Source organism: Xyrauchen texanus, chromosome 41 (genome assembly GCF_025860055.1).
Source record: "Xyrauchen texanus isolate HMW12.3.18 chromosome 41, RBS_HiC_50CHRs, whole genome shotgun sequence".
NCBI lineage: Eukaryota > Metazoa > Chordata > Actinopteri > Cypriniformes > Catostomidae > Xyrauchen > Xyrauchen texanus.
The window spans coordinates 29,271,195-29,415,373 of NC_068316.1; the positions used below are offsets into that span (position 1 = coordinate 29,271,195).

At 39.1% G+C, this 144,179-nt stretch overlaps 1 protein-coding gene and 1 long non-coding RNA gene across 2 annotated transcripts; one reads left to right on the plus strand and one right to left on the minus strand.

The window, feature by feature from the left end:
- Window positions 1-45,496: 45,496 nt before the first annotated feature.
- Window positions 45,497-107,802, plus strand: LOC127634499 (divergent protein kinase domain 2A-like). Its single transcript, XM_052114089.1, has 4 exons — window positions 45,497-45,889; window positions 57,785-58,660; window positions 87,266-87,569; window positions 103,571-107,802. The coding sequence occupies exons 2-4, from the start codon at window positions 58,007-58,009 to the stop codon at window positions 103,900-103,902; spliced, it is 1,290 nt and encodes a 429-aa protein (XP_051970049.1). The 5' UTR covers window positions 45,497-45,889; window positions 57,785-58,006; the 3' UTR covers window positions 103,903-107,802.
- A 15,266-nt stretch (window positions 107,803-123,068) lies between these two features.
- LOC127634500 (uncharacterized) lies at window positions 123,069-126,710 on the minus strand. The gene is made up of 3 exons (XR_007969350.1): window positions 126,590-126,710; window positions 125,318-125,492; window positions 123,069-123,204 (listed from the first exon to the last, which is right to left on the minus strand). It is a non-coding gene; the product is annotated as an uncharacterized LOC127634500 (long non-coding RNA).
- Between the last annotated feature and the right edge of the window lie 17,469 nt (window positions 126,711-144,179).

Here is a 144,179-nt window from a genome sequence, read left to right on the forward strand (position 1 = left end):
AAGCTGGGATAGAAGAAATTATTTTAACACTGAAAAAGTTATATACTGTTTTACCCTCCTATGGTATTTGGTCATTTTTAACTTAAATAAACTTTCCTCATTACATTTTTTTCCCTTTATCTGAGCAGCAAGACTTTGTTACTTTTCCTCCATTTGCCATCTGAACATATAAAAAAGACATCTTAGACAAGTCTAAGTGGTCATAATAGTGGTGGTGTAGTGGGCTAAAGCACAAAACTGGTAATCAGAAGGTCGCTGGTTCGATCCCCTCAGCCACCGCCATTGTGTCCTTGAGCAAGGCACTTAACTCCAGGTTGCTCCGGGGGGATTGTCTGTAATAAGTGCACTGTAAGTCGCTTTGGATAAAAGCGTCTGCCAAATGCATAAATGTAAATGTAAAGGGACGACTTTGGTGATCATGTTCAAAATTGACCGATCATTGATAATGAATGGGAAAGACCGAAAAACAAAGTTTTTATTTATTTTTTTATTTTTATCTGTCAAATACAATCAATAAATCACAGTGCAGAAAAAAATAGACAGAAATTACAGGGTGAGACTCTAATACATCCTTAGTGCAAATACACACACTCACACACATTTACAAAATACATTTTATTATAGAAAGTTTGAAATTCGTAACAAAAAACTTTCTCTTTCACTCATACACATACTCTAAACATGCAAAAATTAACAACCAGACTAATTCAATATGAATGCAACCGTAAGCAAGCATGGCACTACTTATATACACAAACTAGTTTAGTTTACACAGTAACAAATACTGAAAACTGCGACTTAAGCTTTATGGAATTTTTGAAATCAATCCCATTTTATATTTGCAAATGTGTTACTTCATATTATTGAGTCATAGTCTGATTTGGGATAAAAACCAATGACACTGATGTAAATAGGCTTGGGCTGATAATTGGAGGGTTGAAGGTTCAAGCAGGGGCGGGTTTACGATTTCTGAGGCCCCAAGCAATCGAACATGCCATGGCACCCTTTAGAAAATGTTTACATAAACATAAAATGTATTTTAAATCATCATTTTAAATTCATCCTATCAGCCATTGTAGCCAAGTACTTTCAAAATGTTTAATTAAATAAAAATGTAGTTAAAGATAATGTGAACGGCCCCTAACTCATCCGTTCGCGTGTATCTGTCAGTGAGAGCACATGCGCGAAACAAGATGATGGCCTATAGATTTTTTCATAAATTACAAACCAAAACCCTACTTAAAAAAACTCACCAGTCCCGACCCCAGCGGCTTCTAATGTGAACCGCTCTAAGAGCGTTGACAACAGCGTATTCACGTGTGTACCCAGAAAGAGCTTTCCTACCAGTATGGGGCCCCCCCCTTTTGCATGGTGGTTAAAACAGCTACTGGGTTCTAGTCTGGCAAAGGTGGATCCATGCGCTATCACCCCTGTGCCCATGAATGTCCTGTAGAATGTCTGTCTTATGTGCTTTCTAGCTTTAGCAAGTATCAGAGGGGCTGGACGCACAGTGTGGAGGCTTGAGGACAGTGTGGCCAGGGCTCATATCTTAATACTGTCTAATTATTAACAGATAAAACTGAAACAGAGGAGATAACACAAATGGTCAAATGCTCATCAGGCATCGTCCAACGTTGTTTACCCTGTTGAAAAAACAAACAAAAAACAGCTTAAACTAGCACAAGCTGGTTGACTGATCTGAGGTGCTCTTCAAGCCTGGTCAGTTGACTGATTTTAATTCGTTTTCGAACACACTCTACAAAACTGTCATTTTCTCATGTGGCACTAGAAAGACATACTGAAAGATGATTTTATTCTGGTGAATGTATATCTAAAAAAATAAAGAGTCTCTGCACAGCAATAGATGCATCTTGCATTTTAGGTTATGTTTTGTTAACCTGTTTGTTTCTTTGTTTTCCACATCAGAAATACAAATTAGGGTGTATTTTCATTGTTTTGGTTAAAATACAAAACTGTCACCCTAATTGAATTTTTTTAATCCACTCAAACATTCTTGTATTTGAGCCAGAAATGTTTTATATTTTTCATCTTGGAATTACACTGAATTTTAAGTTTTTAAGTTTCAGATGCCATTGTAGACATTTACTATTCACAGTCATTCATGATTAATTTAATAAATGAGTGAAAGTGTCCAATAACAGGACGGTTACTGAGATTTAGCAAGTAGAATTCAGCTGCTCATGTGATTCTAATAGGGCACCCCCCCATGAGGGGACCCTTTCTATGTAGAATAAAACAGCTTTTATAAGGTAACTGATATGACTGGATTCCTCATATCATGTGATTGGCCATGACTTTATTCACATGTTTCAAAATTACTATTACTTTAATTTGGAGTAAAACTTGTTTTAATTAGGAAAAAATGACTGAGTGCACCATTAACTTGACACAGAATTCTAAAAGAATGGCGTTTATGATACTGAAAACCAGTGAGACAAACCAAAGTGTCCACCTGACACATATGTACATAGACCAACACTTTAAAATAGTGCAGATGAGACCCAAGGATGTGTTCTGTGAGAAGGGCCCTTAATTCTACCTGGGACGGATTGACAAACTCAGTAGCAGAATGGATTGCTTTGGATTTATCAGTGATAGGCTTATGATGAATGATAATAAATCAATATATTAACTTCTAATGACATTTTTGCATTGTCTAATCCAGGGGTGACCAACCCTGCTCCTGGGAGCTACCTTCCTGCAGAGTTTAGCTCCAACACACCTGCCTGTCATTTTCAAGTAATCATAAAGACCTTGATAAGCTGGTTTAGGTGTGTTTGATTAGGGTTGGATCTAAACCATGCCGGAAGGTAGCTCCCAGGAGCAGGGTTGGTCACCCCTGGTCTAATCAATGCTTTCCCCGTCTGACAAAATAATGCAATCCCAATTGCACCCCCTTAGTGTGCCTCCATGCCCCCCATAATATGGTGCACCTATGCATTGTATACATTGCATAAATTATTTTTGTGACTCTGGTCGGGTCTCCTCGTGATTTATTCTAATGAAGTCAAATAAAACAAGTCTTTAAACTGTGTGAATTTTCACCCTTATGTAACTTTTCACTCCCATCCAGCAAACAACACAGAATAAGGCAGAAGAGAGACAAGACATTTAAGCAACAAAATGATTTAACAATAAAATTAGAAGACAACAAACAACTGTTTACATACCTGATGGATATATAATAAAGCCTTTTCTTTAAAACTGTGTGAGTTTGCACTTGGTATATTCCTGTCAAATAAAAATGACGTGGAGCGTGGATATTTTTCAAGTTCATTGAAGAGACAGAAAACTAAATGCAACTGTAAACAAGTGAAATAAAAAAAAGTAATCTAATATATGGGGAAACATATGAATTAAAGGAAAAATAAATATGATTTTGAAGCAAAGATGAAATTAGAAATGATATCTGGTCAGTTTAAAAATGCTTCGCCATTGAAACACATAATGTACAGAAAATGCATTTCCTTCAGAGTGCTGAAAAGCCACCCTTTCCAGAATCTATTCAGGCTTTATGGTTATGCTTATATCAAGAGTTTACATTTTTTAATAATCTCTGAGAACTAAAATATTAAACAGCTGTGTCATGTTATCCTTTATGGAGGGTTTGGTCATTCAAAAAGTGACGTGGATTTGGCACGTCAGCAGTCTACGTCAATCGTGCCACTCTGTATTGTGTAACACTGATCGTACCCACTTACTCAGTTATTTTTCCTTTACCTCATTGAGCACTCCCTTTGGTTTTGAGTGTGTCACGAATTTGGAGGAAGGACCAAAGATGCAGCATACCAATAAAAAGGTGTTTTATTAAACAAAACAAAACCAACAAAATACAAACAATATGCTAACAAAAGGAAAAAACCAAAACGACAGGAAGAGAAATCAAACTGATGGGGGAAACTAGACAAGAACCAACATGACTGGACTGGAAACTGAACACAACAAACTTATCTGACAAGGAAGACATGACAAATGAGAGAATATAAAGGGAAGGGAGGAATGATTGAAATGGGTTCTGCCCATAAACACAAGCAGCACTAATCAAATTGGGAGCAGTACCTGGCACATGAGGGAGATTAGAAAACACATGCACATGGGAAAACCTGAAAGTTGGGTGGAGGAAACTGTCACGACCCCGCCAAAACAAGAATAACACAAGATCAAAATGACAGGATCATGACAGTGAGTTGAAATTAAATGTTATCTGCACCCCACCCCCCTTCTTTTTTTGGCTGTCATCTCCACTGACAGTCATATAAAGCGCTCCCATCGCACAAGGGAAACAAACATCACTGCTTTCAAACCAGCACATTCCCACATACTCATTTGGCATGGCATAAATGTCACTGTAAAGAAAAGAGATTTACAGTAAATTAGCCCAAGAAAGTTTCCATTGACTGTCCATTAACTAGGTTGGCATTTAGAATGTATCCACCTTATTTTCAAGTGCAGAAGTAAACAATATGACGTACTTTCGTTGAATGTGCGAGACTTCCGTTTTATTAGCCGGTAGATAAGGAACAATGTCGTGGGAGCACGTACAAAACGCCATTACAAACCGTGAAGGTAAATACACACAGGAAAATGCTAACAGCTACTTTTTAACTACTGCTAACTTTATTATTTTATTGCTTTGCATACAGTTTGGCTAACTGATATCTATTTTACATTTAGTGTGACTGCCCACTTAAATGTATGTCTTTTTGTATGATTTTTAGTAAGTTTGTCAAGTAGGTGTATTTTCCAGATGAAATTGCATCCAGTTGACTAAAATAACTAAACATTCTAAGATGACCTGGATAACTAACAATCTTCCCTGACTTTAAGTAGAATGTTGCATCAGTCTGACATTTATGTACATTGTTTTGTCCATTTGTAAATTAATTTGAATATCCAGGTAAGTACAATGTTTACATTTACATTTATTCATTTGACAGACGCTTTTATCCAAAGCGACTTACAAAAGAGGAAAACATAAGCGAATCATCTTAAGGAGACAGTGGTACGAAAAGTGCCATACTATAAAGTTTCACTATCATCAGAATAGTATACAAAACATATTTAAGTGCAACAAGAATTGTAAATAATATATTTTTTTTGTGACCGGTTAAGTGCTTTGGGAAAAGATGTGTTTTTAGCCGTTTTTTGAAGATAGAGAGTGAGTTAGCTTCCCGGATTGAGTTGGGAAGGTCATTCCACCAACGTGGTATGATGAAACTGAAAGTTATGACAAATGACTGAACGAGCAGTTGTGTGGCATGTACAGAGAGGAAGGGTCTTATCTTCCTGATATTGTAGAGTGTAATTCTACATGATCTTGCAGTCTTTGAGATGTGGTCTGTGAAATTTAGCTCATCATCAATGGTTACCCCTAGACTTCTGACCGTTTTGGAAGGCGAAACTGTAGTTTGACCCAGCTGCACGGTGATGTTGTGTTCAACAGCAGGGTTGGCTGGAAAGACAAGGAGTTCGGTCTTGGCTGGGTTGAGTTGCAGGTGGTGTTCCTTCATCCAGGCTGAGATGTCTTCCAGACAGGCAGCGATTCGAGCGGTCACTGTGGTGTCGTTGGGCAGGAAAGACAAGTAAAGTTGCGTGTCATCAGCGTAGCAGTGGTAAGAGAAACCATGTGACTGGATGAAGGGTCCCAGTGATGTTGTGTATATGGAGAAGAGAAGTAGCCCCAGCACTGATCCCTGAGGTACCCTACTAAGTAACTGATATGGCTTGGATACCTCCCCTCTCCAGGCTACCTCAAAGGACCTTTCTGAGAGATAGGAGTTGAACCAGCCAAGAATAGTTCCAGTGATGCCAAGTTTAGAGAGGGTGGAGAGTAGGATCTGATGGTTGACTGTGTCAAAGGCAGCAGAAAGGTCCAGCAGAATCAGAACGGATGATCTGGATTCAGCTTTCGCCTGTCTCAGCGACTCCATGACAGACAGCAGGGCAGTCTCAGTGGAGTGTCCACTTTTGAAGCCTGACTGATTGTCATCCAGCAGCTTGTTCTGTGAGAGATAGACAGAGATCTGATTGAAAACTGCCCTTTCAAGTGTTTTTGCCATGAATAGGATGAGAGATATTGGTCTGTAATGTTCTATCTGTGTGGGGTTAAGTGCAGGTCTTTTCAGCAGTGGGGTTACTCGAGCCTGCTTAAATGTAGTGGGAAAAGTGCCTGCAAGAAGGGATGTGTTAATTATGTGTGTAAGTGCAGGTAGGATGGACGGAGAGATGGCCTGGAGAAGGTGTGATGGAATGGGGTCAAGGGAACAGGTTGTGGGGTGGTTGGAGAGGAGGAGTTTAGAGACCTCAGTGTCAGTTAAAGGAGAGAACGTAGAGGAAGAAGAGTTGCATACAGGAGGTGGGTGTTTGACAGGGTGTGGTGCAGTGAATGTAACGCTGATGGCTGTAACCTTATTAGTAAAAAATGTGGCGAATATATCTGCTGTCAGTGATGTGTCAGGTGGTGGAGGGGGAGGGCAGAGAAGTGTGTTGAATGTTCTAAACACGCTACGAGTGTCTGTGGTGCTGTTGATCTTGGTCTGGTAATATTACCTTTTTGCAGCTTTAACATTATCTGAAAAAGTTGCAAGCCAAAGCTGATGTTTACCTAGATTGGCTGGATCTTTAGATTTCCGCCATCTCCTCTCAGCTGCCCTGAGATCAGTCCGATGTTCACGAAGGACGTCAGACAACCAGGGGCTGGGTGGTGTTGTACGTGCTGGTCTAGAGGAGCGAGGACAGATGTTGTCTAGACAGGTTGTTAAAGAAGAGCTAAGTGTGTCTGTGGCAGTTTTTACATCAAGCATGGAAAATAAATGTATTGTGGGAAGAGAGGCAGAGACATCAGTGGAAAGGCGAGAGGGTGAGAGGGAACGGAGGTTACGGCGAAAGGAAACCAAAGGTGGAGTCGGTTTTACAATGGATGGGAGAATCATGTTGAATTGAACAAAGTAGTGATCAGAGACATGTAAAGGTGTAACAAGAATATTAGAGGTGGTACAGTTACATGTAAAAATGAGGTCCAGCTGGTTGCCTGATCTGTGAGTTGCTGTGGTGTGTAGTCTTTCCAAGTCAAATGAGGCCAGAAGAGTATTCAGTTCAATGGCCTGGGTCTTGTCTTGGTGTATGTTGAAATCTCCATGAACCACAAGTGGCCTGCCATCCTCTGGCAAGGAGGACAACAGGACATCCAACTCCTCAAGAAAGCTTGTCAGCTGACCTGGAGGGCGATAGATGATGCATTGTAGTAATGCATGGAATTCAAAAGATGTATTGTTACATAGTGAAGGCTGTGGTGAAAAAGTCCAGTTATTATGAATGAGCAAACCTGTTCCCCCACCCCTACCAGTATGTCGAGGGGTGTGGGAGAAGGCGAAGTTGTTGGAGAGAGCAGCAGGTGTTGCTGTATCCTCAGGACATATCCATGTCTCTGTCAGTGCCAGGATGCTGAGGGTGGACTGTGTGGAGAAAGCTGGAATGAAGGCAGCTTTGTTCACAGCAGACTGGCAGTTCCAGAGTCCCACTGAGAACGATAGTGGAGGAGGTGTTGAAGTGCAAAGCGGCCATAGGTTGTGTGGGTTGCGTTTTGTCTTGCATCTGTAGCTTGTGAACGGTCTACAACAGTAAACAGGGATGTGCTTGAAGGCATGTGTTATTAGTGTATGTTAGTATGTATGTATAAGTATAACAAAAGAGATAAAATAAAAAATACTTAAGTGCTTTGGTGAGTGGAGCCTTGTCAGTGTCCTTGCTCGGTGGACTCGCACAGGTAGACTCGCTGGTCTTTACCCAAGTAGGTCTTCACAAGAGGAGGGCTTTACACGAGGGCCACCACATCCGCTGCCGCTTCTGCATCAGCATTAAGTCCAATAAATACACACTTAAACGAGCTGTTCAGTGGAAAAAGCGGCCACTCCTTAATGCTACTTAGCACAACAAAGCTAGTCACGTGGTCACCCGAAACCAAAACTGAGTGTTGCGCGGGAACAAACGCAAATTCTGTACAGCGCAAATAAATTATGCTGCACTTTAGCAATAAATAATACTCTAAAACAAGTGAAGCACTGTTTGCAGACACTAAAACGACGATAGTTTTACACACACTGGATAACCAACACGAAATCTAACAGCGAATACTACGAGACAGGTCAAAACAAATCTAGCAGTGAATACTACGGAACAAGTCTAAACAAATCTAGCAGCGAATACTATGGGACAAGTCAACACAAATATAGCGCACACACACCAAATACACGTTTAAGCGACCTGCGTTCAAGACAGTAAACAAACAGCACCTGATCTAGCAATGAATACCACTCTAACGACGTTAAAAACAATTAAATAAACTCACTTACATACAACTGCAGACTCCTGTAGATAGATCGCTTCTCCAATGTTTAATCACGAAAATACAGGTAAACCTAATATGCCTTTACATAATATTGTATTCTCTTAATGTGCACATCTAATTGCATCTGACATATTAAAGTGATATTTCACCTAAAATGAAAATTCACTCACCTGCATGTGTTCCAAACCCATGTGACTTCCTTTCTTCTGTGGAACACAAAAGAAGACGTTAGGCAGACTGTTAGCCTCAGTCACCTTTCACTTTCACTGTATGCAGAAAAGATGCAATAAATGTGAATGTTACTAAGGCTAACACATTCTGCCTAACGTCGCCATTTGTGTTCCACAGGAGAATGTCACAAGAGGGTATTTTATGTCATTTTTGGTGAATAAACTCTTATACTTAGTTTAGGTTAAACAGTTTTTGAATAACAGTGATCCATTAAAATTGTGCCTCTGACTGTTGTCTGTTTTTCAGCATGAAGGTGAGTTCTAAATAATTGATCAGTAATTGGAAATTAAACCCTGTCCGTTAATGATCTGTTAAGTAAGATAATGTAAACTATATTAAAGCTGTTATTTACAAGCATAACTATTATATTTACATTTTGTGGCAGGATAAGAATGCAGTGTCAAAGGGACTGACTGGGAAGTCGTGCACAGATGAGCAGCGGCACTGAAACTCAGGGACGCAGCGGAATTATCTTCACGTTCATATCTTGCGAACCCCATTTCTACAATACCGACTCTTGAGGTTTTTGTCCATTTTGTGTGCTATGTCAATAGAGACAGTCAGGGAGACAATTTTGAACACCCTGAGCTATCTAATTACTATTTCCACATGTATGCGAACATTGGCAATACTCCTTGTGCCTGTAACATTGTTAGGGTTAACACAGTTTGCTACTGTTATCAACAACCATAGCTTAACGTTAGTGTAATAGAAATTTCAGTACTATATACTAAGTAATGTGTAATCACAAACATACATTAAATCTTCAGTGAATATATTAATATATATTGTGTGTTTTCTGTGTGCATGACTGAACTCACACACCCTGCACCTGTGAAGCCTGAGTGCAGGGTTGGATCAATATGGCATCCAAAGATCAAAACATAAAGGGGAAAACCCACAGATGCTGACAAAGTTGACCTTTCTGGTAAGAACATTCCGATGTGATTCGCAATAGCTGATAATTTTTACAATTGTTTTTATTCAATTGTAGAAATTCAACTATGGAGAAATTTCTTAATTGGAGAAATTTGAATCTTTAATTTAGGGAAAGACCAACGCTGGAATAAAAGGGATTCTAAATGATTATTTTAACCAACGGGTTACTAGGGCAGATTTGTAACTCTCTGAAATACCAAGTTCTCTTTGGTCCCAATTAGTAAATATGATGTGGGATTAATGAAAGTTTCTGAACCAGTTGTGATCACACCAAAATCCACTTTTTGGCTGTGCAGAGCACAATATCCAATCAAAACCCAAGCCATGGAAGGCAATCGACTAGTATTACTATCAGGCATAATTGTGCCATGCCAAACGTCACCAGTACATACAATTTTTCCAGTTAAGAAAATAAGTGATGTTGGCCAGCCGGTAGAATGGAAATCTGTAAAAGATTTACAAGCTGTGAATGCAGTCGTTTATGCGCGTGCCCCAAAAATGCCCAACACACACACCATTCTGTCCTAGGTTACATAAAATAGCAAGTAGTTCTCTGTTATCGACATGTATAATGCATTCTTTAACATGCCGGTCGATAAAGACTCACAATATTGGTTTACATTTTCCACTGAGGGGAAAACATATACCTGGACAAGATTGCCACAGGGTTTTTGCGAAAGCCCTGCAATTTATAATGCAGCCCTAAAAGATAAATTCGAAGGCCTTGAGCCTCTCTAAAGATAGTGTACTGCTCCAGTTCGTTGATGATTTACAAGATCTGCTCTCCCACAGAGGAAGCTGACACTTTGACCCTTTTGAAACACTTGGCTGAGAATGGCCACAAAGTAAGTAAAACAAATTGCATTGGGTAATCCTCAAGTTACATTGCTGGGCCATGTGAGTCCCTAAAGCCCAAAATAATTTTGGCCTTACAAAACATTCCACGGCCTATCACCAAAAATAGGCTGTTAGGTATGATGTCATATTTTAGGCAGAGGATACTAATTATGCATAAATTGAGGCTCCACTGTCTGCAATGATACATGGTAAAGGCCTGACAACACATGACAAAGTTATTTGGACTGAATTAGAATATGAATCTTTCTCTTCTCTGAAGGTGGCTTTACAATCTGCACACAAATTGGGACTGCCTGACATGACTATGTATTTTTTTACATGACTTAAGTTCTGTCACAAGATCATGTGGGAAAATTAAGTCCAGTAGCTTATTTCCCATCTAAATTATATACAGTGGAAGCTAGGCTGCCCAAATGCCTTAGAGCAGTTGTTGCTGCAGAAAAAGCAGTGCTCACTTCCAGAGATTTGGTGGGTTATCAACATTTGACCCTATTGGTCCCACATGCTTATCAATCATACTCTTAGAACACAAAACAGCTCACCTAACTGCAGCACGAGGGTTAAGATATATTGCTGTATTATTAGAAATGTCAAACATTACTGTTAAAATATATACAATCCTTAACCCTTCTACTCATTTACCCACAGCAGATGATGGAGAACCACATGACTGTGTAGCATCAATAACAGCAATTTGCTCCCCCAGGCCTGACCTCAATTATACACCACTCTTCAATGCAGAGTATGAACTGTTTGTTGATGGTTCTGCCTAAAGGCACCCTATCATGGGGAAAACTTGTGGTGGGCTCACTGTAGTAACTGCATTTGATCCTATCATTGTACACTCTTTACCCGGACATTCAACCGCACAAGCAGCGGAATTGATAGCTTTAACTACATAGTATGCAAACATGTGGCTGGTAAGTACATTAACATTTACACAGACAGTAGATATGCATTCGGTGTGGTACATGATTTTGGGGCCATTTGGAAACAAAGAGACTTCCTTACATCTACAGACCCATCTCAAATGGACCACTGATGGCGTTCTGTTAACGTCTTCTGTTGCTGTGTGTAAATGTGAGGCACACACTAACTCTCTTGATCCGATTTCTGTAGGAAATGCACAAGCAGATGTGTGTGTATGTGTGTGTATATATATATATATATATATATATATATATATATATATATATACTGTATATAGATAGATAGATAGATAGATAGATAGATAGATAGATAGATAGATAGATAGATAGATAGATAAATATACTCACATAACACTTTATTAGGTACACGTTTAATGTGATTATCTAATCAGCCAATCGTGTGGCAGCAGTAAAATGCATAAAATCATGCAGATATTGGTCAGGAGATTCAGTTAATGTTTACATCAACCATCAGAATGGGGAAAATGGGATTTCAGTGATTTCAACAGCGGCATGATTGTTGGTGCCAGACAGACTGGTTTGAGTATTTCTGTAACTGCTGATCTTCTGGGATTTTCATGCACAGCAGTCTCTAGAATTTACTCAGAATGGTGCCAAAAACAAAAACCATCCAGTGAGTGGCAGTTCTGTGGATGGAAATGCCTTGTTGATAAGAGAGATCAACGGAGAATGGCCAGACTTGTTCAAGCGTTGACCGTTTAGATGTGTTTCCGGCATTGTACATTACAGTGCAGGGTGATATTGGAAACGGGATGTGTGCGTGTACTTTACACCGTGCTTTGGACTATGTATGTGCATCATGTGTATGTGTCTTCAGCGTATTTCAGCGTGGTTTGCTTGTGAACAGTCATAAAACGATTCAAGCAAAGAAACTGTTATTGAAAGATGGGACAGTTAAAAACACTTAGACCCGATGCAAATGTAAAAGTAAAAAGTTCCATTCATGAATATTTCAAAAGTCAGACTGTTTGATAGATTATGGTCTTGATACCCTGTTTACACGGGTGTGTCTGTTGACTGTCAAGGCAACAGCTTAAGGCTGTATACACTGGGCACATCTTTCTAAATCGTTTATTTGTGTTGTTTGCATTAGTAGCACCAGTGCGAGTGTTATACCAGTGCAATGTTCAGTAAATTCACTTATTCACTGATTAACTCTTATTCGTTTATTTTATCAGACTTCTCAGTATGTTTTCTGTCTATCTCTTACAGGCATAGTGTATATGTAAGGGCTACAGAAATATCAGAGTAATTAGGTTTCGCAGCAGGCCCAGTAGTGCTGACCCTGATAACTTCTGTCTGTTCAGGGTTACAGCACAAATGAAAGCCTGGCTGCAGACACTCTGGACTCTGGATTCAACATTGACAATGCAGTGAAACACAAATAAATGAGTATTTTTACCCCAGAGACTGGTTACTTAAAATAACTGGTTTAATCATCTTAAGCATGGAGTAATATCATCTCCATTTGAGTGTGATGACTGAGGATGCGTTCACTGGTGACAAAATGTGTACAGCAAGATAAATCGCAGTCATGAGTTTGCAAATGGGTGTACTCCACTGCTTACAACAATATTATATTTCAAATACAAATAGGAGATCAATCTAACATTCTGCAATAGTGAAACCATAGAACCTTAGAAATACAATTGGACTTAAAAGAATAGTTCACCCAAAAATAAAAATACTTTAATTCTTCACTTACCCCGATGCCATCCCAGAAGTGTATGACTGTCTTTCTTCAGCATAAAGACAGAAGAGCTTTCTTCAGCTCTGTCCATTCGATTTTAGTCAGTCAATTAATGTATTCTGAAGCAAATCGATATGTTTGTGTAAAAAGTAAATCGATAATTAAAAGGTTAGTAACTTTTAAAAAGCTTTTAAAAATATAAAAAGTCATATGCTTTATTTTTTCTAAATGGTGATTAATGCATTTACCAATAAAACAGCATAAACCAGCATAAATACTGGTTGGAAGGGCAGAACCTTTGTAATGTGTTATGTGGAGTCATTACACTAACACACAGTTCACAACACACACACAACAGCGCGTCCATGTCAGTCATAAGGTGATGGAGAAAGGTGCATTTATCAAGGTGATAGAAATCAAGTATTTTTCAGCCTATGGAAGTCACATTTTAATTACCACAGAAGCACAACAAGTAAAGTATTACCAAAACACAGAACAAGACATTCTTGTTTATAAGTGCTTTTCATGTGGAGTTCAATGTGACTTGACATTGACGTTGACACCCTGACGTGAATCATGAATGCTGCTTCACAATTGCTGTAGCAAAGCAAAAAGCCACTGTCTGCAGGCTGATAAATATTGTGGAGGATTAGAGTTTAAGAATGTAATGCACATTGCAAAGAAAATGCAACCTATGGAAAGACTAGTTATTTCAATTAGTCAAACTCACTTAGACTTTGGAAAACGTTTAATGTTATACATTTCATCACTTTTAATATTTGCGATAAATCGATATTAGCTACCAAAATGTATATGGATTCATAGCAATTAAAAATTTTAATCAACTGACAGCACTAGTAACCAGTAATTAGTACACATCAAATGATTATGAAGAACAGACTTTATTATTTTTTCAAATGTAAACATATTAGTCATATTTAAACAGCAAGTTGATATGTAAAATATTGTATATTGCTAAATAATCTACTTTACATTTGGCAATACTGTGACGAGATTAGACCGGAAATGTGAAATGTTTACAATAATGTACTATTAGGCTTGTGTACACACCGGTCGTACATCAGACTATGTATATGTCCGTAAAAGTCCGATTTGGCAATATTTGAGCTGCCTTCCATCCTGTAGGCCTATAGATTTTTGTTGATACTTCAAAGTCTCAGAAATCAAAAGCAATTATTGAAGTTGTTCTTGATATCACTTCATGAGTGTTTCTCCATTCACTGCCATTGCTTCCCCCCGCGGATGTTCTCAAATATGGCCACTGCGAGGAAAAATTGACATGGCTGAAACAGGACAATATATTTTGCCATTGTAATTTAGTCTATAGAACTTTATTTGGCAAGTACAATTAACCCCATTTTCCCATAGGTATCGAACCCAAGGCATTTTTAGCACCATGCTAACAAAAGCTGTTCTATTCTGGTAAACTGGTTTCTTCTCTAGAAGTCTTGAAAAACTACAAATATCAGATTTTTTTCATGATCACTGCATTCTGCAAGTATATACAGTATATATATATATAATTGACTAAAAGGCTCTGCCTGCCAGGAATTTGGGTGAAACTAGAAGGTTTCTATTACTATAAACTTTTTTAAATAGAAATTTTGACACACATCTACTCTAATCCACTAAGTTCATACCTTCCAAGACAAAGAATGCCAACCCCCCTGACCCAACAATAAGAAATAAACCTTTGATAACACTAAGGAAACCTATAAAATGCTACTATAGAGCCATGGCCCAGTAAACAGGTACATTTCACAGGTATTTATACCTTCCATGATTCTGCAAGGAAGATGACAGTGCTTCAAGCTCTAGTTGTGGACAACTACAAAAAAAAACTCCTGAAAGCTTCCCTACTTTCTTTAGTGGCAGGATATGATGGCGGTGTTACCAGGACAACACCATCCAGAGGCCACCAGGAACTTATCAGTTTCCACAGTAACAGCATAAAGAGATGAGAGGAGAACATTATTTCAGAAATATTACATCTGAGTGTCTCCTATACAACCATCATTATTTTTTATAACCTAACTTATGCAGTTTCTGCATTCCAGACACAATATCATATTTGATGAATCGTGTCCTTGCCACAAATATCCAAATAATCAGAGCGAAGAATGTTTTATATGCAGCAGCCCATGGAACTCCAATTAACTTTCATCCTTGATGGGGATTTCTGATATCTGATATAGAGAATAACATCAATACTAACAAGACTATGATAAACACTCCTCTTGATAACCAAAAATTAAGTAATATGATATAACAGAATATCAGGTACAGACAGATAATTGTGCATTCAGACCAGAGGCATCGAGAGCATCAAGTTGACCGGAAGTCGTTCATATTCTATTGCAGCCAGTGTCTCTCGGTTGCGAGAAGTGGTGCAGCATGACTTGGGCAGTGTGTGCACAGAGGAAAGTTCAAGTGCGGGCAACATTATGTAATGAGCTTTGACGCGGTTTGGCGGCAACCTAAATGGAGTATAGAAGTGCTCCGCTCTAGCGAAGTCTAGAGAACACAACAGTGGTTCCCACCAAACATTAGTTCCGAAGACAAAATGGAGGAGAAACTGATTATTGGCGTGGCGGGTTTTCCCGTAATATATGATCAGTCCCTGTTTGCTTACAATTTATTTATTTTTTTTAAATATGCGAGGAAAAAGGTGTTGATGAAGTGGATATTATAGTTTATATAATAATATATTAAAAGATTTCATGAGGATATACTTGTGATATGTCGGCAAAAAGATACCGGTCGACATGTCTGGATGTTTTGCGGCCCCTTTAAATATAGTTCACAAAACCAAGCATTCTGAATGAACATTGCTGCCTATTTCAACCACGTCAGAGCGTCCACGAATCTTCCATAGCGTTGTTGGCAGGGCAGCCAGAGCAAATTTTGATGCTCTCTCCGACTCTGGTCTGAACGCACGGTAAGGCTTGCAATGCAAAAAAATTATAAATTATATATATGATCTATATAATTTATGTTAATGTAATCTTGTGTTGAAAGAGTAAACATATTTGGCCTGCTCTTCGTATACTGGAGGGCTCGGTAAATGAAAATGAGCACGAGAGTTGGTGCGTTCGAAAGAGAGGGCTTACACTGCGATTCGAACAGGAGACTGCTCTATAGAGAGAGAGCGCTCACTGCATTTGAACGGGTAAGCCCAGCAAGCAGTAGAATGGGGAAATTGGCTCACGCTGTGTTTGAAAGGGAGGGTTCACACTGCGATTCGAATGGGAGACTGCTCTATGGAGAGAGAGAGAGTGCTCACAGCATTCGAATGGGTTAGCCCAGCAAGCAATCGAACGGGTGCCATTCTTTATCAGAAACAAAAGCCGAAAGGTAGCCTCGGAGGGGAGAGCTCGTGATACAAGGACGTGGATGAGTTTTCTTGGCGTTTGATAGAGGACTATACCGCGATCAAAATGGGAGGACTTCTAATTTAAATATATATACACATACGCATGCACACATATAAACACACACACCTACATGTGCACACTCGTCCATGTACACACATGCACGTACACCAGTGGGTGGAAATGTGAGTGAAGTGATAGGTGGTACTGATAAGAAATTTACCTGATTACTGATTGATGCGCTTTCCTGATGTTGAAATGACTGGATCTGATGTAGCTGTGATATGCTTCAGAGGATCAACTACCAAGAAATTGAATTTGTTGTTCTGATAAAACTTTTTGAAACCAGAATCTTGAAACTGCGTGGCTATTATCATCAGTAAATAGCGGATCTAGAGGGGACTTGATGTGGGAATGTTTGTAAGCGAGAAATTAAGCGTTTGGGAGATTGGTAAGGTTGGATGGGGGAGGGCAAATTGAAAATGTAAATCAAATGCCCATTTTTAAATTGATCCGTTTTGCTTTGTTTAATGAAGAGTCTGATTGTTCATTATCTATAATTTTCAGGTCTGAGAAGGTGGGATGGATTTTGGGATTGAAATAAGTGTTTCGCAGAAAGCCGAAAAAACCTAGAATGAACATAGTGTCAAGCATGCGGGCTGTGTTTAATGAATGGTATCCAAGGCGGAAGGTTGTTAGGCATTTTGTTAAAATGTTGATGGTTAGAGGCTGTAAAGGGGTTTATATGGGCAAGGAGGAGGCGAGAACCGGCTTGACAACATAAATTATATTTTAATGTAAAACTGAAACCAAGAGGGCAACAAGATCTGTGTTTTTTAGTGTGAACCTTGATTAAGGTAGGATTTGTCAATCATATTTCTAAGGTGGGTCAGTTGACAATTAATCAAATACAGAAAATAGCCTTTTTGCAATGTTTGCAATGTCTAGTTGCCTAGCTTTGTAGGGGTATAGATTAATGCTATAGACAAATATTTACCAAGACATCTAACAAACAACATTCAATACAGTATTTTCCATTTTAAATCCAGTTAACCATGATAAAGATTATTAAATCTATCTTTCCCTTTGTTTCTTTCAATTCCTCTTCTGTCAGCATTATTTGCAATTTGTTGGATTTAAAATATCTCTGGTAACAATGATAAAATGTTCTTGTGAAGAACATATGCATATCTCTTGTGTCGCTGTGTCGGAAACCATCTTGAAAATATTTTTATTCATTTTAAAAAAAAAATGATTATGAAAAAATGTGTTCCAAATTATGTACATTTCATTGAAATGCTTGCCAAGACCACTGTACAGGCCATCACAATTTAACTGCTTAAGTACAGTATGTAGCACCTCCCACCACACAATTTATTAAACAAACACAAAAATTATTCTTCATATATATATATATATATATATATATATATATATATATATATATATATATATATATATATATATATATATCCTTCAGGAATCCCTACTCCACCCCAACTCCTCCATTAACATTTATTACATATCCTTACATAGTCAAGTCTCGTGCTCGGTACACTCCATTGCGGCCAGCAAGCCAAACCAGTTTAACCATTTACCACTATCTCAAGATTATATGAATATGCAAACTTGTGAAAAGCAGTTATTAGGGATGCACCAATATGCAGTTTCTGGGCCGATACGATAGTCGGTAATTTACATCTCAATGTGGCCGATACGGATAACGATATATAAAAATAAAAAACATTTTAATTCTGTGGCAGGGTGAGAAAGAGACAGATACAGTGAAGGTTGGGGGAGTGTCCATGGAATGGCCCAGGCATGAGTGTGGTCTGACAGTCGCACACACTCCCCTCCTGTGTCCGGGGTGCGTGGGGCAGCAAAATCAATGGCACCATGTCTTCCCAGGGCCACGGTAGGTGAGAGGGGAAAACGGCCCAGCCTCTAGCCCATCGACCGCAGTGTGTGCTGTCTTCCCCGGTGACACATCAAACTCGTATCGGGAGTCCAAAGAGCGGTTCCAGTGACGCATTTAATTTGAACTCTCCCCGCAATGGCCTGCAAAGATGCCATTGTGTGCACACATGGAGAATAGAAGCTGGCTCCCTGAGAAGAGGTGCGCTCTGCATTTTTAGGGGTCACACGCATTCCCCTCCAGAGTCTACGCCATGAGGACAGCAGCTCTGTTGGCCCCTGTCTTCCCTGGAGCTATGGCAAGTGTGAGGAGAAGGAGGCACAGCATTCATGGCCGTTGGCTGCTCTGCATGCTCTATCCCCTGGCACCGTATCTAATTTTCACTGGGTCTGCACCCTGGATCCCTGGCGCAAATTAAATTAGACAGGCTCTGCTCCTTGATATGCGATGACGCCAGTATGTGCACACAAGGTGATAGAAGCTGGCTTCCCAAGAAGAGGTTTGTTTTGCATTTTTATGGCAGCGTTGATGAGGCTCCATCTAATTCAGTTGAGCCTCATCAAATGCTGGCCCAACGAGACTTATTAATTATGTCCCTCTTCTCATCTCCTGCCCAACTCCTGTTGTGAGCCAGGCTGAAGGATTGCCTTCAGAGGGGGGGTGGCGGCGATGAGAGGGATGGGCGGGCTGTTCTGCCTGGAACTGCTGGCTAATTTTTTAAAAGCTTTTCATTTAAAAACTTAAAAGCTTGAAATTTGAACTTGCTGCTATTTAAGGTTTGGCGGATGTAACATGAACCAGAAATGTACCAATATTACAGATGAATTATGATTTTAATGACAAATGAATGACAATACACTTGCATACATTGTATGGTGCCTATTTATATGAGAGTTTATGGTAATCCTGATGACTCGCTCACAGAGAAAGATTACTGAACTTCAAGCAGCTTTAATAATGTATTAAACCAAAATGAGGCGATAAACAGCATGTAACGCACATTTATAAATAAACACACAATACTAACCCTAATCTCTGTATACATGGTGAAATGTATTCTTACAGCCAGACTAAGTGCAGTAGTGGTTTGTGTGTGTTATGTTTGTGTGGCATTGTGTTTGTGCACGTCCCATTCACTGAAGCATATTTCGGCACTCATCTGTGAATAGTTCCAACGTAAAACGAATGAAAGAACGCATCAATCAAAATGGGAATAGATAACATCATACAGATCTATTAATCATCAGTCACTATTTTTAGAAAAGTCTCAACTCAACAAGGAAATTCAAGAAGCTCATTCGTTTCACTCACAAACTCTTTTAGCCATCTCGAGTATCGATTGTTAGAATTATTTCAAGACTGCAAAAAATGATTTTCTAGACAAGTATTTTTGTCTTGTTTTCCTGTCAAATTATCTAAACTTTCTTAAAACATGATTTATTTACTTGTCAAGCAAAATGGGATAAGATAGCAAAATAAACTTAATTTAAAGAGAAAACACGTTTATTTTGCTTACCCCATTGGCAGATTTATTTTCTTGTTTTAAGTCTAAAGTTCACTCAATTTAGTCAGATTTATCTTAAAACAAGACTTATCCCATTTTGCTTGACAAGTAAATAAATCATGTTTTAAGGAAGTTTAGATAATTTGACAGGAAAACAAGACAAAAATACTTGTCTAGAAAATCATTTTTTGCAGTGAATGTACCGTGTCAGGTTGTGTTTGGACATGTTTTAATCACAATGCTGTTCTGTTAGTAGCAATGTGCTATTTCCAACATTCTGTTTATGTTTCATAAAGTAATACGTGAAACTATTTACATACATGTTTTGTTACGTTTTTGTTTATTGACGCATGAAAAAAGAGAATATGGGAAATGGCATGTCGTCAGATGACTAAAACCAGCCCCAAAACAACAAGGTGCAGAGATATTAAAATAATCCTTACCGAGCAACATGAGCTTGTCTTTCACTGACACAGACACACTGTCGCTTGAGGCTGCCCAGTCCCTGCCAGAAGAAAAGATGCTGCAGGCAGTCAGAGTTTCTTAGCTGCAAACAAATAAACTGTAACAAATTATCGGCACAAATATCATCTATAATTCCATTATTGCCGTGATAATGTTTCGATTTTCCAGATTATCGCCAAAATTATTACGGCCGCCAATATGCATCCCTAGCATTGTTCTTACTTTCTTCTGTGCTTGTATTTGTGCAACATACTGTAATAACAGGAAATCGTTATGTTGCTTCCAAACATCATCAGACATTTTTGCTTCAATTAAAATGTGTTTACCTTTCCCTGTGGCGCTACAGATACAGTATCATGAAAATAAAATGTTTACCCCACTGATGGTTAGGATTGGGGATTGAGTTAGGGGGTAGAGATACGCAACAACAACAACAACAAAAAAAAACCTCACTTTTAGCGCCACTCTGTGGACATTTCACCCAAAAACAGGAACTTGCATGTGCCCATATGTTTAACAACACTTCCAGCTTCAGCTGCTGGGGCAGTGATTTATATTTCAGAAAGCACGGACTGATTATAACTGAAATATATTTATAAACAAAAATGTACCCCCAGGTCTTCCCCACTAAATCACCAAAGAGGTCAGGGTTTAGCTGCTGGTAGATGCTATAACTACACGATTCTCACTGCACAAAGTATCTTTCTCTATTGACAACCATTTTGAAGTAGCTGTGAAAACTTTTGCAAGCAGCACACTTCAAAATATATTTCACAACTTTGAAAATGTTGTCAATGCTGCCTTTCTGGTCAAGGATACAGGGTGGGTAATGGAAACATTTTTGAGGAATTTCATTCCATTGTTTTAGAATCTGGAATGTCTTTTAGAATGTAAAACATGCTAATTATAGCATGACTAACTTCCCAGAAATTGATTTGTATACTATTTTCTGACGGAGAAAGAGGTCTAGTGGAAGACTGGATCTAACAATAGTAAAATTAAGCCAAAATGGCCAAAATTAATTATTAAAGTGCACGATTATTCCAATTGTAGGCATTTCTCTCGATACTGCTTTCTCATTTGTTAGACACAAATTAAGAAGACTTAAAAAAAGTGTGTGCTTTTATTTAAAAGATGAATACATCTTTAGCTAGAGCAGATATTCGATAGAAACAGATTAACAGCTCCATCTAGTGGCAGATTTAAATGAAAACACCTGTTCTATTCCTATACCTTTATAGTGGGAATGTCATAAAACATTGATACATTGATTATTGTTTGGCACGTCATTTTCTCAAAATGTTTTAGATGCATCAATCTATTAACATTTTCCAACATTTAAGTTAAGTTATGTGCTTTCCCATTCACAGTGAGTTGGCCTTCCATATAATGTAACGAATTGCTTTGGGAGACCACAAGGGGGTGATGTCAAATTTACTGTACATATTCTATACACATATATGTGTTCTAGAATAATCAGAAATGAGAATATTCCCTGGAAAATAATGACCGGAATGCCACTCGAAATCAGACATCTGACTTGTAAACTTTGGGTAGATACGTCATTTCCAATATGGCAGCTACCAACATGCATAACATGGAGTTATATATATATATATATATATATATATATATATATATATATATATATATATATATATATATATATATTGTCCTATTGTGTATTTTATAAATACTTGATTTTCTATTCACTTTTTATTTTTATTATAATTTTTTTTATTATTATCTCTGTCTTGCTGCTGTATGTTTTGTGCACTGGAGCTTCTGTCACCAAGACAAATTCCTTATATGCGTAATCATACTTGGCAAAATCTCATTCTGATTCTGAAATTGGAGAGTTTGGGGGGGAGACAGTATAAGAAGCTAAGTTTGGAGTCATTATTTAATTTATGTTTTATCTTATTTTACGTGGTATTGTGTTTTATTTGAGCTGTATTGGCCTATTTTCTTAGCGTTTGATCATGTTATGTACACAAAACAACTCTCGTGGATATATAAGCCTTTGTGTATGCAGTAAATAATGTTATTTTCATTCAATGTGCCTAAATTTATTATTTGTTGGAATTATTAGGCAATTCATTTAAAATAAAGTAAAATCTGACAACTCGATATCTCATTCAAACACACGCAGGCTGTCATGGCTCCATCCAGTGGTGTTTCAATATATGACACTAAACTGTATATGGAACCTAATAAGTGACATTTGGACATTATGTGTACTTAAATTATTCTAAAATCAAGTAAATCATTCTAATTAAAAAAGTTTTATCTGAGTATTGTAGTTTTTTTTTTCTTTTTCTTTTTTGCTTACTATTCTGAAGTTCTTGCAACAGCTTTCATGGAAGCCTTTTTTGCCATAGCAGGTGATTTTTATTTATAATGTATTTATTTATTTTTTAAATATAATGAAAAATGGTTCTGTGGTTCAGTCCCATTCACCTTCCTCCCAGCATGCACTGAGGGTATGAATAATATGATTGAATAGACCTTTTTCACAGACTGTGATGACACGTTTCCGCCTTATTAAGCATCATAAATCTCGCAATTTGTTTTTATATTATACATTTTTTAAATATTGAGTGTAAACATTATGCTTATTTTTATATTACCCTGGAATTCGTTTTAAAAAGTAATTACTACAGCTGCGAGGGGGTTTCTATTATAGCTGCAGCCGTAAATTTGACACTTTATTGTCTTAATCCACCTCTCTCTATTTTTACTTTGCTTTTGGAGCAAATGGGTAAGTGAAAATAATATTTGCTCTGATCTCCCATTCTTTTTTCTTTTTTTATTAATTTAGCAAGATTTAAATTCTAACAACAATACAACATTACAGAGCATACAAGTGGGGAATAGAGAGAGAGAGAGAGAGAGAGAGGGGGGGGGGGGGGGGTACATTTAAGGAATCTTGCTTTGTGAATGTGGTATTTATCCATACAAACAAAGTTTGAGACATCATCTAACTCCTTATTGACAGATTTGTCACAATGGAAAAGAACCCTTTTAATAGAAATGTTAATAATCTGGTAAAACACAAAAAATAAAGATTTTGATAATTGTAGCCAAAAATGTTTAGTGTAATAACGGAAATAAAATAGGTGCGAGATAGATTCTTCCTCCTCTTGACAAAAGGAACACAGTGGGGAAATGTTTCAGATGAATGTATTTAAATATGTATTACAAAGGTAGTAATGATAAATAATATTAATTAATATTAGAAAATAAAAATGTGTTGGGCACTCTCCATACCTTCTGAAATTAGCATTCGGGTAGAGAGCTAGCCATTTGCCATATGTTTTAATAATTGAACTATTATTAGTAATAATTGAAGTACATTTAATATCAGAAATAATTACTCCTTTTATTGATGGTTGAGGGATATACCAAATTATGTTGCAATATAGTTTGCAAGATTTCACCAAAAGCAGCAAATTAGAAGGGATAACATTTTTTGGTTTAAAAAAAGTCCTGTTTTAAAGCATATATAAGATCTTCATACGAATAGAATTCCCCACTGTTGTTTAATAAGTCTGAGATAAAAACAATACCCTGATAAAACCTATCAGGGAAAAAAACTGATTTACGGGCTAATAATATAGAGTGCTTATTCCAAATAATAAGAGGAGAAAATGTATGTTTAAAGATCAGTTTTTATGACTCAAGTGCTTGCTTATGGAAGTTAAAAATCTTCATAGGAATTCTTGTGCACTTAAAATCACAAGAAAGCAAAAAAATTTAATAAAGAAAAAAGGACAAAAATAAAATTAGGAATCCAAAACCAAACGGAGTTCCTGCTTAAAATTGTTTTTAGCCAATTTATTTTTAAAACTCAATGTATGAAAGTCTAAGACATTCAGTACACCCTCTGAGTTTGGTTTTCTACAGCTCCGTTCCATCTTAGTCTTCCATATGAACTTAAAATTGAGAGTCAATCGATTTACAGGTGGTTAGAATCAACATACAGAGATATAAGCGTGAAATTCCTTCAGCTTTAGACATATATTGTAAGACCTCTCTGTAACCATAAGCTAATCTTTTTGGCAGAATCTAATTTAAAGAGATTCTATCCTGGGTTGATTTACAGATATAAATACCAAGATATTTAATGAATTCCTTTACTGTAATTCCATAGAGGACACATCCGAATTATGTATGAACATTATCTCGCTTTTTTTTGTGTTATCTACTTGCACAGAGGCTTTGGAAACATTATTTAGGCCCTGGATTATTAAACTCACTTGATATTGATCTCTTAAAAAAAATACATATATTATCAGCTAATAGACTTATGATTAAAATGTCCTCTCCAATTTGTATTCCTTTAACACACCCACAATTCAACACATATAAATTTAATAACTCTGCAGCTAGTAAAAACAAAAAAGGAGATATGGGACATCCCTGTCTAATGCCTCTGTTCATAATAAACATCGGATAAGTAGGCTACCACTGGCAAGAGATACACAGCTATTTGGATCATTGTATAATGTTTTAACAGGGCCAATAAAATTACTACCAAAACCAAATTTATCCCAGCTCTGAAAATAATGTTATGTTGAACAGTGTCGAAAGCTTTATAGAAATCCAAAAAAAAGAATAAGGGCATCATCATTGATCAATTCAGAATAATCACAAAAAATCTAAAATAAGGCAAATATTATTAGAAATATGACACAATTTCATTAACCTGACTGCGTTTCCAAAATTACATCTTCCAAGACTTAGTGCAAATTTGAAATATCAGGGTGTGATTTAACTTCACTGGTTAGATTGATAGAAAGGCTTTGCAATGGCAAAATAGGGGCAAGAATTTCCTGTTCAATACAGAACCAGGGAGCAGCTCTGTAAAGGAGTTCATTGGAAAGGAGGAGGCGAGAACCGGCTTGACAATATAAAGTTTAATAATAGTTTAATGAAGAAATAAACCAAAAGACACAAACACACACATAGGATGGACAGCTGCCCGTAAATGTTCTCTCTCGGTTGCGCTACTGTCTGCAGTCGGCCTTTATCCCTCTCGGAGGCTTAATTAGGCTGATAAGGGGCCGGGTGTGTAAAATCATGACCAGGCCCCACCCGCCGCCCTGTCACAGGCTCTTTCAGGTGGAAGCGACCAATGAGCCAAATGCCTGAGATCGAATGCATAATAATAAAACAAAATCTTGGATAGGCCTAGCCCATCTTTGTCAATCAGTCTGCATAATTTGTTGAAATGTAATCTTGGATGTTAACCATTCCAAATAAAGGACTTTAAACCTTCCCAATTATCAATAAATGTAATGAAGCCCTTTTTTATCAAAGGGTCAAATTTAACTCTAACTAAATCAGATAAATTTGCTTGGAAAAAAATACCCAAATGCTTAATGCCCTGTTTGGCCACTGGAAGGTGCCCGGCTGGAAGGCCATTACTAGACAGTATACTGTCAGAGCATCTTCAGATTTAGACCAATTGACTTTGTATCCTGAGAACTTGGAAAAGGAATTAATAATTCTTTGCAGGCAAAGCATAGATATAGTATGGTCAGAGACAAATAATAAAATATTATCTGCATAAAGCAGCACCAACCAGCATCAATCCCTCTAAACTCAAAAGGTCCAAGTACGCCTACGAGAGTCCCCGTAACAACTTTGCCATCAGATTGCTCAAGGTGCTTGCTGTACAAATTTTGTGAGGCAAAATTAAATAACATAAAATACTTTGTAAAACAAACCCCTTCCAATAGCAGAATAAACACAAAGAATGTGTAGATTCATTCACAGAATTGTCTCGAAGTTGTGTTCCTCCCCAAAACGAATTACAGTCAATTTAAAGGCATTCAGTTTCCTCAGACAGATAAACATGTGTTCAGTGAGCCGGCTATTTATGAGAGCAGCAGGTGACATAATCATTCCAATGACCCGCAACAATATTCCACAAAACAAACTCCAGCCAACAGGATGCATAAGCACAAAGAACAAACACATTAATCCACAACTGTCCCAAAGCAGTGTTATTCCACAAAACAAACTCCAGCTGCTAGGCGAAACCAGCACAAAAAGAAACAAAACCGGTGTCCCGGTTCCTCGGATGGTCAAAAGTGTATTGAGTGAGTCAAATTAACTTAACAAAAATACACAACTTACTCAGTCCGTCAACTTTATAAACATCCTTTGTGTTGGCATGTACATATTTTGCAGCCATCTTTAGGATCCATTCTCAATCTGGCCAGGAACTTCAGTGTAAAAGCGTTCTTCCATCAATGCAAATGTTTCTTGAAGGAGAGTTATTCCACAAAACAAACTCCAGCCGATAGGCGGAACCAACACTAGCTTCTTCAGACAGCCAAGAGTAAGTTCAGCGAGTTAATCCACATTAGAGCTGCATGAGAAACAACAAATGGCTTACTAACCCATTGTTTCTATGAAGGACAGTGCTTGCTTGGGACACGTAAATACTTTGCAGCCATCCTTAGTATTTATTCTCAGTTTGGCCGGAAATATCAGTGCAAAAGTGATCCATTGGGTCCATGGATTACATCCATTGATGTAAGAGTTTTTTACAGCCGTGGCCAAAAGTATTGGCAGTGACATAAATGTTGTGTTTCGCAAAGTTTTCTGCTTCAGTTGTTGTGGTGTTGATTCACACTGTTTCTAGATTTTTGTGCAAAAAAATTGCAAAAAGCTTCATTGGACAAAAAATTAACTTGATCACAAAAACCCAAATTTCACAGTTTTTTGGCCCAGGCACAAAATAACCAGCTAACATAATTTCACCAATCATATCATCAGCACCTGGGAAAGTGTGAACAAGTACTAGTTAGGTGTAATCACTCTATCATTCTGATTATAAGAGCAGACAGATTGCTATAAAAGGAGGGAAGAAGTGCTTCCAGTCATTGTGTTCTTGTTAGCAAAGTTTAACTCTAAAGAAAGACGTGCAGCCATCATCGCTTTGCATCAAAATGGCCTCACATGCAAGGAAATTGCTGCAAAGAACATTGAACCTGAAAGAACCATTTACCGGATCATCAAAAACTTCAAGGAGAGAGCTTCAACTGCAGTGAAGAAGGCTTCAGGACGTCACAGATTGTTCAGCAAGCGCCATAACCATCTCCTCCTGAGGAGTCAGATATGGAATCGTGTCACCACCAGTGCAGAGCTTGCTCAATATTGGCAGCAGGTTGGTGTGAGTGCATCTGCACGCACAGTGAGGCGATGACTTTTGGACAATGGCCTGGTGTTAAGAAGGGCAGCAAAGAAGCCACTTCTCTCCAAGAAAAACATCAAGGAAAGACTACAAGGATTGGACAGCAGAAGATTGGTGCAAAGTTATTTTCTCTGATGAAGCCCCCTTCCGACTGTTTGGGACATCTGGAAAATCGATAGTCCAGAGATAAAAAGGTGACCATGAGTCCTGTGTCATACCAACAGTGAAGCATCCTGAGACTATCCATGTGTGGGGTTGCTTTTCATCCAAGGGAGTGTGCTCTCTCACAATTCTTCCCAAAAACACTGCCATGAATAAAGAATGGTATCAAAACATCCTGCAAAAGCAACTTCTCCCAACAATCCAGGAGCAATTTGGTGATGATCAGTGCATTTTCCACCATGTCACAAGGCAAGAGTGATAATGAAGTGGCTCGGAGATCATTACATTTAAATTTTGGATCCATGGCTAGGCAACTCCCTGGATCTTAATCCCATAGAGAACCTGTGGTCAATCCTAAAAAGCAGAAGCCCACAAATTGTGATCAACTCCGAGCACTAATAAGGCAAGAATGGTTCAGCCATCAGTCAGGATTTGGCCCAGAAGCTGATATCCAACATGCCAGTGCGAATTGCAGAGGTTACTGACGAACAAGGGTCAACACTGTAAATATTGACTCTTTGCATATATTGAATGTTTTTGCCAATAAAAGCCTTTAAAACTCATTAAATGCTTATCATTGTTTTCCAGTATACCATAGAAACATGTGAAAACATAATCTACAAATACTGAAGCAGCAAATTTTGCAAAGCACAAAATGTCACTGCCAATACTTTTGGCCACGGCTGTACATTCCTTGAATCGATCAGCGTTTCTCTCTTGTCAAATTTGCAAATTCGGGAACAAGAAAATATTGTGATTCTTCCAAGAAAGCTTTCCTTTGCTCCTTGCCTTGATATCTTTAGCGGATGACCTCAGAAATTTGGCCAGAATTGATCTGGGTCTGTCCCTCTCAGCAGATCTGCAAGCTGGGACTCTGTGAGCTTGCTCGATTTCCAGTTTATGGCCTGTTATATCTAGCAGACTCAGGATGAGCTTGTCTAGTAATTTCACCATATCTCTGCCTTCTTCATGCTCAGGAATTCCAACAATCCGTACGTTATTTCGTCGGCTCCTATTTTCAAGATCTACCAGTTTTTCCAAAACGTTTTCCACATCTATCTTGGTCACTAGCGGATTAGCAGAGAATTCCCTCTCTAATGACTCCAGATAATCGATCCGTTTCTCAAAATCTGCCACTCTTGTAACCAAATCAGAGAATTTTGTTTCCATCGCCGTAATCAATCCACGTATTACAGCGAGATCCTCCAAGTCAACAACAACCTTCGTCAGCATCACAGACATGTTGGACAGTTGACACTGGATTTCTCCTACTACACCATCGAAACCGAGTCCCTGGTCAGCAGGCCCATCAGAGGTTTCAGCTTGAGCACGTAAGTGTATTTTAATGTCTCCAGAGCCTGAGGATTTTGACTTCTTTGCCATGTTTAGCTCAAGAACAAATATGTAGCTGGGTGTATCGAATCTCACCGGATTATAGCATGAAAATAATTTAAAAACAAGCAAAGAGAGCAGAGCTCACCGTTTACACATCTGCTCCTCGCTTGGCGTCACGTGATCTCCTCAGTTAGGGGCTTCATTAAAATGTCCTCCATTAACAACATAGGCCGCTTATCATGAACTGACAAAGAAGTCTCTGACATAAGAGTAGCATTCATTTCAGATCTATTAAAACCATACAAATTAACTAAAATAAAATAAGAATCATCAATTTGTATCACAACCATTATCCACCTTCCTTCCGATGTAAATGAGAACTTGATAACTGAGCCATTGAAATTGTTTCCAAATAAAACAGCAACACCTCCTGCACGGCGAGTCCTATGACAAAATAAAAACTTTTTACCCCATTGATTTTGCCAGAATTTCTTGTCCCACTTACACGAATCAGTTTGAGACTTGTATGAGACTTGCAAAACAAAAATACAGACTTTCTTTAAAATACATTTTGCATCCCCGAACATTAAGTGAAAAACAGGAAATACTAAATAACATCACTACATAACAGAGTTAAACATCCAAAACAAATTACAATGAAGAAGGGACAGATGAAAAAAGGAAGCAAACTGTAACGAATGAGGATGGAGTCAGACAAGGGGTGAGGATCCAAAAGCGGGGTTTATTTGACATAAACTGAAACGAACAGGTAAGAACAAACAAAACCACCACGATGGGCAAAATGAAAACAAAACACGAAAAACTGGAAACTGAAAACACAATGAAACTGATATAACACGAGGGAACAAACACAAAACCAAACCAGGAACTCGGGTGATGAGTATGGAGAGCAGGCTGGACAACATACAGGATACAAACATGAAACGGTAACGATGGACAACGGAGAGAGGAAACGACGGGGTTTAAGTAGACAGACACCGTGATAACAAAACAAGCGACAGGTGCGGGCACAAAGGGCAGACCAGGGAGGCCGAGAGGGCAGGTGAGCAGTCTCTGGGGGTGTGTGCAGGGAACCAGGTCGGGTGGCCTGGGGAACGTCCCCCCGGTAGGGACCAGTTTAGAGGGCCTGGGAGCTGGCCACTGGGCAAGGGCCGGTTCAGGGGACCCGGGAGGTGGCCACAGGACCAGGACAGTTCGAGGAGAAATTCCTTCAGCTTTAGACATATATTGTAAGACCTCTCTGTAACCATAAGCTAATCTTTTTGGCAGAATCTAATTTAAAGAGATTCTATCCTGGGTTGATTTACAGATATAAATACCAAGATATTTAATGAATTCCTTTACTGTAATTCCATAGAGGACACATCCGAATTATGTATGAACATTATCTCGCTTTTTTTGTGTTATCTACTTGCACAGAGGCTTTGGAAACATTATTTAGGCCCTGGATTATTAAACTCACTTGATATTGATCTCTTAAAAAAATACATGTATTATCAGCTAATAGACTTATGATTAAAATGTCCTCTCCAATTTGTATTCCTTTAACACACCCACAATTCAACACATATAAATTTAATAACTCTGCAGCTAGTAAAAACAAAAAAGGAGATATGGGACATCCCTGTCTAATGCCTCTGTTCATAATAAACATCGGATAAGTAGGCTACCACTGGCAAGAGATACACAGCTATTTGGATCATTGTATAATGTTTTAACAGGGCCAATAAAATTACTACCAAAACCAAATTTATCCCAGCTCTGAAAATAATGTTATGTTGAACAGTGTCGAAAGCTTTATAGAAATCCAAAAAAAGAATAAGGGCATCATCATTGATCAATTCAGAATAATCACAAAAAATCTAAAATAAGGCAAATATTATTAGAAATATGACACAATTTCATTAACCTGACTGCGTTTCCAAAATTACATCTTCCAAGACTTAGTGCAAATTTGAAATATCAGGGTGTGATTTAACTTCACTGGTTAGATTGATAGAAAGGCTTTGCAATGGCAAAATAGGGGCAAGACTTTCCTGTTCAATACAGAACCAGGGAGCGGCTCTGTAAAGGAGTTCATTGGAAAGGAGGAGGCGAGAACCGGCTTGACAATATAAAGTTTAATAATAGTTTAATGAAGAAATAAACCAAAAGACACAAACACACACATAGGATGGACAGCTGCCCGTAAATGTTCTCTCTCGGTTGCGCTACTGTCTGCAGTCGGCCTTTATCCCTCTCGGAGGCTTAATTAGGCTGATAAGGGGCCGGGTGTGTAAAATCATGACCAGGCCCCACCCTCCGCCCTGTCACAGGCTCTTTCAGGTGGAAGCGACCAATGAGCCAAATGCCTGAGATCGAATGCATAATAATAAAACAAAATCTTGGATAGGCCTAGCCCATCTTTGTCAATCAGTCTGCATAATTTGTTGAAATGTAATCTTGGATGTTAACCATTCCAAATAAAGGACTTTAAACCTTCCCAATTATCAATAAATGTAATGAAGCCCTTTTTTTATCAAAGGGTCAAATTTAACTCTAACTAAATCAGATAAATTTGCTTGGAAAAAAATACCCAAATGCTTAATGCCCTGTTTGGCCACTGGAAGGTGCCCGGCTGGAAGGCCATTACTAGACAGTATACTGTCAGAGCATCTTCAGATTTAGACCAATTGACTTTGTATCCTGAGAACTTGGAAAAGGAATTAATAATTCTTTGCAGGCAAAGCATAGATATAGTATGGTCAGAGACAAATAATAAAATATTATCTGCATAAAGCAGCACCAACCAGCATCAATCCCTCTAAACTCAAAAGGTCCAAGTACGCCTACGAGAGTCCCCGCAACAACTTTGCCATCAGATTGCTAAAGGTGCTTGCTGTACAAATTTTGTGAGGCAAAATTACATAACATAAAATACTTTGTAAAACAAACCCCTTCCAATAGCAGAATAAACACAAAGAATGTGTAGATTCATTCACAGAATTGTCTCGAAGTTGTGTTCCTCCCCAAAACGAATTACAGTCAATTTAAAGGCATTCAGTTTCCTCAGACAGATAAACATGTGTTCAGTGAGCCGGCTATTTATGAGAGCAGCAGGTGACATAATCATTCCAATGTCCCGCAACAATATTCCACAAAACAAACTCCAGCCAACAGGATGCATAAGCACAAAGAACAAACACATTAATCCACAACTGTCCCAAAGCAGTGTTATTCCACAAAACAAACTCCAGCTGCTAGGCGAAACCAGCACAAAAAGAAACAAAACCGGTGTCCTGGTTCCTCGGATGGTCAAAAGTGTATTGAGTGAGTCAAATTAACTTAACAAAAATACACAACTTACTCAGTCCGTCAACTTTATAAACATCCTTTGTGTTGGCATGTACATATTTTGCAGCCATCTTTAGGATCCATTCTCAATCTGGCCAGGAACTTCAGTGTAAAAGCGTTCTTCCATCAATGCAAATGTTTCTTGAAGGAGAGTTATTCCACAAAACAATCTCCAGCCGATAGGCGGAACCAACACTAGCTTCTTCAGACAGCCAAGAGTAAGTTCAGCGAGTTAATCCACATTAGAGCTGCATGAGAAACAACAAATGGCTTACTAACCCATTGTTTCTATGAAGGACAGTGCTTGCTTGGGACACGTAAATACTTTGCAGCCATCCTTAGTATTTATTCTCAGTTTGGCCGGAAATATCAGTGCAAAAGTGATCCATTGGATCCATGGATTACATCCATTGATGTAAGAGTTTTTTACAGCCGTGGCCAAAAGTATTGGCAGTGACATAAATGTTGTGTTTCGCAAAGTTTTCTGCTTCAGTTGTTGTGGTGTTGATTCACACTGTTTCTAGATTTTTGTGCAAAAAAATTGCAAAAAGCTTCATTGGACAAAAAATTAACTTGATCACAAAAACCCAAATTTCACAGTTTTTTGGCCCAGGCACAAAATAACCAGCTAACATAATTTCACCAATCATATCATCAGCACCTGGGAAAGTGTGAACAAGTACTAGTTAGGTGTAATCACTCTATCATTCTGATTATAAGAGCAGACAGATTGCTATAAAAGGAGGGAAGAAGTGCTTCCAGTCATTGTGTTCTTGTTAGCAAAGTTTAACTCTAAAGAAAGACGTGCAGCCATCATCGCTTTGCATCAAAATGGCCTCACATGCAAGGAAATTGCTGCAAAGAACATTGAACCTGAAAGAACCATTTACCGGATCATCAAAAACTTCAAGGAGAGAGCTTCAACTGCAGTGAAGAAGGCTTCAGGACGTCACAGATTGTTCAGCAAGCGCCATAACCATCTCCTCCTGAGGAGTCAGATATGGAATCGTGTCACCACCAGTGCAGAGCTTGCTCAATATTGGCAGCAGGTTGGTGTGAGTGCATCTGCACGCACAGTGAGGCGATGACTTTTGGACAATGGCCTGGTGTTAAGAAGGGCAGCAAAGAAGCCACTTCTCTCCAAGAAAAACATCAAGGAAAGACTACAAGGATTGGACAGCAGAAGATTGGTGCAAAGTTATTTTCTCTGATGAAGCCCCCTTCCGACTGTTTGGGACATCTGGAAAATCGATAGTCCAGAGATAAAAAGGTGACCATGAGTCCTGTGTCATGCCAACAGTGAAGCATCCTGAGACTATCCATGTGTGGGGTTGCTTTTCATCCAAGGGAGTGTGCTCTCTCACAATTCTTCCCAAAAACACTGCCATGAATAAAGAATGGTATCAAAACATCCTGCAAAAGCAACTTCTCCCAACAATCCAGGAGCAATTTGGTGATGAACAGTGCATTTTCCACCATGTCACAAGGCAAGAGTGATAATGAAGTGGCTCGGAGATCATTACATTTAAATTTTGGATCCATGGCTAGGCAACTCCCTGGATCTTAATCCCATAGAGAACCTGTGGTCAATCCTAAAAAGCAGAAGCCCACAAATTGTGATCAACTCCGAGCACTAATAAGGCAAGAATGGTTCGCCATCAGTCAGGATTTGGCCCAGAAGCTGATATCCAACATGCCAGTGCGAATTGCAGAGGTTACGACGAACAAGGGTCAACACTGTAAATATTGACTCTTTGCATATATTGAATGTTTTTGCCAATAAAAGCCTTTAAAACTCATTAAATGCTTATCATTGTTTTCCAGTATACCATAGAAACATGTGAAAACATAATCTACAAATACTGAAGCAGCAAATTTTGCAAAGCACAAAATGTCACTGCCAATACTTTTGGCCACGGCTGTACATTCCTTGAATCGATCGCGTTTCTCTCTTGTCAAATTTGCAAATTCCGGGAACAAGAAAATATTGTGATTCTTCCAAGAAAGCTTTCCTTTGCTCCTTGCCTTGATATCTTTAGCGGATGACCTCAGAAATTTGGCCAGAATTGATCTGGGTCTGTCCCTCTCAGCAGATCTGCAAGCTGGGACTCTGTGAGCTTGCTCGATTTCCAGTTTATGGCCTGTTATATCTAGCAGACTCAGGATGAGCTTGTCTAGTAATTTCACCATATCTCTGCCTTCTTCATGCTCAGGAATTCCAACAATCCGTACGTTATTTCGTCGGTTCCTATTTTCAAGATCTACCAGTTTTTCCAAAACGTTTTCCACATCTATCTTGGTCACTAGCGGATTAGCAGAGAATTCCCTCTCTAATGACTCCAGATAATCGATCCGTTTCTCAAAATCTGCCACTCTTGTAACCAAATCAGAGAATTTTGTTTCCATCGCCGTAATCAATCCACGTATTACAGCGAGATCCTCCAAGTCAACAACAACCTTCGTCAGCATCACAGACATGTTGGACAGTTGACACTGGATTTCTCCTACTACACCATCGAAACCGAGTCCCTGGTCAGCAGGCCCATCAGAGGTTTCAGCTTGAGCACGTAAGTGTATTTTAATGTCTCCAGAGCCTGAGGATTTTGACTTATTTGCCATGTTTAGCTCAAGAACAAATATGTAGCTGGGTGTATCGAATCTCACCGGATTATAGCATGAAAATAATTTAAAAACAAGCAAAGAGAGCAGAGCTCACCGTTTACACATCTGCTCCTCGCTTGGCGTCACGTGATCTCCTCAGTTAGGGGCTTCATTAAAATGTCCTCCATTAACAACATAGGCCGCTTATCATGAACTGACAAAGATGTCTCTGACATAAGAGTAGCATTCATTTCAGATCTATTAAAACCATACAAATTAACTAAAATAAAATAAGAATCATCAATTTGTATCACAACCATTATCCACCTTCCTTCCGATGTAAATGAGAACTTGATAACTGAGCCATTGAAATTGTTTCCAAATAAAACAGCAACACCTCCTGCACGGCGAGTCCTATGACAAAATAAAAACTTTTTACCCCATTGATTTTGCCAGAATTTCTTGTCCCCTTACACGAGTCAGTTTGAGACTTGTATGAGACTTGCAAAACAAAAATACAGACTTTCTTTAAAATACATTTTGCATCCCGAACATTAAGTGAAAAACAGGAAATACTAAATAACATCACTACATAACAGAGTTAAACATCCAAAACAAATTACAATGAAGAAGGGACAGATGAAAAAAGGAAGCAAACTGTAACGAATGAGGACGGAGTCAGACAAGGGGTGAGGATCCAAAAGCGGGGTTTATTTGACATAAACTGAAACGAACAGGTAAGAACAAACAAAACCACCACGATGGGCAAAATGAAAACAAAACACGAAAAACTGGAAACTGAAAACACAATGAAACTGATATAACACGAGGGAACAAACACAAAACCAAACCAGGAACTCGGGTGATGAGTATGGAGAGCAGGCTGGACAACATACAGGATACAAACATGAAACGGTAACGATGGACAATGGAGAGAGGAAACAACGGGGTTTAAGTAGACAGACACCGTGATAACAAAACAAGCGACAGGTGCGGGCACAAAGGGCAGACCAGGGAGGCCGAGAGGGCAGGTGAGCAGTCTCTGGGGGTGTGTGCAGGGAACCAGGTCGGGTGGCCTGGGGAACGTCCCCCGGGTAGGGACCAGTTTAGAGGGCCTGGGAGCTGGCCACTGGGCAAGGCCCGGTTCAGGGGACCCGGGAGGTGGCCACAGGACCGGGACAGTTCGAGGAGGCCTGGGAGGCGGCCATCGGACAGGGACAGGTCCAGGAGGCCTGGGAGGCGGCCTCAGGACAGGGACAGGTCTAGGAGGTCTGGGAGATGGCCGCAGAACAGGGGCCGGTTCAGGGGACCCGGGAGGTGGCCACAGGACCAGGACAGTTCGAGGAGGCCTGGGAGGCGGCCACAAGACAGGGACAGGTCTAGGGGGCCTGGGAGGTGGCCATCGGACAGGGACAGGTTCAAGAGGCCTGGGAGGGAGAGTGGCCACTAGGGGAGCTGGCGGAGCCAAGGAGGACTTCTGAGATGGCGCAGTCGAAGACTTGGGTGGTGGCGCCGAAGGAGGCGCAGGCAAGGCCGCAGGAGACCCTGGGGGCGGAGCTGCGAGGGGCTCTGGAGATGAAGCTGAGGGAGGCTCAGGAGGCGGAGCTGAGGGAGGCTCTGGGGCCTCAGGAGGCGGAGGCGGAGCCGAGGGAGGCTCTGGGGCCTCAAGAGGCAGAGCAGTGAGAGGCTCAGGAGGCAGGGCCGTGGGAGGCTCAGGAGGCAGGGCCGTGGGAGGCTCAGGAGGCAGAGCCGAGGAAGGTGACGCCGTAGGAGGCTCTAGAGGCGAAGGCCTGGAAGGCTCTGGAGGTGAAGCCGAGGGAGGCTCAGGAGGTGGAGCCGAGGAAGGCTCAGGAGGCGGAGCCGAGGAAGGTGGCGCCGTAGGGGCCTTTAGGGGCGGAGCCGTAGGAGGCTCGGGAGGCGGAGCCGAGGAAGGTGGCGCCGTAGGGGCCTTTAGGGGCGGAGCCGTAGGAGGCTCGGGAGGTGGAGCCGTAGGGGGCTCAGAAGGCTCTGGGAGTAGAGCCGTAGGAGGCTCGGGAGGTGGAACTTTAGAAGGCTCTGGAGTCTCTGGTTGCAGAGCCGTAGGAGGCTCTGGGTGCGGAGCCGAATGAGGCTCGAGAGGCGGAGCCGTAGGAGGCTCAGGGGGTGGAGCTCTAGAAGGCTCGAGGGGCGGAGCTCTAGAAGGCTCGAGAGACTCGAGAGGTGGAGCCCTGGAAGGCTCGAGTGACTTGAGGGGCGGAGCTCTGGAAGGCCCGAGTGACTTGAGGGGTGGAGCCCTGGATGGCCCGAGTGACTTGAGGGGCGGAGCCCTGGAAGGCTCGGGAAGCTCAAGAGGCGGAGCTCGGGAAAGCTCGAGAGGCGGAATTCTGGAAAGCTCGAGAGGCGGAGCTCTGGAAAGTTCGAGAGGCAGAGCTCTGGAAAGCTCGAGAGGACTTCTGAGAGGTGGAGCCCTGGATGGCCCGAGAGGCTGGAGAGGCGGAGCCCTGGAAGGCTCGAGAAGCTCGAGACGCGGAGCTCTGGAAGGCTCGAGAGGCAGAGCTCTGGAAAGCTCGAGAGGCGGAGCTCTGGAAGGCTCGAGAGGCGGAGCCCTGGAAGGCTCGGGAAGCAGAGCCCTAGAAGGTTCAAGGGGCGCTGGCTGTTGGACGGTCATGGCCGCTGGTGCTGGCTCAGGGACGGTCGAGGCTACAGGCGCTGGCTCACTGACTTCAGGGGCGACAGGCTCTCTCACAGTGACGTGCGTATGCGTTGGCTCGCTCACCGTGATATGCGTAGGTGCCGGCTCGCTGACCGTGGCTGACGTTGGCCGGAAGGCGTAAGCCCGTCTTCTGTTCCTCCTCCGGGCAGATGAAGTGGGCTGTGCAGGCTCACTGACCAAGGCAGGTGTGGGCTCTGGCTCGCAGATCGTGGCTGACGTGGGCACAGGTTCGCTCACCGTGACAGGCATGGGGGCGAGCTCACTGACCGGTGGGGCAGGTGGAAGAGGACGAGCCAAGGACGACTGGAGGGCCACCGCCGTGGGAGGAGAGGCAGGATCCTCAACCACCTCCACAGTAAGCAGTGAGCCGCATGCCAGAAGTGTCTCCTCCATGAATTCACAGAGCGTCCAGCCACGCGTCGCCGGCGGCAACCGCTCCTGGAGCGAACCGGTCAGGCTAGCCTGGAAGAACACCACCAGGGAGGAGTCAGGATAGTCGGTGGCACTCGCTAGGAACAGGAAGTCCCTAATGTGTTCCTCCACCGGGCGGCTTCCTTGCTTCAGGTCCAGGAGGCGGCAGCATGCCCGGATGACCGCTGGATCCATATTTTGGTCGATCGTTCTGTAACGAATGAGGACGGAGTCAGACAAGGGGTGAGGATCCAAACGCGGGGTTTATTTGACAAAAACTGAAACGAACAGGTAAGAACAAACAAAACCACCACGATGGGCAAAATGAAAACAAAACACGAAAAACTGGAAACTGAAAACACAATGAAACTGATATAACACGAGGGAACAAACACAAAACCAAACCAGGAACTCGGGTGATGAGTATGGAGAGCAGGCTGGACAACATACAGGATACAAACATGAAACGGTAACGATCGACAACGGAGAGAGGAAACAACGGGGTTTAAGTAGACAGACACCGTGATAACAAAACAAGCGACAGGTGCGGACAATAACACTGTGACAGCGGTGATGAGGAGTGAGGAAGAAGGGAAGTGTAGTTTTTAACAGAGACAGTGAAACACAGGCGGACAACAAGGAAGAAATGACAGGAGCGTGTTAGGTGAAACAGAAAACACGGGACGGATAACAAGGAAGGGCGACATGGAACGTGACTGGCGAGGGTGAAACAGGAAGCACGGGACGGACCACATGGAGACGTGACAAGAGAAACAGAGAACACAGTGAGGACAACGGGGAATCGTGACACAAACATCGATGAGCTTACTCAGGTTACAAAACCACTCATGGCTTATATTATAGGAGAAACTTAAGAGTTTCCTTAAGAGAAATTGTTTCACGCAAACAGAGCTGCCAATGAAGGCCATAATGAAAACAATTTGTCCACATTATGGTTACTACCTAATTACCTTGAAATCTTTATACCATCTTGACGCAAAAGCACCTCTGAAACCAGCTCTTTTTCCTTCATCTCTTGCTTGTTTCACTAATGGCCACAATCTGTTTTGTTCCTCCTTCATATTCAATGATACATCCTCCAAAATGTGGTCATTGTTCTGTCGTAGGTAGTCAGAGGACTTAGCGTCTTTTATCTGTAAAAGTGCTTTGAAACAAAATATTGCAAACAGCACTAAACAAATATTTGACTTGACTGTAGCAACCACATTGCAACACAATGACAAACACCCTAGCATAATGGCAGAGTTTTGCACAGACAAGCACCAGTCATATGTTTTAGAAAAAACTTAAGAAGAATCTAGTTTAACTATTATTGGCTTACTATGTTCATATAGTGTCTGTGTGGCTTATTCTGTGTGCCATTTATCCGATGTAATCAGAGTTTTGGAGAAAGATTGTTATTTCAGATACGAGTGAACTATTTCAAATGCCCCTTGTGAACCGTATTTAAAGGGCACTTTTTAATCCACAGTCCATTTGAATTGAAGTGAAATGTGATAAATAAATCAAATGACCACTAAAAAAACTAATAGCGAATAGAAGTCGATATGGAATATGAAAACCCCTACACATGCAATCTAAAGTCACCCAAAAATGAAACTTCTCTCATCATTTGCTCACTCTCGTGCCTTCCCAGATGTGTATGACTTTCTTTCTCCTGCTGAACACAACCAAAGGTTTTTAGAATATCTCAACTCTGTAAATCCATGCAATGCAAGAGAATGATTATCAAAATGTTGAAGGTCTAATAAGCATATAAAGACAATGTAAAAGTAATTCACTCCAGTGGTTGATTCCATGTCTTCAGATGTGATTTGATACATGTGGTTTAGTAACAGATCAATATTTAAGTTGTTTTTACTGTAAAATCACAGATAATTTAATGTTAATGATCCGCTTACAAAAATCTTTAATTTCAGTGTTGCACGAGGAACACTAGGTTAGAACTATTTTGTAAAGACTAGGGGGACATGAAAATGAGAGGGGAACAGAAAAGTTGTTGAATAGTTTACCCAATAGGGAACATTTTGTCTTTTACGCACCCTAATGTAATTTCAAACCAACATGACTCTTTTCTTCTTTGTAACACAAAAGGTGAATTTCTGGTGGCAGAACATAAACCACAGTAAAAGTATTTGAAATAAAATGTGCAATGTATTTCAAGTTCCCTGCCTGTCACTCACTCGACATTGTGTCGATGTAGTGACACTAGGAGTTCGATCTTGAGCGCCCCAATCACCTTTGCGTAAAATAGAAAAGGCCAAGGAGAATTGCCGAGTTGAATTTGCATACCACTCTCCGCCCCGGACATACGGGTATAAAAGCAGATGGCGTACTTTACTCATTAAAATGTTTTCTTCGGAGCCGGATGCATGCTTGTGTTCGTCATCTGACCTTTCGCTTACGCTGCTGGATTTTACGCCGCATATCAGCGGTCACCTCGCACGGTTGAGTGTTGTGCATCCCCTGGGCTCTTCGGCAGCTGAGTCTGCAGGTGCTAAAAGTATATTAAGTGTATATTTCCTTCTAAAAGAGCTTGCACAAATGCCTGGTGTCTTTTTAAAGATGTCCATCCGCATTTGCACTACTGGATGTGGCAGTTATCTCTCCGACGAGGATGAGCTTTTGGTCGCAGCATCGGAGGGTGGGCTTCTGCTATTGGAAGAAGACGAATCTTTCCATGGGCGGTAGAGCACAGGATGAGGCAGACAATGAGATGGCAGCCGTGCTTGCCCGGGTTTTTTGCTTTCAAAACAGATGCAGGAAAAATAGAGGTGCATCATCATGCTCTCTAAATAAGCTCCATGTCCAGTCGCAGTGCAGAACTCCTCTGTCGCGCAAGAAAATTTCAGCGACGGAGGAGACTCGTAAATATTTTGATGTTCCATTCTGTAGTCACTCATTTTTGACATTATCATTGTGTGTCACGTTAAGAGTGACGCAAAAGACCATTTGAAATCCGAATCGAGCAGCCAGAGAGTCCGGACTGAGACGCATCAGATTCCAATTGCATTTGAAACCACCTTCCCGATGTGGTTTGAATCAGATTCTGAAAAATCTGATTGCATGTGTTTTTTTTGCTGTCAAGACTATCAAAAACTCATCTGGATACAATCTAGATATGCAAAAAATCAGATTTTTAGTGGCAGTCTGAACAAGGCCTTAGTTTTTGAATCTTTTTATGTTCATTCAAATATTTACATATGTTAAGTTTGCTGAAAAAAGCAGTTGAAAGTGAGAGGACGTTTCTTTTTTGCTGAGTTAGTAGTCCATACAGTTGGATATACAGCTATATTCCATTAATTCTGAAGTCATACGGTAGCTTTGTGTAAGGGACCGACTGAAATGTAAGTCGTTATTCACTGATAATCTTTCCCTTTGTAGAATCTCTGAAATCTCATTCACGATCACATATTAGATTCTGAAATGGCCTGTTGATGCGTTGTACCAAGTTTAATGCCTTAATATGTGATGGAAAATAACATTTGAGCTGCAACGAAGGGGAAGGTTTTTCATTGACATAAATATGGCTTGAAAAGATTTGGAATATACCTCACGAGTCGCATGGACTACTTTTATAGCTCTTTTATATTGACTTTGGTCCATTTTGCAGCATGACAGCCACTGGTCACCAAGAACTGTCATAGTCTGGAAAAGAGCTGCATAAGAAGTCTTCAAAAATCCTCTTGTGTTTTTTATTAGAAGAAAGAACTGGCTATTAATAATGGACCTGGATTGTTTTTGAGTGAACTTTAAGATAGCCTTTAAGATAGATACCTTAACCATTCCTTTAGGAAAGTGAGAGTGGCTTATGGGTAGATGTTTATGCAATGCTATATAAACCACAAACTAGAACATGAAAGGCAGGGTTTTTTAATCACTTCTTCAACGCAAGTAGTGGTAAATTGAATCAGTTACAAGACATTTTACCCTGCAAAGACAAAATATAATATGGTTGATAATGCAATAAAATCCATTATCAATTATTTCTTCCTGTGTTGAGGCCTAATGGCTTCAAGACAGTCTGAGATGAACTTCATTGCTAATGCATTGCTAATAATAATTCCCCCATCAGAAAATAAGGGATGACAAGCAAACGATAAACAAAGATTTTAAAGATTCCTAAAGTCGTTGAGAATCCGGCATTGTTAATCCTCAGTCTACCACAACAAAAGCTTAAATGAAGCGTGTTTGCTGCGGCTAGGCATTCACTCAGAGTAATTGGTGGCGTCTTTGAGAGCGGTTTGAACCAGGTGACCTGAACACTCAGCTCTTGTTAGAGGCCTGAGGAAAGGAAGTGTGCAATGCACTTTAAGCTGTGCCAATGAGTTTACATCACAACCCTGAAACTGTTTCATTCCAATGAGCTCGGAATAGACATTTACATTTTTATCTAAAGTATCTGCAACCAATGGAACATTTTGTGCATTGAAAAAAAGTGTGACTCATAAAGTTAGAAAATAACTATTTCTAGCTTACAATCGTATTTGGCATTACAAGATATGTAATAAAATAAATGTTATTACGTAAATAGTAAAACAATAAATGTTATTGTGTTATTGTTATTATAAATGTTGGGGGTGTGGTGTCAGCTACCCATCAGCTGAATCTAAGTCAACTCATTCTAGAAAATCATCAAGAAATGATTATTCTCCCGGTAGGTGCTATTGCCTCGTCCTCAAATACAACTGCAAAATCAATACAAATTGCTTGGTGAATCAGAGCTACTGACAATAAAAAGACATTTGAAGCACTCTAACTCAAACGACACAAGATCTGTTAAACCTGTATAAGGGAAAGCCTGCAACTGAACATACCAAATATATTACTGTGGCATTATAAATCAAGTTTCCAATGAGTGGAGCATGGTAAAATCATGATCAAGTTTAAAACCTCTTTCAAATCTTTGTGCTCCATGAAAGATACAGATTTATTAAAGCAAAGTAAGTTAAAATTTTTGTGGGAACTATTGCTTTTTGCTTTTGATCACATTTTAGCAGAACAATCATGTATGCTCATGTACCACTAGGTGGAAGCAAATGCAAACATATTCACTTAGCTCTGCTGTAGAATAGCTTACTTCAGTTGGCATCTCAAAATCTTGTAGCCATAAACATGTCCTTGTTGTTCATAATAATGTGAACATAGACTTCCGCATCAGTGTTGTATTGTAAAAGATACAAACATTTGCTCACTACATCCATTCCCTTATAGGTAAATATTATTTACCTTTACTAACCATGCAGAGTTAGTAAGGTATTAGCAGCATGCAGTATGTAACTGCAAAGAGCAATTCAATAACAGTACAGAACTATGTTGGTCATTTTATCAAGCTAAAATGTATTGTGTATCTAATATATTACAAATATAAGTTAATGTCATTATACAGGGACCCAATATGCTTGGTGCTTGTAACACAATTAATCAAACAGTGCAGGTCCCTTCTCATTTTCCCGTTTCAGCAGATGACTCTGTTTTTGGGAACGTGTCCAGATCTGCTACTCGCTCTCCAGGCTTTGGCCCACATTTGTCCATAAGGAATGTGGCCACATGCTTTTACAGACATCATTTGTGTGGAAATGGGTTTCAGGGCATGACTCAGAAGTGGCACTCTGAGCTCCCATTTCTTCACAAGCCCAAACATGGAGACTAGAGATCACTCAGAAGAGTTACTGACGGCATCAAGTGTATTTTATTAATGTAATCAATTACCCTCAAACCATATCTAGTCTGCTTCCTGTCATTCATTAATTATTCATTTCATGTTTTCCTTATATACTGTACTTTCATTCTTCCTTCAGTTCATTCTTCACACTTTCTTCTTTCCTTCATTCCTTCCAATCTTCACACATCTTCCCTCCCTCACTTCCATTATTTATTACTTTCATTCTTCACAATTCCTTCCTTCCTTCCTTCCTTCCTTCATTTGCTATCGGAATTATCCTACCTCCCTCTTCTGAAATGGTAAATACGAGTATGTCGCGTTCAAGTGCTTTGTTGTCGGGAAAAATGTCATATATATATATATATATATATATATATATATATATATATATATATATATATATATATATATTCTATAATAAGGAACTTTTATTTTGGCACTATAAAACAATATTACTCAGCTTGCTGTTGATAATGGAATTTAGGTAAAATACAAGCTATTTTTACAGTGTAAAAATTTACAACATGCATCTAATAGTTGCTAATATACATCAATGAATATTACCAAAACAGTAAACGCTAACAATTAGCTGTATTTAAAAAATGATTAAAACTTGTCATTCACTACAGAAATCGTCCTCTCCTCCGCCATGTTGAAAGAATACTTCTACTCCCATCTCAGAAATGATCTCCGAGTTTCCCAGTCGTAATTACGACTTGAGGGGTCGTTCATGTGCAACTTCCGAGTGGGAAACTCATATTTACCATAATTCTGATAGCACATGAAGACAGTATACCTTCCTTCCTTCTTTCCACTCTTTCATTTTTCACACTTACTTTCATTTTCCGTCCTTCCTTCCTTCTTTTCATACTTTACACTTCCATCCTTTCTGTCATTCTTCACACTTCTTTTAATCTTTCATTCCTACGTCCCTTCCATTATTTATTCTTTTCATTCTCCACACTTCCTTCCTTTCTTCTTTTTCCCTTTCTACCTTTCTTCCTTTCATTCTTCACAGATCCTTTAATTTTTACTTCCTGTTATCTTTCTACCCTTTCATTCTCCACACTTCTTTTCATTCATCACAGTTCCCTTCATTTTTCACACTTCATTTCATTTGACTTTTTCCTATCTTCCATTCATCTGTCATTCCCTTCATTCTTCACACCTACTTTCATTCTTCTTTCTTTCTTTCTTTCTTTTCTTTCTTTCTTTCTTTCTTTCTTTCTTTTCAATTTTTCCTTCTCCCCTTCCATTCTTCATGCTTTCATTCATTCATTCTTCCTTTTATAATTTCTTCATTTCACGTTCTGTCTGTCTTTATTTCTTTCTCCCTAAAATCAAATAATAATAGAAAACAGAAAATCATACAAACACCATGAATAAATTATTCGATATCTAATTTAGTGATATTATTATATTTATGGATATTAATTTATTCCTTTGTTTCTTGCTTGCTTTTAGTTTATATGTTTATATTACATATAATTATAATTTAGTTTGTCAAGTGCAGAGCGATATTAAACCACATCAGTGAAACATAGAACTGCGCGTCACTGTAACCATAGACATATAAATACATATTGTCCATGGCTGTAACGGGAGGAGGGAGCGGGCGTCATGACAACGCCCACAAACCAATAACGTAAAGCGATGGAGGAAGTCGTAAATGCTAATGGTTCGGTTTTGGAAGGAGTGTGTCGCTCTGGTTCGTTGTTAGTGCTGGAGAGCAGCAGCAGTGTGTGTATGGGGTCCACGCTTGATCAAACTCCTGCAGTCGGTAGATCGGGATGAGAACAGGACTCCAGCAGTCCTACTCAAATAAAAGACTATCGCATACGAGAGATTGAGATTATGAAGTTTTAAGGGGCATGATCGTTCATCTGTCTGGCTAGGTGGCTAACTGCTTGATCTAATGGAAAGACCATCTGAGTTTGTCTGATGTGAGTTTGTGAGCTGCAGCGCGGCTGGATACAATGTTTCTCGTATTTCTTTCACCGGAGCGTTTGACGCGCTACAAAGTAACAACATCAAAGCAGCCCGAGTGCTCCAGCCTGAAGAATGACACAAAGTACCGGTAACACATCCAGATAAACAGAAGACAAGACTGAGTCCAGAAACGCTCTCAGGTTTGTCGGCAGTTTTATTTCCTTCTATGTGCCGTTATAATGCCTATTATTCAGTCAGTTTACAATTGATAATCTTTTTGTTTTTCAGTGAAGTTAACTGACACTAAATGTTTATATGAAATGGCATACAGTGGGCTTCAAAAGTCTCAAAAGAGACCACAAGTGAAATACTTTTGTCTTGCCTTTCTAATGTATTTTTTGCTCATTAAAAATAAATTTCAGCATTACAATTTGAGTGAAAAGTACAACTGAAAAATCAAACTGAATTTCTTTCTTTTTGGTATGTGCAATCGAGTTGGCATGATCTCCACAAGTTTGTGTAAAACCTGATGATTCATGTTGTCCAGCATTATTTGAGAATGTTCCAAAGGGCATTTTGTGTGCTTCAATAAAATGAGAAGTTTTATCATGTATTCTGAAACAACACTGCTCAAAACATCACAAAGTCGGTTTAAGATTTCTTGGCACAGATCTTATACTTCAAATATTCTATTCTGCTGCTGACCTCAGACCAGTTTGAAAGATATCTGCATTAAACGTGTATATGTGATATACTGACCATTAACAGACTTCTTAATCATGTCCACCATCAAGTCTTCTCATAAGTACATGCAAATGTCATGTTTGAGTTATTTTTATCATCTAAAATCTATTTACCCCATTTGAAGTAGAAAGTGCAGGGCTTTTTACGTCTAATTACAACTTATTGTTAATTATTAAAGAACATAATATTTAGATTGTGCTCCCGTATGGCAAAAAGCACAACTTCTGAGAAGTTGTAATGTAACTTGATCATTCTTTCACCAGTACGCAGGGAGCAGAAAGTTAGCATACCACACCTGTATGATAACCTGTATGAAAAATTACAGTGTACAACATCATACCTGCAAACAAGTGTTGACATGTTTTATTGATGTATTTTGCAAGATATGCATGCAGCATAACCTCCAATTTTATGATAAACAAGTCAAGCCTTTCTGAAACTTTTGTCATTATCAAGGTCATTTAGGCTGTGGATTTCAATAGTGTGAAGTTGATGAAAGTGAGTTTTCAATGCCCTTGCCTAATGAAATGAAACCCAGCTGTGAAACATGTTAACAGATAGAGCGTCTGGTCGCATAGTAATTGTGAAAACAAGGCGGACATTGTATATGATTTAACTGAAGTAATTGTTTGATTGTGTCTATACAATGCAATCATTTGCCTAAAGAACTCTCTCAAATTGAGATTTGTGCCACTTCTCTTTTAACATTCCAAATAGGGATCGGTTGGGATGGCCAACTAGTCCAGCAACCAACTAGTAAATTTGTGAGGTTGACTAGTTTATATTAATTTAAATTGACTAATTGTTTGAACAACTAACAGACTATTTGATTTTGAAAATGAATAGTTTTGCACAAACCTTGTGCTAACTAGTGCTGCAACTAACAATTATTTTGATAATCGATTAATCTTCCATTATTTCTTTGATCAATCAGATTAATAATGACATTTCCTGTATTTTATAATAAAAAAATTTTTTTTAATAAACCGAAATGATAAAGGGTGTAAGGATTTGGTTTGCTTTACTGTACGGAATGATCTTATAATCTCACAAAACTTTGAACAAAGCCTGAACAATAGTTATGTTTGATTTCCATTTTTATTATTATTACTTTCAGGACAAAAGTTCCTTTCCTTTACTTGTAAAACTTGTAAAATGATACATCAAGGATGGATTGGGATAAAAAAAAATCAGCCCACCAGAGTAAAATATTAATAATTAGGGTCAGCTGAAAAATACATAAGTATGTTAGATACATATGCTTGTACTCTGTCACTGATTACATATTAATTTAAGTGCTTATCCAGTCAAATAATATTTGTCATAGTATAAATTTACTGGTGAAATCAGACATTAAATTTGGCACAATCAGGACTATCAAATATCAGGACCCTTAGGATTATTATGCACTATATACAGTTTAACATAGTACAATCATCTGCAAACACAGTGCAAATTCAGTCTTATGCTTAAAAGTCTCGTCCTGGTACTCACTGTATTACATGCACTTACATTGAAACTGAAAGTGCGGTATGATGTTCCACGAGTTTAATCAAAATGATTGTGCCCCCTTTCTTCATTGTGATCAGTTTGATTGATGTGGATGCGTGCACTCGTTTGCTCAGTGAAGTTTAAATTGCATGTGTTAAATACAAACAGCAAATACGTGCCTGCTTTTGAATTCATAACATGTATACATTATAAAACATAGGAAACAGCAGTAAAATGTAAGTTATGCTCTGGAAATTAACAGCTCCAGCGCATCAAACAGCACATGCTCTCTTTCAACACACCTGATGCTGCAACCGCTCCACATTAAACTGTATGCTTACTATGATCTTCTTTGAAGTGTTTATAAAGTGCTTTCGTGCGCTGGACATCTTGGGGCATGTTTTTTTCTGCTTCAATTTGTCTCCAAGTTTCATCATGCAGCACATTTTCACTGAGCAAAGTGACGTCACTGAGAGAGCTTCTCCGTGCTCACCGCCTATATCCAACTAATCGGTTATTTAATAATTAATAGTAACAGCAGAGCGGTACTCAGTAGCGCCGCTCCCTATAAGCAGACTATGCAGTCTGCATAGGGCACCAACTCCCTAGGAGGGCACCAGAAAGTCCAGCATCTGCCCTTACTCGCACGTCGTCATTTTAGTGTATGTGAGAGCAATACTTTTCTCAGAACAAGACACTTCAAATTAATATATTAGTCCCAGGTATACTTAATTTATCAGAATTCTGGGTCGGAGCTTGCCCGGCCGACTGTGTTGCCTTTCTGAGTATATTTTTCTGACCACAAACTAATATGAACACATTCAACGCATGCTCAGTACAACTGCTTTATGACACTGTTTTTGTGCAGTCAATGGCTTGTGCAGACAAGTCAAAGAAAATCTAGGCATGCAGCTCTGCTAATGACACAATTTGTGTCACACATACTGTGCATGGAGTGGTCCGTAACACGCACACCCGAAGTATACTTTGGCCTTAAAAATCATCTACAATGTATTACAATATAAACATTTTCAATCAATAATGGTAAGAAAAAGTAAACGTTCATTAGTCCGTGCTTCATTTTCTATAATGTCATCTAGGGCTGGGCGATAAAACTATATATCATTTATTTTAGATGAAAATCGGTAGAGTCATTTTTATATTTAGCCTCCCTTACAAAATTCAAGAGTTCATTGCAAATTTTCTTCAAACTTGCTGCAAATTCGCCACTGATGATTTTCACACGCAAATGACATTTAGCACATCGGATGAACATGCCCGCAAAGCACAGATAGAGCTTGGAACTTTGTAAAATAATTGCAGCTGCAACACGGCCTTGCAGCGCGCTACGAAGGTTGCAAGGCGTGGTGCGAGCACGAGGCAAAAGTTGCGAGGTGCGGTTCGAGCGTGAAGTAAAAGTGTGAACGCAAGGCGACCGCCTGTGTTACACAACTGCTACCGGGTCCTTGAACAATGTATAACATGCAAGTAAAAGCAGCCAGTGGAGTTTTTGGGGAGTTGCTACGTAATATGTGTATAGGGAGCGGCGTGACTGATTACCGCCGAACGGAAAACCTGCTGCTGTTTACAAGGTTCTGTCACATGTCTCTGTTTGATAGTGCACTAGCCAATGCAGAAGTTGAAGACATTTCTGAAACCCTGCGGGTAATCTACACTGTCATTTGCCCATTTAATGCCACCTTTTACAACTGTGACTGGGGTCTAAAAAGGAGTTTATCTATTTGTAATTTTTTTTTTTGTCAATTCAGTTGTCAATTGTAAATGACGGTGCAAACTTTTCTGCATGAGTGGTGCATATAGTCACATGCTATTTAATTCCACTGTGCTCCTGGAAAGATTATGTCTGTCAAAACTCCATAAAAACAAATCCTGTCATAATACACATACAATTGCGTTTTGTTGTGTTCAACTTTGTTGGTGGGGTAGGTTTTCTGTGGATGACTGAAAAATCTGGAAGCATATTTTGTCCACTCATGTTTATTAAGTTTAATCGCGATTTAAATATTTTAATCGTTTGACACGTTTGTGTGTATATATATAGTTTATATATATATACACACACACACAGCACTGTGCAAAATTCTTAGGCACATAAGATGTTTCACAAAAACATTTGTCTTAAGATGGTTATTTATATCTTCAGCTTTAGTGTGTCAATAGGAAATATAAATGTTAGACTTACAAACATTACATTTGCAAATAGAAAAGATTAGAATAGAAGAACAGGGAGCCCTGCAACAGATGTCATGAGCCCCACAAATCCCCCCACTGAACATCATGTCAGCTTGAGATTACATAAAGGGACAGAAGCAAATGAGCAACTTTTGCGCGTGCGTGCGTGCGTGCGCGTGTGTGTACATTTCAGTTTTCATGATATGACCCCGGAGATGCTATGAAAACATCTGTTGCTAACATATCGCTTGGCGTGCCAAGTTGTTTTGACAAGAAAGGATTGCAATGCAATCTTTGGGAAATTAATGGCCAAATAAGAAGCACATTAAAGTCATTAGATTATGTTCTATCTACAATGTTCTTTATATTAGCAGCAAATTTATTATAAATATTGCCTGGATTTAGTATGCACCCATTATTGTGTATTGGAACATAACAGCACTCTGTCGTAACCCTCTTTTTAAATGTTGAAAGATCAATTAGCATTTCAGACTCTCATTAAAGGGAAATTATGAAAAGTCTGTCATCATTCACTTACCTTAATTTGACTATTATATAGAACGTGACTATTCTTTGGGGCACAAAAGGAGATGCTTGGCAGAATCTCCTTTCACTTTCATTTCCTTTTTTAATTTTTTTATACATACAATGAAAGTGAATTATAACAACTATTTAATTTTTGGGTGATATACTTCTTTAATAGAAGGGTCATTTCATTTTAGTCTCATTTTAGGCTTTAGGTCATTTGTGCTGACTGTTCTGAGGTACTGCACAGCCCTTGTTTTGGCACTTTCAGATCTGCTTTTCAGTGGTAAACTAAGATACGTTTGGTGGCTCCCAGGCTTGGGCTTCCTCCTTCAGCTCCCCAGGGGTTGGGAAAAGTAAGGGGGTGCTTTGTGGATAATGGAGTGGTAAGTCAAAACAAAGGCCTGTGGGCAGGATGAGGTTGTTGGAAATGATAACATTTCTTCCTTGAATAAAAAAAGCAAGCAAGCAAGCAAGCAAGTGAGTGAAGTCAGACTAAATGCATCTGCTTGTGAATGGGGCTTGTCTGATTTTCTACATCTGGAAAGGGCTTTTACTTGCCTTCTGCTTGAAATATGAGGAGCTGCTCATTTACCAGACTGACTTAAACCATTTGGAAGGCTTGTAAGGATGCTTGAGAAAAGCAAAATCTAATTTTGCTGTCAATTTCAGTTTATGCAAGTCTTGATCTGAATCAGACCCCCACAGGCTTATCCCTTCTGAAGTCTAAAATAAGCCCTATGAACGCACGAGTGAAGGAATCAGCAGGAACCTTTTAAAAATCGTGCTCCTTCTCCCACCAAACCTTTAAACGTGTCAGCCATTCAAAAGAGGCCCGTGTCCTGAAATATTATTTTGCTCTGCCAATCTCTACTCAAATGTAAGGATGTGCATCGGAAGACACAGACCAAACTATTCCTAGACTACTTCATTTTTCCTGAAGAGATATGGCAGCTGTTTATCTTTGTTTCTGCTCGGTGACTGAAATCCACAGATGTCATTCTGTTAAATGGAGTGCAGAGATCATATCGTGTTCGGTTGTTATACGAACATTCAGGAAGTTGGGATCTGTGTAATAGGCAGTATGCATGATTTTCTTATCAAGATCTGAATTAGCCTTTTCCCTTTGCTGAATTCCAAATGACATGTGTCTCCTAAGTGTTCAGAAATAAACTATTACATTTATATACTCAAAATTCACTGTTTTCAGTTTTGTGCTGTCCTTTTCTGTAGCCTCCCATTGGCATCATTAATGAAACATGAGCATAACAAATTTCTGTTAGCATAACAATGCAACAATTTATGTAATAATTGATTGATGAATAATTAGCAAAAATTTGTACATGAAACACGAGCAGAACAAATTTCTATGTAAAGGGTTAATAAAACCATTCACTCATCATTCAAAAGATGCCCTGTGTACTGAAACATGATGAATTGTCAGTGACTTGGTGGAAATGGAATCTGGTGCGACGTGAAGCAGGCAGGCCGAGCAGCCGGGAGGCGTGTTTTCACCAATCTTCTGGCGACACTCACTATTTACTTATTTTGAATGAATACATTTTACACTTTTCTGACACTACATTCAAAACGCTTTTACATAGAGAACAGGGGACTCAATCACCTCAACCATCACCAGTTACCAGTATATTTTAATGTGAAAGTGTTTTATCTTCTATTAATGTTTTTTTTGTACTACACGTATCAGTTTAAGAGGTGATACTTGTGATATGGCTGATACGAGTTCAACAGAAGACTGTTATTCTTATTTTATATTGTACAGCCTCAGTTAATAATGCAAGTGAACCCTTCCAAAAAAACAAAAAAATAGAGATCATTGCAAAATTACCGCAAATTTTCCATTGTTGTCAAAGGTTTGCCGGAGGTTCACCACTACCGGTAAAGAGCTGCAAACTTTTGACATACTTTTGTGGAGAATCAAATGCTCATTTGCGTGTGAAAATAATAAGTGGCATGTTTGTGGCTAGTTTTAGATTTTTTATAAGGGATACAATAGGATGTTTATGCAGTGCACACAACCGTAAACTAAAACATAAAACAGGGATTCAATAATGATGGGGATAAATTACACTTCATTAAACATGACAATAATATGAGTAAATATGCAATATAACCATTAAAAGAAGTCAATTTCAGAAGTCATAAATATTAGTAAACCTATCACAAACTTCCCCCGAAAACGTTGATACATCGTGATCGGTTAAAATGCGAGTAATGTTTAAATCACAGCAGTGACATGCAGTATTAGCTTCAACTACCCTACCAGAAAACATATCAAAGCATTATAGCAGGTAAACAACTTTTGCCAAAGGTATAACAGATAAATATCCATCCAGACTGTAGCGATGCTGTACTGAACTGCATGACTGCATGACATTCTTTTTCTCGAAAACTAAAAGTGCATTACTACCATCTACTGTTAACATGGGAACATGACACCTGAACACAAGACAGCCAGTTCTTCATTCCTATGCTTATGGACATGACATAATGATGCGAAGTCATAAGACAGTGATTTTGCACAAAATCCAACCTGACAGCTCAAAATACAAATCATTTTTATAGGCTTACCTTAGTGAATCGAGGTAAGGTAAGGATGTTGTTTTGAACGTTAATAGTTTATGTACTCAATGAGTGATGGCAATTTGTTAATTTGTAACCCAAAAATCTTACATAATGCAGCTTTAAACAGAGAAACATATTACAAATATATTACAAAACTATGAACAATGGGAGAAAAGGAAAGCATATTTCAATCAGGTGAGACATGGGCGAGCAGGGCAAGAGCCAGCAGTCCTGGAGAGGTCAGTTGAGAACATCCAACACAAACATTGCGGAATGGAGCAGCGGAGCAAACAGATCAGGAGATGCATTGCATATAGCCCATTTACACTACCAAATTCTTATGAATGAGCTGTCTTCATTTATATCAGTGTTGCTTGACATAAATTGTAATATATAATAGGATGCAGACACTGCAATAACCGGAGAAGAACCTCAGATTATAATTGCACTTGACCCAGCCCATTAGCGCTTTTCATGTGCGGTTTCGCCAATCTGCTTGCACGAAAACACCAAAACTTTATGGACATGCCCACTAATTTTGCCTGCATGCCTTATTGCATAGCGCTGCGCTTAAGGCATAGCGTTTTTAAATAGGACCTGTTATACGTTAAGCTCCACTTAAAGTGCTTGTTCGCTATATCCATTTATTGAGCTTTGTGGCCCAAGTACTTAATTCTCATTAGCTGCTCATCATAAGACTACAGATTTGAGTGGTGGGTCATCATGCATTGCTAGATTTGCCCTAAAATATATAACTGCTTAATATACTCCAACTAGATGGAAGTTTTAGTCTCTACCATAATATAGATGTGATTTTATTATTTTTTTGAGAAATCTGTCAACTCCAGCTGTCCCAAAATCTGCAGCCTGGAGAGAATAAGCATCAACTGCAAATCGGTGAATACATTTGGGTCGAATTACTGGGTTTGGGTTTAAGTCAGGTCGAATTACATGATCTTAAGTAAAGTGCCTGAGTTGTATCTGGTGGAAACGACTCTTAACTGTCCTAATTGTACAGGCATTCCTTAAAGGTGAGTTCAGTAATTTTTTCCTCATTAAAAATGTTGTAATTGTAATTTTGCAATATCTGTAGTAAATCGGGACCACTCGCATTAAAATGAAGACTCCATTCATATCAGTAACCTAAACGTATTCTACATGGAGAGGGTCCACACATGGGGGCTGCCATGATAGAATCACATGACCAGCCGAATACCGTCTGTATCTCAGTAACCGTCCTGTTATTTGACACTTTCACTCATTGATTAAAGTAAACATGGCTGTCTGTGAATAATACATTTCTATAATGCCAACTGAAACTTTAAATGATGCTGCATCCAAGTCGCTAGGTGTCAGTGTAAGTCCAAGATGACACAAAGACAGAAGTTACTGAGTGCACCTTTAGAAGTCAAACTAAAATGCTGTTTATATTTGTAACCCACTTTACCTTCGTAATCAGATGTGTTTTTGAACAAAACAAGATATTACATTAAAAAGAATGTAGGGCGAAACTTGGGATTTGTGATGTCTGCCGAAAAAAAAAATAAAAGCCATTCGGCTAATTTTTTGTATTGTTGATGTAAATCGATGTCATTAAATTTTTTAGATTATTCAAGACAATGCATGCACGGCCACAGGCATGCAATTTCACCATGTGGCCACCGTTTGAGGGGAAAACAATAAGGAACAGGTTTCAAACCTTACATGTTTAAACATCACTATTGGATGGGGGATTTGCAGGAACAGTTTCTCGGATCGAAATCGAAACTAACCGCAAACCTGCCGCAAATGTTCTGCTCATTATTTTCACACGCAAATGAGCTTTAAATTTTCTGCAAATGTTTGCCAGAAGTTTGCAGCTCTTCGCCGGTAGTGGTGAATTATGGGAAACCTTTGTCAACAATGGACAATTTTCGGCAAAGCTCATTCGCATGTAAAAATGATCCATGGCGAATTTGCAGCAAGTTTGCGGCAAATTTGTAATGAACTCTTGATTTTCTTAGGGTGTAAGTTGTAAAGTCTTGTGTAAATACTCTTTCACATCCTCCCCAGCAGCTCACATCTCACTAGGTTAATTAAAATGCACAGAAATTCATTAACATGCTTGCTAATCACACTGAATCGTATTCTAATGAGCAGAGCCCTTGAAAGCCATTGCTTTTAATAGGCATGGCGTAATGAGCTTTAATTGAAAATGGCCCATTTGCATGGTAAGCGGCCATATAAAGAAGTAAGGTCTGATTTCTTGCATGGAAACTGAGACTTCTGTGGTAATGTATTAGCTTGTTTTACTGCAGTAAAAAAAGTGGTACATTTGTGTGGTATGGTGTCTATTACAGATTCAAATAAAATTCCACAGCGAGGCAGCAAGCACTGGTGTGGCATGACTGAGGTTTATGATGGAACCTCTCAAACACAGGTGTCCGTCTCATGTATCATTTGAATGACTGTTTATGTGATTTGACAGAGTATCAGTGACCCGTTTGCATCAGGTGCAATCACACAATGCTCCGTAAAACGTTGTTTCTCCGCCCCAAATCACTTTGGTGACACAAGGCTTTTTCAAAGAGAAAACTTCAAAGAGACATAAACATAATAGGGCAACTCTCTGATCAAAGGTTAAACTACGCTCAGCATGACTCTTCTCGTAATACACATAGGAACTCTTCCATTTGAAAGTAAAATGTGTCTTACTTGATTAGCAGGTGGTCGATATTTTTTAAATTTATTTTATTTATTTTGAGTATGCAGTATGAAAAACTAGGTTGTTTCTCTGATATACTGTTTAGAGAGGTCATTAATAGCTGTTTTAGTAATGTTTGAATATAAAATTGTACTTTTTTTTTTTTTTTTTGTTAGGACTCATTCCAGGGGAAATATGAGCCATCACAGTCTGGTTCAGAGTGTCTCGATGTTTATTGGTCTGGCAGAAATCCATCTAGTTACAGTTCAGAATGCTGTGCATTCACTCAAATGACCTGAACATTTCCAATTTATTAAACATTTTGAAGAAACACAAAAACTGGCTTTTGCTAGTTTTTGTGCATCTTGGGACAAGAGGTTTGAAATTTAGGCCTGGAGAAATGAAAAGTAGGTGTTCAAATAGTAGGGATTGTAACTGAAGGACTTTAACTATTCCAATTCCTTTTAAAAGTTCCAATTCATGGCTCCTTGATATTTTTTTTAGATGCATAAATTCTATCCAATAATTGGTCCTATATACTATGAAAAAAATATGTTTTTATTTCCCCATAAATGTCCACCAAACTACACGTTGTCACATAAACAGTCAGTTAGTACCTGCTAACTTCACTGCTAAACATCAGTCATAGAGATGGTAGATGCGTTTTAAAGTGGCCAATGTAATATAATTTGCCTTGACAAAGTACTTTATGCAACAAGTTTAAATATTCTGTCCATCATAACATTATTTTTCTAACAAACTATGTTTCATTACACTCATAGTTAAACATTCAGTCATTGAACCGGATAATTAATGCACAGCATAGAGGGTTCAAATATCAGAAATATCCACAGATAGACAGTCTCTAACGTTAATGAATTAATAGAATATAACAGGTATACTGTTTTAGTCACAAACTAAACGCTGTTTATATGTGTACAGCATAGAGTTGCAAAGCATAGAGATCTTTATTTATGAAGATAATTGAATCGTCATGTGTCTGTGTCTTCATTCGTGTCTGACATTTGAGCAGATGAAGGGAAGTTGGGACACGGGTGGCTGCACCAGGGTCCTTGTGCCTACCTAATACAATTTCTGTCAGTGCTAACTTTTTTTTTTCTTCTCTGAACAACGCAATTTTGACCAGGTGCAACTTTATTTCTGGAAATTATGGAATACCTTTATCATAAATAAATATTAAACTGCTAATAATTTTTGCAAGGCACCTGAATACTGTGATAATACCGCAGCATTTTTTATGAAGTTATCGTCCCATGAACATTTCATATTGTTACACCCCTAGCACCGACCGATGTGTAGGTGTTTTGATGCAGTAAATAGAACCAACTCATTCAAACTGGGAAACAAACTAGACAGTTTGCACTGTTTCGTGTTGAAGATTCAAAAGAACCAGCTCATAAGAGTTGTTTGTTTGGAAATTCAGACTACACTGTATGTTTTGCACAGTAGATTCAAAAGTACTGGCTCATCATTTGCTTGGGAATCAGACTATTCTAGTCTCGCTGTGTAATATGTGCCATAGTAGAGGGGTAGCACTGGTGCTGAATTGCACTGCTGCTGTCAGAGTATTTTAGTAGAGCTTTCTGTCCGCATTGGTGGTAAAATGCACATTCAAGGACCATTAACGCAATCAAAAATCATTGAAATCATATGGTTCCCATATTATTATTATTATTATTATTATTATTATTTTTTGTTTTAAAGGAATTGCTTCCGAATAAGATCCGGTTCTCGGTTCCCAAATAGTGTGTGAATTTGTCTGTAATAGAAAATTGCCATGTTCTTTTGTTTCAAGCCTTGTAAAATACTGTTCTGTGTAATATGTTTGTTCTTTCCTTGTGCTTCTTTGCAGACCTACTTTAATGTGCATTTGTGGAGCACGCTCCAGAGCCATGGCGTTGAGGATGTCGTAGCCCTGCAAATACTCTGCAAGGGAGGACTCTGCTAGTTTCCCCCACTTTGGAAACTCCACGTCATGAGTCTGCACCAGTGATGGAGATCCATTGAGTCCTGTCCCTGATTCTTCACTGCCCTTTCCCCCTTTACCCCTGCCCTGCCTGGCAAGTCCACGAACATGCTGCGCTTCCTTCCTCTCAAGCTCGTCCGTTTGTACCGGTGTTTGAAGCTTCTTTTCGTCGTGGGCCTGTTTGTTATCTTGCTTATGAACACGCACAATCTCTTCGCCTCTTTCCAAAAGAACGAACTCACCGATCGTCGGTTCATTAACCTCAACAAGTGTCCGGCCTGCTTCGGTACCAGTTGGTGTCGTAAGTTTATGAACGGACAAATATCCTTTGAGACTTGGGGTCGCCTTCGCTTCCTTGATGTCTTCAATGTAAAAAACGTGTTCTTCGCCCAATATGGGGAGCCTCGAGAGGGTACGCGGAGGATCGTACTCAAGCGATTGGGTTCTAATCAAGAGTTAGCTGATATTGACCAGAAGATTTGCAAGAGGGCAACGGGGCGTCCTCGTTGCGATCTCATCCAGGCCATGTACAAGACTGAGTTCGCCAGACTCAATGGGGACGTCAGACTCTTAACTCCAGACGTTGTTGAAGGCTGGTCAGACCTTGTTCATTGTCCATCACAGAGACTGCTGGACAGAATAGTCAGGAGGTACGCTGAGACAAAGGACTCTGGAAGCTTCCTGCTTAAGAACCTTAAAGATACAGAAAGGATGCAGCTCTTGATGACCTTGGCTTTCAACCCAGAGCCCCTAGTGCTTCAGGTATGTTTTTGCAAATGTCTTCATACTCCTCTCTCTCTGACTGGCACCCTCTGTCTGGAATATATTGCCTGTGTTATAAAAGCCAGATCATAACATATGCTCTTGAATTGCCCTTCATAATTCCACCAGAGGAATAAAACCTGTCAGTTTGGTGGGCTGTGAATAGGCTAAAAAATACTGTTGTAAATTATAGGGTGTGCTACTTCCCCTGCTTCTCTTTTTCCATTCTTGGCTACATTTAATTTGTGAGCCACAATTCTTCAGTATGAAGTATTGCCTCTGTAATCTTGGAGGACCTCAATTGGGAAGTGTTGTATTATAGCCTTATAGTCCATGCTGATGGATTTGTCTTGCCGTGATGCATATTTTAGAGAAGTTTTAATTATTGAAAAACTGTAAACTGTTAATGGTCATTAAGTTTTTATCTCTTAAACTACACTTATCGCCTTGAATGCTTGAAGATATCATGAAGACTGCCTTGCGGAATTGGCTAGTTTCTAATTAATCCAGTTATAATGTAGCTCACTGATACAGTAGCTTTGTCCTATTATATCAGAGTTTGTATATTATCACCTGACAAACCATGCTACCTTCTATGATCACATGGCATTGATAGTAAGCGGCACTGTCTGGACTATTTCTGATACTGATTTACAATTGGATAATCGATTCCAATTTCAGCTGTCATTGACTGCTGCTGATAAAGGGGCAGAACAACAAAGGAACAGCAGCTCTGTAAAGGTGTTCAGTGTCTTGTTGACCTAATCTATCACACAAGGTCCAGACACACTCTGGCATTTACTAGACTAAGGGGCCATCAACCCAGTCTATAAAATCTGATTAGTTGTGTGTGGTCCCTGTCATTTGGCACCCACCCCTTTGTGTGTTTATTTGTTTCTCGCTCTCTCTTGCCTCTTCCACAGTGCCCTTATTTTGGTCTCAGATAATTCCATAATGTCCAAATTCCATAAAGCCATTGTATATCAGTTCAAGGCATCCTGTCAGATATAATCCCAATCCCAAACCTACCTCTAGGACCCCATTCCCTCTGTTTGTCTGGAGTTCTGCCCATAATTATTCTGTTTGAGCTTTTCTTGCAAGTTTCCCATTGCTTATAATAGTTCATGTTACACTGAACTTGTGAACCGGGGCCATGGGGAATCCTTCCACTCCTGGGAGAACTCTGGATAATCTAAGCACCAGAGGAGCTTCCAGGAGCCCCTAAAGGATGGCTGAGTGCCTTTTGGCTGTTCCTTACACAAAAACACTGTATTGTTGAAGGAATAGGAGGAAATGAGTGATTGTGCACTAGCTAATAAAGAATTGATGGCATCTCTGGCGAGTGTACATGAAGCTGGAGAAGATGTTGTGCTGCTTTATGGAGCTGGAGTTGTTTCACTCATTTCCTTGTAAAAGAGAAGCTTTTGTCATCAGGAAAAAGTAATGTGGTAGTACCATGGTACTTTTATGAATACAGATGTTTTTTTGTAAACTGTATTTTGCCATGAAAATAGCATAGAAGCTGGCATGCCCTTAAGACACCCTTAGATATACAATGGAACCAAAGGATTTTTATATTCATATACAGTGTTGGGGAAACTATGTTGAGACAGTAGGGGAAGTGTATAATTTCTATGATGTAAAAATTATTTCTTCTGTCCATTCATAGGTTGATTCCCCTGAAACGTTTAAATATGGTAGTTTTTGCCATTCCTTTTGTTGATGCTAGTGGTGCATGAATTGCAAACTTCACCTTGACATTTGTAGCATCACTGCTTTTAGTTTGTTTGTTAGTCTACACCCCACCCCCCCTCCACACCAACAATGTTCATACTGTTCACATGATAATCTTAGGTTCTTCAAAGAATACCGTTAAATTACCATCGTACATGTCAAAAAAGCCATGGTACTGTAGTAGTACTTGTACAAAAAACTATGTAATTCCATTGTGGATTTTGTTATTACACCGTTCCAGAATTGCCTAATTTTCGAAGATGGAATACATGCACCACTTGTTTTTTTTCTTTCTGAAAACTTGCCTCCCCTTCTTTCTCTCCTTTTTTTTTACTTTATTTTTTGGTATAAATACCATGACACATTCACTGCTGTTACATTTTCCAGTCTGATTTTTGGTTTCTGGCAGTAAAGTGCCCCTTCCTCTCAGCTTTGTGAGAAATTGGCCTGTCTTTGTCAGTGGAAACCAATATTCAGGGCTCTTGTGTGGTTGGCCCACAACACATTGCCTTTTTCTGTTGGCCCTGAATCATGGTGCTGCAAGTCACATGGAACACACTTTGTCCCATTGGAATAAATATTTTTAGAAGGCAATATTGGCCAGAAAAAAAGATATGCATGCAATATGTAAGGTCTTTGTTTTAAAAGGGGCCACAGCCCTGATGCTGAAGCCAATCATTGTTTATTGTTAACTATTTTTACAAACCCTACAATTCATTATTTGGTCCAGCCAGAATTTAATCATTAAACATAAGTTTCCCCCAAAATGAAAATTTCATCATCTACTTAAGCCTCTTGTTTGAAAACCTTTCCATCCGCTGGAGCTTTCAAATCTCATTTGCTGGTTCAAACTGGTGCATCATGTTTTGTTATGAAACACAGAAGAAAAAAATCATACTGGTTTGAAAAACATAAGGGCCAGTATATGCTTGGAGAATTTTTATTTTAACTAACCCTTTAAAACCACATCATGCTTTTTACTTCCTTTGCTGAATTACAGTTTCTGTTACCACAGGAGTTTCACAAAATGTTGTGACCCACATTCTCTTCAGAGATGGTTATTAATTCACACACTCTTGAGCTGGCATTCCTTGCATTTTATCTTCTGGCTGTGAAGCTATGATGCATGAGGTCATGTTCAGTAGCTGTAGAGGCTGGTTTAGGTGACCTTGCTCAAATTTAGCCAGGAGTTAGCTACTTTGTTAACAGCCCTGGCGTTAGCTTAGGCTCTGCCTGCTCAGCCAACTTGACAACAAGACATGACAGGCATGTGGGGTTAAAGCAGTCAAGGGTGAATCGCTTGCCTACAGACTGCAGTGTTTTCTTGTCAAGACACTCCCTTCTCTACCTTACATAGTTTGTTAGTTTAACTGGAGAAAAAATGGCAAAACGCTACTTCTGAAAGGTCCCTCTAGATTGTGGAGTCAAGCGAGTCCAGGTTTTTTTTAAGGAAAGAGAGCATAAATAAAAATATTCTGAAAGCGGGGTCATTTCAAACACTAAGTCATTGCAAGCAATGTTTTAGGCACTGCAATTTATTTTTTGGTTAATACGCGCAGCAGTATTAAACCAATATTTGGCTGTTTTTATTATTAATTGTTTTAACTGAAGACCTTAGTTTTTTGTCTATGTGCACCCTTACAAAAAATCTAAACTATCTGCAAACATCCTGCGAATTTGCAGCAAATGTTATGCTCGTTATTTTCACATGCAAATTAGCTTTTGGTTCGCCACATATGTTAACCAGAAGTTTGCATCTCTTCACCGGTAGTGGTGAACCTCCAGCAAACCTTTGGCAACAATGGACAATTTGCCACAAAGATCATTTGCATGTGAAAATTATCAGTGGTGAATTTGTGGCACATTTGAGGCAAATTTGGTATGAACTGTTGATTTCTGTAAGAGCATACACAAGGCTGATTCGATAGACTATATTCATTTTTTTTTTTTTTTTTTTTTTTTTTTTATATTCCTTTTTGCTTTAATATTGACATGCAGTGGCCTCAAACATGACATTTTTTATAGTTTTGTTATCTTCCCTGAGGTCCACTGAGAAAGTCATAATTGAAGATAATTGTCCACCCTGTCTCTGGCCCTCTGTCTGAAACACTTTGTTTTGGCCTGAGCACCTCCTTAAATCTTCAATGTAAACACCAACTTTTATGATTGTCCAGCATCGTGCAGCCCCTCGAAATCAGCCATATTTGAAACTCAATCAGAAGAAAATTAACTCCACAATATTATAAAACTACATTACAGGAATTACACACAACGCACATCCAACAGATTGCATCCGAATATATTAAACTGTTCATCTCAAGCACAAGAGTTAACACTTAACACCATAAACTATCAAACACTCATGACTAGGGCTGGGACGGTTACCGCATTACCGCAATACCGCGGTCACGTGACTCCAACCGCGGGTCTGAGCTTGTCACCGTCGTCACCGCAAAAAAACAAAAACAAAAAAAAACATTGGCCTGCACATGTGTGCACGTTGTGTCTAATGACATGGATTCGTTGTGTCTAATGACATGGATTCATTGATTCTAATGATATGGATTATGTCTAATGATATTAGCCTACATGGATTCAAGGTTTTCTAAACAAAACTTATCAAAATATGGAGCAAATCCGACCTTTCGCGAGTTGGGGAGCGCAAAGTTCCATGACACATAATAACATTCCATTTGTATTAGAGATGCGCGGATGGGCTATTATTATTTAATCCGCAACCGCATCACAAAACTCATCTGTCCGCACCAACGTTTTTTGATAAATTTTCAAAACCGCATCCATGGCGCTGACTGTTTTAAGGTCTGAGCGATGCAAGCGCTGCTGCCGCGAGGCTAGAAAGCTCTTGGCTGTTCTAGAAAGGAGACTGATCCAATGCAGCAAAGATATGTTAAAGGCTAAAGTCCCTAGTAGGCTATAGCCTATTGGCTATGTTGTATCCCCAGAATATCAGCAGTGAAGTCCGTTTCCGATTGGCGCACAGGGATAAAAATAAATAAATAAATAGTAACGCACATCGGCAAACCTGACTACTAGGCTACTGTAGCCTAAAATTTTATCATTTTGTTTTGAATTTTGTTTAAAATGCATTTTAAGATTTCTATTTATTTCTCATGTCTGTGAGGCAGTAGGCCTAGCCACCGAGTTTCGGTTCATTTATGAGAGAGCTCACGCAGCAAGAGATCGCATCGGCGCTTCCACGTCCTGCTGCTGATTATATGTCTGCTATATTTGCTTCTTATTTATTAATTCCAGGCAATTAGTTAATGAAACAGTGATTAAAATTAAGATACAATTTATACAAAACAAAATTTTAAGTTAAAGAAAGGCTTTCTACAAAACAAAACTTAATAAAGTGGTCAAAATCATGTCTGACCCATCTTCAATGCGAATGTATCTGAGAATAATCTTAAATAAGGAAATCTATACAGTGATTAGTTCATGCCAAATTACTGCTTGATGAAAATTTGACTATTTAAAATTGTGCTCGTTTTTTTTCTTCGGATGTAGGTGACAATATTTAAAGTCTGTCTATCAAAAGCAACTTCTGATGTGTGCGCCAAAGTCTGTCGGGGGGGGGGACTTCTCTGATCCAATGTAATGTATTTAATGCGGTTTACCGCTATACCGCGGGAATATCTTACTTTTCAACCGCGGTTAGAAAAAATCCATACCGCCCCAGCCCTACTCATGACATTCAAAATATTCATGAATGAAAGGGTTTACTTACTGTTTTGCATGGGGTCCAAGTGTTTTCAACTGCCCCATCCTTCAGTAATAGTTGCTTTGCAAAGCTTGAATCATATTATGACTGGTTCACAATCAATCCACACTAACATTTACTGAAAAAAATCACACAATCCACACTAAAGACCAGTGCAGCTGTCAGTCGACACATTTTTTTTTTATTGCATAATATTCTGAAGTTAAGCGCAATTTAATATATACTTAATTTCTTGCCAAAATGTAATTATTTCCATCTTAGGAAAGAAAACAATATGGAGCAATATAATGCTTTATTAACATTTCCCAAACAAAGCCTTCCATAATATAAAGACAATGCACTAAAAATCACCAATTCAAGAAACATTAAACATTTCCCAAAGTTTAAAAGGTAGTCCCCACATAGGTTGCATATTTATTGCAAACTGTCATCCTCCACAATATTAATTTGCCAATAGACTCTGGCTATCCACTTTGTTACAGCAATTGTGTAGCTGGGTGCATGATTCGCATCAAAGCAATGCAAGCGTCAAGGGGCTCTTTGAACTTGCCATGAAATGCACTTGCAAACAAAAACCTCTCATTCTGCATTTTGGTGAGAGTTATGATTTGGTGTGCTTCAGTGGTAATTAAAATGGGCCTTACCTAGGCTGAAAAATACTTGATTTCTATCACAAGTCACATCTGTGCTAGTTTTGTACATCAAATGGTGTTAAGAGGTCCTTAATTTTATCACTGACAGGTAAGCACTATCACAGATTCTTTTATTTACATAAAATAACATCCTCCAAGAACTATCAAGGAAAGTTTGATTCCTCATGACATGACCCCTTTAAACACTTAAGCCACACTTGTACAAAAACATATTAATGTAAAAAAATTTTTTCATATAACAAAGAAATGTTTACACAAACCTATTGATTTGCTTCACAAGACATTAACTGATCGATTGGAGTCACGTTAATTACTTTTTTGCTGCCTAAATATGCATTTTGGACTGTCAAATAGCCAGCAATCTAATGGTGCCCGCAATCTAGCATTGTATGGGCAAAAAGAGCTGAAATGTGCTTCTAAAAATCGTCTCTTCGTTTCTGCTGAAGAAGGAAAGTCATACACAACTGAGTAGCTTAAAGGTGAGTCAATCATGATAGAATTTCCATTTTTTGGAAAAGTTTGTCCAAAAATGAAAATTCTCATAATTTACTCGCACTCATGCCTTCCCAGATGTGCACATTTTCACAGATGTGTACCCATATGCCCAACAACACTTACCACTTTGCCGATTTCACTATTTGATCAGTCTGGAAGTTACTTTCATTTTGAAGTCGCACTGAAGTGCCTTGACGAACGCTGTTCAATTAGCCAATAGGCTTCAGTTTACACACACACGCACATTCGCTCACTTACACATTGATCAAACTGTAATCATTACTACATAATCAGTCCACAAACGCACACTACACAACACAATCTTTGTTTACAATGAGGTGGCAGCCATTGTGCCAATACAAATAAAGAAACAAGCAAGTAAACAATATATTATTATACCACATAAGATGTAAGATAAGTTCATGGTGAATTTAAACATCTCGTCCTGATTTGTCATTTTCCTCTTCTGCTCTAGTGGTCAATGTTGCCTCCCACACTGACTTACTCTCTTCCATCTAGCTGATAAAACTCACACCTTCCAGATGGATGGTAGTCTGTCTAGGGCAGGTGTGTTCAAACTACGACCCGCAGGCCTTCTGTGTCCCACCTAGTGCTCTGGAGATTTTAGAAATAGAACAGAATTTGGCCCGCTATTTTGGAAATATATGAAATTCATATTCTGAACAATGTGTGTCGCTATCACGTGCCGCCACAAATGTACAATGCATCATCTCCACTACTGCGTTCACTTTGCATTCACCACCAGCCTGATCCTGGAGAGTTCAGGAGTTTCCTGAACTCTCGATCTGCACACAGTCACAACGTATTTGAGCGTACACAGAGACGCGCTAGCCGAGCACACTTTCCTAGAACGTGCTCTATATTGCTGGGAGGTTTCATTGATTTCATTTGTATTTGGTTCATTCTGATGTTTCATTGAAACATGAAAAATTATTCACGGACTTCCCAGCACCATTTGGAGAACGGACATAAGATAGAGTGCTCAAAACACCCATCTCATCTCTCCCTGTACTCTGCGCTCAGCTTGCACTTGCATATTTTCAGATGTCGTAAACAAACTTCCACAGCTCAACAATAGCAGATGAGCGTACAGAACTAAACCTTCAGCTCTGTTTATCTGCCTCTTTTCTTCCCTCTTGCCTTCTTTAGCTGGTGGATTGGTGGTCTGTTGATGGGTTTTTGGGGGAGGGGTGGAGAAGTGTCTTGCAAGCTGTAGAATTAGCAGGGCACCCTGCAGGGATGAGCGATCTCTGTGGACTGACTGGGTTTTAAATTTTAATGGCCAAGCAAATGCCAGACGGGAGCTGTTCTGCTTTCATGCCTGCATGGAGGAGAGTAGGTCAACAATGAGGTTCTGGGGAAAAGGGCAGTCATTTAGTGTGAAGAACAAAACAACTTGTGTTTAGTTTGTCCTCCACGGCCCTTTTTAAAGAGGCCCTATTATGCTTTTTTGGGATTTTACCTTTCCTTTAATGTGTAATATAGCTGTTTGTGCATGTAAAAGGTCTGCAAAGTTACGAAGCACAAAGTCCATGCCGAAGGTAGTTACTCTGTACCAAATATAACACTGCTTCTGAACTGCCAGTCTAGCCATTACTTCCGTGACTTAGCTAGGTCACTATGTAACACATTTGCATAATGCCCACCTAATAGATACTTAAAGTTGAAAATCAGTTATAGTAATGGGTGTTACACTTCCAACACTGACCAATCACAGCTAGACTGGGCCAGCTGACCAATCAGAGCAGACTGGTCTTTCCGGAAAGGGGGGGTTTTAAAGAGACATGAGTGTTTTTTTCTCCACTGTTCCGTCACTCACTCACTCACTCACTCTGTTTGGACTGATGCTAGCCGCTTGTCCTGACGTGTTTGTTGCGGATCTGAGGGATTGACGATGAGAGAAAATGTGAAGAATTTCACCACACCCTGTCAGAGTGTTTTACATGAGAAAGGTGGTTAGTGATGGATACACATTAAATACTACTAATTACTATTGTCTGTAATCAAGCCGTCTACGCTTAAGTTTAGGGCTGCTACTAACCACTATTTTGGTCATTTATTTACTCAATCAGATAAAAAGCCACATTTTACGTCCTGTATTTTGTTATTCCACATTGCTATTCAGCAATGTTCAAATGAAAGGCTATTAATCAATTTAATTATGTAATGCTGCCTATTATCCTTTTCCCACTTCTGCTTGACAGACATGGCACTAAAAGATATCGTTGTATGGGAAAAAGCTTTGTGACGTTTCATCAAGGGTTCTTCTTTTTTGTTCCACATAATTAATAACAGCATACAGGTTTGGAATGAAATGAATGACAGAATTAAAAAAAAAAAATGTAAAAGTACATACTGACAATCATGTATGATTATAGTGGTTTGTGGTGTAAGCACAGGTGTTGGTACGATACAATACAATCAGTCAAGCCAGTGTCAAAAAGTATGTGGTTAAAATTTGTCTTTGCAACCACATTCATTCTGTGGCTGTTCCTGTTCACGAAAAGCCAGAGCACTAACAAGAACATCATCTTAATGATGTTCATGCCTTGCTGTTAAATTAAATATAACATCATATTTCCAGCCAATTTCACCTTTGATATTTTACTTATATTTGCATTTCATAGAGAATAATTAAATGGCATGTAAGTCAGGTATTACATGACCATCATGATCTTCTGCACACACTCTCTAATCATATCTGGCTAATTTACAGAACTGGCATGCCATGAAAACCAAACACAGATATCATAGGCTTTGGGGTCTACATCAAATTAACCACTGCTGCTACTAGTTTAATTGCCTGTGGAAACAACTTTCAACCAGGAATTCGTCATCAGTGTCCCATTAACAATAGCACACCTGATTCCATTTATAAAGAGGGAGTATTTACTGTATTTGTCCTAATAGGACTGACTTTAACATTTAGCAAGCATTTGTATATTTTTTTTAGACATATATTGCCTCTTTATATGGTATACCGGCATTCACATATATTACTAAAGTAACAAAGACAAGATATCAAGAATCTACATGGATAAAAATTACCCATTATATTATTCATCAATACAAATGTGGATCATACATAATTAAAAAACATGGGCATTGGGGCCTGGGTAGCTCAGCGAGTAAATAAGCTTACTACAACACCTGGATTCACGAATTTGACTCCAGCCAGGTCTCCCAAGCAACCAAATTGTCCCGGTTGCTAGGGTGGGTAGAGTCACATGGGGTAGCCTCCTCGTGGTTACTATAATGTGGTTTTCTCTCGGTGGGACGCGTGGTGAGTTGTGTGTGGATGCCACGGAGAATAGCGTTAAGCCTCCACACATGCTATGTCTCCGCAGCCTCAGTGGTGCTAATTGTCTCAGATGTGGAGGCAACTAAGATTCGTCCTCCGCCACCCAGATTGAGGTGAGTCACTCACTACCCACCACGAGGAATTGGAGCGCATTGGGAATTGGGCACTCCAAATTGGGGAGTAAAAGGGGAGAAAATCAGAAAAATAAAAAAACGTGGGCATAGTACAATAATCACCTGATATTCAAAAATGTCTACACGTATTTCGTAAACGATACATGGTTATATTTGCAAAAATATCATGATTCAAATCATAATAATGTGCAAATAGAGATGCGTCATAATTATCCTATAGAAAATAGCTGAAGGACAAATCTTCATTCCCAGGGGATGTAAAGATTTAAAGTGAAATATCCATTTGGATTCTTTTTGTAGGAGTATCCGTTCTCCTACGTGGAGGTTTAATCTGTTCAATGACCCAAAAATTTAAAGCAGATACCAAAAAGTGGCATGCAATTGGAGATTTTGATCTTTCCTTCTCAAATATACGTGTTCTAATTTGTCTAATGGTTTTTCCCACGTTTTGTTTTTTGCATGGACAAGAAATTAGATAAATGACATTCTCAGAACTACAAGTGACAAACTGGTTTATACTGTATACACTGTTATACAGCTCCTAAACAAGCTACATTTTCTATTGTTATTCTTACAGGCAGCGCAATTCAAACATGGGAAAAACCAATAGATTCATTCAATCGCCCATTATTCTTATACGGAGTGAAAGTGTCCGCTTTAACCAAAAAATAGCTAATATTTCTAGGTCTATAATATGCAAAGAGTGGAGAATCCTGAAAAAGATTGGAACAAATAGGATCACTCTTTAAAACATACCAATGATTTTTGATTTAGTTCTATCATTTGTTTGCTGTGTCGAGGAAAGTTTGTTGTACAATCAACAGAGATGTTTTTTTTCTATTGCTTTTGGGCACAGGAGGAATGGTACAAACCCTCTAAAGGGCATCATCTAGCCACTTTTTAGGATCGCCCCTGAGGCGAAATTGCTTATACATTCATGCATGGTCTCAAAATCCAATTCCATCATACAGATACGCTGTGTGTATGATATTAACTTTTTTTTTTTTTTTTTTTAATACATTGGATGCAACCTCAATGCATGCAAAATACTATTTTTGTCAGTGGGTTTTTGTATATAATGTTGTGTATATCGATCCTAAATGTAATGTAAATGTAAACGCACACTGCGATAATATGTACCTATTACACTGTTATTGTAATTTATGACGTCACTGATACTTCTGCAAATATACCACCGTAACCAAAGCAAAATTATTTACTCTTTTGTCAGATTTTGTTCTAAATTACGTCATATCCATTTGTTGTTCGATTTTGTATTAAGTCTATCTGGGCCTTAACCCTACATATTCAGTTTCGGTGTGTAACTCATCTAGTTTGTGCTGTCATCAGAAATGACACCTCTGATACCTTACAACATCTCAGAATGCCCTAGCAACCACATAGCAACACCCTATTCTAACTGTGTTTCTTTGTTTTTGTGTCCACTCCCACAAACACCCAAAAACAGAGCTCCCATGTGGGGCAGATTTGTAGGGCATGGCATTGTAAAAGCTCCAGGTTTACTCTTTTCATCCTCTCCTCTGGAAGACAACTGTTTGTCTGAGCCGTGTTTTATTTTCTGCAGGGTGTCATGCCTCTCTAAATATCCACTGCTTTCTTTTTCTCTTCATTCTTTACTTTCTCCTTTTTGTGTCTTCTGTCTTGACCTTTAGAAGGTTAGTTCATGTTGGGTAAGATTTACACATTTATAGAACAATAATAAAACCATTTCTTACTTTAGGTCAAATATAAGTCACATGTATTTCTTAGAAATAGTGCTTCCTTTCATTTTCACTTGAATGTATAGTTCACCCAAAAATTACAATTCTGTCATAATTTACGTACTCTTATGTAGTTCAAAACACTGATATCTAGCAAATTATTTTGTGTTCTCTTGCACAATGTGCATCATAATGGCAGTCTTCTGCTAGCCCTCCTATGTGTATTCCAGCATTGTTCCAGATTTGAGTTTAACATGAAGAGAAAACAAGTGCAATGAAAGAGTGAAGCCAAAAGACAATACTTAAACAATGCACAAATCATAATCTTCAATTTATGGATGTGTGAAAATAAAGACAACGCAGTTAAAATGACATTAAATGAGTGGTCTAATTGAAGTAGAATGTTGTGGTGCACATTTGAATTGCTTGTTGTTGTTGTTGTGATGGTGTTTCCCATTAATAAAACAATAATAATGCTGCATTATGTGTGGCGGCTGAAGGTTTTGGGAGGGAGAGTGCCCTTGACTCAGCCACGACTGGAGTCCACGATGGAGGATGGTACGTTAACTCTATACTCTGCTTGAAAGCTTCACTTTATTTAGTTGACCAGCTACTGGAAGCTTGCTTCTAAAACAACCAGGCCAATTTAACTCTTACACTTGTGTAAAATCACCATGCAACAACTGCTTTATGCAGCACAATGAGCTCATAGCTAACAGCTAGCGGTTGTGTTATTGTTTATTGATTGTCACGTTTAAGATGATGTGATGGCAGTATAGTCGGCACAACCATGACCATCAGCCTATAATCTCTTCAATGGAAAAGCAAGCTCAGAAAAGTAAAGCGAGTAGAGTCGAACCGTAACGTGCAGTGGAAAAGTGCCATTAGGGGCTCCGTAGATGTTGTAAAGGTAAAATGTGTAATTTCTGTGCTACTAGTGGCACCAAACCAATAAACCACCAAAAATAAAGTATGTTTTCAAACAACGTAATAAATAAGACCAATATATGAATTGCATACTGGACAAAGCATGGCATCCATAAGGATCCATCACATGATGTAGGGTGATTTGTTGTGGTGACTAGTAAGCTGAACGACAGTGCCGCTTCTGACCATTTTGGCACACTAGATGAGATCGATGTACGGGGGGGGGGGGGGCAGTGTGTTAGTGACCTTGTTATTGCCACTCCTGTTTGCCAGAGCGATCTCGTGTGTGTGTGTGTGCGTGTGTGTGTGCATGCAAGCAACCACGCCCCAAACTCACACAGTAGATTGAGCTAGAACGGGATGGGCAGAGCTTAGTGGGCTGCTCAAAATATAAACATCAGTGTTTTGACTGTGCCTGGGAGGCTCAGCGTTTATATTTCCAGGGTTGGTTAACCCACAAATGGCTTACTTATAGTTGTCAGTGAACATTAAACTAGGATAGTAGAACGCATTTTGACATACAAAATGAACATATTTTAAAATCACAGGTCGTAATGTGATGACCCAAAAGTATAATTTAAGTAATCCATGCAAGTTTTATGTCATATTCCAAGCCTTCTCACTGCATCCGGTTTTGGTTATGCAAGTCAGAGAATTTCTTGATGTCCATTGTGCATTCATGAGTGAAAGAGGTAAACTCGTTCACAGTGGCACATGTGTTAATGCGAGAACTTGCATTGTTGTAAGCTTTAAAGTGAGTCTATATTCTCTCACCGTTGTTCTAAAAAGATGGCCCGCAATATTAATTAAAACATCTCCTTTTGTGCTCAACATTAAAAAGAATGTTCTATGGCAAAAGGGCTAAATAATTAAGGTGCACCATTTATATTTATATCTAATATATATTTAAGAATTCTATCAAATGTAGTGAATGAAAAACACATTTTAACTACACCAGAGACTAGCCAATAGTAGGTTTTAAAGGTACAGTTGCAGAAAAACAGCCTGATTATTTCTAAGTGTCAGAGGCGTGTTCAACTAAATGATGATTCTTTTTGATGTCAGAAACCATGGTTAACATTATCAGTGGGCTTTATGGGAAACAATTGCTTCAAAAGCATTGAAATACTATTGAAAATGGCCAATTTAAAGATAAACTACAGTGGAAGAAGGGCAATTGTTTTTATGCATATAAGAATGAAAAGTTCTCACTGATGATTGTGAGAAGCCACTGTATCACTTCAAGTGGACTTGTGCTCTCTGAACACTTCTGAATGCCACTAATTTAACTCTCTCTCTCTCTCTCTCTCTCTCTCTCTCTCTCTCTCTCTCTCTCTCTCAATACTTTAAAAAACCAAAATGTTTAATAAAGGAAAAGATTTCCCACCAAGCACCTCATTTTCTTAATATTAAAGTTTATTCAATGTTTAATGAGACCCTAGTTTCCCATTTATTCTGCCTCTTTTCATGCGTCATCGGGAACGTTAACAACTGCTGGATACTGGATTAATGTTTTAAGTGCACCGAGGCAACGTGATTGGCCGAATAAACCATATATTTGTGAGCTCTGCATGGGTAGAAAAACATAATAAAATAGACAATACGAAATTATTCATTTTATTTATTGAGAAAACATTTCAAACAAAGTTTCCTTTAAGACATTGAGGGGTGAATTCACTAAATGATTTGTCTTACTCATTAACCACCCACAATCTAGAGAAGTCGTCGCAATCTGCACTGAAGTTGCGCTGCGTCTTCAGTATTTAAATCAAGTCTGTATTATACCTTTCTATTCTAAGTAAATTCTATTTAAATTAGTTTTATTATAGATTGCGCTTCTTTCACAAAAAAATGCCCTGAGCGATTTACATCCCCCATCATTGCCAGATGAAAGCAGTTGGTAAAAATACATTTTATTTAAATTAGATGTTTCTGAGCAATTCATCAAAATTATGGAGATGTTATAACCTGGCATAAATCCAGATATGCTGTGTATTCAAACGCACTTTCGGCATGTTAAAGGGATGATTCTGGTGTCTGGATCCACAGTAGTGTGTAATGCTTTTCAATCTTGGCAGAATGTGTCAGATCTAAGTGGTCTGCTTCATCCTCCGCTATATAACACTCAGAATCGGCCCGCAAGATCAGAACTGCACGTGCAGATTGCGTTCGCATTAGGTTTTCTGGACTCGTTTGTGTTGTTGCCTGATCTGCATAATTCCTTTAGTAAATCTGGTGCTGAACCAGCACAGGGAGCGCGTGCAAATAACCAGCGTGTTTACCAAATAATTCTTCATGAATTTACACCTGACTTTTTAATACTGTTGCGTAAGCATAGCTTTATATAGCATTTTGATTAAATGAGCACTGTCCCAAACGGATATCCCAACGATTGCTGCATGAACTGACTGTAAGTGTTCACATTACGGTAGGGTTGCTGCAGTGTATGCTGGGGGACAACACCGGTGTGAAATTTTAGATACCGGGTATAAGGGGGGAAACGTTATGAATGGAACTTCCAATATCAATACAATAGTCTAACAGATAGAATAGCATTAAATAAAGAATAGTTTCCTAATGTGATTATTATCATCATCATAATTATTATTATGCTTACATTTGTAATTGTTTTTAAATCTTAATTTGTATTCGTAATTTTCCACCTGTTGTCTTAGACTGATGGTAAATGGAAAGGTCGCTAATACAGTGCATGCTTTGTCGCTGCTTTGTCGCAATAAGCTGCTTTTTTCAGAATAAGACACTTTTTTGCAGTAAGCCACTTTCTGGTGTCCATGTAAACGTAGTCATTGTTGAAATCTGTATTGGTGTTCCAAGTTGCAGTGTAGATTTTTTTGTAAATGACTAAACACCCCCTACAAGACCATATGAAAACAAAATTGTAGTTGTGTGACTTTCAGTCACAACTTTTGGCAGATATATGAAGTTAAAATGTATTGGTTTTTTTATGTGTGGGACCAAAAATATCAATGACTTCTCTTGCACTGCACAGATTTTTGTCCAATCAAATGTCAATTCATGCTCTCTTTAAAAACAACTTGATCCTAAACTTGACATGTCATGCTCTGTATTTCAACAATTATCTGTTTCTTTGTCGCCCTCATGTGTAAATAACTTATTGCAGTCCTGTTCACTGATAGCTATCTAAATCTACTCTAAAAGGGATAGCAACATCTCTACCATCGTCATTCCGCCCAGCCCAGTCCTAGCGTCTATGTGATGCTGAACATCCCCAGTGTTGCCGTACGTAGGTCAATTGTTTTGGTAAGGGCCACCCTTAACCCTCATTAACAGAGCAAAGGCAACAACAAAGCCATCACAAAAGCTATTGGCCTGCTGTTTCTTTATTCAAATCCCTCTCTTTGAGGTTTCTCTCTCCCTCTCGGAGGCCGTCTGATCAAACCCATACAGGAAGTGTACTGGAGTGAGCAGTGCTGGAAGACTGGCTCTTTGCTGACTGAGCCAGTCCTCCTATAGTGTATCGACCGCCCCCTCCTTGCCTACCGCACGCCTGCTGCTGCTCTGACTTACGCTAATTACTAATATTAGAGAGGGCTAATATTGCTGTTATTGCACACTCAGATTTATAATGCCTCGGAACAAATTGGATTTGCAGAAATTGTTGGCACTGATTAGAAGAAATGTGTGTTTTGGTTTACTGGATTCCTTGTGCCTGGATTTGTTGGCATAACTGTAGTGTAGTCTGATAGCTTGAGTCTAAGGATGGGCAATGTATCTAATATTAATGATGTTTATTTCAAGCAATTAAATTTAAATGTAAATTACATTTATTTAAGGCACTCAAGGCTGTGCTCAATTGTGAATGTAGTCATGGCTGAAGGCGGTTGTTAGGCACAGCGCATAGCCGATTATATTCACAAAATTGCATGGCTTCTAGTGCCTTATTGCTTTAATAAAGGGGTTACTGCCTAATAAATAATATTTATAATTATAACATTAGTCTATATTATTATATTATTTAGTTGCCAATACAAAAAGACACAACTTTGTCAGTGAGACCGCAAATATATTTTAACAATGCATCTCTGATTTAAACCTAAGAAGCACAAATTGCAGATTATTTTTGAGAAATTTGATTCGTTTGTATGAATCGGTTCTTTTGAACTGCCCATTTTAGTGAATAAGTTCAATACACTGATTCTAACAATTTACAGTATGAAGATAAATATCTCTTTTCTAAAGTTGGTGCATATAATCTAAATGGTTAAATATCTTTCTTCCTTGTGTTCATTTAGTGAAAACCTGAGTGGAAAACATGCCTTTTTGAGCCATTTTCAGAGCAAATGAATAAATAATGAGATCTATATTGAAGAAATGTTTATATTTGCTATATTGTCAAGCCTACGTTGAGTCGTATCCCAATGGTCCATTCTTAGAAGCAGTGTTGTGGGTAACGCAATAAAAGTAACGCATGTTACATAATCAGATTACTTTTTCCAAGTAATGAGTAAAGTAACGCAATATTTTTATTTTTTATTTTAGACCATAATATCGGAATTACTTTTTAAATAAAGTTACGCGTGCTTTTGTACACCCCTATTGTCCCTGTATTGCGAGAAATCAGGAGTAAAGTGTGCAAACTTCAGGGAGGAGACATAGTGCATGATGGGCATTGTAGTTCTATTGAATGTGAGGCCAGAGACTACTTGGCAGAGACAAGTCACTTCTATTTAAATGAATGGGAGAAATTGGAATGCCCAACCAAGAAGCCCTAGCACCCAACAGCAATGGATGTAGAAAGGAAGTCCCGCCTTGCGGATTAAAGAGCCAATCACAGACATTGCCTGTTAATCAACTCGTTAACGCACATGCACATTTCATGTTTTAGCATAATATGAGGTCAACATTTGTTTGAGTGAAACGTGATTCATTCATATGTTAATACACTGCAATAAAAAATCAGTAAATGTGTTTAGGCAGACGGAATATAAAACTAGTCTTCTACTGGCCTCGACATGATACACGGGGTGAAATACTCACTCAACTCACTGCCTTATGCAGCCGAACTGCTCCGTGTTACAGCTCCCCATAACTGGGAGAATGGGATGAGAAAAGTTGACTCTGGATCAGCAACGGTGAAGCAACGACGGTGAAGACATTTTCCACATCAATTGTGTACGTAGAGAAAATACTTAGTTTCCAAAAATATTCAAAATCTTTGTTTTATAATAAACAAGTAGTTTGATTCATGACACAAACTGTTTTTGTGACATTTTGGTAGAATTAAAAACTATTCCAATCAAGTTGTATCAAAATGCACCTTTTGAAGTTGTGGTGTCTGTACTCACCGTGGATCAACTCTTAAAGCAAGCATGCAAGAAGAAAACTTAAGTGAAATATATTGTTTTACTATCAGACACATTGCTTGAACATGTTAGGCTGGCATTCCCCACTGAATTTTTTCCTGACTTTTGAAAAACATCTTAAATTGTCTCTTGACATTGTTGATGGGCACAGAACATGACCTATATGGTGCATGTTCAAGTGTTGGACTTTGCTACTTTAAATAAGACAGTGGTTATTCTTCATTATTCATGTTGGCTGCCTTGTTAATGGAAAAACAAATCATGCATATTCATGTAATTGATGCTTTACTATAAATATGATGTGAAGAACTACTTTCTAAATATATGTTTACTATGTTATTTTGACAATGAGTGTTGTACAGTAGCTTGCGTGAACTGTAATGTCTCTTGTATGCAATGCATAGCATAACAGAAGAGAAAGTGACTGGGAGTAATGCAAAATTAATGTAACAATATACTTCCCATAATAATTACTTTTTAATTAAGTTACTTTTGTAAGGAGTAATGCAATATTCTAACGAGTTACTTTTAAAATTAACGTTACCCAACATTGCTTAGAAGCCTTAAATAAAGAGTCAAAGGCTTAAATGCAATATCAAAGTTATCAAGCTGCTTCATGTGTGCTGCAGAAAGACAGATTGAGAGGAAGATGAGGAAGAGGCGTGACACTAAAACAATCGATGAAAAACAGTGAGGAGGACATTGTTACCATGAACACCATGTACAGTAAAAGTGCATTTCTGTTCTGAACATATTTATGAGAACCTCTATTATGCTTTTTGTGATTTGAGCTTTCCTTTAGTGTGTATTATAGCTGTTTGTGCATGTAAAAGGTCTGCAAAGTTACAAAGCACAAAGTCCACGCAAAAGTGAGCTATTCTCTCCCACGGACAACACTGCTCAAGAAAACCCCCTGGATTGTAGTCCAGCCATTTCTTCCATAAAGTATATATGTCACTATGTAAATCATTTGCATAATGCCCACCTAAGGGCTACTTTGGCCCTTAACAAACAAAGGTAGTTATTGCCGAGGCCAGGATGAGTTGGATTAGTGTTGTCGCCATGTCGAGAAGATGCTTTTTTCTTCACTGCGAAAGCAAAACCTCTTTGTTTGGACTTCAAAAGGCAGACATATAGAAGATTCAGTGGTTAAAATGTATTTTAATAATTTAGCAGTGCAACCAATGCTGGATTTTCAAGACGGTTACTCCTGAAAGATGGTGCAGTTCCCACTTTGTTGGGACAACAAAGCACTTTAGGATCACAACCTGTAAGTATGTTTGATTATTTGTGGATGTATCTGCTACCAAGAGTTAAAATGGGAGTTTTGTGTTGTAGCTATGGTGTACACCCAGTGCACAGCTGTAGATCTCTGCTAACTATGGAGTTAGAATCATGCCAAAACCTCACACACACACACACACACACACACACACAAAACGTGTTTTACTCACACCCAACGATTCACAAACAAACTCAGTGTGGTTTGCAAATACAAAACATCACTCACAAACTAATGCATTTTGTTCTGCAAATAAAAAACATACCTATCAAACAAATACAGTATGTTTTACATATACATAGAAACGTATTTCTTCAATGACAAAAATATCCTCCAAGTACAAACTAAAATTCTACAAGTACAAAACAAAATCCTTCAAGTACGAAAAACTGTCACGTGACTTTTGGCACTAATTTTCCGCCTTGCTGATCCACACAAATGCCTTCAGATCCACACACATGCTAGTAAATTGTCATGTAATTCGCACTCCACGACATCAGGTGGCGCTGTTACCGATTTGCTTGGCGCCGCCACGGACATGGAAAGAGAAGAGAAGAAGAAACGTTAGCGTGGGTAGGGTGTCTTGAACACGATGAGTGGCCAACAGGTGAGTTTGCAGTCGTTGCTGGTGAAAAATCAAATGTTAACTAACTAAACTCCAGGAATGTCTGTCGTGGGTAGGGTGAGATATATATACATATACATATTTATATGTGTGTAGCTTATGGTACCGCAGGAGCTAACCTAGCTTACACCGATTAGGCTAATTTTTCCATTTTGTTTCTAACTTAACTAAATTAAACTATACTATGGTCACATATAATGTTACACTTGATACGTCTTGGTCTTAAGGCGGAATTTTGAAGTGAAGACCAACTCAGGCCACACGCATTTGTTTAAGCACCATCTGAGGAGTCATGTTAAGTCACTGAAATAACAAAGTAACGGGAGGCTTTAATTGTGAAGAGTTTATAGGAGTTGAATTAGCGCTTGTCATTAGCGCAAACTTTTTTTAGCGATGCTAATTCACGTGAAAAGATGTGGAGATATTTGGTGCTAATATGTTCATGGAACAGTTATAAATACTACAGGAGGTTAAAGTGTAAGCAGAAACAGCCACAGTGCGCCAAGTATGTGCGAAGATTTTAATTGAATTAAAGTATTTTCAATCAGTTTTAAGAATAACCTTGAGGGAGGTTCAAGGGGGTCTTTTATATATATATATATATATATATATATATATATATATATATATATATACACACAACTTTTTAATTCTGACTTTTTCTAGAAATAGGCTTTTTCCACAAATTTCTTTATAAATTTCACCAAAAATGCATCCCATTGACATTAATTTGAACATACATTGACAGAAAGTAATGTTATTCAGTCTCCGAATAAATATTGTGTATTTCTGGAGTTTGTTTCAAAATGTTATCAAATGTGGTCCGGGTCCTTGATGTAAAAATGTTTGAAAACCACTGCTCTACATAAACACTTTACATGTCTTTTCAGGGATTGTACCTACCACATTTGGACTGGGAGGACAGTGGTCTGCCTGATGAGCCACACCATGGTGTCACTGTTCCTGAGATGGGCGATGTACTGAGTGATGAGCAAATGGCAGCACTAAGGGCAGCCATAAATCCCCTGGGACACTCCCAATCACATGGCTCAGACATCTACCTACTTACTGTGCAGTATGTCCAGCACTTACTAGGCTTACAATAAAACGTACTCAGCAAAGGACCTGATTCGATGCAATTGTAGCACAAATACACTCTCACATTCTCTACATACATTTGGGTAACAAAAAGAACACTTATTTACAGAATAGTGCCCCTGCTAATAACTGGTTTGTAAGAGATGTTACAGTATAGGCCTATCATTTCTTTTCACACTAAAACCAAATAAATATTTCTGAATCAGTGAGGTTGTCTCATGTTTGATTTTTCTCTGTTTAATCAAATCAGACCAGCAGGAAGCATAGCTTTCCTCAAGCAGTGCTAGCAGCGGACTTTCAGCTCTCTTAATATCATAATGAATGTTCAAACCAAAGACATGTAGATTGTCTTCACACTACAATAAAAATAATACAATCTTAAAACATCTGGGGGGTTGGAACAAACAAAAAAATACAATAACTTTGTTTAACTGACAACAAACAACCCAGGAGACAATGCAACGTGGTCACATCGGGGAAAATGTTGAAATAAAAGGTTTTGAAGGTGTCAAAAAGACGACAAAAAAAAAAAGATTAAAGAGAACCAAACTGGCTGCATTCCTGGAGTTTAGTTAGTTAACATTTGATTTTTCACCAGCAACGACTGCAAACTCACCTGTTGGCCACTCATCCTGTTCAAAACATCCTACCCACGCTAATGTTTCTTCTTCTCTTCTCTTTCCATGTCCGTGGCGGCGCCAAGCAATTCAGTAACAGCGCCACCTGATGTTGTGGAGTGCGAATTACATGACAATTTACTAGCATGTGTGTGGATCTGAAGGCATTTGTGTGTGGATCAGCAAGGCGGAAAATTAGTGCCAAAAGTCACGTGACAGTTTTTCGTACTTGTAGATTTTTGTTTGGTACTTGAAAGATTTTAGTTTGTACTTGGAGGATATTTTTGTCAATGAAGAAATACGTTTCTATATGTAAAACATACAGTATTTGTTTGATAGGTACGTTTTTTTATTTGCAGAACAAAATGCATTAGTTTGTGAGTGATGTTTTGTATTTGCAAACCACACTGAGTTTGTTTGTGAATCGTTGGGTGTGAGTAAAACACGTTTTGTGTGTGTGTGTGTGTGATGTTTTGGCATGATTCTAACTCCATAGCTAACCTGCTAGCTAATGTTATTGTGTTGAAATAGTTTTGCTAATCAGCTGCGGGCCCACTTTGGAATCAGGGACTAATAACGAGACAGTATAACCGTCTCAATATAGGATTGTTCTCTTAGGAAGGTCGCCATCAGGAGAACATTGACATTCAAAAAGAAAACAATGAATGCTTGAAACAAACCAAAACACTTATCTTTAAAGTATAACGTTTTAAAGTTTATTGATGCAGTACTATCAATTAATAATCAATACAATGAAGTCAATAAACTTCCGACTTACAACTACAAACTAAACAGTGACATGATTAGATAGGGTAACAAATAAGCCTATAATACATGAGGTGTGTGTCCGCCTGCGTGTGTGTGTGTGTGTGTGTGTGTGTGTGTGTGTGTGTGTGTGTGTGTGTGTGTGTGTGTGTTTTGTGATTTACGAGGACAATTTTGTAAGTTACAAACTGGTAATTACAAGGGTATTATGCTATAAATGTGATTTATGAGCACATCTCTAGTGTCCCCATAATTTAAATTGCTTAAAAATCATACTAAACAATGTTTTATTGAAAATGTAAAAATGCAGAAGGTTTTCTGTGATGATTAGGTTTAGGGGTTGTGTTAGGTTTAGAGGATAGAATCTATAGTTTGTACAGTATAAAAGTCATTATGTCTATGGAAAGTCCTCATAATGATAGGTAGACCAACATGTGTGAGTGCGTGTGTGTGTGAGTGCGTGTGTGTGTGAGTGCGTGTGTGTGTAAGGAGTGGCGTGCACAAAATGGTGGACATGGCTTTCATGGAGAGTACGCCACACAAGGTTTCCGGCCAGAGAATATGGGCAGAGAGAGACTGGTTAATGTCGTCTGCCCAGTTAGCACGTGTCTCCACTTGTAGGATAACTTGGGGACAAAGCTGAGCATTATCAGCAAGTTATCTGCTTGCCAAATGTGTGTATATTTGTGAGGGGTTGAGTGTGTGTGCTGTTAATATGAGAGCGAGAGTGAACAGAGTGATGATATGCTCAAACAATCTAACGTGGTTGGGCAACACAGCAAATAACAGTAAGTTACAGTAATATCTTGAGTATTATTAGGGGCAATGAGCAGACTCGGCAGTCCATAAACTGTACAATCAATAACCTTGATACGCAAGAATAACAAACTATGATAATCTATCTCTGCCCAGCCATAAACATCTTACTTGAATCGTGTGAGGACACTGGTAGAATATGTGTTCATCTGTCGTTTGGCTCTGACTCAGTTCCTCGAAGTTGGAGTAATGACGGGAGGCCGTTTCCTCACTCTTTCAATGGGCGGTACGGTGGCTGATTCTCGGCAGGTTGGCGGAGAAATCAACAAAGTTGACTCTGTTGAAGAGGGATTGCTCAGCGGTCTTCTTCAGATCCGTTAACGTGCTCGGTGGAACACGGAGAAATGTCAACTCGTCCAGCGAGATGGATATTGTATGGCCAAAGTGAGTGAAATCTAAACATTTATCAGCCAGTGGCTAATCACAGACATAGTTGCACATGTAAGTGAAAGATTGTTCTTGGGATTTAAGAATGGATATAGAGATATTTTTACCCAGCCCTATTGTCTTCTATTTTTTAAAACAATTGTCTATGAAACAGTACACCAGGGGTCGGCAACATATGACATGCGTGCCAGCATTAGTGTGCGGATGGGGTAATCACTGGCACGCCAGCAACGGCGAGAGAGAAGTATACCATTTTATTTCTATAAATTCCGCACCTGCATTCCAAACTACATATTGTTGTAATCCTTCCTCAAGATCACACAGCGTGTTTTTATGAGCTGAATGAGAAGCTAAACTAAAAGTTAAAATGTGACGAGACTGCAGTATACCCAACAGACTCATGCAGCGTGCGCAAGCCATTCATGCATCACGAGCCGACAGCGCTTCACTTTCGGTTAATCGTGCGAGAAAACGTGTCCGCTTTGCTTTGGTCAGGCTGCGCGGGTGACAGCCTACATTCTGTCTTTCATTTGTTTCTTGTAACTTTCAGAACAACACGTGATGTAATAAGGTAAACACCACTATTAATCCTTGAGATTTCCAACCCAGCATACAGGTGCACCCTCCATAAACCATAGCCACATTCAAAATTACATTAAATGATTAAAAGAGAAAACATAAACCCACCTCATGGGGTTTAAAAATCTTTTCAAGAAATAAAGTTTTAGGATTTTTTTTAGGTGCGATTCACCGAAAAGGGTTCAATAGTTGGCTGGCTTGTGATGCACGAATGGCTTGCATGTGCAGTGTGAGTCTCGTCACAGTTTAATAATATTTAGTCTCTCATTCATCTGATGAAAACACAATGTGTGATCATGAAGAAGGATTACATCAAGAGTAGTGTGGAAAAACTTCATATGAATAAAATAGTCTGCTCCTCTCTCAGTGTTGCTTGTGTGCTAGTGATTACATGATTACAATTACATAAGAAATATTTACATTTCCACACAATTTTGTAATCAGTAATTAAGCAAATTTGTGACATGAACTGTGTTAACTTATTTTGTGCACATTTTTGTTTCTTTCATTAAAGCACTTAAGATGCTCTGTGAATATTCACATGCAGGATCATGAGTGTATCATAATCATTGGTTTTTGCACCAAATATTCACTCTGTTATGCTGATAATATAATTTGTTGGGGGTTGTTGGGCATTCCCAATGGGCACTCCATGTCAAAAAGGTTGCTGACATTATGCAACTAAATTAAACGTGTGGTATTACAGTAAACGTGTAGAATGCTACATTGCCATATGTTTGTTTAATTTAGCGAACGGTGTCCAATTATCGTCATTTAAGTGGATAGTTTACATTTTAAATTTAATTTTGTGCAAAAAAAGTTGAAACTTTTGTTAGTCCGATTAAAAAAAGAAAAAAGTAATTCATGAAAATAAATGCACATTTTGTCACACCGGAATTGGAGGGATACGTTTATTTTACAACTAGAAATCAAGGAATACAGTATTCCATGCATTTCTATACAGCACATTGTGGTGTAAAACAAATACATAAGCAATAGGTCGTCTGGGTCATCCATGCATATAATATTTGTAATATATTATGTGTGTTCACCCTTTCTGGACTACCAGTCCTGAGAGTGTAACATAAGAGCCTGAACTGAACTGCTGCGTTTCTCTTTTTTCTGTGTCCTTTTACTGATTGTATTTTTAAAAATAATATGTGTATAGTGAAATATTAATGAGACTCTCCATTAAACTTTAACCAGATTCTGAGACAGTTTAAACTAGACTATTAGATTTCTCAGACTGTGAAATAAAAGGGAATCCGATTGCACTTGTTCACATTTTTGCTGCGAGCAGCACTGTCTGTCAGTATCAATGAAGCTAGTGTGAGTCATTTGAGTAGCTCAGAAAAATAAAGCAGGTAAAATTATTGATGAATATCAGCTGTACGAAACAAGATGAAGGCTTTGTACATTTCAAATATGAATCATTAGAACAGAGTGTCAATCTGATTTGAATAAAGCAGACTGTGCGGCCTGGACGGTAAATGTATTTGCTTTTCCTTTTATTTGGCTCTAATTTGAGCTCTAATATGTAATTGCTTCTGCACTTCCACACTGCAGTAGAAAGAATAGAGAGTAAAGCTGTAATGAGACATGCCCTCTTAAGGCCCTCAGAGACCAACCCAGTTACTGGCGTACAGCTGCCTTACTTGCCTCATTTGTTTGTTGGAAGAGATTTGCAAAGTGAAGTCACAGCTGACAGATGGCTCCCCAACATTCAAATTTGTTCCGTGGCTAGATAGGACTCGGAATAAGTATCATTAAAATAACTAGATTATACAGTTTTCTGAAGGAAATGTGAGGGCTGCTAGAACAAAAGCCGCCACAATGCTAGTGTGCTTTGGATGATTGCCAGGGTGTTGCTAATGCGTGTTGGGGAGTAGTGAAATAAATGTAGCGACGTTACTAACTTACCTACATTTTGCAGTTGTGTGACAGTAGCTTGGCTATTTCACAATAGTGTAGCTTTTCATGAAACAAGCTATATTTTCCAATTAGTAGTGCTGTAACTTCACAAAATGCTACATTCGTCACATTGTATTGTGAAAGCAGCAATGGAACTAAATAAACCAGTTCACATAAATGATTCACTTGAACCCTGCACAGCCTTAAAGGGATAGTTCACCTAAAAATCTAAATTCTCTCATTCACCCTCAAGCCATCCCAGATGTGCATGACTTTCTTCCATCTGCAGAACACAAATTAAGATTTTTAGAAGAATATTTCAACTTTGTAGGTCCATACAATGCAAGTGAATGGGGGCCAAAATTGATGCTCCAAAAAGCACAGTGGTTAAATTATATGATAGGTTAGGGGAAGAAACAGATCAATATTTAAGTCAATATTATTTCCTAGAAATTTTTATCCCTGCCCAGTAGGGGTTGTATGCATGGAGAATGTGAATCACCAAAAACACAAGAATGTTAAAGAGGAGATTGACTGAGCAGGGAGGAGAATTTATTGTAAAAATGTACAAAAATATTGATCTGTTTCACACACACACAGCTATCACATTCTTCTGAAGACATTGATATAACCACTGGAATCATATGGATTACTTTTATACTGTCTTATGTGATTTTTGGAGCTTCACAATGTTGGCACCCATTCACTTGCACTGTATGGACCAAAAGAGCTGAGATATTCTTCTAAAAATCTTAATTTGTGTTCTGCTGAAGAAAGTCAGTCATACTGGGATGGCATAAGAGTTAGTAAATGATGAGAGAATTTTCATTTTTGGGTGAACTATTCCTTTAAATGGGCCGTGCCTTTATTAAAGCGAAACATAGCGTTTTCTTGATTTATTAGCGTATATAAAGTATACTTTAAATGTATGTTCAATTTAATGTTGTCGCCCAGTTTGTTTAGCCCTGGTTAAGCATGGTTTTATTAAAGTTATAAGTTATAGTAACCATGACTGTAGTAAGAAGTTTATTTTTTATTTATTTATTTTATTTTGCAGAATCCTTGGTTTTACTTTAGTGATATTGTAGTAACCATGAGTATAATAACCGTTTTTGTTTGGTTGTTTTCTTTGGCAGAAATCCTGGTTTTGATACAATAACCATGGTTTTACTACAGTAATACTATAATATCCTTATAGTAACCTTTGTTTTACTGTAGTTATAAGTTGTAGTAACCATGGCTGTTGTAACAATGGTTAATTTGGTTGTTACGATGGTTTTTCTGCAAATATCATGGTTAAAATATGGTTATTGTAGTTAAACCATTATTATTTTTTGTAAGGGAATGTCATCCTAGTTAGATTTATAACTACCAGTTGATATTATTGAATTCAAATTAAATAATATAATTTGATTGTTATATATCTAAAATAATTTCTTTTAAATATCAATGTAGTTGGCTACTTTTTTAGTAGCTTGTAGTGTAGCTAACTACTTTAGTTAAACAGCAGTCAAGCTACACTTTTATACACAGTACACAGCTTTTAACTTGGGTAGTTTCAGTTTCAGAAGTTACTGTTTCGTAGTAGCTTCCCAAACACTGTGCTGAGTGTTCTCAATGTGCTGAAATGTGGTTGCTAGTGTGTTCTGAGTGGTTGATTACTAGTCAAAAGAACCCAACCACAATTCTGTGATATTTTGGATCCTAGATACAATATGGTTCTGCTCACTCGTTCAGTGTAAGTGTGCCACTATCTGGTTGCTAGGGTGTTCTGGGTGGTTGCTAAGGCATTGATAAATGGTTGCTTATTGGTCAAAGTCAAAAGATCCCATGTCTCTATGATATTCTGGTCCCTAGAAAAGGTTTAGGTCCCTCCTTCAATAGGATTTTTTTTTAACCCATTGTTTCATCTGCCAGGCAAAAATCATTAGTATGATTGCTTAATGAAATGGCAAACATGTCCTTAACCAACTGTACAATTTGATGTAGCACAAACAGTGTGGGACAAGTTACAGCCAAAGTTTATAACCTTTAAGTATGAGCCATTGTAATGGTGATGCTTGCTTTCGCAAACATTTTAATAACTTATTAATAATTTGCTTTTTTGTATACTGTTGATGTAGTGTTTTCCCCTCCTCTTAAACTAGCCCTCCTACCGGTGCAGTTAGTGTAAACATTACAATTCAACGGCTGGACATTTTCTGTAGCACTGCAGTCATTGTTGAAGCCAATGAAGTCCCTGTTGCCCAATTTACTGTTATTTTATGATGTTATTTGAAGTTCAACTCAGCAAGTAGCCAACTTCCTTTGGAAGAAAAATCGTTTTCATTTGAACTTGATGTTTGGCGAAGAGGTATGATGGGAATCTTTAAACGCTCTCATTAGAGTCTGTTAAAGTTGTTATTGAATATAAACTCACTTTTTCCTTTGTGTGTTTCTGACTTGTTCTCAGAGTTTTCCATCAGATGAAGGCTGGCCATTTGCGAAGTACCTGGGTGCTTGCGGGCGGATGGTGGCGGTGAACTATGTGGGCGAGGAGCTTTGGAGTTTCTTCAACGCTCCCTGGGACAAAAGAGTAGATCTGGCCAAGCAACTGATGGACATCGCTGAGCAGCTCACAAACAATGACTTTGACTTCGCTCTCTATCTGCTGGATGTCAGTTTCGATAACTTTGCCGTGGGCCCGCGCGATGGGAAAGTCATTGTGGTGGATGCAGAGAATGTGGTGGTGGCTGACAAGAGGTGGATCAAACAAAGTGAGTGAATGTAATATCCTGTTTTTTTCCATGTTGAGTTATCTATTTCTAAAAGTTGCTAAATTGTACAAGATTTAAACCCAGTATATGAATACACTAGGACTTCTCAGCTACTCATTTTTGCTAACTAGCTGTCCAGAAAAGTAGTCTGCTATATTACCACTGGGTCAAATCAACCACAACATCAACTCTCAGACAATTTTAGGGCAGAAAAAGAATAATTAGAAAATCAGTACAAATATAGTTGGGTTTCAAAATGTTTGGTGCTTGTACTCCTAATGATAATGATACATTCCAGAGTTTTGCAGATATACATTTCTGAAATCCAAAAAACAAATGGGTATCATATTTAATAAAGAGCATTCTTATGAGTGTTCTTAATGAAAGTGTATTTTTAGACTCTTGAAAATCAAAAGATTTTGACATTGTTTTTATGTGAATAAATACTTCTAGTTTGTACTTTTTGGCCTTTTCCTTTTGACCTTATTATTATTTGACCTTTATTTTTTTGGACAAGTAAAACTAGCTTCATACAATGTGACCATGTATGGGTTTCAACTTTTGAGAGTGGGTAAAATGTACAATTTACAAATGGAGCAAAACTGAGAGCTCCATATCTCTGGGAGTTAACCATATAGGGCCTTAAAAAATGGGAGTTAAACGTATAGGGCCGTAAAAATGGAATTACAAAAAGGAAAGTTTGTTCAGAAACAAAATCGAAAAGGATATTATTTTATCTTTAATACTTCTGGAGTGAAAGGCATTTCAAATTGTTTTAGTTGTTTTCTTTTTATTTCTCCACCAACACCTTTGACATTATATAATTGATTTTAGTAATAGACCTACCTATTTCTATGTAAACTAATGACACTGCCAACTTTTCTTAGGTTATATTTTTACCTCCAAAATCATAGGAGAAGAGGATGGAAGGAAAGGGAATGAAGCAATAAGAAGCATACATTATCTACATTATGGAAAGAAATTTAGTCACAAAGGGACTAGGGTGTTCTCGTGGGGATGCAAATTTGAGATCTTTTCCCTGTACAATTCCCTTCTCTCTTTCCATCTAATCTCTGGTCTTTCTCCATTGTCTTCTCTAATTAAGTCATAAACGCATACATACTTGAGTCAAAGCTCTACTTTTACTTCATATGATTGGTCCTGTTTTTAATACAGTAAATGTAAACAGAAGATGCTTTTATATGCCCAGTGTACCAGTCTCAAGTGCTACACCATCACATAGAGACATGTGCCTTTGTGTTCTGTGACAAGAACCTCAGGGGAGACACTGTTCAGAGAATATTTGTCCCGGAAAGTCACAGATAAAATGTGTCTGTATGGGCGGGGGTGCTAGAGATCCGCACGTGAGGACAGAGTGACGCCAGTCGGTTCCCTCTTCAATGGTTACTTGTCGTGGTGCCAAAAGCCTCACAGAGGAGCTCTGTCATTGAAGTAGGAGAGGGCGTCCCCTTTAACTAGTTAAACAGCTCTGCTAGGATGAATTTAAATGGTGTTTTCAGATTTTAAAGAAACGGTTCCCTCCAAAATAAAAACTCTCTTGTTTTTTTTACTCGCACTCATGTTGGTCCAAAGAAATAGGCTGTATTTTTTTCTGTAGAACACAAATGGAGATTTGTGAAGATTCTTCCTGTAGCTTTTTTCCATACAATGACAGTCAATAGCTTTAAAAAGGCCAAATACTTCATTAACCCTTAAAGCTCTGATCGGGCAAATTGTTTTTTTTTTTGTTTTTTTTTAAACAAAACTACAGTTTTGACCAACACAAAATAGTATGCGCACACACACTCACTATCGGATAATACAGATAATTATAAATGCATTACATTATTTTGGCACACAAGTGAAGCATAAAGTCAATACAAAAAGTGGCTTTAGAATGCAATATATTGTTTATTTCTATATTATTGAACATAAGTCAATCATTGGCATACAGTTCACAGCAATCTATTTAACAGTTAAATTTGTAAATCAGTCTGAGATCTATTATAAGTGCTTGTTTAAGGATGCATCAATGTACACCTGTGTCAGACAGATGCTTTTGGAGCATCTTGGTTGCCTTGCGTCATAAACTTTCCTTTTTTAGGTTACTGTGTCAAGTTAAATGTAGTTTGAAACTTAGAAAAACACGTCTTGAGATCGCGGCATTGTGCTCTATCAAGCTGTGTTTGAGCGCAAGAACACGTTCTCATCTTGTGGTGTCTGCTCTCTGTAAATGTGGATTGTTCTCAGTATAAGCTGCATGTTGCCTATACAACTGGAGTTTCACTTACTGCCCCCTGGAGAAAACCGGTGGCACTACAAGCTTGATTTGCTGATATACAGGTGAAACTCAAAAAATTAGAATATCGTGCAAAAGTTCATTAATTTCAGTAATTCAACTTAAAAGGTGAAACTAATATATTATATAGACTCATTACAAGCAAAGTAAGATATTTCAAGCCTTTATTTGATATAATTTTGATGATTATGGCTTACAGCTTATGAAAACCCCAAATTCAGAATCTCAGAAAATTAGAATATTGTGAAAAGGTTCAGTATTGTAGGCTCAAAGTGTCACACTCTAATCAGCTAAACACCTGCAAAGGGTTCCTGAGCCTTTAAATGGTCTCTCAGTCTGGTTCAGTTGAATTCACAATCATGGGGAAGACTGCTGACCTGACAGTTGTGCAGAAAACCATCATTGACACCCTCCACAAGGAGGGAAAGCCTCAAAAGGTAATTGCAAAAGAAGTTGTATGTTCTCAAAGTGCTGTATCAAAGCACATTAATAGAAAGTTAAGTGGAAGGGAAAAGTGTGGAAGAAAAAGGTGCACAAGCAGCAGGGATGACCGTAGCCTGGAGAGGATTGTCAGGAAAAGGCCATTCAAATGTGTGGGGAGCTTCACAAGGAGTGGACTGAGGCTGGAGTTACTGCATCAAGAGCCACCACACACAGACGGGTCCTGGACATGGGCTTCAAATGTCAAACGTCTTACCTGGGCTAAAGAAAAAAGAACTGGTCTGTTGCTCAGTGGTCCAAAGTCCTCTTTTCTGATGAGAGCAAATTTTGCATCTCATTTGGAAACCAAGGCCCCAGAGTCTGGAGGAAGAATGGAGAGGCACACAATCCAAGATGCTTGAAGTCCAGTGTGAAGTTTCCACAGTCTGTGTTGGTTTGGGGAGCCATGTCATCGGCTGGTGTTGGTCCACTGTGCTTTATTAAGTCCAGAGTCAACGCAGCCGTCTACCGGGACATTTTAGAGCACTTCATGCTTCCTTCAGCAGACAAGCTTTATGGAGATGCTGACTTCATTTTCCAGCAGGACTTGGCACCTGCCCACACTGCCAAAAGTACCAAAACCTGGTTCAATGACCATGGTATTACTGTGCTTGATTGGCCAGCAAACTCGCCTGACCTGAACCCTATAGAGAATCTATGGGGCATTGCCAAGAGAAAGATGAGAGACATGAGACCAAACAATGCAGAAGCTTGAAGGCCGCTATTGAAGCATCTTGGTCTTCCATAACACCTCAGCAGTGCCACAGGCTGATAGCATCCATGCCACGCCGCATTGAGGCAGTAATTAATGCAAAGGGGCCCAAACCAAGTACTGAGTACATATGCATGATTATACTTTTCAGAGGGCCGACATTTCTGTATTTAAAATCCTTTTTTTATTGATTTCATGTAATATTCTAATTTTCTGAGATTCTGAATTTGGGGTTTTCATAAGCTGTAAGCCATAATCATCAAAATTATATCAAATAAAGGCTTGAAATATCTTACTTTGCTTGTAATGAGTCTATATAATATATTAGTTTCACCTTTTAAGTTGAATTACTGAAATTAATGAACTTTTGCACGATATTCTAATTTTTCGAGTTTCACCTGTATAAGGAATCTTCCTTATTATGGTCCAGGGACATGATTAATTGTGTACATTTTTTAATTACATTATTTTGTGTATAATTAATTTAACTGAATTATTGTGTGAAATTGACATTCCTATTTACATCTATGCTTTTACTGTAAGCGGATCTGTAGATTTTGCAGTAAAATAGGACCAGGACATTATCTTGACAGGTTTTGTCAGAATCACAATTTTATGGAGCTTTTTTGGTGCTTAACAGACGTGATCACAATGAATAGAAAGTAGCTACATGAGCTACCTTCTGCAAAAATTCAACTTTTGTGTACAACATATTAAATAATACTATACAGCAGTCTCATGAGGGTTAGTAAATAATCACATAATTTTCATTTTAGGGTGAACTATTCCTTTAAGGAATACTAAGGATGGACGTTGTTTTCACATAATGCGAATATACATTGTGCTCCAATTTGACAGGAAGTTTAGCATTACATCAAGAATATGACGTAGAAACATCTTTGTGCACAAGAAGAAAAAAAAGAGCCTTTATGAAGAACAATTGATGGTACAAAGGCTACAAGTTCAATTGGTCAATGGTCAATTAGGCTGCAAGTTCACCAGAGCAGTGTTTAAAGAGCACAAAGCAACATTGATCCAGATCCGTCATGAAATTATCCACAGTGCTTTGGAGAAGCAGGATGTTTGTCTAAGCCAGCGATGCAGGGAAAGCCACAGCCTAAACTGAATTTAGCTGAGGAGCTCGGCTCCGATCCACTGACTCTAACAATCACATGTGTCTCCTCTGCCTACTACAGATGATCATAAGCTTTCACCCACCCATCCAATGGATGAATGGCTTGTATTCACATCATACACACAGATGACAAAGGGTTACCTTATTATTCACTAAAAATCTCTGCCCCAAAATGGCATAATGTACCAAATCAAACTCTAACTGACCACTTTACATGTCCGTCAGAAAGCTCTTCCTGTCCTAAGTGTCCTGTTTTGCAACATGGTCCAGACCTTTTGCCATGTAATCAGCTGCCTGGCTATGGGAGACTACAGGTAGGTCTAATGTAGCACGCCAGTCACATACGTTAGGTGCGGCCACAGTTAATGCATTCTCTCAGTCCTGGTAGGTCCGTCTCCAACAGTGATTGAGTTTTGGGATGTGTCTGAGGCTTTGGGCCCAATGTGATGCTTAACAGTTTAGTCATTGGAGTCGAGCAAGGACGAGAGTCGGAGAGTGCATTAAGTTTCCCAAATACGATTATGGGTTTGCTACTGATTATGGCTTGGCATCTCCTGTGTTTTTTTTGGTTTTTTTTTTCACTCTTATTAATTTGATAATTAATGTAACTCCAAAGAGTTTTTCATCATTCAAAATGCTATTTATTTTTCCTGGTTGCAGTGTCCTTGAAAAATAAACTGAGATGAAGGTTATGTGGGTTTGGTTTTGTGGGAAGAAAAAGAGGCTAATTTGTGTGTTTCTATTATGAAAGAATCAGGCTGTATCCCAGAAATAGGCTTATTATTCCGTCTGCGCTGCTTCAAAGTCAAGAATTGCTCTCTTGTGATACACCTGATATTTTCATTGTGTTCAAAGTGCAACAGTGCATCCAAACATCAACATTTTTATAAAGCAGAAAATGTGTTTAAGTAATAGTTTCCCCCAAAATAAAAAAAATCTGTCATTATTTAATCACTTTCATGTTGTTCCAAACCCCTTTGTTGTTGTTATTTCCATTGAAAACAACATGACAAGTTTAGAAGAATCTTCTCACAGCTATTTTACATATAGCAATATTATAATATGTCAAGCACTAAAAAGGACAAAGAACACCATTAAAGCAGTCCATACGTCTTGACAGTGTTCATTTCATCAACAAAATTACTGACAAATGTTTGTTGACGATGTTTTTTTGGATTTTGTCAGTTAAATAAAAATGAAAAAGACGCATCATTGCGATATTCAAGGGATTTGAATTAAAACATACTGTTGAGAGAATGAGAAAATAAGATATTAACAATGATACTTCAAAACATTAACATCACACTAACAATGTTAAAATGAACCGCTTTACTGACGAGTTAATTAAGGCACACAAGTGCATCCCCTTGCCATCATCGAGGGAAAAATTAATTCCCATGTTTATCAAGATATCCTACTGGATAATGTCAGAGTGGCTGTGTGCCAACTGAAGCTCTGTAGAAGTTGGATGATGCAGCATCCAACTTTAATTCCTAAAACCAGCTAATTCCAAAGGGTTCACATAATTTTTCTTGTGTGTGTGTGTATCAAATCTAGATAGGCCCCATTTCCAGCAGCCACCACTTTAACATCTTATCCTTGATAATCATGCCAAATTGCTAATTTGGTACTTGAAAATAATTTACCATTATATCAAGCACAGCTGAAAGATATTTGGTTTGTTAAATGAAGCTTATCATTATCTTTGTGTTTGTTTTTGAGTTGCCACAGTGTGCAATAGACTGGCATGTCTTAAGGTCAATATTAGGTCAGTCAATCATTGTTTTGAGGAATGAATGCTTGAAATTGCAAAAAAAATTAAATAAAATGAGAATTTCATACAAAGATGTGCTCTAACAAGGACCAAAAGAGATGTGGAAGACCCAGATACAACTAAACAAGAAGATAAGTACATCAGAGTCTCTATTTTGACAAATAGAAGCCTCACATGTCCTCCGCTGACAGCTTCCTTGAATTCTACCAGCTCAACACCAGTTTCATGTACAACAGTAAAGTGAAGACTCAGGGGTGCAGGCCTTATGGGAAGAATTGCAAAGAAAAAGATGCTTTTGAAACAGAAAAACTAAAAGAAAAGGTTAGAGTGTTCAAAGAAACACAGACATTGGAGAACAGATGACTGGAAAAGAGTGTTAAGGATCTTAATCCAACTGAGCTTTTGTGGGATCAGCTACACTGTAAAGTGCGTGTGAAGTGCAAGGCAAGACAGCCACATCTATGGCAAGTGCTACAGGAAGCGTAGGGTGAAATGTCACTTGAGTATCTGGACAAACTGACAGCTAGAATTTTTTGATGAGAACGGTTTAAGTAGTTTAAGAAGTTCTGAACAATTTCTTTTCAATTTGTAGAATACATTGTTCAAGTTAATTATGTCCAGATGGTCGTTGAAGTTAGGTGTGTGCGTGTGTGTTAGGTGTGTGTCTTGATCCCACTCCAGTGTATTCTTTGTGCTTATTTTCAGACTCCCCTGAACTTTTATCTCATTTCTACTTGGACAGTATTTTTATGACTTCACCATGGCCTCTAAACAGGAGAAGCAACATAAGAAGGATACTAAATCTGATTGTGACGAGGAGGGTCGGGCCGTGAGTGATTGGGGGGGCCAGCTAATTAGCCGAGGGGAGGGATAAGGCCGAGTCGGATGCGGCAGTTCGGCAGAGAGAAAGCCACATGCAGCTGCCATGTGTGTATTTGTGTTGGTGTATTTTTGTTTAAGTTCTTATTAAAATAATACTTTGATGCTTCATCCGGTTACCACCGCCTGCTTATCCATTTGAAACCCTGTTACGTTGGTGCCAGAGCCTGGGAAGGTGGTGGGATGCACTGTGGTGGAGTCCTCACCACTGCTGTCAATGGGGATACGGAGGAGTCGCTGCCGGGTGCCTGGACATGGAGGAACGGCCCCCATGTGCGAGGGGATGCCAGCCACCTGGAGCAGAGGAGCCACTGCCAGGGGTGGAGGGGCTTGCTACCAGCCGCCAGAACACGGAGGTGTTGGTGTCTTCTCCTCTCTCTCTCTCTCTCTCTCTCTCTCTCTCTCTCTCTCTCTCTCACACACACTGTTGCTCTGCCTTGCCATTTCCCTCTCCTCTTTTCCCTCCCCTTGTCTCCCTCCCATGTCTCCAAATGCAGGGAACACCTGCCGGCAGGCACGGCCAGAAGGGCAAAGCCCTCCTCGGAACGAGGGGGGCCCTGCATGAGTCAAAGGAGGGAGAAGCATGATGAGGAGGAGGGTGGGGCTGGGCCGTGAGTCCACACAGCCTGTCCACAATGAGGCTAATTAACCAAGGAGAGGGATAAGGCCAAGTCGGATGCGGCAGTTCGGCAGAGAGAGAGCCACACACAGTTGCCATGTGTGCATTTGTGTTTGTGTCTTTTTGTTTAAATTAAATATTACTTTGACTGTTCAGCGGGTTACTGCCTCCTTGCCTATTATAAATGCTGTTCCACTGATGATTCAACAGACGATGCCACTGAACTCAATATGGCAGCAATTGCTAAGCTACTGGAACAGCATAGGCAAGCCCTCTCTTTGTACTTCAAAGCAAACATTTCATCACTATAGGTCAAGATTTCATCACTTGAGGTCTGATCCTGTCCACCATTCCAAACAATACCCACAAGAATACTTCGCTTGGAACTAACGCTAACAAAACCAACGAGCATCTACTCACTCTTGAGAAGACATGTGTGGCTTTATCGGAAAGTTAGGCTAAGCCACAGCCCAAAGTCACCGACCTTGATTCGTACAGCAACCGGAACAATACAAGAATAGTCAGCTTACTAGAATTGATCGAGGTCCTCTTTCTTTTCTCAGTTGCTGTCGGACGTATTTGGCGAAGATGTCTTCTCATCCCTACAGAGCCCATAGAACTCTCGCCGCCAAACCAGTAATTGGTGAGAAACCAAGATCGGTCATTATCCGGCTTCAGTGCTATCAATGGAAGGAGATGATTTTACATGAAGCCAGGGCTAAGAGAGGCAGACTAAAATACAAGGGCAACCCGATTGCAATATTTTAAGATTATGCACTTGAGGTTGCAGTGCAAAGAGCCAAATTTCAGCACATCATGGTGGCTCTCTAACAAACTGGGAATGAGGCCTCCTTTTTCCAGTGAGACTGATCATCAAGACACAGGATGGAAATAGGAAGGCTTTTTCTTCGCTGGCAGAAGTGGAGGAGTTTATATCCCAGACACGTGCTGGCTGTATTCTGTAAAAGGGCTTCATTTTACTGGGGGTGATGAAGGATTTGCTTTCCTTGGCTCATGCTGGCTCATTCCTTAAAGTGGTAAAGATGCTCCACTCATTCTGTTGACTGATACTGAGACTTCTTCCGGTATAAAAGACTTTACGATGTTTCTTTTATGCAAGAAAGCGCTGAACAACCTGTCGGTGGAGACAGAGGATTTTTTTTTTTCTTTTGATGCATGCCGGTTTTTCCCTTTAAGGAGGGTTTATACTATGTTTTGTTCTGGTTATATTTATTGTTTCTGGGAGTTTCAGTTTCAATAAATTGTAGTGGGAGTCGAGAACCAGTAAGTTGGCCATTTTCTACAGGGCATGTTTCGCCTTCCCTCCAAAGGCTCTATAAGACTCCGGTCATTCTTGCTTCCATTTATGCCCCTAACTGGGACAACAAAGAGTTTATACAATTATTTTCCTGCATACAAAGCGTTGGCAACCATTAATATAGGTGGAGACTTTAACCTAGTACAGGATGTTTCATTAGACAGATCTTCCTCTAAAAACATCGGCCAATGTACTACTTAATTATTCTTCTCAACTAGGTCTCTCGGATCCTTGGAAATTTAAGAAGTATCAGGGTAAAGCCTTTTCATGCTTTTCCCATGTTCACCATACTTTTTCTAGGATAGATTTCTTCATACTGGATGATAGAATATTGCGTGACCTTGTTACTTGTACATATCATTCCCTGTTTTTTTCTGATCACTCCCCTGTATCTGTCAATCCAAGTTATCCTTCCTGTAGTTACATGTCCATACCATGGAGATTTCCTACCTTTTTAAATACATTTACAGATTTTATAAAGTCTCAAATTGACTTATACTTTGAACTCATTCAAACCCCTGATGTTAGTTGGAATATTCTATGGTAAGCCTTTATTCGGTGGCAAATAATATCTTGCATTTCATATCTGAGGAAGTCGAATGCCTCTAAGCTAGCAAGTTTTTCAGATGAATTGCAGGACTTGGACACGATTTTGCCTCCTCCCATTCTCCCTCCCTATAAACTAAACAACTACAATTACTTTCAGAACATGATTTGCTCATGACGAGTGTGATTACTTGGCAGCTCTTACAGAGTAGGCAGCATTTCTTTGAGCAAGGTGATAAAGCTGGGAAACTCACCAGGCACTCATTAAGCGCACCAGGCAAGTGCTGCTAGCACCTCTAGGTTGATCTTGTGTATAAGATCTTTGACAGGGGAGCTGATATGCGATCAAGTGGGTATTGGCACTGCCTTTATTGATTATTATACTGTTTATATACATCTGGAAGTCCCTCTGGTACTCACAAAAATTTTGATATTCTCAACACACTAGATTTTCCCACACTTGAGGCAAGTCTTGCTGAGAGCCTGGGTGACCCAATTACTGAATCAGTAATATTGGATCCATGCAATCCAACAAATCTCTGGGTCCAGATGGCTTTACAACAACAGAGTTTTATAAAACGTTTAGGTCTTGTCTATCTCCTGTGTTAACAACATTATTTAATTATTCCTTTAAAGTGTGCTATCTCCCATCAACCCTTACTGCATCCTCCATATCCCTTATTCTTAAAAAATAAAAAGACCATGTGTTATCGGCCAATTTTCCTTTTAAATGTTGTCTTACAAAGTCTTATCCAAAATGTTGAGCCTCCGCCTTCAAAAGGTTTTTACTTTTTTAATTTTGGAACACCAAACATACTTTATTCCAGGCAGGCATTCTATTTTTAATACTAGGAGACTCCTCAATAGTTGTTCCTCCCCTTGCTCTGCATCTTCGAAAGTCATCATATCCTTAGATGCCAAGAAAGCCTTCGACAGAATTGAATGGGATTATTTATTTTTTGTTTTAGAGAAATTTGAGATGGGGCCTAGTTTTATTTCTTGGATACACATCACCAGTTACTTCGGTACGTACGAATCCCCTTTTTCCCCCTACATCAGGGGACATGGCAGGGATACCCTCTCTCCCCTTTGCTCTTTAATTTAGTGATGGAGCCACTAGCAATTTGGCTCCACAATCTTGCGGCTTTTGAAGGTATCTCTTGATTTGGGTTAACTCAAACTTTCCCTGTATGCCAATTATTTTTTACTTTTTGTCTCTAACCTTTGCTGCTCATTCCTGCAATCCTAGAAGTCTTAGACCATTTTGGTTATTTATCTGGCTATAAAATAAATTAGCAGAAAAGATAACCATTTCCTGTCAACCTTGAAGCTAGGAAACTTTTGTTCTCTCACTTTCCTTTCAAATGATCTTTTGCTGGGTTTAGATATCTAGGAGTATTTTTACTAATCCGTATGGCCAGCTATTCAGTCATAATTTTCTACCTTTCATGGATCGAACTAAGGAGGACATGGCAATATGTTCCACACTTCCACTATCTCTTGCTGGCCATGTTAACCTTATTAAAATTATCTCTTTCAGTATATTCCTATTCACATCACTAGGTCTTTTTTCTATTTGGACTGTATGATGCTACATTTCTTTGGGGCAAAAAACCCTCACGTCTTAAGAAATCTATCCTTCAATTTACCAAGTCTAAAGGCGGCATGACCCATCAGCATTATTACTGGGTGTGTAATATCAGTAAGATTTTATACTGTAATAATCCCCACTTAACCAATGATTATCCACCCTTAGTCCACGCTGAAACTTCTTCAACTAAATATGATTTATGTTCTGTTATAAGTTCTCCCCTTGGTTGTCAACAGAATTGTGTCGAATCCTGTCATTTCGAATTCACCCAGAATTTCGATCCAGTTTAGGAAATCCTTCGGACTACATAGAGCTTCCATAAATATGCCTATTTTAAATAACCATGTTTTTGCACCATCTAGTTTGGATGCTGCATGCAACGGCCTTCTCACAATCAAGGATTTGTACGAAGATGGGGTGTTTTCATCCTTTTCAGCTTTGTCTACCAAATTTAATTCACCCAATACTCATTTATTTGGCTTTTTTCAGACCAGACATTTTGTACAGAATGTTTCCTTCATTTCCCAAATCGACAGACATGAATATGCACCAGACAACTTGTTGGCTCTTAAACCTGACAGTAAACATCTTATTTCAATCATTTATAATTTAATTAATACTCTGAACACTGATGTCTTAAGACTTTTAAAGGAAACTTGGGAACAAGATCTTGGTACACTCGGTAATTTGAGATGCCCAGTTATCGAAATTCTTTCCCAGACAAGATTGATGCTTTTAATCACTGCAGACAAGGCCCAGCAGATCATGTTCATAAGTTCTTGTCGTGTCCTTGACTGTTAACCTTTTGGTCTAATGTATTTGATACACCTGAAAAAGCACTTAATGTTGTACTTGGCCTCAATCCGTTGACAGCTCTTTTTGGTATTTTACTGTACTCCAGTCCTACTACCTCTGTTGCTAAAGTTGTTGCTTTCACCACTCTATTTGCTAGAAGGAATATCCTTCTGAAATGGACTCCTACTGATAACAGATGGATCCAGGATAGTTTTTCCTACATAAAACTGGAAACAATTAAGGTCTATGCTGCATGGATCTCTTAAGACTTTCAGTAGCACCTGGGATCTCCGCTTGCTTTGCTCCAATGGGGCTGGTTGCACCAGCTATACGTACGTTATGAATTAGCCTAGTTGTGACGTAAATGGGCACTTAGTCACAATTTACGCACTACTAAATATTTCAGCGTTTCACCACTAAACTTAGGTAGGATGTAACCCTACATATAAACTAAATATTTATGGCAAACTCTAACCAGGAGTAATGGTTAGAATAAAAAAGCAGAATGATATTTAATGACCTCAGTGAGCTCATGTTTTGCGTGACAGGCTTCAGTCCTTTCGACATATATGATGTTGGCATTTACACTTGTTTACATTTATGAGAGAGGAAAAAAAATCATTCAGGCAGCTCTTCAGCATGAAAGCATTCTAACAGTGCAGTTTTCAGGGTGCGTCGACCAGTGTCAACACATTCAAAATATATACACTCACCTAAAGGATTATTAGGAACACCTGTTCAATTTCTCATTAATGCAATTATCTAATCAACCAATCACATGGCAGTTGCTTCAATGCATTTAGGGGTGTGGTCCTGGTCAAGACAATCTCCTGAACTCCAAACTGAATGTCAGAATGGGAAAGAAAGGTGATTTAAGCAATTTTGAGCGTGGCATGGTTGTTGGTGCCAGACGGGCCGGTCTGAGTATTTCACAATCTGCTCAGTTACTGGGATTTTCATGTACAACCATTTCTAGGGTTTACAAAGAATGGTGTGAAAAGGAAAAACATCCAGTATGCGGCAGTCCTGTGGGGCGAAAATGCCTTGTTGATGCTAGAGGTCAGAGGAGAATGGGCCTACTGATTCAAGCTGATAGAAGAGCAACTTTGCCTGAAATAACCACTCGTTACAACCGAGGTATGCAGCAAAGCATTCGTGAAGCCACAACACCCACAACCTTGAGGCGGATGGGCTACAACAGCAGAAGACCCCACCGGGTACCACTCATCTCCACTACAAATAGGAAAAAGAGGCTACAATTTGCAAGAGCTCACTAAAATTGGACAGTTGAAGACTGGAAAAATGTTGCCTGGTCTGATGAGTCTCGATTTCTGTTGAGACATTCAGATGGTAGAGTCAGAATTTGGCGTAAACAGAATGAGAACATGGATCCATCATGCCTTGTTACCACTGTGCAGGCTGGTGGTGGTGGTGTAATAGTGTGGGGGATGTTTTCTTGGCACACTTTAGGCCCCTTAGTGCCAATTGGGCTTCGTTTAAATGCCACGGCCTACCTGAGCATTGTTTCTGACCATGTCCATCCCTTTATGGCCACCATGTACCCATTCTCTGATGGCTACTTCCAGCAGGATAATGCACCATGTCACAAAGCTCGAATCATTTCAAATTGGTTTCTTGAACATGACAATGAGTTCACTGTACTAAAATGGCCCCCACAGTCACCAGATCTCAACCCAATAGAGCATCTTTGGGATGTGGTGGAACGGGAGCTTCGTGCCCTGGATGTGCATCCCACAAATCTCCATCAACTGCAAGATGCTATCCTATCAATATGGGCCAACATTTCTAAAGAATGCTTTTAGCACCTTGTTGAATCAATGCCACGTAGAATTAAGGCAGTTCTGAAGGCGATAGGGGGTCAAACACAGTATTAGTATGGTGTTCCTAATAATCCTTTAGGTGAGTGTATATAGTATATTAAAATGAATAAATGTCTATTTTTCCAGCCTGTTGTATTTGTATTTATCACCCCTTATTTATTTTAGATACAGTTCCTATATATTATTTACACAGGGCATATATATATTATTGATAAAATCTACTTTTATTACGTGTCATATTTTAATGGGGATATAATGTATTACAGCAGACATGGTTTGAACATCAACCGTAGTGAGATCAACAAAAATTCACAGCTTTTTAATACTTCTGAATGCTGCTTATTGGATAAATACGGGTAAACGTCATACTATGTGACTATGCATTACGGAGAGCTTACAACCTACTGGTTAAGTCTTGCCTTAAGAACAGGTGGTGCAACCAAATTAAGCACTGACTTGGTTACAAACTAACTAGTTGTTACTAACCCCTTAATTTGAACTTTACGTACCAACTTTCGTGAGAACTTGCACACAGCTGGTGCAAACCTGCCCTGATCCTGATTCCAACAGTTCTGTCCATTGAATGTCTTATGCCATGTACTAGACAGTAATGAATACATTGAGGTTTTGTTTTAAACTTTTTGGGTAGCCTTCCACAAGCGTGTCTCAATAAATTGCTGGAATTTTGGCCCATTTCTCCAGACTGAACTGGTGTAACTGAGTCAGGTTTTTAGGCCTCCTTGCTCGCTCACAATTTTTCAGTTCTGTCCACAAACGGCTGAGGTCAGGGCTTTGTGATGTCCATTCCAGTACCTTGACTTTGTTGTCCTTAAGCCATTTTGCCACAACTTTGGAGGTATGCTTGGTGTCATTGTCTATTTTGAAGTCCCGTTTGTGACCGAGCTTTAACTAACTGGCTGATGTCTTGAGAGGTTGCTTTAATGTATTCACATAATTTTCCTTCCTCATGATACCATCTATTTTGTGAAGTGCACCAGTCCCTCCTGCAGCAAAGCACCCCCAGAACATGATGCTGACACCCACATGTTGGGATGGTGTTCTTCAGCTTGCAAGCCTCACCCTTTTTTTCTCCATGCTTAACGTTTGTCATTATGGCCAAACAGTTACATTTTAGTTTTATTAGACCAGAGGACATTTCTCCAAAAAGATCTTCATTTGCACTTGCAAACTGTAGTCTGGCTTTTTGATGGCAGTTTTGGTGCAGTGGCTTCTTCCTTGCTGAGCTGCCTTTTAGGTTATGTTGATATAGGACTCGTTTTACTGTGGATATAGATACTTGTCTACCCGTTTCCTGCGGCATCTTCACAACATCCTTTGCTGTAGTTCATTTTTTACAAGTTGTAATTCAATTGCTTTATATTTGTACTAGTTAGAAGTACATAGCTGATACATTTATTATGGATAAAGTTTGGTCTTTTACAGTTTGTCATGTTTTTGTCATTTTACACATTATCACCAATTCAAATGTTTTCATCAACTAAAGTTCTGTGGAAATGTATTTATAGTAAAATAGACTAAATTTAAAGGATATTTTCGTCAAATGACAAAGATTCTGACTTTGTGTGAGGAACAGAGTGCAATTAAAGTCATAATTTAATGAAATCTTCCTCTTCGCTGTAGCTCTGAAATCTCATGTGTTTTAATGTGTTCCTCTCACAAATCTATCATATGGCTTCATATGGACATCTTTTATGGTGTTTTGTTTGTTTGTATGTTTGTTTTTCTCTCTCTCACTGTGCACCTTCTGGAGCTTTACAACTTTGTTGACTATAAACTGATGTAATATGGAAAAGAGCTGCATTAAATAAAAAAAAAAAGACTTGTGTTCCATGGAAGTATTCGGAATGACATGGGGGTGCGTAAATAAATTAATGTTCTCTTTTTTTATTATTTCAAACATCAAAACAATCTTTAAGAGCAAATTCTTTTTGTCTGTTGTACTTTTTCTACCAACAGCGCAGCATTCTCACATTATTTCTTTTTTCCTGCAGATAAACTTGAGAACTACGACGTCTGGTATGAGAGCAAGTTTGAGGACTGTGACAAGGAGGCCTGCCTTTCCTTCTCTAAAGATACGTTGTGTTCACGGGTGACAGTGGACCATAACTATTACGCAATCTGTCAGAACCTGCTCTCGCGATATGCGACGTGGCGGGGCAGCTCTGGTGGGCTCCTTCACGACCCTCCACCACACATAGCCAAAGATGGCCAGCTTGAAGCTCTGTTGGACGAGTGCGCCAACCCCAAAAAGCGATACGGACGCTTCCAGGCAGCTAAAGAACTGCGCGAGTACTTAACCCAGCTCAGTGGCACCGCTAGGTAATGACGGGCCATGCCCTTCAGTGCTCAACCTCAACCTGTCAGTGTCAGATGATGTCATCAGGGTTTGGGGATTCCCACTGGAGGCACGATAAAGAGATACAGATTTGTGGACATCCATCTTGAAGGTCTGACATCTGGGCAAAAGAATGCTTTGATTTACATTAACTCTATTTCAGACCAGTTGTCCATCACTATCACCACTTCTGTGTATATTTTGTTTTGCTTACATTAATCTTTAAATTATTGAAGAGTCTTGGTTTTGTTGCTTTTATTCAATGATTTATTTTGCAATAAAGGCTGAGGTTTACACCGTTATTGTTAAGCTAGAAGCATACTTTATGCAAGTACATCAATTTAAAGGTTTAACCAATGCATTGCAAGCAGATGTTATTATTCAGGTAGCTAGCTATAAACTCTGGCAAGCCAAATTAACTTTAAATCATGTGCATATGAATTATAGATATATAAAATACAAATATTTCTAGTTAAAAATTCAATTTTTTATATTGGCAATGGAATTATTACTAGTGAAAATGGCAAAAAAAATTGATATCGGTAATTACATTTGCACTTGTACAAACATAAATTATCAACAATTATATCATAACTTACAGAAATAAACATTCTTGATATCAAAAATTTTATTTCAATTAGAAAAAAGAAAGTAAAAGATGTTTCATTCACTCTTGTTCAAAATGCAAGTTAAAATGCTAAATACACACATCATCTATGTACTTCTTACTAGTAGAATATTTTTACATTTTAAATTGTTTAAATATTTTGACATGTTTGATTTGGTAATTCAGATATCTAATTTATTGATATATGTAATCAATTTCCAGAGTAATTAAAGATAACATAAAATGCTTTTTTACTAGCTACAATAACATTATAGAAATCATTACAGATAACATTACCACCAAATCAAAAATAAGCATTTTTGGTCTTTGTAATTCAACTGTTGATATCATGAATGGACATGTGCTCTCGCAAAAATGTAATTATTGAAATAAAAAAATTTATATAATTTTTACTAGTAAAAAGTACATATGTGTATTTAGAATTTTAACTAGTAAGAAATTATTTATAGATATCTGTAATTACATTTTGAAATAGGATTCAATGACAGATCATTGTGAAATTCTACTAGTGAAAATGCAGTTACAACTACAAAATAAATGTAATTCCCAGTTTGATATGAAGAACGTGTATTTCCAGCGAGATATGACGTAATTTTTTATATTAAGAATAAAAGACTTTGCTAGTGCTAGCTACCCTAGTAAAAGTTGAATTATTTATATTATTCATATCCTGCAAGTAATTAAATGTCAAAAGGAATTGTGATAATGAACATGTAGTTAGTTTAAAGCTGAACTGTGCAATTTCTTAACCACTAGTGTCACTAAACGGAATTGCAATTAATGACCCAAACGTTCACCCATAACCCCCCCACACACACACAAACCATGTTACACTTTCCTAAAAATATATACATTTAATTTTTAATTAAACCTGCAAGTAGCTTACTTAATGTTGTCTCTTATTTAGTTGCAATAGAAGAAAATATTTTAACGTTAAAAAAAGTTACATACTTCAGCTTTAACTAACTTCAGCAAAATTATTTTCAATCTGTTGCTCCGCCATGTTAGCAGTTGAACTGAAAGAGAAGAAGAATATTAGAATAAGACCGTTTACACCAATGCCAACTATAGCGCCCCTTGTGACAATGTTGAGAATGCAACACATACTTGAGTTACATCACAAATTGCGGTCTGACACATTTCAGATTGTAACATCTCTCAGAATCAATCTAATGTAGATGGAAGCCTCAAGGTTCTTGTACTTGCCCAAGTATGTTTGGGGCCTTAACATCTTGCAGTTTACTCTGCTGGAGGTTTACTTGCAAAATGTAGATACTCAGAAAGGCATCTGGTAAGAGCAACTACAGTGAACCCAAAAAGTATTTGGACACCGATAATGGTGTGAATATCATTGTGTTAGGTACATAATATTAAACCAAGTGGCATCTGCTAAGAAATGAATCTAGACACTTTCTCAGAACTTCACTTTTTGTTTTTTTGCCATTTTTGCTGTTCTTTTTAATTGGTTTTGTGGATTTTAGTGAATGTATAGTCATAGTTCATCATATTAACTGTTGACATGTTCCACTAACATTTAACAACCAGATAGTGTCTTTCATCTTCATTTTGAAGAGTATGTCTTATGTTTTGTAATTGAAAACCCATTGAAGTTTGTGTTTTGAAATGTTTTGATTGAAACGTGTGCTTGTGTTGTTCCAAATACTTTTTGGGTACACTGTATGTCTAAAACTTGTCAGATAGTGTCTTCTGGGCTAATTAATTTACTTACATTCCAGAAAGAATGGGTTTGGCATAGTGTAGTTTTAAAATGCTAGAGAAATCTGTACATAATTAGAAGGGATTGGAGGGGAAATGAGTTGGAATTGCTTTGCATATACCAAAGAGTCTGGTTCTATGTAACTCAAACCTCTTAATTAAAGGGGCAGAGCCTCTCTGTGAAATTGAGCATGTTCAACCCATCAAAATTACCCTAGAGAAACTTCATAAATGCACTGAGACTTGTCACAAAGATTTGTGTTTGTATTAATCAAGCAAAGTCCATGAAGGGCCATGATAAATCCAAATTTTGTATTGCTCTTAAATCGGAGCAGGGCCCAATAATCTACTGGCACAGGATATGTTGTAGCATTATAAAACTTCCTAACCTGGGAAATTGTATCCACACAGGCTAAAAAGGGTCTTTAAAATCCATCTTTACATTTCAATTTTACAGCTCTGCAATTGAATAAATCAACATTTAATGAAATGTCTCTAACACTTAAGATCATTTAACTTTGAGCCATTTTTCCACCCTGGTTTGATTTTGCACTTGGTGGACCGAAGAATTAGATCAGTATGCTAATGAGGATGCATTAGATAAAGAAGTGTACAAGTGCTTGACTGACAGCATCACTTCGTTGAGTCTGGAGTTTGAAAGCTAATTAATGTTTCTGCCAGATCAAATTAATAAAATAAATTCCGATTTTAATCTTTGTATTTGGGTTCTGGCCATGCAGGCCCTCAACAGTCAAAGCAATAAGTGTTGATCACACCGTTATGTCAGAAGTTCCCCTGCTCTTGTCCAATCTTCACCTGTGACTGGATGGCCTCTCTTTGAGTGTTGGCACGTAAGAGATATTTTGCGTGCATAATTAACTGTACGCTTTTGTACTGTAATTATATTTCAGTTGAGTATTTTATCAGCTGTGTCTGATTTTACTGTGCCTTTCATTCAGAAGTTGTATTTACAACTTTTTAGTCTGTTTAAATATCAAATAAATGAATATATATATATATATATCTATATAGATATAAATAAACTACGTGTTTGTTGTCTGTTCTGTTTGTTCTGCCAGTGGCTGCATTGATAATCAGAAGACCTTATTTCATATCTGATAACAATAGTGTAACTGAACAGAAATGGAAGCCATTGCGCTAATACTTGTAGTAGCATTACGTCATCTTTCATTCCATTACCGGCATCTCATCCAGTCATGATCAAGCCTATGCCTTATAAGGTACCACAGCTGTCTCTCAATGTTTGTATACTGCGTTGCTTTCACCTACCGCCATCCCAACACCACCAGTTTAGGTCCCATCCTGCTGTAAGGGGTAAGCTCCCCTCCCCTGCCATCATTGCCTTCCAGCAGGATCTGATGGTTTGAGCGAGAGTCCAAGGGAAACAAATCTATCACTAAATTGTGTTATTTCCTACTATCAAGTTATATGTGATAAATGCACTACAATATGTTTTTATAGGAGACCAATGTACTTACTATCGCCACTACTATGATCTGCAAACCAATTAACAATAAATTGTAATTTCTGTACCACTATCATCACCATTCGTAATTGCAAAAATACTGATTTTTCAAACCGATTTTTCTGAACACTCCTTGTGTCTGCCAGTGTGCACATCATTTTTTTCCACTGGAAAATACATTTTTAATGATAACTTCTAAACCTTTAAAGACAGAATTACCATGAGCTCCGAGGTATTTAATCTGTAGTATATGCTTTGCAGAAGTCAGCAGTCTGTGTTAATTAACTTCATTTTCAAAAACATTTGTAATAGTGGAATTTATGTTGAAGAACTACACTACCCACGTGTTCCTGAAGAGAAAGATTCACCAATCAGAGTCAAGGCAAAAGAGCTCTTCAGGGACTGCCCACTCCCATAATGACTCTCAAACTGTGTGTATATATATATTTGTATATATATGTGATTATTTTGCAATAAACTTAAAGTATTGTTTCTATACTTATAATCAACAACTTTAAATCAATAGGTTTTTTTATATTTATAAAAATATATATTTATTCTATTTATATTTTTAATCAGATTACGTCATTTGTAATACTTCTTGTAGTTCATTCCCTCATTAAATACATTAGGTACACACGGTCTTGTACCTTGAAATCATGCCTAGATTTTTTTTGCTTCAGTGTTGGTAATGTTGGGATTTTATCCCTTCAAAAAACCTTTTTTACTATAAACTTTCACAATCTTCTATTTTGGGCTATTAACATTCTTTGTGCATATCGCCACCTACTGGGCAGGTAGGTGAATTTATTGTAAAAATACCTTTTTTCACCTGGCTGATATCTTCACATGAAGACTTTTTTCACCCACACCTACAGTATATATCACTTCTTAAGTCATTGATTTAACCACTAAAATCATATGGATTACTTTTATGATGCCGTTATGTGCTTTTTGGACCTTCAAAGTTCTAGCCACCATTCACTTGCATTGTAAGGACCTACAGAGCTGAGATATTCTTCTAAAATTCTTTTTAAAAGCAGAAGAAAGAAAGTCACACATCTGGTATGGCATGAGGGTAAATACAGGTGAAACTCGAAAAATTAGAATATCGTGCAAAAGTTCATTAATTTCAGTAATTCAACTTAAAAGGTGAAACTAATATATTATATAGACTCATTACAAGCAAAGTAAGATATTTCAAGCCTTTATTTGATATAATTTTGATGATTATGGCTTACAGCTTATGAAAACCCCAAATTCAGAATCTCAGAAAATTAGAATATTGTGAAAAGGTTCAGTATTGTAGGCTCAAAGTGTCACACTCTAATCAGCTAAACACCTGCAAAGGGTTCCTGAGCCTTTAAATGGTCTCTCAGTCTGGTTCAGTTGAATTCACAATCATGGGGAAGACTGCTGACCTGACAGTTGTGCAGAAAACCATCATTGACACCCTCCACAAGGAGGGAAAGCCTCAAAAGGTAATTGCAAAAGAAGTTGGATGTTCTCAAAGTGCTGTATCAAAGCACATTAATAGAAAGTTAAGTGGAAGGGAAAAGTGTGGAAGAAAAAGGTGCACAAGCAGCAGGGATGACCGTAGCCTGGAGACGATTGTCAGGAAAAGGCCATTCAAATGTGTGGGGGAGCTTCACAAGGAGTGGACTTTTTAAGTTGAATTACTGAAATTAATGAACTTTTGCACGATATTCTAATTTTTCGAGTTTCACCTGTAAATTAGGAGAGAATTTTCATTTTTGGGTGAACTATCCCTTACATGAGATCTCATATCTCTAATATTAAACTGTATATATTGTGACACATTTGTATCTCTTTTTTTAAAAACAACTATGGATTATAAGTTTTTTCTTCACTAAATATTCATAATATTAATACTATTGCACTCACTTACTGTACAATGCAATAAAAGTAGATGTACATGGCAATAAGATACAATCAGTAATGTTCCAATTGATAACACGTTTTAACCGGTAATATGATTCTTTCAAATCACCCCTAAGACTGTGTATACGTGATAATACTGCCAGTCAACTGTCCTTCAGGCGAATTGCAATAGTTCAGAATCAGAATGAACTTTATTGCCTAGTGTGCTCACATACACAAATACTTTTTTTTCTTTTTGGTGATAGTAAAAACAAGTGCAAACAGAAACAATGTTTTATAAATAGACATATAAATAATAGTACATATAACATAGAATGGTGTATGTACATGTACAAGTGGTAATATATATATATATATATATATAATTTAGTTTAATTGTTCATATAGAAAATAGCCTGTGGGTAAAAACTGGCAACAGTTCAAAAAGGAAGTGGGCAGGGTGTGTGGGATACAGAGTGATTCTGCCTGCACATTTCCACACTCTGGAGCTGTACAGGACTTGGAGGGTGGGGAGGGGGCAACAGTAATCCTCTCAGCAGTCCTTACTGTCCATTATAGTTTCCTTCTGTCTGATTTGGTGGCTGAACCAAACCTGACAGTTATAGATGTACACAGGAGAGACTCACTGACGGTCGAGTAGAACTGTGTCAGCACCTCCTGTGGCAGGTTTAACTTCCTCAGCTGGTGAAGAAAGTACAACCACTGCTGAGCCTTCTTCACAATGGAGTCTATGTGGGTGTCCCACTTCAGGTACTGAGAAATGGTAGAGCCCAGGAACATGAATGACTCCACTGCTGCCACAGTGCTGTTGGATGGTAAGGGGAGAAGTGCGGGGGGATTTCTCCTGAAGTTCACAATCATCTCCACTGTTTTGAGTGTGTTCAACTCAAGGTTTTTATGACCGCACCAGACCGCCAGCTTGTGAAAGTGTCTCAAATGCACTTAATTTAACAACATACTCGTCATCACAGCTGCAGCTAATAGAGAGTTGCATTTTATTTTTTGGATCGGCTCACTAGAGAACTTGCTTGCCTTTCGCTCGACAAGTTCGTTGAACTTGTCAAGTAGTTCTTCTCTCCGTGATGGGCGAAGCAGACCAGCAGAAAGGTGTTTCTGCCACCAACAGTATCAGGGTCAAATCGTTTGTCGATTAGCAGCATCTTTTGTAAAGTCATGAATGTGTTATTGCTAATCATCCGCCTCACTTTTAATGTGAGAGGGATATTCGTAGGTGATATACACTACCGGTAAAACGTTTTGAAACACTTGACTGAAATGATTCTCATGAGATTGTCTCATTAAATGTTTGAAATACATTTTGAAGACAAAAATATAATTGTGCCACCATATTAATTTATTTAATTATAAAACTAAGATTTAATTTAAAAAAAATAAAAAAAATTAAATGGATGACTTGGACCAAAAAATAAAGACAAGCAGCCAATACATGGCCAACATAGATGGGAGCTCCTTCAATACTGTTTAAAAAGCATCCCAGGTGATAACTCCAAGATGTTGCTTGAGAAAATGTCAAGAGTACATGTCTGCAAATTCTAGGCAATGGGTGACTACTTTGAAGATGCTAAAATATAACACCGTTTTGATTTATTTTGGATTTTGTTTAGTCAAAACATATTCCCATAGTTCCATTTATGTTATTCCATAGTTTTGATGACTTTACTATTATTCTAAATGTGAAGAATAAATTATAATTAAGAATGAGTGTTTCAAACCTTTTTGACCGGGTTATATACGTATATATACATTATATACATTAATCCAAAACCAAAAAGTAAAAATTGTATTTTATACTTTTTGGTATTGGATTAATGTTTTAACATTTAACATTTCTCTCAACTCTATCCACATCTTGGATGAATTTTTCACTGAGCAATGTATTCTGGGATTCATTCAGTTTAAAACTTTCCAGAAAAACAAGACAGGAACAATTGTTTTTCTGACAAATGGCTGAATACAACATGTGCCAAGGTAGGCCACTAACATTTTAAGGCGGGACATAGTTAGGCAAAGTATTATTTAGCATTATTTACAAGAGAGAAGCAAGCACACCTTTTGTCAATTTCTGCCCCAGTTAAACTATTTTCTTTCTCGTTTTATTTCCAATTTTTTAGCTTTCTCTTTTTCAGCCTTATGTGAAGCATATACAGACAGAAATGGGTCCCAGTGCTGCAGCTAACAGAGCCTGGAAACTATTAGAACCAGCTTCATTACAACTCCTCTGATAGTGATCACAAGTTGTGTGTATGTTCAAAGACATCTCACTGGTTAATAGAATCACTTGATCCCTTTAGCCAAAACACAGGCTTTATGCATATAAAAGAAACTGGGAGGTACTAGTAAGCGGCTAAATTATGCGTTTGTACAAGAGAGAGAATGGAGGCGTACTGTAAGCCAGTCTATAATTACGTGTCTCTGTTTTGACAAACACAGTTGTTAGGATTCATCATAAAACAAACACTCAAATCCAAATTGTCTTCTTAAAGTGTTTGATTTAGAATAATTCAGAAATGGTGTGCTTGCATGGGAGCACTGCATGGAAATGTATCTAGAGGTCCCTATCATCCTCATTTGTTGAAAAATACATGACCCACTTCAACCAACTCAGGGACTGTATGCTTTTATCGATAGCGCAAACGAGGAGAGGAGCCCGACTAGCTTAAAAACTTCAGACAACTCCCACAAGCAGAATTCAGTATTTCTCAGAGAATCATTCAGAGAGTTTCTGGTTAATTCCGTTCCTTAAATGAGATCTGTGATACATCACTTTTGACTAATAGTTTTGCTAAGATCTCAGACTAACTGATCTCTGTACAGACAGTCACTTGAATATTTAATCTCGGTTTAAATTTTGCAGATCTTGCATTGGAAACATTTGCAAAATGAAGCCTTGGTTCTGAATAGTCCCAGCATCAGATGGACCGCCACAAGTCAGTTCACTGACTGTCTAATGCATGGATAACTCTTTTTCATTCTGGCAAGCTCAAATCTGATTGGTTGGGATCAACTTTTACCAGTGTGCCTGCATTCAAAATGTTGTTTACAAGGTACCAGTTAAATACAAGTAGTCCTTTTAAAAAAGAAATAGCTGGATTTGCCACAGTTTTCCAGGTTAGTGGCATCAAATCTTTGAAAGATACTCAGAGTTTTGCTTGTGATTCTTAATAACATTTACATTTATGCATTTGGCAGACACTTTTATCCAAAGCAGGGACAATACCCCCGGAGCAACCTGGAGTTAAGTGCTTTGCTCAAGGACACAATGTTGGTGGCTGTGAGGATTGAACCAGCAACCTTCTGATTAACAGTTTACCAGTTATGTGGTTTAGACCACTACACCACCACCACTAAATTGTTTTCAGTAGCGTGTTTCTTCAACATTGGGTACTTTTAACACTGTAGAAAAGTCTCATTGAAACATTTTTCACACTCTCACATTGTTTTTTCAAATTTATTTTATTTGTATTTGCCTACCAACAATGCCCAACAGTGTATGTACATGCATCACATGAGATTTTTGTCACTTTTGTCAAATCTCATATTCTAAATTATGTTTAATAAAACTACAGGTGAAACTCGAAAAATTAGAATATCGTGCAAAAGTTCATTAATTTCAGTAATTCAACTTAAAAGGTGAAACTAATATATTATATAGACTCATTACAAGCAAAGTAAGATATTTCAAGCCTTTATTTGATATAATTTTGATGATTATGGCTTACAGCTTATGAAAACCCCAAATTCAGAATCTCAGAAAATTAGAATATTACATGAAATCAATAAAAAAAAAAAGGATTATAAATACAGAAATGTCGGCCCTCTGAAAAGTATAATCATGCATATGTACTCAGTACTTGGTTTGGGCCCCTTTTGCATTAATTACTGCCTCAATGCGGCGTGGCATGGATGCTATCAGCCTGTGGCACTGCTGAGGTGTTATGGAAGACCAAGATGCTTCAATAGCGGCCTTCAGCTCTTCTGCATTGTTTGGTCTCATGTCTCTCATCTTTCTCTTGGCAATGCCCCATAGATTCTCTATGGGGTTCAGGTCAAGCGAGTTTGCTGGCCAATCAAGCACAGTAATACCATGGTCACTGAACCAGGTTTTGGTACTTTTGGCAGTGTGGGTAGGTGCCAAGTCCTGCTGGAAAATGAAGTCAGCATCTCCATAAAGCTTGTCTGCTGAAGGAAGCATGAAGTGCTCTAAAATGTCCCGGTAGGCGGCTGCGTTGACTCTGGACTTAATAAAGCACAGTGGACCAACACCAGCCGATGACATGGCTCCCCAAACCAACACAGACTGTGGAAACTTCACACTGGACTTCAAGCATCTTGGATTGTGTGCCTCTCCATTCTTCCTCCAGACTCTGGGACCATGGTTTCCAAATGAGATGCAAAATTTGCTCTCATCAGAAAAGAGGACTTTGGACCACTGAGCAACAGACCAGTTCTTTTTTCTTTAGCCCAGGTAAGACGTTTGACATTTGAAGCCCATGTCCAGGACCCGTCTGTGTGTGGTGGCACTTGATGCAGTAACTCCAGCCTCAGTCCACTCCTTGTGAAGCTCCCCACACATTTGAATGGCCTTTTCCTGACAATCCTCTCCAGGCTACGGTCATCCCTGCTGCTTGTGCACCTTTTTCTTCCACACTTTTCCCTTCCACTTAACTTTCTATTAATGTGCTTTGATACAGCACTTTGAGAACATCCAACTTCTTTTGCAATTACCTTTTGAGGCTTTCCCTCCTTGTGGAGGGTGTCAATGATGGTTTTCTGCACAACTGTCAGGTCAGCAGTCTTCCCCATGATTGTGAATTCAACTGAACCAGACTGAGAGAACATTTAAAGGCTCAGGAACCCTTTGCAGGTGTTTAGCTGATTAGAGTGTGACACTTTGAGCCTACAATACTGAACCTTTTCACAATATTCTAATTTTCTGAGATTCTGAATTTGGGGTTTTCATAAGCTGTAAGCCATAATCATCAAAATTATATCAAATAAAGGCTTGAAATATCTTACTTTGCTTGTAATGAGTCTATATAATTGTAAAGCAGTTAAAGGATGGGCAAGGAGGAGGCGAGAACCGGCTTGACAATATAAATCATAGTTTAATGGAAAACTTAAAAGACAACACAAACACACATGACGGACATGTCCGCTAACGATCTCTCTCTCCTGCACGGCCCTCTGCAGTCAGCCTTTAAACCTCACGGAGGCATAATTAGCCTAATACGGGACCGGGTGTGTAGGATCACGACCTGGCCCCGCTCTCCGCCCTGCCACATTCCTCCCTCGTTTCTCAGGCTGGGGAGCCCCCGGCCTGATGTACATCCCCCCCTCTTTCCCTGGGGGAGGGCACGCCTTCCGCGCTGACTGCCGGCAGGTCATCCCCATCCACCTGGACGAGGGAGGGGACAAGGGGAGGGAAACAGAAATGATTAAAATGGGAGGGTACTCCTGTAACAGTGTAGTACCCCCCAAAAAAACTGTAAAATTTAAAAGAGATAAAGGTCAATGCAGAGCGCCAGTGAGAGAGAGAGGAGAGAGAGATGAAAAAAAAAAAACTTACTCACCAGTTCTCCGATACGCCGCAGCTTGTTCCTCGGCCACTCCTCCACCCTTTATCGGACGACAGCCGCGCCTCTCCGGGCGGATCCGAGGCAGTCCTCCAGCCCCTGGCGGACGGAACACCCCGCCACGTTCTCGGGGACTAGAAGGGGTCTCCCCCGCCCCTGGCAGCGGTTCTCTCGCTCCAGGCGGTCGGCAGTGAGCCCCTCCCCGTTCGCGGTCGGCGGTCTTAAACCCCGCCACGTTTCAGCGGCTGGTAGGCGACTCCTCCACCCCTGGCAGCGGTTCTCTCGCTCCAGGCGGTCGGCTAGGAGCCCCTCCTCCCCTCGCGGTCGGCGGCCATCGTTCTCGCCCAGGTGGCTGGGCTCCTCGTCCCCCGGCAGATGGCCGCGGCTGCTCCGTTGGGGTGGACGGTAGTGGCGAGAACTCTACTACAGCGTATCCCTCCTCCTTCCCGGGTTTCGGCACCAATGTAAAACAGTTAAAGGATGGGCAAGGAGGAGGCGAGAACTGGCTTGACAATATAAATCATATTTTAATGGAAAACTTAAAAGACAACACAAACACACATGACGGACATGTCCGCTAACGATCTCTCTCTCCCGCATGGCCCTCTGCAGTCAGCCTTTAAACCTCACGGAGGCATAATTAGCCTAATACGGGACCGGGTGTGTAGGATCACGACCCGGCCCCGCCCTCCGCCCTGCCACAATAATATATTAGTTTCACCTTTTAAGTTGAATTACTGAAATTAATGAACTTTTGCACGATATTCAAATTTTTCGAGTTTCACCTGTATAGGACCCTATTTTAAGAGCGCTAGCCATAAGTCATACGCACAAAGTCAATGGGCATGGTCAGGAAGTTTTGATATTTTAAGCATGCGCTATGTCTATGCTCAAGTAGGTTTGGCGAAATTGCATGAGCAAAGCGTTAATGGGCTGGGTCAAGTTCAATTTAATTCTTGGGTTCTTCTCGCACTTCAGCACAAATTGCGTCCTATTATATTGTCCATACTTTGCCAAGCACCAGCAAAATAAACAAAGACAGCACATTCATTAGAAGTTGATAGTGTAAATGGACTTAAATTAACTAGTAGAAATATGGACTTAAGTTCTATTGCGCATCAAGAATGTTGAATGTCAGGCATATTTCTATGACAGTGACATGCTGAATATGTGGTTCTCATCAGGATTTGTATTTACTCTCCATTCAATTATAGAGTAAGTAATGTAAGTATTATTAATCATTTTCATCTACTGACACAGAAATGACATATGTCTAGTATTAACAGTGATTGTATCGGAACACACTTCACTTATACCGGTCGATTTTGATTTTGAAAATTTTTAATAAAACTATTTCTAAATTCAAATTTCACATCAAATGAAATTAAAATATAATAAAAATAGTGATGTGGTAAAAACAATCATACCGAATCCAAACATTTACACTCTTCAACATCTTCTAATGACACCTTTTGAAGATTTAAAAATCACTCTGTGACAACAGGTGGAAAAATACCAATTCAAATTAGATTATCAATATAATTGTAAATATAAACATAATAATAATCAATATTAATAATATTAATAATTGAAGAATAAACCACGATCAAAAGAATGTTCAACATAAATCTTATTCATCTTTGTTTCATAAAACAGCTATAACAGTGAACGTCATGGACATAATTTGATGTTCCGCTATATTTTCAGAGTTTAGACATAAACTTTATTACCACCTGCTGGTGAAATCTTCAGCTGCAGGATCTGATTTTAGACTTTGCACGGCAAACAGACGTGCTTTTATAACATATAGTGCAATTATTTATTTCTCAGGAAAATAGCAAATTGCACTTTTCACCACTTTATTTACCTACAATACACCCACAGATAGCACAAACACTCCCACCCACACCCACTTGCGATGGCAAGGAAATTGTTCACACCTGTGGGACAGTTGTAATTTTATATACGGGATAATTCACAACTAGGTGAGCATTAAAAGATTTTAAAATGCACGACATGGAGGAGAAGAACCACCCAACATGGAGCGGAGGCTGGTTGACTGTGAAGTACATATAAAATAATATTATGTTGCTAGGGTTACAAACAGTGCATTAATATAGAATGGTGATTAAAACTGTCGGAACTACCAACCGCACACATTCCAGCCAATCAGAATCGAGAATTCAAACAGACCATGGTATAAATTGATGTAAACAATTTTAGTAACACTTTTTAACATACAGAAATTCAGATGGTTTATTCGCCTTAAATGTCTTAAAAATCTCTTCTGAAGTAGATGGTTCTTGGCTAGAATAAGTTGCAAAATAAACTAGATTCTATGCAGATAGTCAAAAGTCTGGTTCTGCAAAACTACTTTCTGAAAAATTTCGGCTGCCGAAAACGTTCTGCTCTTCATTTGATTCCAACTCTGCAATAACAGCACGGCGACTCAAATCTTGCATTTCTGAATCACGCTTATCAGCAGAAGCACTTTAAACAAGAAGTATGCGGGGATGGTCTTGATATATGTTATCTTAATCTGAACATAACTCCAGCTTTGCCTGTGAGCTGGCAGGGCTTGTGTTAAAGCCCAGATATCTAATTTAGACCAGAATGTGAGAAACCTCCCTGGTTTCCATTATGGAGCCAAAGCCGAAAGAAAAATTAACAGCAACAAAAGGAAATGGTCCCAGCTCACTAGTGCACTGCTAACTTGATAAAAAGTATATTTTGTGCTTGTCAGGCTGAGCCAGAAAAAGAGAGAGAGAGAGAGTGCAAATGATAAAGAAAAAGACTGGGTGTATTTGTTGGGAAATAACTTTGCCTAGAGTTTTCTGGCTGCTATGGACAATGGACTGAGGTTCTTGTGTAAATCCATCTCCAGAACATATTTTATGGTTTAGGAATCCATAAAGTCACCACAGCCCTGTTCCGAAAAGTAAACTGCCTATCTAGACAGCATTTTAAGGCATCATAGTCATACTCTGTTCCAAAAGATAAGAAGCATAGTTTTGCTGCCTTAGAATTTGGCCAAAAGTAGGTATCTTATAAGGTGGCAACACATTTCTACTTCCCAGATGAGACAATCTCATGTTTCAAAATGGTCACTATTGGGGTTCCATTTCAGTTAGTACATATAGGCAGTAGGCAACAAGGTGCCTTATCAGTTTTTGAAAATACCACAAGTCAGACAGACGGCAAATAGTTGATGGTACATTCGTGCCTAGCAGGTGGTATAATGGCTTCTGATGTAAACATTCTTTCCTGTTGAAAGGTTAAGGTTAAATAAAGCATGAAAGATTAATTTAATGGCCATCTTCAAAGTGAAGTAGATAATGGAATCCCAAGCGTTTCATGTGTGGAGGCTAAAGAGTGACTAAATCCAAATCCTTAAAGTAGGACATAAAAGTTGAGCTGCCCACCTAGGCAAGATTTATGACATCATCGGTACACTACAGTCTTTTCCCAAAGGTAGCTTTGGTCCTAGATTTTTTCGTTTTCTGAGGAAAATGTAAGGTGTTTGTCCATGCAAAACTCACTTGCCCTTGCGCAATTAGTTGTTTTGAGTGATTTAGTCTGTTGTTGTGTGGTTGGTAGGGTGTTCTGGTTTGTTGTAAGGGTATTGCTAAGTTCCTGGGTGCTCTGGGTTGTTGCTGTGAGGGTGCTAACTAGCCCAGTGGTTCTCAGAGTGTTGGGTTCGCATCAAATCTCATTCACTTTAACACATAAATAAATGTGTGTCTAAACAGTATATGCATGAATGTTTTTTCTTGTTTTAAAGGGGGGTGTCACCAAACACCCACTCTACCACTCCACTAGCTCAAATCAAAAGAGCCCAGCCCAAAGTATCTATGATATTTTGGTCCCTTAATATAGCTTGAGTCCCATTAATTTAATTGTCAGCCAAGTGAAAATCGCAAGTCCAGTTGATTAGCACAAATACTGCGAAGAGAGTTAAAAGCTGAATATTGAATCCTTAAAGTTATGGGATTGTTAATATTTGTAATCCTAAATCTGGGTGCAAACCATTTGATTGTACGGTCATTTACGATTGTTGATTGTCAAGGCCAAATTATTCTTCTGCTTCGAATCTACGCCATTGTCTATGCATAGCAAAGGTGGCTACCGAGTAGCCTACACCGTAGCATGACGTGCACCTCTTCAAAATTAAAAAGACAACAAAGGCTATGATTGGTCCATTTTGTAACCAAAGACTGGCAGCTAAAGATGTTACAAGCAAAAACACACGTTTACAACTTTTTACAACATCTTTTTTTTTGTCTGAGCTTTTTCTCAATATACATTCACCGAGGACTTTATTAGGAACACCTGTACACCTACTTATTCATGCGATTATCTAATCAGCCAATTGTGTGGTAGCAGTACAATGCATAAAATCATTCAGATACGGGTCAGGAGCTTCAGTTAATGTTCACATCATCCATCAGAATGTAAAAAAAATTTGATCAGTGATTTTGACTGTGGCATGATTTTTGGTGCCTGACGGGCTGGTTTCAGAATTTCTGTAACTGCTGATCTCCTGGGATTTTCACACACAACAGTCTCTAGAGTTTCCTCAGAATGGTGCCAAAAATATCCAGTAAGTGGGAGTGCTGCAAACAGAAACACCTTGTTGATGAGAGAGGTCAATGGAGAATGGCCAGATTGGTTTGAGCTGACAAAAAGGCTATGGTAACTCAGATAACCACACTGTACAATTACAGAGAGCAGAATAGCATCTCAGAATGCACAACAAATCGAACCTCGAGGCGGATGCGCTACAACAGCAGAAGACCACATCGGGCACTTTATTAGGCTCATTTTGTACCTAGTAAAGTGCTCAGAGAAGTGAATTACATGTAAGTGAATTAGATCTGTATGTTTTTTTTTTTTGACTATATGTTTGCCAGTGTGGTGTACAGTAAATAATCCTATTTCAAAAGCTACACTTCTAATTTGTTAACATATTTATAAGGCACCTGTTATATGTTGGTTATATTGGATTTTATAGATCAGCACCATTGTCCGTCGTGCTTGATTTAAGTTACACATGCAGTGACAGTCACACAAAACAGTTCAATTCAATAAATCTGACTGAGGCCAGATGATTTAAGCAGTTTATGTTTTGAAATTTGAGGTTTCAGCTCAACTCAAGTCTGCTGTTGTAATTACGCTACAGCTTCACATACGCACAGCTATGGCGTGTGGTGTGAAACAGATGTAACTTTGAATAAAAGAACCCATTGTAAAAAATTTACACCAGATGCTGCATCTTGATGATAACTTCCACTTTCTCTTGTTAACCCAGCTACGCCTCACTTTCCCCACCTCTGAGTTGCCCACTGTTCTCGTCCGTCTCTATCATGGATTTCCTTTTCCAGCTAGCTGTCACAGAGGGGTCTGGAGCTTACCTAGCAGGGGATCACAGGCCCCAGTTCAATTCCATTACTCACCTGCACTGCAGCTTAAATCCACATTATCATCCACACTGGAGAGGTTTGGATAGACAAATGATTTAAGCCCACCATGCCCCCTCCCCCTAGCTTCTATCTTCTGTTGCCTGCACTTATCTACAGAGGCACATTAGCAGACACCCTACCTCATTATAATAAACATTGTTTATTCAATGCCCACTCTTATCCAGAGTGTTCACTCCCCGTCAGGAACAATGTACGATCCAGCGCTCACACAAGAGGAAACGCAGACATATGTGAAGCACGTTAAGAATAGCAATGAATGAGATGCAGTTAACCAAATCCTGTCCAGTCAGTAAACTGGATTGTGTTTACAGGCTCCGAATTTTAAGCTGCATCAGGGAAAATATCTTGTGATGTATGACAACAATACAAAACAGGAAATGCTTTTGTGCTGGCCATCGGGTGGCTGTCAGTGGTTATAAATAGGCTATCAATTTGTAACCTATATAAATATAAATATGTCAGTGGTTATAAATAGCAGAATGACAGCCTGTCAAATCATACAATAAACCAGCGGTATTACAACGTCCCAAATCACATTCTTCTGCACAATTCTAATGTTGTAGTGTTAGTAGTACACATAGTATGTTCACACTGAATATGCAATTAAAAGAAGTTCTTCATCCAAAAAAACAGAGTTTGAAATATTGGACACCTTATGCACTCAACGCTTGCGGCTTGCCGTACATAGCGGAAGGGGCAGAGTTACCTGAAAGCGATGCAGGTCTGACAAAACAACCCTAATTAGTAGTCAATATGGCAACTTGTGAAGACAGCAGGAATATGTCCATTATTTGACATAGGATTGTTAGAATGAGTTTGGCTAATGGGCTAAAGGTAGCGTTTGAAATGTCATTTCCATCTAGGGTTGCCACCCATCCCGTAAAATATGGGATCATCCCATATTTAACAATGAAATTATATGTCTCATATCATATCAATATGGGAGGCGATTTGTCCTATATTTAAGCTGGCGTAACGGCGAAATCATTCAAAATCGCTAATTTAACCTTGATAAATGTTGGAAATTTTGCCAATGGTGGTTTAGGGACCATCTGAAAGGTCCACACATTGTGCTTAAATGTGCATGTGTATGGTAAGGGTCTGTACATACAAACAAAATTGTTTTGACACTATCCCGTGTAAACAACTTGAGACAGTGTCCTGTATTTTCCAACTTCAAATGTGGCAACCATACTTCTATCAGCTGTTACACAGCTGAAAAACTATTTGTGTTCATTTTGGCAGAGTACTGCATCTTGAAAATTCATACACTGTATGTATAGTGTGTAATTTTGGACACGGCTACACTGTAAAAAATTTCCCCGTTAATTTACAGTAAATTACAGGCAGCTAGATTTACCTGTAGAATGCTGTAATTTTACAGTGGACCTGCTGTAATCTGAAACAACAGTTTATTACTGTAAAAATGTCCCCGTTAATTTACAGTAAACTACTGGCAGCTAGATTTACCTGTAGATTGCTGTAATCTGAAACAACAGTTTATTACTGTAAAAAATACTACAGTACTGTGCTGTAGAAAATATAGGCTGCACAGTATAATACTGTCAGGTTTTCGGCTGCCATTATATTGTTATATTACTGTTCCTGCTGTAATCTTCACAAACTATGAAACATTTTAGTACTCTAAAATGTGATCTTTACATTTACAACTACTAAAATCTGACAATTTAAAATGTGCATTCTAAAATAAAAAACACGCTGAAAATTGCTAGCAAACAAATGGCTCAAACAAAAGATGACCTTAAAACATGCTTTTATTAAAGCTAATAACATCAAATCTTCAATGAATTACATTATTTCTGCTTCACCAGAGAAACTGGGTAACTCAATACTTTGATTTCACATAAACATCTGCGACTAGAACAGAATGCTGTGATGTCACAAACATTTGGTTGCAGAACTCAATGCTGTCACTATGTAAACATCTTGTTACAGAACTCAATACTATACTGTCACAAACATCTGGTTGCAGAACTCAATACTGTACTGTCACAAACATCTTGTTACAGAACTCAATACTGTACTGTCACAAACATCTTGTTACAGAACTCAATACTGTACTGTCACAAACATCTGGTTGCAGAACTCAATACTGTACTGTCACAAACATTTGGTTGCAGAACTCAATACTGTACTGTCACAAACATTTGGTTGCAGAACTCAATACTGTACTGTCACAAACATCTGGTTACAGAACTCAATACTGTACTGTCACAAACATCTGGTTACTTAACTCAATACCGTCACAAACATCTAGTTATAGAACTTCATGTAAACATAGTTGGACAGCACAATGCTCTGACTTCACCTGATTAAATAAAGCCCCACTCGAAGTCTATGAGGTTTTTTAAGAGGGTGGCCACATGCAAATTCACAGTGGTTGCCTTTCTCTGGACAAGCTTCCCCGTCTTCTTGGACTGGCAAGCTTTTGTTCCTCTCTCGGGGTTCACACCAACAAAGCGTCTACAATGTAATTACAGAGAAATATAATATATTAGGTGAGGCAAGTAAAGATTAATTGCACTTTAGACATACAAAACCCAATGCATTCAGAATATAAATATTCTAGGTTGTTGCCATTATGGCAGTATTTGCATCATGTTTAGTTTAAGTTTGATCTGAGGCATTTGGAGACCTAAGTATTTTAGAGTAATGAAGACAGCATTAGGCTATATATCTTTGTCAGTGATGTTAAAGGGATAGTTTACCCCAAAATGAAAATGTTGTCATCAAAAAGAAAGAGAAAGAGTTTCTTTCTTCTGTTGAACACAAAAGATGATATGTTAAAGAATGTTGGTAACCAGACAGTTGGCAGTTGACCATAGTAGAATCAAAAAATACTATGGAAGTCAATGGGTCAACTGTCTGGTTACCAACATTCTTTAACAGAAGAAAGAACCTCATACAGGTTTGGAACAACATGAGGGTGAGTAAATTACCCAATTGTCATTTTTGGGTGAAATCCCTTTAAGCAGATGGATTTTTAGGACTTTGGTCTGAAAATATTAAGATAAAAATAAATGTTACAATGCTACCCCTAAATGAGTTCAGAACTGTATTTTAAATGTAAAATAAAATTATTTCTTTATTTCTCCTAAACACGCAAGTCCCTTAAAGCAACTAATTATGTTAGTCGACTGGATTGTTCAGACTGGTCATGGATTTCTACAAACGGCTGGTGCAACGATAGGTAATGTATGGCATCAAATGGTGGACCAACAGTGCAAGTGCATAAACACAGCACGCAAGTGAATTACAACAGTGTGAGCACCGTGACAAAGCTGGCATGTAAAATGTAAACATGCAGAACACTCAAAGGACAAAAAATATGATTGTGCGCACATATTAACAAATAACAAAGCCGCGAGTCCTGACAGGTTCCACACACACACGAGTTCTTATTTTACATGCAGCTGAAATCTTTGCACACAAGTCAGGTTTGACACTCAGGGCCGGGGCCCAAACCTTCCTGTTAACAAATGCTATTTGCTGGCCAAATCGCAGCTCCTCTTATTTTGATTGACTGCTTGTATGCCGTGAATGTGGTCCTCCTGTTGCGATTGGCTGTTTTTGGCCCTCAAAACAGAAAGCGGGATCTGGGATGACAGACTGTAAGAAGGTAAGTTTTCTTTCCAATTTCATGTGTTTATCTATGGTGTTTATATGTAACGGGTATAACAATTATACTGTTAAATTTATGTATCATTTGGGTAGAATTAACACAAAATTGTTCATTTACATATGCCTGATGTATTAAAAATATATATATAATTCAGTCGATACAATGATGTCTTTTGACTAGCTATTTTTAGTTAACATCAAGAGGTGTCGTGTTACTTTATCTATGTTACACAAGTCAATTATGTAAAAATGTCCTAAATATTTAAATCAATACATGCAAACTTGGGTCAGCCATTTTAGAAGAATCAGGTCAAAAGACATCATTGTATCGATGGAAAAGAAATTGTAAAAAATACATCAGATCAATTTTGTGTTAATTCTACCCAAATTATACATAAATTTAACAGTATAATTGTTATACCCGTTACATATAAACACCATAGATAAACAGATGTATGAAGTTGGAAAGAAAACTTACCTTCTTACAGTCTGTCATCCAGGATCCTGCTTTCTGTTTTGAGGGCCAACAACAGCCAATCGCTGCGAATCAAAATAAGAGGCCAACAGCCAATAGCATTTGTTAACAGGAAGGTTTGTCCTCGAGTGTGGGATTTGAGTGTGGCATGTTTACATTTTACGTGCAAGCTGTGTCAGGGTGCTCAAATTGATGTAATTCAGTTGCGTGCTGTGTTTATGCGCTTGTGCTGTTTTGTCCACCATTTGTCGGCATAGAAATGAGAGAGAATTACTCTCTATTCAAAACATGCAGCATGACATTACATTTGGCCTGAACCCAGTGCTACGTTTGAATGCACGTGCAAACATAAACTTCAAGTCACTATCAAAAGAAACTACTGTAATCATAAAGTCAATATAGGAACAAGAGAAAGTCACCAATTTAACAATTCCTGAACAGAGCTGATAAGAGGGACTTAATGTCTAGCAGAGGATTTACCTTTGAACAAACTCCAATGTCCTTGCAGCTTCTTCTTGGTACTGCAAATTAAAGACATAGTAGGTGGCAAAAACTGCAGCCAGGCCAGTGATGAAGGTCTGTTGGATGCCTTCACAGATTACGTTGTTTTCCACACTGATCATCCAACCTCCTATAGTGACTTCATCCCCAGCAACTGATTCAGACAACAAATATAGTTAATGTCCCGAATCAGTATCAAATATGGGTATGAGTGCCCTATTACTGGCTAAAACACACACAATTAAATTGAGCAGTATATTTTTTTCTCTATGTACACTGAGTATCATAAGTTATACTGCTGCAAATCAATACTTTCCCAATGACCTTTGAAGGCTAAAACAACAATAAGTTACACTTAAGAGCATAACAAAACATAAGTTAAAGGGTTAGTTCACCTACAAATTTAAATTATCCCATATAACTCACCCCTCGAGCCATCCTAGATCTATATGACTTTCTTCTTTCAGCCAAACACAATCTGTGTTAAAAAATATAGATCTTTTTTTTATTCTGATTGTGTTTGGCTGAGAGAAGAAAGTAATATAGATCTAGGATGGCTTGAGGGGTGAGTTATATGGGATAATTAAAATTTTTGGGTGAACTAACCATTTAATGAGATTAATACAGAAAGAGAGCAATTACACAGTAGGTTCTATACTTCACAGTAAATTTTTTGTCACATTGTTTGAAAGGGCATGTAACTGTCTTGCCTTCGGTAAAATGACTTTTCAGATGTAAAAGAAGACCACGGATATCCTCACACTTACAGCTGCACAAGTCAATATGGCATGTTAAATCACCTAGACTATCTGGTTTAGTCCTATTCTTTCCATATTTATGACCATAAGTGTGACATTTGAAGGCTGAAAACTTAGAAAATGTTCGTGTGCATTCAGGGAAACCACACTTAAATGATGCATTCGGCAAAAAAACTATGAGCTCGCATGTGCCTGACATACGCAAATGTGTTGCTGCATGTTTTAGCACAAATGTTGCAAGTTATCATTTTTACACTACAATCCACAGACCTCCAGTGAAAAATAATCTTATATTTTAACTCAGACAATCTTTAAGCTCTCTCTAGGAATAGTAAAAGTGTTGCGTAAAACTGAGGCAACTGTTAGCCTCATTGATTTAGTGCACATTTCAATAAACCCTACAACAAATGGTAAAATAAAGCACAATCCCTGACGTAGATTTGGTAATCAAGTAAATATCACAGGATAACACTTTTATCAGTTTGTGACTTACCTTGATAAATTGACGAAGAGTAGATGAATGCAGGTGAAAGCTCCGTCCACGATCTGTGCTGGTAGGGTCACAGTCGGAGTTCAAATCGTCTTTCTGAATTGAATCGTCTTCTTACTCGTTCTTCTCACGTAATAAAATATTGAAGTAATGTAGTTAAACCTTTAATGTAGCCTAATGTTAATTATTTTTTACTGCGCGCATGGTGATGGAAATCGATGAGTTGTGATTTTCCTGCGAGTTGTGACTGTGAGCGGGCTCAAGCACGTGACTAGACTGAAAAAAATACTGTATTATCCCGTAAGACTGAACAGTAGCTTGCCGTTATTATTTTGCTTGTAAAATTCAGCGTCATTTACAGTATTCAACTGTATTTATGAATAACGGTAAATTACTGTTAAAAATTTCCCGTATTTTTACAGGATTTTTTTACAGTGTATAGTCAAAATATCCCAAGGGTTTTGAACATATATTTGACATATTATATTTATTTACTGAATTCATGATTAATTTAATGATTTTATAGTTTAATTAGATTTAATTATAGATTTAATTATGTATTTAATGGTTCATTTAAATACTCATAACGATTTAATGATGTATAATGATCTTTTATAGTTTTCAACAAATTTTTATTTCAGTCAACAAAAATGCTTTCACAGAATACTAAATGTGTCATCCCTACTTTTTCAGAGCAAAGCATTATATTTAAAAATATATATTTTAATTGGCTGCTGTGTGCAGAAAAAAGAAAGCAGAGGATGTGTAATGACAACGTTAAGACAAAACAGAGGGCTTATGAGCACCCTTCTGAATCAAAAAATTACAAATGACACCCTACAGTTTCAGACGGTATAAAAGCCTTTCACACCAAACATGAATAGTCTCTTCAATATACATTTTGAATAGAAACAATGCATTCCTATTGAGCCTTTTACAATATTCATGCAACAACAACGTTTTTTTTTTTTTTTACGGTGTGTCAATATTTTTCTTGCCCGCCAATGATAACCATTAAAAAAAATAGCTTTGGATCAAGTGGGCTGACCAGCACAAAAGTACGTTGAGCCACTTGCTGAAAAAGAGTAATTGACCATCAATCAGAATCACCTATTGCAAAGGCATGAATGTGCTAACGGTGAGTATTTGCCTCTTTTTTGTGTCACGATTGGTGTGAAAGGGCCTTTAAACTGCAGAAAAATGCAGCGATAACTTACTGTCTTGGCAACTTAAAAGATGTTAATTATGTTTTAACTGGTTTTGAGAATGGATCAATTGGGTTTACTTAAAAACCTTGCAGCAGTTGCTTTCATTTATAGAGAGGAAGGATTTGCAGAGTGTGACAAATCACTGTACAGAAAAGGTTATGTGGAAAGCCCTTTTAACGACATAGTTTGGCCGTGTCTAATGCAAATAACTAATTGCAGGAAGGCCCTCGCACATTTAGAATAATACAGATTCATGTGAAGTAATAATCTTTTACAATGTTTTGTTTTCTGTACACATATGTACACAAATTGTACATAATTAGTAGTGAATGAGACCCACTGAGATTATGCACAGCCTGCGCAGATGATAACGTGCTGTCATGTAGTAGGCGGTGGAGGCCCATGACCCCATATGTTGCCCTTTCTTGGTATTGGCAGCATACCATACATTGACCCTTTTCACACTTTAAACTCCACTCTGGCTTCCATCCTCAAACCTCTCCTGGGCTATACACTGATGTGACCCCAAATGGCATCTGCTTCACCTCCATGAGGTACACTAGATGCTTTTCACTTCTGCTCAGCACCCATCTGGCTTTTCTCCTTGGAGCATTTCACTATCGCAGTGTAGTTTTCTGTCCATTAGTAATAACAGCATGGATTGAATGTTGTTGCTAATATGTCTTAGGCACCTCCAGAAGTGTTTGACTAAAAGTGCTGGTCATGTTGTTTCACTGCTGTCAGCTTGCAGGCATGATGCTCACCAAGAGTTGTACAAAACAGCATTTGTGTGAGAGGTGTAGCCTGCAGTTCACTCTGTGGAAGCATAATAGAAGGCTGCAGTCTTTCTCTTACAGAGACCATGATGTGTGACATTGGGTGCTTGATAATGATGGTAATGTAAAATTCTGGAAATAGGCAATTCTTCGATATTGATCACTTTTGGTCCAAAGCCTGAGGATTTTGATTCCTTTGGCATATTGTCTTTATGGAACAGTGTCTATCGAATCTCACTATTTAAGTATTCAAACTAGCCAAGTGAGCAGAGCTCGCCGTTCACGCGTCCGAACCTCGAATGGCAGTTGGCGCAACGCGAATCGAGAGAATGCTAACATTAAAGCTAGCCTCAAGTCGTTAGAACAATGTGGCAAAAATACATGCAAGTCCTACCCAAATGTTTAAATGTCATGATTGTTACCACCTTTTTGCATTAGTTTATATCCAGCTGGTCACATTTATGCATTTGTTAGCCAGCATATTTAAATTTCATTAAAGCTAGTGATGTGAGAAATCTAATTAATATCTTCATGCAGTCGAGAGAAACGTATAAACAAATCACAAACGCATCTGAATTCAATAAAACAAAATGTATCCACAATGTAATACGATGACTTCAGATTGATCACATTCATGCTCTAATAAAGGCTAAATACAGTTTAACAAAAATCAGTTGTCTCAATGTGCTTTTTAAAGTTCTTTTTAATGAGACACATCATCTAAAAAACAGCGCTCTGCACGAGATGCTGAACAAACAAAAACAAAGGGAAACATATAGGTTCTTCGAGCGCACGTTTACATTGAAAACAAATGGATGGTTGAAAAGCGTTCGGTGTGAACAGCCTCTTACTGTTGATGGAGGTCTTTGGCCATTGTATCTTGCTCCCTTATAAGCATTTTTCAGATTAAGCAATGAGTTGTTTAAACACATTGTCAGGAAAGATTTTCAACTTGGAAATGTGTGTCTCGAGATCCTCATGTTCGCTTCCAGTCTCCTGTGTTCCATCTGATTGAACAGCCCCTGGCCTGGGCTCATAGTCTTAGCCGCTTTACCACTGAGTTCAGCTGAATACCACTGCTATTTGTGAATACTGCTACTCTACATACAACTGTAATGAATAAAAAACAATGTGGAATTTTGCTGTATTATGAAGCTTGAATCTGGAGTAGTAGGTATCAGTGCAAGTGTAACACCATGTGAACTGTCTAATGTTTCCCCCAATCATTTTACTTTTGACTTAACATTTGAAAATATAAACTGACTAAAACGTTTTATTTATTTATTTTATGCACATTAGTTGAAAATGAAATGTCCTTTTTTAACAGCCATGATAGGAATGTTCTATGCAATAATATAATGTACTGGATGGATGTATTTATTGCGTCCTCTTGTGGACTAAGGAAACAATGTCATTGTAAAAATTAGCTGACATTAAAATGTTAATATTAGTTCATATACATAAATATTTCATTTAAAAATTACAATCCATTTTCATGGTTTAGTCAGTACTGTGTTTTTTTAAGTTCAGCACTAGTTTATTCTTAATGTTATGTTTTCATTCAGTATCAATATGTTGATTACTCTGTTATCAGCAGGTACTACCCAACTTAGATATAAGTATCGGTAAAATCCACTGTCGTTCGACCTCTAGACACGACACCACAATATTCACAATTTAAAATGAGGATAACTTACAAGAAGTGTAGAAATTAAAGTAATCACTGGCGGAACAGTGTGTTTATTGAACGCAACTAATTTTCTTACTGAAGCTGTGTATGGGGACACACTTTCTACGGCAAATACAGATGGGATAATACACAACCACACAGATACATAGTGACCATGGTTTACATGGTTTATTGTTAGTGACAACGCGTTACCCCTGTTTTTATTTTGCCAATCTTCATGTGACAGGGAAGTACAGAAAAATTCAGAATGTATGTCACCCCTCTGCCATTTTGAACCAGTATGTGTGTGAGACATAGCTCCAGCTGAAGAGAAAGAGACCAAGCACATAATTCAGTAGGTGTGACACCCTCAGCCAAAATCAAGTTTTTATGAACCAGCTGTAATATACTGTTAAAAGAATAATTTTAGACCCATTTGTGGACTGTCCTGCCTGGTGCGACGTCGCAGAAATAGAAACCATTTGAAAAATAGAAAGCCCTGTCGCTCGACATGTGTCGTGGGTGGTTAGGACAAAAACTCTGTTTAACATGAAAAATATAACTTTTTGTGAGTTGCGGCATCGCGTTTGGTTAGGACGTAGTGTTAGTATTATCTTTTTTCTGCCATAAAAGTGTCTGGCCGAAAAACCTAGTGTGATCAAATTTGAAATGTATGCCTGATAAATACACGCTCACACACACACACACACACACACACACACACACACACACACACACACACACACACACACACACACACACACACACACCTGACCCTAGGTGGAGCTGTAATAAGTACTTTTATGTTTTTGCTTATCTCTTCACAACCAAATGGGCTAGAATCAGAATTTTCGTCCTAGACTGTTGGTCCAATTCTTCAAATCGTTGTGAATTTGGTCAATGCCAAAAATAAATAAATAAATCTTATGTCTTCTAAATTATTTTACAAATTAAAATGATTTTGATAATGTTTTGTCTTGAGGGTCTTTAGATAATTTATGCAGGAATTTATGCAGATCAGATAAACGGTGTATGAAAAAGTATTTTTCTATAGAAAACTGAAAATGGCAGATATACTGAACTCAATCTTTTAAAGTCTGCAAACACCATACATACAAAGAAACTATAGTACTTAGTTATGAAATTACTTCTTCCCTGAGAGATGTTTGTTCAATGTGGACATTTTTGGTCATTTTCTCATCTTTTCCAAACTGCTTGGACCTTGATAGTTTATTTTTAAAATCATCTTAGGGGACAGAAAAGTTCCCCTAATTAACAAATCACCGAAAATGAATCTTGCTGTGACTTCCACTTCATTCCAGACTCTTGCAGACTGGATGTCTGTTGGGCAGATGGCAAGAATCAAGTCACACTCTCACAACTTTTATGTCACTGTCACGAACCCCGCTCCTCTGCCCCATCCCCGCTTCGTCGCACACACACTCACTCCCTCGACCTCACTCCCTCGCTCCGCCCCCTCGAGCTTTTCACGCTCTTTTTGCTCGCTCGAGCCCTCACGCCCACTTTTGCTCCTACTCGCTCACATGCTCGTAGGTTATCTCCCTTCCTCGAGTTTCTCACACGCTTCCAATACTCCTGCACATTAGTTTCACCTGCACTCGCCTCATCACCTTTCATTGTTTACACCTGCACTCGTCACTATAAATACCACAGCACTTCCGTTTCACGGGTGTTGGTTATTGTATTTAGTTTCCCGTGTCTTTGCCCCCCGCTAGTCTCTTCTAGTTTTGAACTCCTCTTGTCTTCCTCTTAGCTTGCCAGCGCCCCTTGTTCCCCTGTCTTTTGCTCCCACTAGTCTCGTCATTCTTATATCCTGTTTCCCCGGCTCTCGACCCTACGCTTACCTCGACCATTCTCCCTCTGGATTTTCCCCACTGTACCTTCGTCTGCTCTTTAAAAATAAAAGCAGTTTTGATTTACATTGTGTCTCGTCTTGTGTGTGTGTGAGCGGGTTACAGAATAACCAACCTCAGTCACAATGCCCCGCGCTAAGGATTCGCGCAGCTCACTAGAGCGGAGAAGCACGTCACATTCGGCGCGAGGAGCTACAGTGTGGAGAGATGACCACGCGCTCACGGCCCAGGGGCAGCAGGTATGCGCTATTTCTGATTTGTTTCACCCTATTTGACCTGTGTCTGCCTCTGAGCCCGTTTATGCCTCCAGTGCATTTCTGAGCGCCGTGCACTCTCCACCCCCGGAGAGGTTTTATGGCTCTTTGGACGCTGACCAAGGGTTTTTTATGCGAGGCAGCGGTTGTGTAACACATAACCCCGCCCTCGACATTATGGAGCCAGCGGCCTGACTCGTGGGGTTGCGTCAGGGGAGTCAACCCTTGGAGGTTTATGTTGTGGATTTTTGTGCCCTGGCCAACCAGGTGAATTTTAATGAGGTGGCTCTGAAAACCATTTTTCAACATGGACTGAATGAGCCAGCCTCATCATTCATGCCTGGTGGTCGCTGCTCCCTTAACCTGGCTCAGTTTATTGACCTCGCCCTACTGTACGCTGGTTCCTCGTTTACTGTAGGGGAGGCAGACACTGAACCAGCGTTCCCTACCACGGCCCCCGTCTTGAAGCCTGTCACGGCCCCAGCCTCGAAGCCTGGCACGGCCAGCGAGTCAACGCCCATGCCTGCCACGGCCAACGAGCCAGCGCCCATGCCCGCCACGGCCAACGAGCCAGCGCCCATGCCCGCCACAGCCAACGAGCCAGCGCCCATGTCCGCCACGGTCAGCGAGCCAGTGCCTGTAGCCTCGACCGCCCCAGAGCCAGCGCCTGTAGCCTCAACCGTCCCCATGGCCACGTCCCCTGTTGGCCGAAGACGTAAGAGAAGGAAGAGGGCCCCTTCTCCCCAGTCTCGTCTTGTGCTCAAGACCGCAGAGGTTCCCTCAGAGTCTTCCACAGCTCTACCGACCTCTGCTCCGCCCCCAGAGTCTTCCACAGCTCTACCGACCTCTGCTCCACCCCCAGAGTCTTCCACGGCTCTGCCGGGTTCTGCTCCGCCCCCAGAGTCTTCCACGCTCTGCCGGGTTCTGCTCCGCCCCCAGAGTCTTCCACGGCTCTGCCGGGTTCTGCTCCGCCCCAGAGTCTTCCACGGCTCTGCCGGGTTCTGCTCCGCCCCCAGAGTCTTCCGCGGCTCTGCCGGGTTCTGCTCTGCCCCCAGAGTCTTCCACGGCTCTGCCGGGTTCTGCTCCGCCCCCAGAGTCTTCCACGGCTCTGCCGGGTTCTGCTCCACCCCCAGAGTCTTCCATGGCTCTGCCAACCTCTGCTCGCCCTTCAGAGCCCTCGCGGCCTCCGCCTCTCGAGTCTCCCAAGGCTCCTCCTCCCAAGCCTCCCAGGGCTCCTCTCAAGCCTCCCAGGGCTCTTCCTCTCGAGCCTCCCAGAGCGCCGCCTCTCAGGGCTTCTCCCCTCGAGACTTTCATGGCTCCACCCCTCAAGCCTCCCAGGGCTTCTCCTCACGAGTCTTTCATGGCTCCACCCCTCAAGCCTCTCACGGCTTCGCCTCACGAGTCTTTCATGGCTCCACCCCTCAAGCCTCTCACGGCTTTGCCTCTCGAGTCTCTCAGGGCTCCTCCCCCTCCTTCCAAGCCTCTCAGGGCTTCTCCTCTAGAGTCTTTCATGGCTTCATCCCTCAAGCCTCTCACGGCTTCGCCTCTCGAGTCTCTCAGGGCTCCTCCCCCTCTCAAGCCTCTCAGGGCTTCCCCTCTCGAGTCTTTCAGGGCTCCTCCTCCCCTCGAGCCTCTCAGGGCTCTGTCCCTCGAGTCTTTCATGGCTCCACCCCTCAAGCCTCTCACGGCTTCGCCTCTCGAGTCTCTCAGGGCTCCTCCCCCTCTCAAGCCTCTCAGGGCTTCCCCTCTCGAGTCTCTCAGGGCTTCTCCTCGTGAGTCTTTCAGGGCTTCACCCCTTCCAAGCCTCTCAGGGCTTCGTCTCTCGAGTCTTTCATGGCTCCCCCCCTCGAGCCTCTCGAGCCTTCCAGGGCCCCACCTCTAGAGCATCTCGAGTCTTCCATTACCTTTTTCCCCGAGCCTCTCACGGCTCTACTCCCAGAGACTCCCGAGCTTCCTACGGCTCTGCCTCCCGGGCCTCCTTCGGCTCCACCTCCAGAGCCTTCCAGGCCTACCTCGCTAGAGCCGCCCATGGCGCCACCGTCATTGGCTCCATCTCCTGAGCCTTCCAGGCCTTCGCCCCTAAAGCCTCCTTCGGCTCCACCTCCAGAGACTTCCAGGCCTCCACCTCTAGAGCCTCCTGCGGCACCACCTCCCTCTGCCCTGTCTCTTGGGCTCCCCATGGCGCCGCCTCCTCAGCCTCTCAGTACTCCGCCTGCCGAGTCTCTCATGGCTCCATCTTCCAAGGCTCCGTCTCCCAAGTCCTCCACGGCTCCGCCTTTCACGGCTCTTCCCTGGCCCCCTGACCCTGTTCGGTGGCCCCCTGACACTCTCCCTGTCCTGTGGCCTCTTCCCTGGCCTCCTGACCCTGTTCCTGTCCGGTGGTCACCTTCCAGACCCCCGGACCCAGTCCCTGTCCTCCAGTCGCCTTCCAGACCCCCTGACCCAGTCTCTGCCCTATGGCTGCCCCCTCTGTGATCTCCCGACCACCCGCCTGTCCACTATGTTCCCCCTGACCTTACCTTGAACTGCCCCCCGATCATCCTGCACCGCCTCCCGCGGCCGTCAGGAGCCGTCCTATTCAGAGGGGGGAGTACTGTCACGAACCCCGCTCCTCTGCCCCATCCCCGCTTCGTCGCACACACACTCACTCCCTCAACCTCACTCCCTCGCTCCGCCCCCTCGAGCTTTTCACGCTCTTTTTGCTCGCTCGAGCCCTCACGCCCACTTTTGCTCCTACTCGCTCACATGCTTGTAGGTTATCTCCCTTCCTCGAGTTTCTCACACGCCTCCAATACTCCTGCACATTAGTTTCACCTGCACTCGTCTCATCACCTTTCATTGTTTACACCCGCACTTGTCACTATAAATACCACAGCACTTCCGTTTCACGGGTGTTGGTTATTGTATTTAGTTTCCCGTGTCTTTGTCCCCCGCTAGTCTCGTCTAGTTTTGAACTCCTCTTGTCTTCCTCTTAGCTTGCCAGCTCCCCTTGTTCCCCTGTCTTTTGCTCCCACTAGTCTCGTCATTCTTATATCCTGTTTCCCCGGCTCTTGACCCTACACTTACCTCAACCATTCTCCCTCTGGATTTTCCCCACTGTACCTTTGTCTGCTCTTTAAAAATAAAAGCAGTTTTGATTTACATTGTGACTCGTCTTGTGTGTGTGTGAGCGGGTTACAGTCACCTCCCATCACAAGACTGATTTCAAAGGATTAGCTTTTTACAAAAACTACCAAGGGATTCTCTGGAAGCAGAAAGGCAGATTATAATGTGCGACAGCAATACCGCTCCCATTTGCGAAAAAAATTAAGAATTATTAAGAAGAAAGATAAAAATGTGTATGCACCAAACTGCAAAAATAATGACTCTGCTGAATACACCATCTTAAACCATCTTATGGTGGTTTGCTGGTCTTAGCTGGTTTACACTGATCTCTAAGACAAGCAAAAGAGCTTAAACTGTTTTTTTTTCAAGCAGTTTCAAACACTATTTTTGTCTTCCATTGTTCATATTTAACAGGTGGTCCTGACTTAAAATCATCCCATTGTTTGAGCCACTCTTGGGCCGCTCAATCAAAAAGATTACAATTACTTTTGGTGCCACTAGTGGTGCAGAAATGACTCACTGCAGATCTAATGCTGTTGCCTGAGTACCTCTTACACTGCAAATGTTGCAAGGGGGGACATCAATTTGTTGGGAATGTTTTGTGTGTAGTTCTGCCAAGTTTTGCTACATTGGGATTTTGATGACCCAAAATATGCAGAAAAATCTGTAACAAACAATAGTTAAACCTGCAATACTTTGTTACATGTGTACGTGGACATGATGCCCACTGGAAATAGACACAAAGGATTAGATTAGACAGCACTCAGAGATCTCAGGAACAATTGGATTACAGGCAGCGTTATGTGGGTCACACGCCGTCATGAGTGAAACCAAGCACTCAGCGGATTACCGAAATCCTCCAGTGAAGGTCAATGTGAGCAATGGTCAATCCGAGGGTTAGACAAGGTCACGGCATCCCATCTGGCTTTTCAGGAATGCAATACACAGGGTCGACTTTATGTTCAAGAGCTTCCAGCTAGAATATTGCCTTGAGGAGAGGATCATTCTGCTTGTAACACTTGTTTGTAAAGGGTTAACTTTCACAACCATCTATCCTTTGACCCTAAGTGCAAAGGTGAGAGGAAAGGAAAAGTTGATGGGGAAAGATTTCATCAGAGTTAACAGTGTTAAGCACTCTGTAAACAAGGAATTATTTGGCATGTGTGTTTGTGTTAGGGTTGGAGTGTTGATCTTGTGGTCCTGGTCTTGCAACCTTTCAAGACCAGACAAACATGGACTTGGTCTAAGTCTCATAACTCTGTGTCTTGGTCTGGGTCTCCACTTATGGTTTTATATTTTTTTATTGACAATGTGAAATCATGGTTTCAATTCTATGGAGTTTTCAATCAAATTATTGTGTAATTTAACAATTTAATTTACAAAAAACGTCTGATAAATATGCTTTACAATGTCACTTATCATTCCAGCCCACAAAATAATTTTATCAATTCTGTTTATGAGAATATTTTGCCAGATGGTACGTGATAGCTGTTCTATATGTGTAAACCTCACTCCCCTGGCCACAAAAGCGCACTAGCGATTGACGCTAGAGGCTGTGGCCTTTAGCCTCCTTGTTAGTGCGCCCACCTCCCATGCTGGTTGTAACCGGTTCGAATTCCACTCAGAGTGGGTCAAGCAGGAAAGGTTACTGTGGTGCCGTGACCCGGATGGGAGTGAGGTTTAAGGGAGTGAGTGTAACGTGAACAGGCTGGTACATGATAGCTGAGCGATATGTGTAAAATTCACTCCCCTGGCCTCAAGAGGTGCACTAACGACTGACGCTAGAATCTGTAGCCTTTACCCTCCTTGTTAGCATGCCCACCTCCCGTGCTGACTGATGACAGGTTTGAATCCTGTTTGGAGCGTGTCGTGCAGGACTGAGTACACATATTGACAGCAAAATGACATGTGCTGTCATTGTTTACTGCACATTTTGCTGTCATCCACGTATTCCGTGCATACTAGACAAAGTAGTCTACAATTGATGCATAACATGTCTGTGCTTTTTTTTTTTTTTAAATCAACATCAATAGTTTAGGTTTAAATTTACCGGCAATATATCGGCAAAGTCTCATTTAAACAGTATCGCTGATTAGCAGATGGGCTTGAAATCCTGTTGAAACTCCACATGCATTTCTAGTGCCGTCAGTCGATTATTTTTTTTTAATCACGATTAATCGCTGATTTAAAAAAGGCTGATATTTGACACTATATATACTTCTTTTCTTGTCAAAATTCATTTATTTCCATTTTAGGAAAGAAAACAAAACAATATGTAGCAATATAATGCTTTATTAACATTTTCCAAACAAAGCTTTCCACAATATATAGACAATGCACTTAAATTTCACTAATTCAAAAACAGTAAACATTTCCCAAATCTAATTGGGAGGTTCACTAATTTAAACAACTATCCCCATATAGGTTGCATATTCATTGCAATGTGAAGAGGCGAAGAGCAAGAGGGCCCAAAAATGCAAATTCTGTGACATGTTTTTAATCATCAGTGTGGAGGATTGTACAGAAAATTGTATCTGCACCAAATGCAATAAAATAAAATAACTGCAGAAGAAGCTGATTGATTTGCACATGAAACTCCGTCAAATGACATTGTTAAACAATGTGTTAAAAGAGACGTCGAAACTTCAGGACACTTTAAAGTACATGGTTTTAATTGGATCAGCTGGCATGGGAGCACAAAAATTTGCACTCCTTGCAACACCTCTCCCAGTTCAAAAGCCATGTGTGTAAGCACTGACCGAGAAGCATTTTCCACCACTGACCACCAACATGGAAGCTCCAGGCCCGAGGGAACAGCAGTGGAAATGGATATTTGACAGAGGGAAATCATCCACCTCCTATCATCTCAGCAGCTGAGGCTGGAAAACCATTTTACAGCCCCGACCGTCATCCTTCTTCTGCACCCATCGTTCGGTGGCTCTCACTCCCCTCCCATGGAACTACTGTAGCAGTCCACTGTTTCCACGAAGCCCGTGTGCTGGACTTCATTCAACACACAGCTTCCAGCCATGCTTGGAAAACATGCTAATGTGAGTACTGTGGTGACACACATTGGCAGCAATGACATTTTTTACTGTGATTCCAAAATTTTAAAGGAACATTTAAAAACTTTTCACATTACCCTTATAAAAACTGGAAAAAACATTACAATTTCAGGCTCCCTACCAACATACAAAAGGGGCATAGAAAATGTCAGTTGTCTATTCTCCTTAAATTCATGGCTAAGAATTGCTTGTAACAAATTTAAAGTGACCTTTATAGACAACATTTACCTTTTCTGGGGGTTTTTCTTTAAGCATGATGGGCTGCACCCCAACCACAAGGGCTCGCAGATGCTTACCTACCCCACCCACTCTTGTTTACTTCATAAAACCCAACATCTCAACTCGACACAACACTGCCAAAAGAGCTATAAAAGGACCAAGCATAAATCATTTGGTTATAATTCCCATATACAAGAACACATATTCTGCTGCAAAACAGACAGAAATCAACTTGTCTCTTTTTAATATAAGGGCGTTAAAAAACAAATATTTTGTATGATGACCTCATCAATGATCATAATCTGGAATGTCTTTTTCTTACTGAGACACAGACGCATCTGCCACAATAACTGAGACTTGTCCATCCAGCTACACCTTTTCCTATTCGTCCAGAAAGGGAAAAAGGATGGAGGGACAGCTGCTATCTACAGAAAGACATTGAAGTGCAGGGATGTGGACCTAGGTACATTTCATGCCTTTGAATACAATGCTACTTTTTTAAATTCGCAGCCTTGTCTCCTTGCAGTGACAGTATATAGATCTCCTAAATTATCTGTCCCTTCTTTTTTAATGGAATTCTCATTTTAACATAAATTTTGATAATCTGATAGATACCAGATCCAAAGATATTTTAGATTTGTTAGAATGTATGGCTTTTAAATAGCATATTAACATACTGATTCACAAACATGGACACACCTTGGACTTAATTATATCTTATGGTCTTAACATCAGTATATCTTATATCACTGATCTGGCTCTCTCTGACCACCATTGTGTGTTTTTAACAGTTTTCATCATTCTCTGCCAAGGTTCACAGAACAATAAGCGCTACATTACCCCTGAAGTAGACACAACTTTCATATCACATGTTGCAACCTATGAAAATAACATCTTACCGTCATACTGTGAAGACTTAATTAATCATTTTAACAATGAAAATAGTGCTTGATGCAGTCACTCCAACTATGGAGCTAAAAAGAGACTGCAGAATTGCTGAGCGCAGATGACGAAAAACGAATTTAGTAATCCATCTCAATATACTCACTGAAAAACGCAAAAATTACAACAAGGCAATTTGAACATCACAGCAAACATGCTTCTCGAACATGATAACGGCAACATTCACAATCCCAGACTGCTTTTTAGTACAATAGATTATCTGGTAAATCCTACAACTAACTACAGTATTGAGCTTCCAGGTTCTAAATGTGAATAGTTTTCAGGCTACTTCAGGGAGAAAATAATCAACATTAGATCTGGTATATGCCAGCAAAACAAGCTCACAGTACTTTTACTTATGCACAGAATGATGTCAAGTTGGAACGTTTTGACCTGGTTGATGCTGAAAATCTCAGGAAAATAGTAACAGAACAGAAAGCCCTCCATGTGTTCCCTTGACCCAATTCCAACCTCCTCTTTTAAAACTATTTTTAATTCTGTATCTGAAGACATCCTTGCCATAGTAAATTACTCCCTACAGAGTGGTGTCTTTACCACTGATTTTAAAACTGCTTAAGTAAAACCTCTATTAAAGAAAGGGAACCTGGATATTTTAACACCTTGCAACATTAGACCCATTTTTAAGCAACATTTTATAGAAACTTGTTTCTAATGAGTTAAGTGCCTTCTTAAAAGCAAACACTAAATTAGCAATGTTTCAATCAGGTTTTAGGACACTCCACAACACTGAGACCGGCCTGCTAAATGTAGTGAGCGATATCAGAATAAATCTCGACAGCAACAAGCCTTCAGTTCTGGTGCTGCCTTTGATACTGTGGACCAGCAGATACTTTTAGATAGATTAAGTGAGCATGTAGGCCTGTCTGGAACTGTTTTTAATTGGTTTACGTAATATTTTTGTGGAAGAAATGTTTTTCTATCTATAGATGACCACTCCTCCAACCACTATGAGTCTACCTGTGGAGTACCACAAGGCTCACTTTAGGGACCATTACTTTTGAATGTGTACATGCTACCCCTGGTCAGTGTCATCAGGAGGCACAGCATCTCTTTCCACAGCTATGCTGATGACACTCAGCTCTATGTGGCTGGGTCTCCTGATGACACCGGGCCGATTGACTAACTTGTTAATTGTATTTTATATATAAAGGCCTGGATGTCACAGAATTTTTTACAGCTCAACTGGGATAAAACAGAAGTATTGATCATTGGTTCAAAGGCTCAAAGATAGAAACCGACTCCCAAACGAAATACACTAGGACTCAACCCAAGCCAAGAAGCAAGAAATGTAGGAGTGATTTTTGACTCTGATTTAGACTCTAATGATTTTAATTCCAAGGCTTATGTGTGGAGTGTCACAAAACAGCTTTTTATCATTTGAAGAACATTGCCAAAGTGAGGCCATTTCTCTCACCGAGCAACACAGAGAGTCTGATGCATGCTTTTATAACAAGCAGGCTAGAATCTTGTCACACTCTCCTTTCTGGTCTACCGAAGAATACAATAAATCAGCTACATCTTATTCAAAATGATGCTGCACGAGGGCTGACTAAGACCAAAAGGAGAACACACATTATGCCTATTTTAAAGTCTTTACCCTGGTTAACTGTTATTATTCATATTGATTTTAATTTCTTTAATTAGTTTATAAGGCATACATGGCCTAGCACCAGACTGCCTTTCAGAAATGCTTTTGGTTTATGAACCAGGAAGGCCCCTCAGATCCTCCGGTCCCTCTATTTTAGTTGTTCCACCAAAACATTTGGTGATGCTGCATTCAGCCATTACACTCCATGCCACTGGAACAGCCTTCCAGAGGATGTGACAGGAGCTGAAAATATTGATATTTTTAAATGTAAACTATAAATCCATCTATTCAGTCTGGCTTTCATGTAGTATTTAAATATTTTATGGTTTTAATATTTTATTTTTTAAATGTAACTTTTTTAATTAATCTAATATGTTAATGCATCTGACAGCTCTAGTTATTATAATGGTCTTGTCTAAATAGCAATAAAAGTTCTATCATACTGCTTAATGTCTGCAATTATGCAGATTAATATCTTTCAAACTCCTTAAACCTAACAAATCTCACATAAATCCAAAAATGTCTTCTTATGAAGTGTGTATTCTTGTGTGGGACACTTCGAGATCTTCCTCTAAAGCATGTACTATATCAACCTGAATCAAAACTAATGTCACTAATGTTGCATGTCGGTCAGTCTGAAGGCTCAAAGCAGATCCGGACGTGTAAACTAGAAGCTGTCAGGAGATTGCTGCTCTTGCTTGATCAGCACTAGAGAGTAACTTGAAAGAAACTTCATGAGCCCTTTATGTAATTTGCTGCTATTTATGTCATATTCTCTGAGTACTGGATGTACAATTTGTTTGATTTGGTCTTTTTGTGAGAAAATTTGATATTTTTATATTTATTTTGCACAAACCAGTTGTGGTAACTGGACTATTTGTGCATTTTTTAATTCTTTAATTCTTCCTTTTATTAATACGATTTATTTACGATTTTGCAATGTTATGAACGTGTCATTTACTATCATGTTAAATTGTTTTGTATCATATCAGCATTGTATGTGCCTATCGGCATCCCTGCTCTCTAGATATCAGCCATTAAAAGCCCAATATGCTAGTTCACTAGTCATCATTTTTTTTGTCACCTTTTTGTGTCCTTTTATAGCTCATTTTAAATGGTCCTGCAGTATGATAACTTCATGTTCAAAAGTAAAAATTTCCCATGTACTCCCTCAATTAATATGACAATAAATACAGCATGCATAATACTTGTAAAAAAACAAAATATCAATTGCAAATGAGAGTATAGCATTTCACTCCACAGGACATGTCAAATTCCCAAAAATATTTCTTGTCAGCTACCCACAGACTGTAAAAATAGTAAGTTGCAATTTTTAAGCCAGTATATTTACACCACAATGACAAGAAAGTTCTGGTACTACTGTTCTAACAACATAGGTATCTACTGTGTGAGACAGACAGGACAGAAAAAATACCCTAACCTACACTTAGCCTGATGCTATCAGCTGGGTGGTGCTCTGCACTTGGCCCACATCCTTTAGACAAGCATGCTCTTACATGGCGGGTCAAAGAAAGAGCTGTGGTCTGTGTGAAGTCAGTGAAAGAGAGTCCCATTACTGTGCAGCCAGGTTTTTGATGAAGTGCCATTCACAAATGTCCTGGTATCAGTTCAACCTTTCATATCGTCATGATACTGTAATTACTCCGAACAGAAACACTATGGATGTCACAATAAAAATGAATCAAAGCAGAGGAAAGTGAGACGATTATTATTATCCCATGATCAAAATAAGATCAGTCTGCTTACTCTTGTATGCAGTGCCCAAAGGGTCAGAGTTTGTAAAAGAGGATTACTTGAGTGCCAATTAAAGAGATTCCACTATAATGTAATTTATATTCTTGGGCTTAATGGTGCTTTAAGCCATTTGTTTTTGGAATAGCACACATAAAATGTCCCTACAACCTGACAGAATCACTGAAATAGTGGCTCTGTAAACAGTTAACACTTTTACTATGACACATGATTTCAAAGATGACAAATTTTAATGCTTGCATTATATTACCAACGACATTTACAAGCATTATTGATGCTGCTGATAATGCGTTGGATGCGGAAGACCAGGGTATGAGTCCAGCAGAGCACGCAAGTCGATCATGTGAGCCGAAAGTGTCATAGAAGTGCCATGAAATTACGTTTTTGCTTCAGCTATTGCGTTTTTTATCTCACATTTATTTTTATGACACTATCGGATAGGTATAGTTATGGGGTTTAGAGTAAGAATGTCTGTTTTGTTCAGTTCACCTCGCATTTGCTTTCAAGACAATATTGGTTAGGATTGCATGTAGATTTTGGGGTAGGGACAGGGTTTGTCTTAATGTACTGGCAGAGTTTTTATAGTCAAAACAAGTAAAACAAATCTACCAGTGCTGAAGAAGTAATCCAAAGTATTTAGAATATGTTACTGATTTTGAGTAATCTAATGGAATACATTACAAATTACATTTTACAGCATCTGTGGAGGAATACATATCAAATGTTACCCTCCCAACCATGGGTAGGGACACCGGTTTTGTTTATTTAAAACTAGAAAAACAGATGAGGTTTTTAAGGTTAATGCTCTATCGTCTCACATTTTCTTATTAATGACACTATTGGTTAAGTTTCGTTTAAAGGTTTTAGTTAGCGAGGTTGATTTTCTTCATTTAAAACTCCATAGAACATTAACCTTAAACACATAATCTTTTTGTGAAAACATATAACTAATTTTCAGCACCCCTCAATGGACATTTCACCTCAAAACTGCATCAATATACTGTATGAAATGAACCATATTATTTAATTTTGCAGAAATGTTGCCACAGTCACGTAATTGTCATACCTCTCATTTCAGCCTGACAGTCCTACAGTAGCA

Coding starts and splice junctions, on each gene's coding strand:
- LOC127634499 (XM_052114089.1), top strand. CDS start 58,007: ATGCTGCGCTTCCTTCCTCTCAAGCTCGTCCGTTTGTACCGGTGTTTG. Junction 58,661..87,265: donor CAGAGCCCCTAGTGCTTCAG/GTATGTTTTTGC, acceptor ACTTGTTCTCAG/AGTTTTCCATCAGATGAAGG. Junction 87,570..103,570: donor CAAGAGGTGGATCAAACAAA/GTGAGTGAATGT, acceptor TTTTTCCTGCAG/ATAAACTTGAGAACTACGAC.